This window comes from Mobula hypostoma, chromosome 28, assembly GCF_963921235.1.
Source record: "Mobula hypostoma chromosome 28, sMobHyp1.1, whole genome shotgun sequence".
Classification (NCBI taxonomy): Eukaryota; Metazoa; Chordata; class Chondrichthyes; order Myliobatiformes; family Myliobatidae; genus Mobula; species Mobula hypostoma.
The window spans coordinates 6312994-6457172 of NC_086124.1; the positions used below are offsets into that span (position 1 = coordinate 6312994).

Consider the following 144179-nt stretch of genomic DNA (forward strand, 5'->3'; position numbering starts at 1 on the left):
TTCTCCAGCACATGTTCAATCTGAGTCTCAGCCTGAAAAGGTTCCCAACAGGTTAGAAAGCATCGTGTGGTTCCAGTACTGACTGAGAGTCTTGAATGACTGCAGTACAGTGGCCCCGACCTCACACGTCATGAAGACCCTAGAGAGGCTGGTCCTGGCTCACCTCTGACCCTGCCCTCAGGCCCCTGCAGCCTGCCTACCAGAAGCGCATTGGAGTCGACAATGCTGTCGTCTACCTGCTGAACAGAGCCTGCTCCCATTGGGATATGTAGGTTTCCCAAGTGCCTTCAATACCATACAGCCCTTGCTGCTGGGAGAAAAGTTCCATTCAATGCAGGCTGGCACTTCCAATGTGTTCTGGATAATGGACTACCTGAATGGCAGGCCACAGTTTGTGCGGCTTCCCAGCTGTGCGTCAGGTGTGGCTGTAAACAGCACTGGGCTGTATTGGCTCCCTTCCTCCTTACCATGTATACCTCACACTTTAGATACAACTCTGAGTGGTGTCATCCGCAGAAATTCTCTGATGACTCAGTAATATATAAAGGGAGGACAGGAGGATGAATACAGGGCCCTAGTGGAGGACTTTGTTGAATGGTGCAGCTCAACATCAGTAAGACAAAGGAGATGGCGATGGACTTTCCATTACTCTCTGTTACTATTGATGGTGAGGACGTGGACGTGGTGAGGACCTACAAGTACCTGGGAGTGCACCTGGATGACAGACTTGAGTGGAGCACCAACACAGAGGCTGTGTACAAGAAGGGCCAGAGTTACCTCTACTTCCTGAGGAGACTGAGGTCCTTTGGAGTATGCAGGTCTCTCCTTCACATGTTCTACCAGTCTGTTGTCACCATGCGATGGTGTGCTGGGGCACTGGCATCAACATGGGTGATGCCAACAGGCTCAATAAACTGATTAGAAAGGCTGGCTCTGTTATAGGAGTCAAACTGGACACTCTGAAGGCTGTGGTAGAACGAAGGACCCTACGGAAAATCCTGGCAATCCTGGACAATGTTTCTCACCCTCTGCATGCTGCCTTGGCTGAACCGAGGAGCACTTTCAGAAATAGACCAAGACAACTGCACTGCTCCAAAGAGCGCTATATGAGGTCATTCTTACCCTCGGCCATTCGGCTCTATAATGAGTCAACCTATAGCTGGGGAAGTGATGAACCCCTCCTGTTAGACTGTAATTAACCTCTGTCTACCACACCCTGCTATCACGGACATCCTGTACAATACTCCCATCACTTCTTATCTGGACAGTGTGAATGTACACCCATTATTGTATAATATTACGGTAATTCTTGAACTTCCATCTTATCAGAATGAACTTGGAAATCTTGTAAATCTTGTAATCTTTGAGTTGTAAATCTTGTACATCTTATTTTTAAGGTAACTTCTAATATTTGTATATTTGTGCACTTGTAATGCTGCAGTAGTACTGTAATTTCCTTTGGAATCAATGAAGTATCTATCTATCTATCCATTTATCTAAAAAATCAGAATTTAAAAAATAGTGAGGTAGTGTTCATGGGTTCAATGTCCACTCAGAAGTCGGATGGTAGAGGGGAAGAAGCTGTTGAGCTTGTATGTTAATCCTGCATACTCTGGTTCATCGTACGTCCCAAAGGGATGTTGCCTTTTGGTTAATCAGCCACTGTCACTTACCCTCAGTGTGATGGTGTCTGGTAGATTCAGCTGGGTAGTAATGGATGTATGTAGAAGAATGGCTGTCAGAGAACAGAGGGGAGAAAGGATCGGTGAGATTCCTGCGAGAGCAGGTGTGGATGCAGTGAGCAAACCATCCTCTATTGTATCTGGGCCATCAAACCCAACAGAGGTGATTGATATGAACACTGACATTCATCAACGCTCATCAAAAAGTCCCAGAAAAATTTCATTATTAAGGATCTCCGCCATACAGGCCACACTTTCTCCTCACTGCTACTGCCGAGGAGGTGGTACAGGAGTCTTAGGTCCCACACCACCTGCTTCAGGAACAGTTATCATCCTTCAAGCATCAGGCTCCTGAACCAGGAGGAGGAGAAGATGGCGGCGCAACGCAGCGCGCGCGGCCACTCTGGTGAATGATATCTGTTATGTGTTAAGTAGGGTGCCGTGCACAATTCTGATTTGATGGAGACAGACGTGAGAGTATGGAGGAACATCTGGAGAAACATCTGAAATGCCTGCTTCACTGCCGCTGCTACTGTGTGGTAACCGGAACCTCCGGAGAAGAAGGCCCCGAATCCTCGGCTTTGCTTGTTTCGGCGGCCAGGGAGAGGTCGAAGGCGCTCGGCAGAGGATGGCGCTCGGGAGGCTGTATCAGAGGGGCTGGTCGGAGGCTCGAAGTTTTTGGACGGACTCAGTGTCGGCTGTGGTCAGGTGCTTCCAATGCATCGGCAGTTGACGGTGCCTGGAGGTTTATGGCAGGGAGAGTTTCTCCCTTTTGCCACCTACTATCGGGGACTCAGGAGTGAATCAACTCAGGGACTTTGAGACTTTTTTTTTACTGTGCCCATGGTCTGTTCTTTATCAAATTATGGTATTGCTTTGCACTGCTGTAACTATATCTTATGATTATGTGGTTCTGTCAGTGTTAGGTTTTGGTTTGTCCTGTTTTTCTGTGATATCACTCTGGAGGAACATTGTATCATTTCTTAATGCATGCATGCATTTCTAAATGACAATAAACGAGGACTGAGTGTCCTCATAATTTAAAAAAAAATCTAATCTAAACTTCACTCGTGTCAGTTCTGAACAGATCCCACAAACTGCAGACTCACTTTCAAGGACTCCACAACTCATGTTCTCAGTACTATTTACTAATTAATTTATTTATTATTTACACAGTTTGTCTTCTTTTGCTCATTGATTGTTTGACCTTCTTTCCGTGTAGTTTTTCACTGATTCTATTGTTTCTTAGTTCTTCTGTGAATGCCTGCAAAAGAGAGAGAATCTCATGGTTCTATATGGTGACATTTACGCACTTCGGTAATAAATTTACTTTGAACGTTGACTTTTGAACTCCCCAGATTGTACCAGTATGGGCAATTTACATTCAATATCTACTTTATTAGGTACCTCCTGTAGGCCTCTCATGGTCTGAGTCGACATTCCCCCTCCCGTACCTATTAAAGTGGCCATTGAGTGTACGTTCGTGAGCTTCTGCTGCTGTAGACCATCTGTTTCAGAGCTCAATTTGTTGTCCGTTCCGAGATGTTGCTCTGCGCACCACTGTTGTAACACGTAGTTAGTTGAGTTCCTGTCAGCCTCAACCAGTCTGCCCATTCTCCTCCGGCCCCTCTCATTAACGAAGTGCTTTCGCTTCCAGAACCACTGATCTCTAGATGCTTGTGGTTTTGCTCACTGTTCTCTGTAAACTCTAGAGAGATGTGCATGAAAGCCCCTGGAGATCAGCAGTTTCTGAGATAAACCACCCCATCTGGCAACATAGACAGTCAAAAATGGTTGCAGTCCATTACATGGTCAAAGTCACTTAGATCACATTTCTTCACCATTCTGATCTTTGAGCTGAACAACAACTGAACATCTTGTCCACGTCTGCATGCTTTTATGCATTGAGTTGCTGCCACATGATTGGCTGATTAGATACTTGCATTAACGACCAGGTGCGTAGATGTTCCTAATAAAGTGGCCACTGGGTTATATCAGATTCCTTGATAACACGTCATAGCTCTTTATGCTTCTGTGAAAGTAAAGACAATGGCGTACCTTCCTCAGGAGATCTCCTCCAAGATGCTGGCATCTAGGAACTTGAAGCTGCACATCCTTTCCACTATGGACCCTTCAACAATGCCACATTTCTTAAGGCTGGTATTATGGTCCCTCTGCTCGGGCACCAAGTTCAAGATCCATTTGATTGGCTGGTACATTGTTCCTATTTTTAAAAATTTATTGAGATATAGTGTGGAATCCCAGCAGTCACCTGATTTAATGCTAGCCTAATCACGGGACAACTTACAATGACCAATTAACTGCTTGATGATATCTGCATGCTTTTATGCATTGGGTTGCTGCCACATGATTGGCTGATTAGATATTATCATTAACGAGCAGGTGTAGAGGTGTACCTAATAAAGTGGCCACTGAGTGTATAGTGGACCATTAACCCATGAAGGATGTAATGCTGAGGCTTTATAAAGCATTGGTCAGACCACATTTGGAGTATTGTGAGCAGTTTTGAACCCCATATCTAAGGAAAGTTGGGCTGACATTGCAGATGACCTAGAGGTGATTCACAAGAATGATCCCAGAAATTAAAGTGTTGATGTATGAGGAACAGCACACACAAAATGCTGGAGGAACTCAGCAGGCCAGGCAGCATCTATGGAAAAGAAGGGTTTTGACCCAAAACATGGACTGTACTCTTTACCATAGGTGCTGCCTGACCTGCTGAGTTCCTCCAGCTCCTGCAGATGTTCTCTTGTTTGTAATGTACGAGGAGCATTTGATTGCTCTGGACCTGCATTCACTGGAGTTTAGAGGAATGAGAGGATGGAGGAATCACGCTGAGGCCTACTCAATATTGAAAGGCTTAGACAGAGTGGGCGTGGAGAGGATGCTTCCAACAGTGGGAGAGTCTAGGGCCAGAGGGCACAGCCTCAGAATAGAAGAATGTCCCCTTGGAACTGACATGAGGAGGGATTTCTTTAGCCAGAGGGTGGTGAATCTGTGGAATTCATGGTCACATGACGGCTGTGGAAGGCATGTCAATGGATATACTTAAAGCGGAGGTTACCAGATTCCTGATTAGTGAGTGTGTCAAAGGTTAAGGGAAGAAGGCAGAGAATGGGTTTGAAAGAAATAGAAATCCACCATGATAGAATGGCAGAGTAGTCTTAATGGGCTGAGTGATTCTGCCCTGTGCAAAAATCTTTACCCATGATGGCCTGGGCTGTGTCCACTACTTTTTGTAGGATTTTCTACTCAAGGGCACTGATGTTTCCATAGCAGGCTGTGATGCAGCCAGTCATAATACTCTCCACTACACATCTGTAGAAGTTTGTCAAAGTTTTAGATGTCATGCCAAATCTCTGCAGGCTCCGAATGAAGTGCTTTCTTCGTAATTGCACGTACGTGCTGGGCCGAGGACATGTTCTCCAAAACGTTAACACCTAGGATTTGAAAATTCCTTTCTCGTTCAATTCCCTTGCATTGCTCTCTCACGATTGTCCATGCCTCAGTAAAGCACACAATATAGTCAAAGACTCAACTTACCCTGGACATTGTCTCTTTTCCCCTTTCCCATTGGGCAGAAGATACAAAAGCCTGAAAGCACCATCTTCGTCATAACCCGAGAGTGTGTGTGTGTCTCCAAGAACATACCAGGCATAACCCACCACCATCAGATTTCTAAATGGTTCATAAACCCACAAACACTACCTCATTACTTTGCTCACTTTTTGACTATTTATTAATTTTTATATATTCTTCATGTAATTCATGGTCATTTTTATGTATTGCATTCTACAGCTGCCATGAAGCAACAAACTTCACGCCATACGTCCATGATAACAACCTTGATTCTGAATCTGCACCTTAACTGAATACATTACTTTATAAATGTCTCAACAACATTGCAACATACTATCAAAACTGCTCTGGAGTGACAACCCCATTACTTATCATTGAAGTTCCTCCTTCTGACTGAGAAGTGCTCATGTTTCCCATTGAACCATGACTGATGCACAAATCAGTTGTTATAAACCGCGTGAATAAGACCATAAGATATAGGAGCAGAATTAGATCATTTCGCCCATCGAGTCTGCTCCTCCATTTCATCATGGCCAATCCATTTCCTGCTCAGCCCCAATCTCCTGCCTTCTCCCTGTATCCCTTCATGCCCTGACTAATCAAGAATCTATCAACCTTTGCCTCAGATATACCCAATGTCTTGGCCTCCACAGCTGCCTATGGCAATGAATTCCACAGGCTCACCACTCACTGGTTAAAGAAATACCTCCTCATCTCCGTTCTGAAAGGATGCCCCTCTATCCTGAGGCTCTCACCTTTGATCTTAGACTCCCCGACCACAGGAAATATCCTCTCCACATCCACTCTATCAAGGGCTTTCAACAGTTGACGGGTTTCAATGAGATCCCTCCTCATTCTTCTGAGTTCCAGTGAGTACAGGACTCCTCATGAAGGGTGTTTACTCTTTTCCATAGATGCCGCCTGAACTGCTGAGTTCCTCCAGCATTTTGTGTGTGTTGCTTTGGATTTCCAGCATCTGTTGATTTTCTCAAGTCTGTGCTTTCAATCAATGGATCATTTTTGTGAATCTCCTGTGGACCCTCTCCAATGCCAGCATATCCTTTCTTAGATAAGGGGCCCCAAACTACTCGCAATACTCCAGAGGAGGAATCACAAGCGTTTTGCATTCCTTCCATGCTTTCTCTCTCAATTCTCTTGCTCTCTCATTATAATTGCTCCCTCTGTAAAGCAGACAGGATAATCAAATCCCGAGCATTCTCATTCTCCCCTTTCCCATTGGGCAGAAGATACAAAAGCCTGCAAGCACATACCATCTGGCTCACGGCCAACTTCTACCCCGCTATTGGATGGTGACCTGGTCCCATAAATTGGTCTCTTGACCTCAAAATCTACATCATGAGACCATATGACTACAAGATATAGGAGCAGAATTAGGCCATTTGGCCTATCAAGTCTGCTCCTTCATTTCATCATGGCTGATCTATTTCCCCTCTCAGCCCTAATCTCCTGCCTTCTCCCCGTATCCCTTCATGCCCTGACCAATCAAGAATCTATCAACCTCTGCCTTAAATATATCCAATGACTTGGCCTCCAAAACTTCCTGTGGCAATGAATTCCACAGATTCACCACTCTCTGGCTGAAGAAATTCCTTATTTTACTCATGATCCATGATCTTATTTGATAGCAGAGTAGATCTGAGGGTCCAAACTTCTTCTGTTTGCCTTGGAGCACCACAGTAGCATAGTGCTTAGCGCGTCACTATTAAAGCTCAGGTCGTCGGAGTCCAGAGTTCAATTCCAGTGTCCTCTGTAAGAAAGTTTGCATGTCCTTCTTGTGTGTACATGGGTTTCCTCCGGGTGCTCTGGTTTCCTCCCACAGTCCAAAAGATGTACCGGTTAGTAGGTTAAATGGTCATTGAAAATTGTCTTGTGATCTGGCACATCCTCTCCAAGACCTACAGAACAAGCAGCAGAGCACCCTTTCAAGCAGACTCATTCAGCTCTGCTGTCACAAGGATCGTTACAGAAAATCTTTCCTACCAAATGCAATAAGCGTATACAACAGTTCATCTCTGTGCTACAGGAGAACACACATCATAGTACAATAGTCTCTGCTTTAAATTATTGCACATTGGTAAATTATTATTATGTATATTATTATTCTATACTTTATTACTAGTCAAGTCCAAACACTGCTAAGTGTGTTTTTAAATGTTGCTGCTGTAAGGAAAGAATTTACCACTTGGGATCAATGAAGTACTTTTTATTATTAGGCTCGGATTAAATCAGTGAGTTGCAATGTGGTGCGGCTTGGTGAGTCAGAGGGGCCTGCTCCATGCTGATTCTCTAACTAAATAAATTAATATAAAATAAATTATGTTCCGTTGAATATGTCCCCACAATATTGTTTAGAACACAGTTCCAGGATTTAGATCACTGATGATGCAGGGTTATCAATGGGCCAATTGGCCTAATTCTGCTCCTGTATCTTATGGTTAATAAGATATCACCAATTCAGAGTGGCACGATCGGAAGGGGGTCAAGCAGGGACCAATGCTCCCTCCAATGTGTACGCATGTGTGCGCGCGCACACATCTTTTGCTACTAGCGCGCAAGGGAATTTAAACCGCACACCCTCTCCCTCATTGGCATGTTAAGTATATTGCACAATGGCGCACAATCATATTACGTTTTCCGGTTTCTAATGTGAACAGTGTTGACAATGTGGAGTTTGCAATGATTTGTCTGCAGATTTTAGAAATGGCTTATTTATACTGTTCTTATTGAAGAAATTATTCATTGTGCAAATGTTGTTGCAAGTGGGCAAAAAAATTGCACAGCACAAGATTTTTGCAAACACTGGTCATTATAAATTAGAGGGAACATCGGCAAGGACTGGTGTTTCCACATTGTATATATTTCTTTTTATTTATTGAGATACAGCACAGAGTGGGCCGTCTGGTCCTTCGAGCCCTGCCGCTCAGTAGTCACCTGATTTAACCTTAGGCTAATCACAGGGCAGTTTGCAATGACCAATTAATCAACCAGCTGGTGGGTCTTTGGACTGTAGGACGAAACCCGAGCACCTGGAGAATGTTCTAACTCCTTACAGGCAGTGGTGGGAATTGAACCTGGACCGCTGGTACGGTAAAGTGTTGTGCTACTGTGACCCCAATTGTAAGTAATGTCATTTTTCAATGTTTTGCACTCTTCTGCTTTTGCAAAACAACAAATTTCACCTCGTATCAAAGCTTAAAGTAAATTTATTATCAAAGTACATATATGTCACCACCTACAACTCTAAGATTAATTTTCTTGTGGGCATACTCAATAAGTCAGAATCAGAATCAGGTTTGTTTTCAAGTGCGTGTGTCATGAAATTTGTTAACTTAGCAGCTGCAGTTCAATATAATACATAATACAGAAGAAAAAACAAAATAAAATAATAATAATAATAAATAAGTAAATCAATTACAGTACACATATATTGAATAGATTAAAATCATGCAAAAAAAACAGAAATAATATATATTTAAAAAGTGAGGTAGTGTTCATGGGTTCAATGTCCATTTAGGAATCGGATGGCAGAGGGGAAGAAGCTGTTCCTGAATCGCTGAGTGTGTGCCTTCAGGCTACCTGAGGGTAACAGTGAGAAAAGGGCATGCCCTGGGTGCTGGAGGTCCTTAATAATGGACGCTGACTTTCTGAGACACTGCTCCTTGAAGATGTCATGGGTACTTTGTAAGCTAGTACACAAGATGGAGCCGACTAGATTTACAACCCTCTGCAGCTTCTTTCGGTCCTGTGCAGTAGCCCCTCCATACCAGACAGTGATGCAGCCTGTCAGAATGCTCTCCACAGTGCATCTATAGAAGTTTTTGAGTGTATTTGTCTATAGAATAATAACCATAACAGAATCAAAGAAAGTCTGCCCAACCAAAGCATTCAACCAGCGTGCAAACGGCAACAAACTATGCAAATACACAATAAGCTCTCTTCTCGCTGCTGCCATCAAGAAGAAGGTGCAGGAGCCTTAGGACCTGCACCAGCAGATTCAGGAACAGTTATTACCCCTCAATTACCAGGCTGTTGAACCAAGGGGGATGATTTCACTCAACTTCACTTGCCCCAACATTGAACCATTCCCACAAGCTATGGACTCACTTTCAAGGGCACTTCATCTCATGTTCTTGGTATCTATTGCTTATTTATTTAGTTATTAGTATGATTGTTTTATTTTGTATTTGCACATTGTTTTCTTCTGCGAATTGTTTGCTGTCCATCCTGTTGGGTGCAGTCTCTCATTAATTCTACTGTGTTTCTTGAATTTACTGTGAATGCCCACAAAAAATGAATCTCAGGGTTGTTTATTTATTTATTTATTGAGATACAGCGCAGGATAAGTCCTTCCATCCCTTCGGGCCGCGCTGCCCAGCCAACCCCCCCTCTCCCGATTTAGAGTTGCTGCACGGGACAGGCCCCTCTGCCACACAGAGCCACACTGCCCAGTAACCCACTGATTTAACCTCGCCAAATCACAGGACAATTTACCCACCAACTGGTACGCCTTTGGACGGTGGGAGGGAACCAGAGCACCCGGAGGAAACCCAAGCGGTCATGGGGAAAGCACACAAGCTCCGCACAGTCAGGTCGCTGCTACTGTAAAACGTCGCGCTAACCACTACGCTATCACCCACGTGCAGTTTGATAATAAATTTACCTTGAACTTTGAAGTCTGAAGAAAATGGTACATTGTAAAGCTGGAATAGCATTCAGTACAGGGAAGCAAGTGGCACAGTTGGTTTGGAAGACTCGGCAATATGAAAATCTTACTTGAAACTTTGTGCCAAAAATTGAGGGACAATATTAGACTTAGAGTGATTTACAAGATATGTAATATCTTATGGGGAAGACCCAATGTTAATTTAGAAAGCTCTGTGGCATTGTGGTTCCAGAATGAAAAAACTTGTTATTCTTTTAGTTTCAAAATGAGTTCCAAGATTACCTTGTGAGAGACTCCGGTCAACAGCCGAGTTTGTGATACTAAACAGCCAATTGGTTTCAACTGTTTGTCTTTTTCTCCCTGTGGTTCTAAAGTTATCAGATGAGGTACAGGACACCAATGATGGTTCATTTTGTATCTGCCTGCTTCAATGGAATCAAATGGAAGACAAATGCAATGTTAGCATTTATTTTGAATATAGAAGTAAGGATGCAATGTTGACACTTTGTAAGTCAACTGGGGTATTGTGAGCAGTTTTGAGCCCCTTATCTAAGAATGGATGTGCTGGCATTGGAGGGAGTTCAAACAACCTTCACGAAAATAAACCCAGGCTTGTCATATCAGGATCGTTTGACGGCTCTTCGGCCTGTACTCACTGGAATTCAGAAGAACGAGGGGCGACCTCATTGAAACCTACAGAAAGTTGAAAAGTCTTGATAGAGTGGATGTGGCCAGGGAGTCTCGGACCCTCAAAATCAAGAGATTCCAAGCTGGGGCCCTTGGACCCCTTGCTTGGCAGTGTTAGCCCATGGCATAAAAAAGGTTGGCAACCCCTGATCAGAATTAAGGGATGCCCACTTAGAACAGAAATGATATTTATTTATTTATTGAGATACAGCTCGGAATAGGCTCTCCCGGCCCTCCCAGCAAACACCACCTCCCCCCCAAATTTAATCACAGAACAATTTACAATGACCAGCTAACCTACCAACCGGGTCGGCACGAGGGGCTCAGATACCTGACGTCCCACACCACCAGGTTCAGGAGCAGCTCCTCTCCTTCGATCATCTGGTTCTTGAACCAACCGGAGATGAGGAGAAATCTTCTTCAGCCAGACAGCGGTGAGTCTGTAGAATTTGTTGCCACAGGCGGCTGTGGGGACCAAGCCAGTGGGTATATTTAAGGCAGAGGTTGGCAGATTCTTGATTAGTCAGGGCATGAAGGGAAACGGGGAAAAGGCAGGAGACGGGGCAGAGAGGGAACATGGATCAGCCATGATGAAAGAGGGCCAATTGAGTCTTGGTGGGCCAAATGGCCTAATTCTGCTCCTATATCTCATGGACTTACGGCTGTATAGAAATGAAAAACCAAGTAGTGTCAGGGATATTGCATAAAAACACTGCAGAAGTCCTACTTTGCTCATGGATTTGCAGAGGCATACATCAGCGGTGAGCGCACTATAAAGCACCGATATCCTTTCGCTCCTCTGGGCAGAGTTGGAAACGGTTTAAAAATTCCATATCAGTAGCCTAACTGCTTTTGTCAAGCTTTGCTGATTCATTCACAGTGGGTTTCAGAAGCTCTAACTGACAACCGTAAGTCGGGCTGCACTTCCTGGGGCATTTCCCCACCGAAAGAGGCATCAGCGCACAGATCCTCCTTTCTGAAGTACCGCATCTGCTAACGAGAAAGGGGGGGGGGGATGGTGTAAAGAAAGGAAGGGACGAGAAAGAAAAGAAGAAAAACATATTTGCACTTCTATTGCACCCGTCACAGGGCGTTTTGCATTTCTGTACAGTTATTGAAGTGGTTTTAAAGTAACAAACATGGCCGGCAGCTCACACACTTAACATAGAACATAGGATGCAGGACATAAAGAATTCTGCATCTAGGCCCTTTGGCCCATGATGTTGTACCAGTCTTTTAATCTTCTCCTAGACCAATCTAACCCTTCCCTCTCACATAATCTTCTATTTTTCTATCATCTATGTGCATCAAAGGGTTTCTTAAATGTCCCTAAAATATCTGCCTCTACCACCCCCACCCCCCCGGGCAGGGTGTTCCATGCACCCACCACTGTCTGTGTAAAAACTTACCTCTGACGTTCCCCCTGTACTTTCCTCCAATCAACTTAAAATTATGCCCCCTCCTGTTAGCCATTTTCACCCTGGGAAGAAAAGTCTCCAGCCGTCCACTCGATCTATATCTCCTATCATCTAGTACACCTCTATCAAGTCACCTCTCATCCTCCTTCGCTCCAAAGAGAAAATCCCTAGCTCGCTCGATCTGCTCTCCGATCCAGGCAGCATCCTGATAAATCTCCCTCTGCAGCCCCTCTAAAACTTCTACATCCTCCCTGTAATGAGGTGACCAGAACTGAACATGATACTCGAAGTGTAGTCTAACCAGGGTTTTACAGAGCTGCAACATTACCTCATGGCTCTTGAACTCAATCCCCTGACTAAAGAAAACCAACACACTATACACCTTCTTAACCACCCTATCAACTTGCATGGCAACTTTGAGTGAACCATGTGGACCCCAAGATCTCTCTTTTCCTCCACGTAGTCAGCTCCCACCAACCGCAGGAATAAAAAACCTTTTGCATCAGTCTAATAGGACAAAATTTATCGTCAACTTGATGTGGACCTCCTCAGCACAGCACAGGTATCATGTGGAAGGTGGAAAACTTGAGGGACATTAAACAACATGAAGAGGCAATTTGGAGGATGGCAGTTTTAAAACAGAGGTGATTATGAACTAGTAAGCACAGAGATGGGTGGTAGTCTCGAAATGAATGCAAATATTTTATTTGCCATCCTTGCTACTGACTGCCAGTTAACCTATAGGGAATCCAGGAATACAACTCCCAGATGCCATTGCACAGTCGGTTTCAGAACTCTCTCCCTGTTTAGAAAATATACTACAACTTGATGGGTGGCGGGGTGGAGATACGCCTCTACCAAGGAAGGTGTAAGGCGTTCCTTCCCTCCGCTGGCCTACAGGTCATCCTTAGGCAAGGTGTAGCACCTGCTTATCCACCTTCACCCCGTCCCCCTGGTCAGGGTCACATGAAGCCACAGGAGCAGGTGGTGGATGGTCGTATGAGCAGCTGGTGCACATCACAAGTCCTGGTTATGCCACCACTGACGCCAGGCAGACAATCTCTGAAGGGTATTGATAATGGCTGGGGTCACCCGTCTTGTAAAGCCACTGCCCAGAAGAAGGCAATGGCAAACCACTTCTGTAGGAAAATTTGCCAAGAACAATGATGGTGATGGATAGACCATGATCACCCACGTCGTACGACACGGTGCATAACGAACATTACCACCTGCTACCTTGAGATTTACTTCCTTGCAGATCTTTGCAGGAGAAAAGAAATGCAGTAGAATTTTGTGAAAAACTGTACACAAACAGACAAAGACGGACAAACACCAATGAGCAAGGGGAGAGAAATTGTGCAGGTCAAAATAATACTGAGAACATGAACTGTAAAGAGCCTTTGAAGGTGAATGTGTAGGTGGTAAACTCAGTTCAGGGTAGAGGAGAGTGAAGTTACCCATGCCAGTTCAGAAGTCTGATGCTTGCCGGGTAAAGACGGTTGTGGGCAGCGCACTAGAATAGCAGTTAGCGCATCGTTTTGTGGCGCCAGCTTTCACCGTTCAGGACTCAATACCCGCTGCTGCCTGTAAGTGGTTTAAACTTATTCCCCGTAACAACATGTGCTTCTTCCATGTGTTCCAGTTTCCTCCAATATTCCAAAAACATACCAGTTAAGGTTAATAAGTTGTGGACATGCTGTGTTGGCGCTGAAAGCGTGGTGACCCGAGCAGGCTGCCCAGCACAATCCTCACTGAATTGATTTGATGTAAAATGATACATTTCGCTGCATGTTTCAATGTTCTTACTGCCCGTTACGCCGCTGGCGTTTGGGACAGCAATGAAGATCCTCCATCTCCGGCGGTGCTCAGGGCTTCCTTCATCATGTCAGTAGCTTCCTCTCAGTCTTCACTACTGTCAGTCACGCAAGTGCCTGGTGGAGACTCAGGAATACCGTCGCACTCAGATGTAGAAGGATTCTTCATTGCTGTTTCCGTAACAATTTTATTTTACCAGTCAGGGTTGTTAACCCTGAGCTGAACCCCTGAACCTGGAGGATTGGTGGGCCAGTCTTAGTCTGGCCTCTACCCTTTGACCTGTTCAGCATCGGTGACCCAACCAAGAGCAAAAGCATAAAGCCCTGACTCTGGCCAACATAACTCTCCGGGTCATTGAGGGATGCAAGTCTCCATACCTACAAAAAGGTTGTGGTCCTCTTGGAGATTTCAATGGATGTATGTACTGTACATGCTACAAATAAAGATCATCTTTACATCATTAATGACTGGTCCAGAGCCTGGTTGTGAAGGACCTAAGGTTTCTGTACCTCCTGTCCAATGGTAGTAATGAGTTGAGGACATATCCTGGATGGTGGGGGGTCTTTGATGATGGATACTATTTTCTTGAGTCAACGCTCCTCCTAAATGTACTGAGTGGTTGGGAGGGCTTTGCCCGGGATTAATTGGGCTGTGTCCACCACTTTCTCAATGTGGAGGCTTTGAAGAGGATGCAGAAACAGTTTACCAGGAATCTGTCTGGATCACAGTGTACAAAGTCTCAAAAGTTCAAAGGTACATTTATTATCAAAGTGTGTATGCAGTATACAACACTGAGATCTGTCTTCTCCAGACAGCCACGAAACAAAGAAAACCATGGAAGTCATTCAAAGAAAATCAACTCCCCCTGCACAGAAAAAAATCTCGCCAACGGCAACATGATTTCAATCCCACCCTCCCACCCCACGAGAATAAAAAAATCATGCCAACGGCAGCACAATCATCAACCACCCTCACGCAAGAAAAAAATCACACAAACGGCAACGAGAACGTCAACCCCTTCCCCCAACACACGCAGAGAAAACAAATCGTGCAAATGGCAAGAACATCAAACCAAAACCCCAGCCCCCTCCACTTAAAAAAAACAACAAATCGTACCAAATGACAACGAGAAAGAACAGACAAAAACACAGAATATAACAAACATAAAGTTAAAAGAGTTCACGGTCCACAGTCCAATCCATAAATCACCGAACTGTGAGCAATAGGAGAGGAGGTACAAAGACAGAATGAAACAAAACATTATTACAATGAATTTAGAACAACACACAAAATGGTAGAGGAACTTAGCAAGTCAGACAACATCTATGGAAGAGAATAAAACTTTATTATCAAAGTACATTTATATCACCACATACAACCCTGAGATTTATTTTCCTGCGGGCATACTCAGCAAATCTATAGAATAGTAACTGCAACAGGATCAATGAAAGTTCAACCAGAATACAGCAGACAACAAACTGTACAAATGTAAATATAATAAGTAGCAATAAATAACTAGAACATGAGATAATGAGATAAAGAGTCCTTAAAGTGAGATGACTGGTTGTGGGAACATCTTAATGGATGGGCAAGTGAGTGTAGTTATCCCCTTTAGTTCAAGAGCCTGATGGTTGAGAGGTAGTAACTGTTCATGAACCTGGTGGTGTGAGTTCTGAGGCTTTTGTACCTTCTACCTGATGGCAGCAGCAAGAAGAGAGCATGACCTGGGTGGTGGGGATCTCTGATGATGGATGCTGCTTTCCTACGACAGAGTTTCATGTAGGTATGCTCAGTGGTTAGGAGTGCTCTACCCTTGATGTCCTACACCAAGACCTTTCATCAGAACAATGAAATTATATTTTTTTCACTTATTTAAGGGTAAATGGTGAAATATTTAAGGGGAAGTTCTTCACTCAGAGGGTGGTGAGCGTGTGGAACGAGCTGTCAGCAGAAGTGGTGGATGTGGGTTTGATTGCAACATTTTAGAGCAGTTTGGATAAGCACGTGGATGGGAGGGGCATGGAGGGCAATGGTCCAGGTGCGGGTCAATGGGACTAGGCAGAATAACAGTTTGGCGCCGACTGGGTGGGTTATAGTCACAGTCATAGAAAACAACGGCACAGAAGCAGGCCCTTCAGCCCATCTAGTCCATGCTGAACTATGAATCTGCCTAGTCCGATCAAGCTGCACCCGGAACCCAGACCATAGCCCTCCATTCCCCTCCCAACCGTGTGCCGATCCACTTGCAGAGCTCAGTCAGTACAAGTTAGCAACAATATCTCCTCCACAGTCTCCCTCAGCACAGGACTGAACGCTTAGCCCCCTGCTCTACTCACGTTACACCAGTGGCTGTGTGGATAAGCACAGCTCCAACACCGTATTTAGGTTTGCTGGACAAACAAATAAGCTACTAACTTGTGCGTCTTTGGACCGTGGGAGGAAACTGGAGCGCCCGGAGGAAACCCGTGTAGTCATGGGGAGGAACGATCAAACTTGCTTACTGACCGCGCTGGAATTGAACTCTGAACTCCGACGCCCTGAGTTGCAATAGCATCACGCTAACCGCTACCCTACCGTTTTCCTTTTCGTATTCACAGAATTTGTTGTGTTTCGCACACTGGTTGTTTGTCCGTCTTGATGTGTGTGGCTGTTCTGTTGATTCTATTGTGTTTCTTTGCATCTGCTATGAATGCCCGCAAGAAAATGATGACATATTTGTACTTTCAAATTTACCTTGAACTTTGAAACAGCGTGATGGGACGGCACGTTAGAGCAGTGGTTAACACCAAGCTTTACAATACAGGCAACCTGGGTTCAATACCTGCCTGTCAGCAGTTTGTACGTTTTCCCCGTGACCGCGTGGTTTTCCTCCAGGCGCTCCAGTTTCCTCCCACATCCAAAAACATACCGCTTGGTAGGTTAATTGGTCATTGTTAATTGTTTTGTGGGCTGGCTGGTGGCGCAACGACATCGGTGCTGGACCCGGGAGCGGAGGTTCCCCAGTTCGAAACCACGCGGGTCCGCTCCCGAATACGCTTTCCATCCATGCCGGGTTGAGTGTCGAGATCGCAACTCAGCCTCGTAAAATGAAAAAGGGAAAATACTGCGAAAATGTCTGTGTGAGAAATGGCTCGTCACACAGTCTCTCTCTCTCTCTCTCTCTCTCTGCACCTTGTATAAGCCATGAAAAAGACATCATCACGGACGCACGAACGGACATGCAGATGCACATGTACAGACACGCACGCACGCACACAGGCACACATCAAAAGAAAGTAAATTGTGTTGTGGTTAGGCTAGGATTAAATTGGGGGTTGCTAGGCAGCATGGCTTGATATCTCAATAAGTAAATAAGAAAGGCCCTGTTTCTATGTCGCAGTGCTCTACGACTCTATTGCACTTTCTGAAGTAATGGCTGGTTGGCAAATGTCAAGTCAAGCTAAGTTTATTGTCATTTAACTATATACATGTTTACCATCTGTTAATTAACTTCCGTTAATGCCCCTCCTCCCCTTCACACCCCATCCCTTGTTTATTTAGTTAATATTTTTTATATTTTTTTCCCCTTTTTTTCTCTCTCTCTTTTTTCTCCCTCTGTCCCTCTCACTATAACTCCTTGCCTGCTCTCCACCCTCCGGGCTGCCCTCCCCCCTTTCTTTCTTCCCAGGCTTCCCATCCCATGATCCTCTCCCTTCTCCAGCCTGGTATCCCTTTTCATAGTCATAGTCATAGTTATACTTTATTGATCCCGAGGGAAATTGGTTTTCATTACAGTTGCACCATAAATAATTAGATAGTAATATGTAAGTTATGCCAGGAAATAAGTCCAGGACCAGCCTATTGGCTCAGGGTGTCTGACCCTCCAAGGGAGGAGTTGTAAAGTTTGATGGCCACAGGCAGGAATGACTTCCTATGACGCTCTGTGTCGCATCTCGGTGGAATGAGTCTCTGGCTGAATGTACTCCTGTGCCCAACCAGTCCATTATGTAGTGGATGGGAGACATTGTCCAAGATGGCATGCAACTTGGACAGCATCCTCTTTTCAGACACCACCATCAGAGAGTCCATTTCCATCCCCACAACATCACTGGCCCTGCGAATGAGTTTGCTGATTCTGTTGGTGTCTGCTACCATCAGCCTGCTGCCCCAGCACACAACAGCAAACATGATCGCACTGGCCACCACAGACTCGTAGAACATCCTCAGCATCGTCCGACAGATGTTAAAGGACCTCAGTCTCCTCAGGAAATAGAGACGGCTTTGACCCTTCTTGTAGACAGCCTCAGTGTCCTTTGCCAATCAACTTTCCAGCTCTTAGATCCACCCCTCCCCTCCTGTCTTCTCCCATCATTTCCGATCTCCCCCCCCCCCCCACTTTCAAATCTCTTACTATCTCTTCTTTCAGTTAGTCCTGACAAAGGGTCTCGGCCCGAAATGTCGACTGTACCTCTTCCTATAGATGCTGCCTGGCCTGCTGCATTCACCAGCATTTTGTGTGTGTTACATGTTTACCATCAATGTTTCACCGGACCAGGGTGTTAAGCACAGTAATACACATAACACACAAATAATACACAGTAACTTAGGAAAGTAAAAATTAAATTTACAAATGAATTATGCATGTATAAACAAAGTAAAGTGGATAAATTAAATATTGTAGGGTACAGTACAAATTATCTGGTGACACTTTGAATGCGATGCGGCAGGGAGTTCAGAAGCCTAATGGCCTGAGGGAAGAAACTGTTTCCCATCCTGACCGTTCTCGTCTTTATGCATCGGAGTCTCCTGCCTGATGGTAGAAAGTCAAAGAGAACACTGAATGGCGGGGTGGGGTCCTTGCTAACACTAAGGGCCCTGTGCACTCAGCGCTAGATGGTAGGGAGACCCCTATGATCCCCTCGGCCGTTCTCACAGTCCTTTGCAGCGAGAATGGAAGATCAAGGAAACCAGAGACCACACGGAAAGAGGAAAGTTCACACAAAGCCCTTCCAAATCTGATCGGCATCCAGCCGCTCTTCCCCACTATTATTATGCAAATCCATCCGAGGTTTACTTGTAAGAAGAGAAAGCGAACTAGAGCAAGCCTTGTTCTCCCTGGTGCAGCCTTTCGTGTTCCAACAGCTTAACACGACTAAGAAAAAGAGCGCTCTATAAAAACTTAATTATGATCATTTTAGTTCGTGGTAACCGAAAGTGCTTTTTTGCTACAGTTAGCAGCTTTTCATACCTCTTAACTTTTATCCTCTTAAGAGTTTATGAGGTAGATCAGCGCATTTTATTTCATCCACCATTTTAGTCAAAATGCCAAAATAACATTTTTATCTGTGAGAGAACCAGCCAGGCTTTACATATTTCAGTACTGTTTAATGATCAGACGTAACTGTGTGTCCTCAGTGTATTTCTGAAATAGATACACACCGTTCATTACTCTGAAAGAGACTGCAGCTAGTTAACTGCCTGTGGGATCATTAGCTAGAATAATTGAAAGTCAAAAAGGCAATTGGTGACTGAGGAAAAAAGATGCTTAAAGAGCATTATGCTCTGCGCAAACTGCAGAGGGAAACTTTCCCCGGGAAGGCAGGGTGATTAAGAATAACTGCGGGCACAAAAGTTGTGCAGCACTGCCACACCCCAGGGGCACAGGGGCACTTTGAACCTCGAAGAACAAGGGTAGGCCTCTCGGCCTTCATCCCTGCTCCACCATTCAATGCAAGCATCGCGATCAGAATCAGAATCAGGTTTATGATCACCGTCATTTCAGTCGGAATAATGTGATAATCGAATAAGCCAGCATCTGCAGCATCTCCTGTTTATTATCAGAAACAGAATCAGGTTTAATATCACCAGCATATGTCGTAAAATTAGTTGTCTAGCAGCAGCAGTACAATGCAATATATAGTAATAGAGGAAAAAAACGAGTTGCATTAAGAATATATATTAAATAGTTAAATTAAATAAGAAGTGAAAAAATAAATGTTAAATAGTAGCGAGGTAGTGTTCATGGGTTCAATGTCCATTCAGAAATCAGATTGCAGAGGGGAAGAAGCTGTTCCTGAATCGTTGAGTGTGTGTCTTCAGGTTTCTGTACCTCCTCCCTGATGGTAGCAATGAGAAGAGGGCATGTCCTGGGCGATGGGTCCTTAATGAAGGACGCCCCCTTCTTAAGGCATCGCTCCTTGAAGATGCCCTGGATGCTACAGGTCAGTGTCCATGATGGAGCTGACAAATTATCACTGATGTAGGTTGTGAAAATCTATCTTTTTTTTCTGGCAGCAGTACAGTGCAAGTCATAAAAATTACTCTAAGTTACAAAATAAATAAATGATGGGAAAAGGAATAGCAAGGTAGTACTTATGGGTTCGTAAGACTTCAGAAATCTGATGGCGGAGAGAAAGAAGCTGTTCTTAAAAACACCAAGTGTCAGTCATTTGGCTCCCATGCCTCACGATAAATCCTCTGGCTGAATAATATTTATTTGTTTATTTTGAGATTCAGTGCTGAAACCCCGCTACGCCGCCCAGCAGCCCACCTGTTTAACACCAGCCTAATCACAGGACAGTTTCCTTAAGGTTGTTATAGCCGTGGGTGGCAATGAGGATAAGCTCCCACTACCTATTAAATGTGTGCGTCTCAAACAGCCTCTGACAACCAAGTCCAGTTCCCGACCTTCACGTATGGCTTAGGTACTAAGCCCGGAGGAGCTGTTTCCACTCACAGGGGAAAGGGAAAAGCCGGGTTACTGGTGCCTTAAAACCCGTCGCACGTCAGCCGTGGTCGGCAGCTCATCTAGGAGAAGGAAAACTCTGATCTCAAACCTCCGCTGCCTTGTGGAATTACCCACTGATGGGGAAAGTTTCGGTAGTAAACCCCAAGGGAAAAATCCGGAGCTGGAGTCCCTAGGACAGTCCTACGTTGGGTTGAGCACTGACTGGCAACCTCTGCAATGCTGCTGGTGCTAAACTGCATCGGTCTCTGCCATTCCTTTGGGGTCATCAAATGCATGGAGAGGGGGAGTTTGGCTTGCTCTCCATATCGTACTGCCCTGGTTTTGCGTACTTAGACAGCTGGGGCACCACATCCATGGTCGACCCCGAGTGACTGAGGCCTTAGAACCACAGAACAATTTGCAATGTCCAATTATCCTACTATTGAGTACATGACTGGACTGTGGGAGGAAACCAGAGCACCCAGGGGAAGCATACATGATCGGTGGAGAACGTGCAAACACCTTGCAGACTGCGCTGAAATTGGACTCCAAACACCAGAATACCCCAAGATGTAATAGCGCTGTACTAACGACAACGCCACCATGACATCACGATAGTGTATTTCTGCTTTCACCACTTGACGTATCAATCTTTATCTTAAATATACACTTAGTGGCCACTTTATCAGGTACACTTGTACACCTGCTCGTTAATGCAAATATCTAATCAGCCAATCATGTGGCAGCAACTCAATGCATGAAAGCATTCAGACATGGTCAAGAGGTTCAGTTGTTGCTCAGTCCAAACATCAGAATGGGAAAGAAATTTTGGCCATGAAATTATTGATGGTGTCAGATGGGGTGGTTGGAGTATCTCAGAAACTGCTGACCTTCCGGGATTTTCACGCGCAACAGTCTCTGGAGTTTGCAGGGAATGGTGCGAAAGACAACAAGACATCCAGTGAGTGGCGGTTCTGTGGGTAAAAATGCCTTATTAATGAGAAGCCAGAGGAGAAGGGCCAGGCTGGTTTGAGTTGACAGTAACTCAAATAACCACTTGTTACAACAATGGTGTGCAGAAGAGCACCTCTGAATGCACAACATATCAAACCTTGAAGTAGATGGGCCACGGCAGCAGAAGACCTTGAATATACACTAAATGGCAACATGGGAGGTGCCTAATAAAGTGGACACTGAGTGTGTAATTAGTTACATAGTCTGAGTGAAGAAATTGCTCCTCTTCTTCGTCATTGCTGCTTTGCCCTGTGATTTAAGACTGTAAACATGGTTCCAGATAGCATTATTCCAGGAGACTAGAGTGGCCTGATCCCAATCCTATGAAATTATGGTCATATGGCCTTACTTGACATGCACAAAAAAAAATGCATGAAAAAGCATCCCGTAATCCAAATACATAGCACAGGCCTTATCCTGTCACATACTGGAACACAATTTAACATTGTTCAAAATCTCCCTGAGGTAAATTACTTTGCCTGTTTGTTTTTTTAGATTATGAAGACAGGCATTCCTCTTTTATTGTCATTTAGTAATGCATGCATTAAGAAATGATACAATATTTCCTCCGGTGTGATATCACAAAACGCAGGACAGACCAAGACTAAAAAAAAAACTGACAAAACCACATAATTACACATATAGTTACAACAGTGCAACAATACCATAACTTGATGAAGAAGTCCATGAGCACAGTAAAGTTCAAAGTCACTCAAATGTCCCACATCTCACGCAGATGGAGAGAAGGAAGAAAAACTCTCCCTGCCATGCCGACCGCAATCCATCTCTGAGTCATCCGAAAACTTCGAGCTCTGATCAGCTCTCCGACACCGAGTACTGAGCGCCATCACTACCTGAACGATTCGACCTCCTTCTCGGTCGCCAACATCAGGCTAAGCCGGGGATATCGAGGCCTACCCTCCGAAAGATTCCCGACCGCACAGTAACGACAGCAGCGAACGAGCGTTTCAGAAATTTTTCCAGATGTTCCTCTGTGCTTTCACGTCCATCTTCATCAAATCAGAATTGTCCATGGCCCCTATTTAACAGATACGATATCATTTTTCACCCCTCTTCACAGGTTTTTAGTCTGCCTCTAGGCTCCAATAGTCATCAATTTGTGCCATATTGTATGACATCATCATTATGTGAGGTGTTGTATGACATCATCATTATATGCCATGTTGTATGACGTAGCTAACCATGGTCTTCCATTCCGTGACCATGATTGTTCTTGGCAAATTTTTCTACAGAAGTGGTTTGCCATTGCCTTCTTCTGGGCAGTGTTTTTACAAGATGGGTGACCCCTTAGCTGTTATCTACACTCTTATATAGACTGTCAACGGTCAAATAAACAGGACTTGCGGTATGCACCAGCTACTCATACGACCATCCACCACCTACTCCCATGACTTCACCTGACCCTGATTGAGGGGCTAAGCAAGTGCTACACCTTGCCCAAGGGTGACCTGCAGGCTAGCGGAGGGAAGCAGCACATTATACATCATTTGGTAGAGGCGTATCTCCACCCTGCCATCCATGGCTTCAACAGTACCATGCCTATACAGATTACAATGGACTCTCCATAAAAATAGCAGCAGGCTTCAAACATAACTGTAGTGAGATGATCGCAGACACGCTTCTCCTATTTGAGCTGCACTGAGCCATGATGCCAGAGTTACATTTGAAGCTAATGCTATTTTCAAAGTTCAAAGTAAATTTATTGTCAAAGGACATGCAATATATGAGGTTCATTTTCTTCAGGGTGTTCACTGTAAATACGAAGAAACGCAATAAAGCCAGTGAAAAATGGGCACCACAAAGATGAATGAACAAAAGACAATAAATTGAACAAATAGAAAAAGAAAAAAAATATTATAATATAAATAAATAAATAAGCAATAAATATTTCAAGTAACACACACAAAATGCTGGAGGAACTCAGCTGGTCTGGCAGCATCTATGGAAATAAATGAACAGTCAGTATTCCAAGCTGAGCCCGTTCATTTCCATAGGTGCCGAACATGAGCTGAAGAATCCTTAAAAGTGAGTCCGTAGGTTGTGGGAACATTTCAGCGATGGAGCAAATGATGTTGAATGAACTGATCCCCTCTGGCTCAAGAGCCTGATGGGTGAGGGGTGGTAACTGCTCCTGAACCTGCTGGTGTGGGACCTGAGGCTCCTGTAGCTGCTCCCTGATGACAGCAGCGAGAAGAGAGCAAGGCTTTTGAAAGTGTTGGATGGGCAGCCGGGATTGACATCCGAGACCAATGCTTATTTTTGCTTGATCTGGAAACCCTTCTGCACTTCTGTCATTCTCATTTTCATCAGTTCAATGGTGTCCTGAAAGTGCCGTGTTACCCCTCTGAATTGTAAAAACAGACTTTTGTATTGTTGCTGTTGGCTTTTAACTCCCAGCTTATTTTAAGCAAAATGGAAAATTACCTTGTGTACACTCCTTAGAACAAGATGTACTGACTTCAATATGTGAGCAAGGCAGTTTTTGAAGCACTCAGCAATTTATAGATTTTCCATAATATTTCAAACCAGAATTGATATTTTTCCTGCATGTTCCTCCGGATAGCTGTGACTCATTTTTAATTTATTTTTGTTTAGAGACACAGTGAGGAACAGGCTCTTCCAGCTCACCGAGCCGTGCCACTCAGCGACCCTTAACAATTTACAATGACCAAATAACCTACTGGCCCGTACGCCTTTGGAATGTGGGAGGAAACCGGAGCACCTGGAGGAAATCCACGCACTGACAGGGAGGGCGTCCAAACTGCTTGTGGAGGCCGCTGGAGTTGGAGTCCGAACTCCGACGCCCCAAGCTGAAACAGCATCGCGCTAACCACTATACTACTGTAGCATCCTGTTATTATTCCGTCAAACTGGGTCCAGAAGCTCGTAGACGCTGGTTGCACTCCAAAGCCATGAGGTAGCTATCCGGTGCGATGCATCTGTGCGTTATTGAGGGACCACCCTACTACTCGAAGCATCTTTAACCAAGGCCCTTAGTGTCGTGTGCTGATGGACATAGAAAAAAAAATAGTACTGTTTTCAAGAATGCAATAAGAATTTTTCTTAAAGTCATTCATTCATCCCTCAATGTAAAAGGAATTGTTTTACAGTATGTACACAAAACGCTGGAGGAACTCAGCAGGTCAGGCAGCATCTGTGGAGGTGAAAACATAGTCGACATTTCAGGCTGTGCCCCTTCTGCAGGACCGCAAAATGAAGGAGGAGACACCAGAATAAGAAAGTGGGGAGAGGGGAAGGAGGACAGCTAGAATGCGTTAGGTGAAGCCGGGTGGGTGGGAAAGTTAAAGGGCTGGAGAGGAAGGAATCTGGTAGGAGAGTGGACTATAGGAGAAAGGGAAGGAGGAGGGGACCCGGGGGAAGCAATAGGCAGATGAGAAGATGTAAAAGTTTAGAGTTGGGAATAAAGAAAGAGGAGGGGGTGGGGGAAATTCATTTACTGGAAGGAGAAGTCAGTGTTCATGCCATTGGGTTTGAAGGATACCCAGATGGAATATGAGGGTGGCCCCATCTTGGCACAAGAGGTGGCCATGAAAAGGCATGTCGGGACAGAAGTAAGAATCAGAATTAAAATATCTGGCCACTGGGAACTCCTGCTCGTGGCGAGTAGTGCGGAGGTGTCCGATGAAGCAGTCCCCCAATCTATGCTGGGTCTCACCAATGTATAGGAGGCTGCGTCGGGAGCACCGGACAATATCGTAAACTTTCAAAACAGGGAGAGAACTCAGAAATCGGAAGTGCAAAGGAACTTGGGGATTCTAGTACTGGATTCCTAAAGGTTAGCTGGCAGTCAGTGGCAAGGAAGGCAAGTGACATATTCACACCCATTTCGAGATGACTAGAATATTAAAGCCAGGATGTAATGCTGAGGCTTTATAAGGCACTAGTCAGACCACATATGGAATACTGTGACCAGTTTTGGGCCCCATATCTAAGAAAGTATCTGCTTGCATTGGAGAGGATATTAGCAAGCTGAATATTTTCCATTCATATCTGATGTCAGGGTATCCTGAGAACGTGTTGGATGATTTGGAAGATGGATTACTTGTGCCGAGTGCAGGATTAGGTGGGTTTCAGGGAGGTGGGAGTGCGGGATGTGACTTGATGGTCACTGCAGTCAACCTAATGACACAAGTATCCAAAAATGACTTCATTACACACTTCAACAAAGTTGCTGGTGAACGCAGCAGGCCAAGCAGCATCTATAGGAAGAGGCGCATCTATATAGGAAGAGACTGTGCCTCTTCCTATAGATGCTGCTTGGCCTGCTGCGTTCACCAGCAACTTTGATGTATGTTGCTTGAATTTCCAGCATCTGCAGAATTCCTGTTGTTTTCATTACACACTGGTCAGTTTCTGCTTCCAACTTTGGGATGGAACAACTCCGTTTTGGAAAGGACTAACAACTATTAAAACAAAAAAATTCACATTATCTTAAAAGTTCCTTCCCCCAGGAAGTTAATCTGATCGACCATTCTAGATTATCTCACCCACCCCCTCCATTTTTACCCCAGTCACTGCACTGTAAACACTTTAAACCACTTTTTACAATGCTGGTTGAAGTCAGCTCTGGCAGATGAAACGGTTGAGATCAACAGTGAGATCAAACAGTCAAGAAAGTGGTTCTGAAGTGCTTTGTGGAGAGCAAAGAGCATAACAAGGCACAGGAGAGGTCGTGGTCATCCACTACAACCAAGAAAAACCCTAATTTGTGACAACTGCTTATACCACTGGACCCAGGCTTCCAAGGATAGAGGGGTTTATGGGTTTTCCACTTTAAAGACTCTTCTTCACAGGTATCCTCTCATTGTTGGATGCAATGGACAACCAGCCACATGCAGCTATTTATAAATTTATGCACATTTTATTCCATGTCTGTACTTTACCCTTCAGCTTTATTTTCATATAATCCTTTACTGTATATAATTGTTGTTTTTATTGCATGATGCACCAACACACCACAGCAAATATCTAATACACGTCAATGTTTATGATGAATAAAATTATCTTTGATCTTTGATCCTTCATCAAAGATAGGTCGAGGGTGTGAGGGCTTTTTTCACTGGAGCGAAGGATAAGAGATGATCTGACACATGATTAGAGATGCAGATCAAGTCAACAGCCAGAGACTTTTTCCCAGGGTGTAAGTGGATCACGCGAGGCATAAATTTAAGGTGATTGGTCAGAATCAGGTTTAATATCATCGGCGTATGTCGTGAAATTTGGGAACTTTGGGGCAGCAATACAATGCAATACGTGATCATATAGAGAGAGACAAAAATAAACTACAGTATATATATTTGATAGTGTGGGCATGTGGCCAAGTGGTTAAGGCATTCGACTAGCGATCTGAAGGTTGTGAGTTCGAGCCCCAGCCGAGGCAGCGTGTTGTGTCTTTGAGCAAGGCACTTAATCACACAGTGCTCTGCGACGACACCGGTGCCAAGCTGTATGGGTCCTAATGCCCTTCCCTTGGACAACATCGGTGTCGTGGAGAGGGGAGACTTGCAGCATGGGCAACTGCCGGTCTTCCACACAACTTTGCCCAGGCCTGCGCCCTGGAGAGTGAAGACTTTCCAAGTACAGATCCATGGTCTCACAAGACTGACGGATGCCTTTAACTAACAGATAGATATAAATGAAATAAGTGGTGCAAAAGATAGAAATAAAAAGTAGTGAGGTAGTGTTCATGGGTTCAACGTCCATTTAGAAATCGGATGGCAGATGGGAAGGAGCTGTTCCCAATTCATTGAGTGTGTGCCTTCAGGCTCCTGTACTTCCTCCCTGGTGGTAGCAATGAGAACAGGGCATGACCTGGGTGATGAGGGTCCTTAATGATGGACTCTGCCTTTTTGAGGCACCGCTCCTTGAAGGTGTCCTGGGTACTACGGAGGCTGGTGCCCATGATGGAGCCGACTAAATTTGCAACTCTCTGCAGCTTATTTTGATCCAGTGCAGTAGACACCACCACCGCATACCAGACAGTGACGCAGCCAGTTACAATGCCACAATGATTCTGTAGAAATCTGTGAGCGCCTTTGGTGACATACCAAGTCTCCCCAAACTCCAAATGAAATGTAGCTGCCTTCCTTATGGCTGTATTGATATGTTAGGAAAAGATGGGGGGGGGGAGGGAATGTCAGAGGTAGGCTTTTTACACAAAGAGTGGTGGGTGCATGAAACACACTGCCAGGGTTGCTGGTAGAGGCAGATGGATTAGAGACATTTAAGAAACTCGTAGATAGGAACAGGGATGAAAGAAAATGGAGGACTCTGTGAGAGGGAAGAGTTGGACTTAAGATTAGCTTAAAAGTTTGGCACAACATTGTGGGCTGAAGGGCCTGTGCTGTGCTGTGAAAGCCTATGTTCTATATTCAGGATATGAAATCAATGACACAACAGGATTTTCATAATCTAGAAACTGTGATTCCTTTTGTTGTATTGGAAAAGGATTACATAACCAACGAATGCAGGGAGGAGCATGTGGATTACACCTCTTGGTAGAGATTGAAAACTCATGAACGTTGATTGCCCCCAAAATTTAAAGGAACACAAAATAATCAAGATAAATAAAAATAAGAGATTCTGCAGATACTGGAAATCCAGAGTAATGACTTGTGACATTTTGTGAAATGTTTGGGCATATTCTTGTATATGGCAAATATTAATTTCAACAGCAACCAGTCTTCAGATCTGAATATGGATTGTAAGTTGAACTTAAAATGCAGCTCAGAACAATGGTTTTCCTGGAGTTGCAGACTGGGGTTGATTGCAAACCAGGAAACACCCATTGTCCTGAGATGTCTGCGTATGCATGATGCAGCTGAGAGACAATTGTAATTAACACTCAACCTAGGGTGACGGAGAGCTGTTGTGAAGATGTAGGTGTTTGAAAATTATATTTAATTCAAATGAAGCATTGTCAACTCCAAGTATTGAAGCAAAAAACATCATTGTAACTATCAAAACTGTATTGAGTTACCATTGATCTTAAGGGTGCAAAATGAGACACACTTTGAGTTTATGGGGCCTCTTCTTCCAAGAGTGTCTCCGGTATGATTGTTTCGGTATGAATATATCACCAGCTTCTGTGTCTGTCTGGTGACCTCACTCACAGTCATAGCAGAGGCCCGCAATACCACTGGTCCCGCTATCTCTATCGTCAGGAGGGAGGTGTAGGAGCATCAGGACCAGGTCTAACAGACTGGTTAACAGCTTCTTCCTTCAGGCTCAAAGTTCAAAGTAAATGTACATATATGTTACCGTATTGAACCCGGAGATTCATTATCTTGTGGGCATTCTCAAAACTCCATAATACAATCAATGGAAGACTGTACCAACTTGATTTTACAACTAAAGTCCAAGAGACAACAAACTGTTGCAAATATAAAATGAAAGAAATAATAACAACAAATAAATAAGCAGAAAAAAATCAAGAAATCTCTCTCTCTCTGTCTCTCATTAGTGGGGGAAAGTTTACTGCTGATCCTCAAGTTGGAGAACTCGGGAAAAGAAGCAATGCTGCTGACCTTATCGTCGCATGTCAGTACGTTGTTTCGTTATGTCTCCCCTCTCTCTGTGAAGGAACCCCTCTGTGTCTTTACTGGGGAGAGAGAGAACCTGTGGGATGTCGAATTGGGTGAACGAATAACAGCTGTTGGACTGCAGCTCATGGTCTTTCTAGGGGGCTTTGCAATTGCTTGCTTGGTAGGTGGAGGATGCTGATGCCTTTTTTTTGCTGAGGTACGTGGGGGAGGGGAGGGTCATTGCTTTGCTCCTGTTTGTGCGTGGGAGGGGGGAGTATGGGGGGCTTTGGGGTTCTTACATTTTTACTGTCACGTTCTTTGGGGCACTCTTCTGGTTTTGTGGATGTCTGCAAAGAACAAGAATTTCAGGTTGTTTTTTCTATATATTCCCTGATATTAAAGGGAACTAATAGGTGGGAGGAGAGAGAGCAGCGCAACGCGCGTGCACAGCCCTCAGGTGAAAAATGATATTGTATCCATTAAATAGGGGCCGTGGACAATTCTGATTTGATGGAGACAGATGTGAAAGCACAGAGGAACATCTGGAGAAATTTCTGAAACACCAGTTCGCTGCTGTTGTTACTGCGCGGATCGGGAATCTTCCGGAGCGAAGGCCTCAAAATCCCCGGCTTTGCCTGCTGTTGGCGACCGAGATTGAGGTCGAATTGTTCGGACAGAAATGGCGCTCAGTACTCAGTGTTGGAGAGCTGAATTGGAGGCTCGAAGTTTTCGGACGACTCAGAGTCAGACTGTGGTCGGCATGGCAGGGAGAGTTTTTCTTCCTTCTCTCGTCTGCGTGAGATGTGGGACATTTGGGAGACTTTGAACTTTTTACTGTGCTCATGGACTTCATCAAGTTATGGTATTGTTGCACTGTTGTAACTATATGTTATAATTATGTGGTTTTGTTAGTTTTTTCAGTCTTGGTCTGTCCTGTGTTTTGTGATATCACACCGGAGGAAATATTGTATCATTTCTTAATGCATGCATTACTAAATGACAATAAAAGAGGACTGCGTGTCTTCATAATCTAAAATCTAAAAAAAAACTATTGAATCTATTGAAGAGTCCTTGAAAGTGAGTCCATTGGTTGTGGAAACATCTCAATAATGGTTCAAGTGAAGTTGAGTGAAGTTATCCCCTTTGGTTCAAGAGGGGTTCCACCATTGCCTCTCGTGACCCTGATCGAGGGCTAAGCAAGTGCTACACCTTGTCTAAGGATGACCTGCTGGCTAGCGGCGGGAAGGAGCGTCTTTCACCTCCTTTGGTAGAAACGTCCATCTTACCATACATGAGGTCCTTTATATTTGCACAATTCGTCAGTATTATTTATTTATTATCATTATTATTATTATTATTTTTATTTTGCATTTGCACAGTTTGTCTTGCATTGCACATTGATTTTTTGTCAATCTTTGCGTGTAGTTTTTCATTGATTCTATGGTATGTCTTTGTTCTACTGTGAATTTCCTCATGAAAATGAAATCTTGGAGTAGCATATGGTGACATGTACAGACTTTGAAAATAAATTTACTTCGAACTTTGGTTGTCAGACTAGTTTTTCATAAATTCTGTTCTATTTCTTTACTTACCTGTGAATGCCTACAAAACAATGGATCTCAGGGTTGTATATGGTGACATATACGTACTCTGATAATAAATTTCCTTTGACTTTGGCTTTGAAGAAATGACGCAAGACACAGCAGCAGAAAGGTGCTTGAATTCATCAGCAAAACAACATCAGGATTCAGTTCGTCGGCGCGAGCAAACAGGAGCGGAATGGATTGTGCTGGACCGCTTCTATTTATCTTTTAAGCCTCCCAGAGCAGCATGGAACAGATTACTTTGTGAACGAAAGACACAGGCCTCGAATAACAGGGCCTGTGTCTGAATCAACTGTCTGAACAACAGAAACACACGGCCGCCAGTGCAGCAGTCGTGTGCTTGGTTGCCTGGTTACCATTAACGCGGTCGCAGTGAGTGCAGGCTCAGACCATGGGGTGCGTTTTGTTTCACTCCAGGGGCCGGTTGTCATGTCGGCAGCGCAATTGAGCCAAGTAGGTTAGCGGGGTGCTGGGAAAATAGAGAACACAGCTCTGACTTTTAAGAGGTCCAGCTCGTTAAATTAGAAAGACTAACAATAAAAAAATGCTTATCATCACCCTGTGAAGGAGTTACAATTACACACTCTATCTTATCAACCTCCTCAGGGTAGCATAAAATAATTTATAATTGGAGACGATACTCGTACAACTCTGAAAAAAAAACAACAAATCTCAGGCTTCGGAATATACCTCAGAACTGAATCAGATTCAGGTTTAATATCATCAGTGTATGTCATGAAATTTGTTAACTTAGCAGCATGATAATATAAAGACAAAAAAGTAAGTTCATCAGTTACAGTAAGTATGCATATGTATATTAAATAGTTAAATTAAAAATAGTGCAAAAACAGAAATCATATAAAAACAAAAATAGTGGGTTCAATGTCCATTCAGAAATTGGATGGCAGAGGGGAAGAAGCTGTTCCTGAATCGCTGAGGATTCTGTACCTCCTTCCTGTTGGTAGCAATGAGAAGAGGGTATATCCTGGGTGGTGGGAATCTTTAATGATGGCCGCTGCCTTTCTGAGGCACCGCTCCTTGAAGGTGTCGTGGATACTACAAGGGCTAGGGCGCAAGTTGAAGCTGACTAATTTTACGAATTTCGATCTTATGCAGCAGCCCCACCCTACATACCGGACACTGATGCAGCCTGTGTTTCATTGTGATTCAGATCATTTTGATAGTTCTTTTAATACGAAACAGCAACTTATTCTGAATGGTACAACTCACTGTGACCATTGATTAGCTACCCGTAACACATCTCTTAGTTCCTCGCTTCTACACAGTGATGCCATCTGCAAGATGGTGCCCAGCAACAAGAAACAATTCTTCATGCACGGCGTTGAAAAAGTGTCACAACTGCAACATTAATTTTCTGGCTCCCAACCATTACTAATGTCTGGGAAAGATCCAGTTAACCATTGCAGCAAAAGCAACAAAGGCGGCCAAGTAACAACCCAGGGGAATCTGTACCACCAAGCATATCTGTTAATATTTGAAAAACCTAGAAGTTTCACATTTATATAGCAAGTTGTTACTTCTCCTAAAGCATCTTTGAAAGCTGTACTCATAATTATCTCTGTCCCCTTTCACTGTAATCTCCTCCAGACCAGCAAACCTCAGAGATCTCCGTTTTCCTCTAACTCTGTTTACCCTAGATTAGACCGTTCCACCTTCAGCAGCTGTGCGTTCAGCCAACTCAGCCCTAAGCACTAAAAAGTTCCTCCCTAATCCTCACCTCCCACCCCTCGTGTCATTATGTGTGCATAGTAAAGAACCTCAGTTCCCAGTGGGCAACGCCGGGGTTCACCCGGAACCAGAAGCTACGATGGCGACCAGGTTGCATGCGCACACCATCAAGCAGCGGTTCAGTAATAAAGTGCTCGAACGCAAACCGGCGCCCAGTTTGTCTTTATTAAGAACAGATATAACACCTTTCTTTAAGACTCTTGTTAAAATATATCCATAACAAGTGGCACCATAGTTTTCATTGCTTTGCAGCACCAGCTATTACCGGTCAGGTTCAATTCCGGCCACTGCCTGTAAAGAGGTTTGTTCGTTCTCCCCGTGAATGTGAAGGCTTACTCCCGCTGCTCTGGTTTCCTCCCATGTAAGGGTTAGGGTCAGTATGTTCGGAGTATGCTGTGTTGGTGCCAGAAGCATGACAACACCTGCGGGCTGTCCTCAGCACCTGAATTGGCGCAAACAACGCACTTCAATGCATGTTTTGATGAGCATGACATATAAAGCCAATCTTTACATTTATTTCTTTAATTGAACTTTTAGTCATCTGCTTTAACATTATCTCCCACTCGTACTCTGTCCTATTCAAAGTTCAAAGTAAATTTATTACCAAAGTATATATGCAACCCTGAGATTCACCTTCTTGCAGGCATACTCAATGGATCCATGGAATAATAACCATAACAGAATGAATACACGACCACCCAACTGGGTGATCAACCAGAGTGCAGAAGCCAACAAACTGTGCAAATGCAAGAAGAAGAAACAATAATAATAAACAAATAAGCAATAAATATTGAGAACATGGGTGGAAGAGTCCTTGAAAGTGACTCCATTGGTTGTTGGAACACTTAAGTAATGGGGCAAGTAAAGTTGAGTGAAGTTATCCCTGTTCAAGAGCCTGATAGTTGAGGGGTAATAACTTTACTTTATTGTCACCAAACAATTGATACTAGAATGTACAATCATCACTGCGATATTTGATACTGCACTTCACACTCCCTGGAGTACAAATCGATAGTAAATATTAAAAATTTAAATTATAAATCATAAATAGAACATAGAGAAGGGAAAGTAAGGTAGTGCAAAAAAGCCGAGAGGCAGGTCCAGATATTTGGAGGGTACGGCCCAGATCCAGGTCAGGATCTGTTCAGCAGTCTTATCACAGTTGGAAAGAAGCTGTTCCCAAATCTGGCCGTACGAGTCTTCAAGCTCCTGAGCCTTCTCCCGGAGGGAAGAGGGACGTAACGTGTATTGGCTGGGTGGGTTGTGTCCTTGATTATCTGTTCCTGAACCTAGTGGTGTATGCCTTAAGGTTCCTGTACCTTCTTCCTGGTGATAGCATTGAGAAGAGAGCATGATCTGGGTGGTGCGGGTCTGTGAAGATGGATGCTGCTTTCCTGCGACAGTGTTTCATGTAGATGTATTCAGTGATGGGGTCTGAGCCAAATCCAGCACTTTTTATGGGATTTTCCATCCAAGGGCATTGGTGTTTCCATACCAGGTTGTGATGCACCCAGTCAATATACACTCTATAACACATCTACAGAAGTTTGTCAAAGTTTTAGTTGTCATGCCAAATCTCCGCAAACTCTCTCCTCCTCTGATCCTCTCTGATCTGCAGTACCATTACAATAAGGCCCAAAATAAGTCTGAGAAGCAGCACCTAATCTTCTGGAGACACAACAGACTGCAGATACAATAATCTGGAGCAACACACAAAATCTGTTTTTTTTTGCGCGTGGGGTCGGGAGAGATTGATGTTCTTGTTGGCGTTTGCTCAATTTCTTTGTGCATGGGGGGGGAGTTGATGTTTCTCTTTGAATGGACTCCATGGTTTTCTTTGTTTCGTGGCTGTTTGGGGAAGGTGAATTTCAGAGTTGTATACCTCATACATACTTTGATAATAAATGTACCCTGAGCCTTGAAAAACTGGTAGAATCCTGCAGGACAGGCAGAATAAAATAAACAGTTGATGCGATGAGCTGAAACCCTTCACCTGGACTGAAGAGTCTCAAGTTGAGGGAAGGGAACGTCAACTCAGACCATGAGAGGCCTGTGTCAGGCATTTTCATGCCTTACAAGGTGCAGATTGGAAGTCCGCGTGGGGCTCCACTCCTCGCCCAGACACTAGATCAATGTGTGGTTAAGTGCCTTGCTCAAGGGCACAAATACGCTGCCACAGCTGAGGCTCGAACTAGCGACCTTCAGATCACTAGACAAATAAATGCCTTAACCACTTGGCCACGTGCCCAAATCTGAGAGTGAAAAGTTAACATATGAATAGTGTTTAATGGTTCTGAGCCTGTAATTGCTGGAGTTTAGGAGAATGGACGGGGGCGGGGGGGAGATCTCAATAAAACCTATCAAATTAGATTAGATTAGATTAGATTATGAGGACACACAGTCCTCTTTTATTGTCATTTAGTAATGCATGCACTAAGAAATGATACAATGTTCGTCCAGAATGATATCACAGAAACACAAGACAAACCAAGACTAAAAGAAAACCGACAACAACCACATAATTATAACATATATTTACAACAGTGCAAAGCAATACCGTAATCTGATAAAGAACAGACCATGGGCACTGTGAAAAAAAAAGTCTCAAAGTCTTTCGAAAGTCCCATCATCTCACGCAGACGGTAGAAGGAAGAGAAATTCTCTTCCTGCCATGAACCTCCAGCGCCGCAAACTTGCCGATGCAGCACCCTGGAAGCACCCAACCACAGCCGACTCTTGAGTCCGTCCAAAAACTTCAAGCCTCCGACCAGCCCTCCGATACCAATCACCGAGCACCATCTCTGTCGAGCGCTTTGACCCTAGCCCTGGCAACAAGCAATAGGCAAAGCCGAGGATTTGGGGCCTTCCCCTCCGGAGATTCTCAATCGCACAGTAGCAACGGCAGTGAAGCGGGCATTTCAGAAGTTTCTCCAGATGTTCCTCCGTGCTTCTCACGTCTGTCTCCATCAAATCAGGATTGTGCACGGTACCTACTTAACAAATACAATATCATTTCAGACCAGCCGTGCACGCTGCGTCACGCCGCTATCTTCTCTTCCCCAAATGTTGAAAGACCTAAACTGAGCAGACGTAGAGTGAGTGCTTCCTAAAGTGGGGGAGTCTAAGACAAGAGGGCACAGCCTCAGAATAGAAGGATGTCCCTTTAGAACAGAGATAAAACATAGAACACAGAACAGGAACAGGCCCTTCAACCTTCAATGTTGTGCCAAACCAAATAAATTAGTAATCAAATGTCCAATTAAACTAATCCCTTCTGACTACACAATGTCCATATCCCTCCATTTCCCTTACATTCATGTGCCTATCGAAACAACTCTTTAAATTCCCTAATGTATCTGCCCACCATCATCCAAGCAGCATTCTCCAGTCACTCACCACTCTTTGTAAAAAACATGCCCCTCTCATCTCCTCTGAAATTTCCCCTTTTGAAAATAATATAACCCTTCCCCAAAACAACAAAAAAGTAAACGCATAAACCTAAAGTGCTTTCCAACTACTGAGGTACTTTGGAAGTGTAGTATCTCTTGGTGTTACAGTCATTCAGTGGGACAAAGATACTGTCTGGCTACTCTATCTATAACTCTCATAATCTTATAAACCTCCGTCACGTCTCCGCTCAGCATCTGCCACTTCAGAGTGTTGGCCAGAAAGAACTAGTCTGCAAATCTGCAAATTCAAATCAATCAAGGACAGTGGAAGCAGACAGACCAATTGCCTTTGATCTTCCCATGAGGGAGGAGATGGGGGCTGCCATTTTATGAAGCGCCTTCTCCATTTTGTGAATTAGTCGCTTAGTTTGATCAGTGTTTTAAAGTCGACACATTGATGCCTCGGGTAATCTGCTGAACTGGGGATCATTTCCAAATAAGAAGTTATTTATGAGGTGTTCTTTGGTTGGATATATCATGCAGGTTTTGACTGTTGGGGTCTGAATCTGTTCTGCGTGATTCAAGCTGGTTGAGAATAAAGAGCCATAAATTAGCGATTGTCACTTGCTGGGAAGAGGGCAATATATGGATGCTGGCCTGGAGCAGAGCTAACAAAAATGTGTTAAAGGTCAGATACATGACCCACAGCCAATGGCACTGGAATGGAGTTTTTGAATTGGTAAGTAATGAATATAAAAGCAGACACTTCAGATGTGCTGATGGCAGTAACTCCGTAGGAGGACAAGTGTCCCCACAGATATAGAGATTCAAAACGGCTAGCAGTAGAAAGTTATTTTAAACTGGTAATATCTTTTCTGTTCTTTGACTGTTCATGGAAGGTCAGGAACACTTAGTTGGTGTGCACACAGACTTTTGGTTGTGTAAGTTGACATGTTCTTCCGTTGAGGCAATAAAGGTACTTGTCAGTAAATATAGATTCTCTCTGTGCCTCCCTGATCATTATTACAAAGGGTGATTCTCGTTACATAAGTTTGCGGATGATATGAAGATTAGAAAAGTTGTGGATGGTGCAGATGACTGCCAAAGAATACAGCAGGATACAAGTATGTCTTGGCAATATGGGAGGAAACCAGAGCACCTGGAGGAAACCCACGTGGTCATGGGGAGAACATACAAACTCCTTACAACTGGAATTGTACCCCAGCTGTTGGTGCTGAAGTAGTGCAATACTACCACGCCAATAAAAACTAATCTCTCGCCAATCCAAGAGCTTTAAAGTTTATTTTTCCTTGTTAGCATTTAATCGGGAAGACTAATTACCTATTAAAATGCAGCTTTCTCTCAGTATTGCACTGAAATGTTTCATTTTATTTATTTAGAGCTACAGCACGGAATAGGCCCTTCCAGCCCAACAAGCCGCACGTCCCAGCAATCCCCCAATTTAACCCCAGCCTAATCACGGGACAATTTACAATGACCAATTAACCTACTCACCTTACGTCTTTGAACTGTGGGAGGAAACACAGGCATTCAGAGGGGGGACCCACAGACTCCTTATAGATGGCGTCAGAATGGAACTCTGAACTCCGATGCCCCCAAGCTGTAATAGCGTCCCGCTAACCGCGACCCTGACGTGACGCCCAACTTGAAGACACAGTCTTCTGACTCAGAGGTGTTTGTTTCCTGAGTCAGGAACAGGGATGTTAAAAAACAAAGCAAGCTGAAATAATTTCCAGGGTTGCGTCATCATCAGCGCGTCCAATAACAATGGAAAATATTCCTGTACTTTCTGTAAATAACGAAATGAGAAAATGGCGCTTTGCTTATTATTTATGTTGGAATCTGCCAACACAAGGTGTGTTTGGACTGAACACATGGGCAAAATGAACTGAAGCACATAGTCCCAAATAAAAAAGCGTCAAAAGAAAGTGAACAATACTATGGACCAGCAGTGGGAGTTCCTCTGTTGCCTCTGAGACACAAAATGAGTATAGAACTACTCTTTATGCATTCTCTATTATCACACAAAATGCTGGAGGAACTCAGCCAGTCAGGCAACATCTACAGAGAGAAATCGCTCCCTGACAAGCGACTTGGATCCGTTCTAGTTTGACTCCCAGCACAACACGTCCACAGCAGATGCCTTTTGTTTGGCTCTTCACTCAACCCTGGAACATCTGGACAGCAAAGCTGTATACATCAGGATGCTCTTAATTGACTACAGCTCAGCATTCAACACTATCAACCCTTAAAATTAATCAACAAGCTTCAAGGCCTTGGCCTCAATACTTCCTTGTGCAATTGGATCCTGGATTTCCTCGAATGCAAACCCCGGTCAGCTTGGATTGCCGACGTCACCTCCTCCACGATCTCCATCAGCGCAGGTGCACGGCAGGGCTGTGTGCTTAGCCCCCGCTCTACTCACTTTACACTTATGACTGTGTGGCTAGACACAGCTCCAATGTCATATTTAAGATGCTGATGACACCACAGTCATTAGCTGAATCAAAGGTGGTGACGACTCAGTTTATAGGAAGGAGATTGAAAATCTATCTATGTGGTGCCACAACAACAACCTCTCAGTCAATATCAGCAACACCAAGGAGCTGATTATTGACTTCAGGAGGAGGAAACCAGACGTCCCTGAGTCAGTCCTCATTGGGGCATCAGAGATGGAGAGGGTCGACAGTTTTAAATTCCTCAGTCTTATCGTTTCAGAAGACCTGTCCTGGGTCCAGCACGCAAGTGTAATTACAAAGAAAACACAGCAGTGCCTCAACTTCCTTAGAAGTTTGCAAAGATTTGGCATGGCATCAAAAACTTTGACCATCTGCAATAGATGTGTGGGGGAGAGCACATTAACTGGTTGCATCAAAGCCTGGTATGGAAACACCAATGCCCTCGAACAGAAAATCCTACAAAAAGTGGTGGATATGGTGCAGTCCATCATGGGTAAAGCCCTCTCCACCGTTGAGCACATCTACATGGAGTGTTGTCGTAGGAAAGCAGCATCCATCATCAGGGACCCCCATCATCCAGGTTATGGTCTCTTCTCACTGCTGCCATTAGTAAGAGAGCACAGGAGCCTTAGGACTCTGATCACTAGACTCAGGAACAGTTCTTACCCCTCAACCATCGGGTTCTTGAACTAAAGGGGATAACTTCACTCAACTTTACTTGCCCCATCATTAAAATGTTCCCACAACCTATGGACTCACTTTCAAGGACCATTCCTCTCATGGTCTTGATATTTATTGTTTTTTTATTTATTATTATTATTTTGTATTTGTACATTTTGTTGTCTTTTGCATGATGGTTGTCTGCCCTGTAGGGTGCGGTCGTCCATTCATTCTGTTGTGGTTATTAGATTTACTGTGTATGCCCACAAGAAAACAATTCTCAGGCTTGTATACGGTGACATATACGTACTCTAATTATAAATTTACCTTGAAATTTGAACGTGGAACTTTTTTATTTGGGATTGGCACGTCAGACCGAACCCTTCATCAGGACTGGAAAGGAAAGGGAAAGCTGCCAGAATAAGAAGGTGGGGAGAGAGGAAGGGGAAAGATCTGGCAGGTGATAGGTGAGCCCAGGAGAGGGGGAGCATGCTCACCCTAACCAGTAAGTGTTTGGAATGTGGAATGAAACTGGAGCACCCGGAAAAAAATCAAGAATTCCATGGGAGAACATATAAGCTCCTGATAGATGACGTCAGGAACTGAACCCTGATTGGAAATCGATGGTGCTGTAAAGCGGTACATCAGCTACTAGGCTAACGTGCTTCTCTCTATGGTTTAAGATGCTGATTTTTGTGCAGCACAAGCTTCTGAGAATCACAACACGTGCACATGCACAGGGACTATCTAATATGATCACGTGAACTTTTCCTCTTGTACACCAGCCACCATCCCCAAGCCCTTCCCCCTCCCCACCCCACTATCAGACAGAAGGTACCAACACATGCCCTTGGGCTCAAGGACTGCAACTATCCCACTGTTATCAGACTCTGCCATGCAGCTTTGCTACAACGAAAAATTCCTGGTCTCTCAACTTACCTTGCCCCAGCCCTTGCAACGAATTTGCCTACCTGCTCTGCACTTTCTCTGCAACACTTTAATTCTGCATTCTGTCATTGTTTTTCCTTGACGTATTTATGTGTGGAAAGATCTGTCCGAATGGTACACTATAGAGGCACCCTCTCTACAATACCGTGTCCTGGTCGGTGGGATCAAGAACAAAATGCAAAAAGTTTAACTTACAAAGCAAACTTATTACCAAAGTATATATACTGTAACCATAACATATACGTATATCACCCTGCAATTCATTTCTTTTTGGGCATTCACAGTAGAACAAAGAACTACAACAGAATCAATGAACAACTACATGCAAACAAAGACAGTCAAGTCAATGCAGTACCATGCAAAAGCAAGCAACATACACAAAAAATCAGGTTGAAGGCTACCCAGACAGACCTGATGGCATGAATATTGACTTCTCTAACTTCCATTAATGCCCCTCTTCCCCTTCACACCCCATCCCTTATTTATTTATTTGATATATTTTTTATTTCCCCCCCCCCATTTTTTCTCTCTCTCTTTTTTCTTCCTCTGTCCCTCTCACTCTAACTCCTTGCCTGCTCTCCACCCTCTGGGCTCCCTTCCCCCCTTCTCTCTCTCCCCAGGCTTCCCGTCCCATGATCCTCACCCTTCTCCAGCCTGGTATCTCTTTTGCCAATCACCTGTCCAGCTCTTGGCTCCATCCCTCCCCCTCCTGTCTTCTCCTACCATTTTGGATCTCCTCCTCCCCCTCCCACTTTCAAATCTCTTACTAGCTCTTCTTTCAGTTAGTCCTGACGAAGGGTCTCGGCCCGAAACGTCGACTGTACCTCTTCCTGGAGATGCTGCCTGGCCTGCTGCGTTCACCAGCATTTTTTTGTGTGCGTTGCTTGAACTTCCAGCATCTGCAGATTTCCTCATGTCTGCGTATAGATAGCTAGGTTGCCGAAGACTTTTGCACAGTACTATATTTGACAACGTGTAGCAGAGAGTGTTTGTAGATCTGACTGGAGCAAAGGATGTTAGGAAAAGCGAGAGTAGAGCGCCGTAGGAAAGGTGTGGGAGAGGTGGCAGAGGAGGAGTGCCAGGGGTAGGGGTGGCACGGGGGCAGACACACCCAGCCTTGAAACAGTGGGTAAGGCCATTTGATTCCAATCAATTAGTTTCTTGATCTTTACAGACTATCTCTCTGGTGCTTCCTACTCCCTCCCCTCTCCCTTCCCCTTTTCCCAACCATGATTCCTCTCTTCCTGCCCTCTTCCCACCCTCAGTCCACAATAGAGACCTAAGCTAAGACTTTTGTACAGGACTATGTAAAAATAAATACATAGATATACAGATAGACAGATAGATAGATAGATTGATAGATTAATAGATAGATTGATTGATTAGTAGATAGATAGATCAACAGTTAGATAGATAGACAGATAGATGGGCAGATAGACAGATATAGATAGGTAGATAAATAGATTGATTGATTGATAAATAATACAGAGAACACGAGTTGTAGAGTTCTGGAAAGGGAGGTCACAGACTGTGGAATCAGTTCAGTGTTTAGGTGAGTGAAGTTATCCATGCCGGTTTCAGGAGCCTGAATGCATTGTGGGTTCTCAAACCTCTCCATCATGCTATCGAAGTAACTGCAACCGTTTTGGATACTGACTGTCGGGAAAAGACAAAAGCAGGGAAATTTGAAGAAAGCTGTTTGTGACTTTGCTTGCACAATAAAGAAATACTCAGCTTTTAATTGAAAGACAATTGTCAGTCCCATATGTACATTATCCAAAGACTACATAATTATAGGCTGATTATTGTATTAATCAATAGTGTGGCTGTATTAAAATGTAATATTTTGCTGCCGTTGCTCATGATGTACGAGGAGAAAATAATTGATTGATTATATTGCAAGTATGGTCATAGAGAAGTTTAGCTTAATATTATATTAAAGCCACAACATTGTTATCCAATGGCTGGAATAGTATTGCTTTGCAATGAGATTGTTATTTATTTATAAGTACTTAATAGTACTATGGCACTTAAGATAAACTATGTCCTCTTTTAACAATACTGCTGGGATTTTGTTTTCACTGTGTTGAACTCCCAAAGGCTTACATAGCAAATTCTGGATGCAACAGAACTAACTACATCTAGATTTCCCTGGTTTGATTCCCATTCTCCATTGAGCTAACACAAAATGCTGGAAATGGTATCAATTTTTTCAGAATTCTCTCTGATAGCGCTCCTGTGAAGGGCACACCGAAGTTTCTACCATGCCAAATACTCTCGCTCTGTGAAAATTGTTTGAAATGTCAACGGGTCAGACAGCACTTGATGAGAGAGAAACTCTTTAATATTTCCAGTTAATGAACTTTCTGCGGAACGGATCTGGCTGGTATATTGTTGAGCTGTTCAATAAAATTGAAATAGTACAGAGAAAATTGACAAGGATATTGCCCGGACTTGGGGGAAGATTATTTATTTACTTACTTATTGAGCTACAGCGTAGAATAGGCCCTTCTGGATCCTCGCGCCACGCTGGAGCAATCCCCCGATTTAATCATCGTCTAATCACGGGACAACTTACAATGACCAATTAACCTACCAACCAATATGCCTCTAGACTGTGGGAGGAAACCAGAGCACCCTGAGGAAACCCACATGGTCACGGAGAGAAGGTACCTACTTCTTACAGCAATGGCGGGAATTGAACCCGTGTCGCCTGTACCGTAAAGCGTTGTGCTAACCACTACAAAATTATGAGGGGTATAGACGGGGTAAATACAGGCAGGCTTTTTCCACTGAGGTTGAGAACTAGAGTTCATATGTTAAGGGGAAGAGGTGAAATATTTAAGGGAAACTTCTTCAGTCAGAGGGTGGTGTAAGTGTGGAACAAGCTGCCAGCAGAAGTGGTAGATGCTGGTTTGACTGCCATATTTAAGAGAAGTTTAGATAAGTACATGGATGCGTGGGGTTTGGAGGGCTATGGTCTTGGTGCAGGTCGACGGGAGTAGGCAGAATAATAGTTTATTACAAACCAGATGGGCCGAACGGCCTGTTTCTGTACTATAGTGCTCTGTGGCTTTACGATAGAGATCAGCCAATGCCATACGTTTTAAGTAGCCAAGGCGGAGAAAAGAAAATCATCCATAAGGCATAAGATATAAGAGCAGAATTAGGCCATTCAGCCCATCAAGTCTCCTCTGCCATTCCAGCATGGCTGATATATTATCCCTCACAACCCCACTCTCCTACCTCCTCCCCATAACCTTTTGCATCTTTACTACTCCCTCCCGATCACTATTAGTAACCCGATAGGAACATACAAGCACTAGACTCCTGGAATAACCACTCTTTTCCAAGCAACACACAATCTGCTTCAGGAACTCAGCGGGTCAAGCAGTATCTGTGGAGTGGGGTGGGGGTAAAGAAATTGCTGATGTTGTGGATCGAAACCAGGGATCAGGACTGAGAGTGGAGAAGGAAGATGGTATAAAGAGAGGGGGAATGGTGAAGAAGAGGCCTGAGGTGATTGCGAGCTCTGTCACAGTAAGTGATTCATCATTGTCGTCATCATCCTCATCATCACTGCGTGCCATTTTGTATGACATGGGTAATCATGGTCTCCCGTCTATCTTTAATACTGCCTTCTTATTCTTTTCTCCCTCCATGCCCATGGCTGTTCTTGGCAAATTTCCTACGGAAGTAGTTTGCCATCGCCTTCTTCTGGGCAGTGTCTTTAAAAGACAGGTGACCCCAGCCATTATCAATACTCTTCATAGATTGTCTGCCTGGTGTCAGTGGTCGCGTAACCAGGACTTGTGATGTGCACCGGCTGCTCGTACGACCATCCACCACCTGCTCCATGGCTTCACGTGACCCTGATCGGGGGCTGAGCAGGTGCTACACCTTGCCCAAGGGTGACCTGCAGGCTAGCAGGGCGATGGAGCACCTTACACCTCCTTTGGTAGAGACGTATCTCCACCCTGCCACCTCAAGGTCTCGTATAACACCCACCAGAGATCTCCACGGTCCTTGCTTCTGGAAACATAAACTGGACCATTTGGCCTTCCAGACAGACTCGAGGTCAGCTTCTGTCCTGATGTTATCAGACTTTTGAATAGGACTCCCACACACTTAAGATGAACTCTTGATCTCCCAGCCTACCTCACTGTGGTTTTTCACTATTTATTTCCCTGCCCTGCACTTTCTCTGTGGCTGACACACTCTATTCTGTTTTTCTTTTACCATCTTGATGTACTTGATGACCTGCAGGCTAACGGAGGGAAGGAAAGCCATACACCTCCCTTGGTAGAGACGTATCTCCACCCCGCCACCCCACCTCACTATGATCTTGCACCTTATTGTCTACCTACACTGTAGTTGTGACTCTCTATTCTGTGTTGCTGCTGTTTTACCTTGTCCTACCTTGAAGCACCATGTAATGAATTGACGGATATGGATAGTGTGCAAGACAAGCCGTTCACTGTATCCCAGTACATGTGATAGTAAAGAACCAATTTTTCAACATATCCTCAACAAGTCACCTACAGCGTCAGGAGACCCAACCACTGTTCTCCCACAATGAGGAATGCCTACCGTTCAACCTCCAGACTGTATTTCAGGAAATCTGATCATCTGGCTCTCCTCCTCCTGCCTGCATACCGGCAGAGGCTAAAGAGCAAGATTCCAGAGGTAAGGACACCAGAGAGGTGGTCCTGGGAGGTAGAGGAGATTCTGCGGGATCGCTTCGAGTTGGTGGACTGGGCTTCAAGGGCTCGTCAGTGGTCTGACAAGATGCACCACACCTATCACAGACTTTTTAAAAAACACTTAGACCTACGTCCCCACAATATCTTCTCCAACCAAAAGCCCCAAATGAACCACGAGAACTGCAACTTACTGAGGACCAGATCGGTGGTGTTCAGGTATGACAACCAAGTACAATGCAAGAGGTATGACCATCCTCATGTGTGAAGTGGCAATTCCATACCAGACTTAAAGGATGCCTGACAGCCGTGGCAGGGCGTGGCACTGTCACCTCCTGCAAAGTGAAACCAAGCAACACAGCTGACTACAAGGTTTCGCTCAACGCCTTCAATGCTCATTTTGACCATCAAAGGATGGAGGTACCTTCATGAACTTCATAGCTGCCAATGGCCCTGTGATTTCAGTCTCTGAGGCTGATGTGAGAGCATCTTTCAGGAGAGTGAACCCATGGAACACTTTCGGCCCGGATAGGGCACCTGGCCGAATACTAAAGGCCTGTCTCGACCCTACCTGGCTGAAATGTTCTCTGATATCTTTAACCTGCCACTTCAGCAGTCTGAGGTATCACTTCAATTATGCCAGTGCCTATGAAGAACATGTTTATCTGCCTCAATGACGGTCACCCGGTAGCCCTTACATCCACTGTGATGAAGTCTTTGAGAGGTTGGTGATGAAACATATCAACTCCTGCCTGAGAAGCGACTTGGATCCACTCCAATTTGCCCACTGGAACAACCAGTCCACAGCAGACGTCATTTCATTGACTCTTCACTCAACCCTGGAACATCTGGACAGCAAAGATGCATACATCAGGATGCTCTTCATTGACTACAGCCCACCATTCAATACTCTCATCCACTCAAACCCAATCAGGACCAATGCCTCAATACTTTCTTGGGCAACTAGATCCTCAACTTCCCCAATTGCAGACCTCCGTCAGTTCAGATTGGCAACAACATCTCCTCCCCAATCTCCATCAGCGCAACTGCACCACAAGGCTGTGTGCTTAGCCCCTGCTCTACTCAGTTTATATTTATGAGTGTGAGGCTAAGCACTGCTCCAATGCCATATTTAACTTTGCTGGTGACACCACTGTCATTGACCGAATAGCATATAGAGACAAGATTGAAAAGCTAGCTGAGTGGTGCCACAGCAACAACCTCTCACTCAATGTCAGCAAGGCCAAGTAGTTGGTTCTTGACTTGAGGAGGAAGAAACTGGAGGTCCATGAGCCAGTCCATATCAAGGGATTAGAGGTGGAGAGAGTCAGAAACTTTAAATTCCTTGGTGTTATTTATTTCAGAGGACCTGTCCTGGGCCCAGCACTTGAGTGCCATTACAAAGAAAGCCCAGAAGCACCTCTACTTCCTTAGATCTTTGTGAAGAATTAGCATGTCATCTAAAACTTTGATGAACTTCTATAGATGTGTGGTGGAGAGTACATTGACTGGTTGCATCGCAGCCTGGTATGAAAACACCAACGCCCTTGAACGGAAATTCCTACAAAAAGTAATGGGTACAGCGTAGTCCATCATGGTAAAGCCCTCCCCACCAGTGAGCACATCTGCAAGGAACACTGTTGCAGGAAAGCATCATTCATTATCAAGGACCTGCACCACCCAGGAGATGCTTTCTTCTCACTGCTACCATCAGGAAGGAGGCACAGGAGTCTCAAGACTCACCAGGTTCAGGAACAGTTATTACCTCTCAACCATCAGGCTTTTGAACCAGAGGGGATAACTTCACTCAACTTCAGTCACCCCATCGCTGAAATTTTCCCACATGCTCTGCCATTCAATCATGAGCTGATCCGATTCTTCCAGTCATCCCCACTTCCCAGCCTTCTCCCCATACCCTTTGACACCCTGGCTAATCAAGAACCTATCTATCTCTGCCTTAAATGCACCCAATGGCTTGGCCTCTACGGCCACTCGTGGCAACAAATTCCACAGATTTATAACCCTTTGACTAAAATAATTTCTCCGCATCTCGGTTCTAAATGGACTTCATTCAATCTGAAGTTGTGCCCTTTTGTCCTAGACTCCCCTACCATGGGAAATAACTTTGCCATATCTAATCTGTTCAGGCCTTTTAACACTCAGAATGTTTCTATGAGATCCCCCCTCATTCTCCTAAATCCAGGGAATACAACCCAAGTGCTGCCAGACGTTCCTCATACGGTAACCCTTTCATTCCTGGAATCATTCTCGTGAATCTTCTCTGAACCCTCTCCAATGTCAGTATATCCTTTCTAAAATACGGAGCCCAAAACTGCACACAATACTCCAAGTATGGTCTCACGAGTGCCTTGTAGAGCTTCAACATCACATCCCTGCTCTTATATTCTATACCTCTAGAAAAGAAAGCCAACATTGAATTCGTCTTCTTCACCACCGACTCAACCTGGAGGTTAACGTTGTTGTTTTTGTTGCATGTCACATCCTGACCCACCACAGCAAATTCGTAATATATGTCAATGCATATAGCGATTAAAGTTGATTCTTGATCCTTGAACCTTAATCCTAGTAAGTTTTATGTCTTGCACAGTGCTGCTACCACAAAACAACGTGATAAAAGCGGAACTTCCCGGTGGCCAAATGTTTTAACTTTGATTAAGAGGGGACCATGGATCGACGTGTCAGAATGGGAATGGGAATAGGAGTTAGAAGGTTTGGCAAGCGGAAAGTTCTGCTGTGGGTTTCGCCACATTCCCTTCAGCTTCCAACCCCCCCCCCCCCCACCCACCAACATATCAGAGATGATTTACAGTGACCAAATCTCCCACCAATCAATGTGTCTTTGGAATATGGGAGGAATATGGGACTCCACAACTCAAGTTCACAGAATTATTTCTTCACTTAGAATACAGTACGTAGGATAATAAAGCACAGGAATGGGAATTTCAGCCCACAACGTTGTGCCCAATCAGCTAAAAGTAAAATCAAAAGGCCTAAAAAAAAATCCCACCTACCTACACCATGTCCATATCCCTCCACCTTCCTCACATCCATGTGCCATCTAAATGTTTCTTAAAAGCCTCAAATGTATTTGCTTCTACCACCAGACCAGGCGTCCACCACTCTGAGTAAAAAACTTACCCCTCACGTCCCCCTCGAACCTCAATCTCTGTCCATACCCTCTCACTCAGATGTAGAAGGATTCTTCTTTGCTCTTTCCGTAACAATGTTTTTTTCACCAGTTGGCCCTGAGCTAAACCCCCCGAACCTGGAGGACTGGTGGACCACTCTTAGTCTGACCTCTACCCTTTGAACTGTTTAGCATGAGTGACCCTATCAAGGGCTAAAGCATAGAGCTCTGACTCCAGTCAACATAGCTGTTTGGGTCATTGAGGCCTCCAAGCCCTACGACAAGGTTGTGGACCACCTGGAGGAAGATATATGTACTTTTGACAATAAATTTACTTTGAAATTTGAACTTCGATTATGAGAGGCATCAGTAGTGTAGACAGCCAGTATCTTTTTTCCCAGTGCTGAAATGTAATGTCTAATCCCAGAGGGCAAGTTGAAGAGCAAGGAATCCAAAGGAGATATGCAGGGCAAAGAATGATGGGGGCCTAGAAAACACTGCTTGGTGCTTGTAGTGGATGCTAATATGATAATAAATTTAATTTGAACTTTGATGTACAAACATAGATAATAAATTTACTTTTCATTTTGAACCTTCCCATCCAAGTGCCTTTGTAAATCCCTTTCAAACATTTTAAACATCTGAAGTCTGAACGTCCTTAATTTATCCAAACAAAGGCAACCCTGGAATCACTCCACTGAATCTATGCCACGCTGATTCTAAATCTAAATATCAGCACATTTCTCTTTCATCCTGTTTAACAGCAGTTGTCTTGCACCTTCACGTGAAACAGAATGTCATGTAAGCACCTGGGAGATTGGAAAGCTAAAGAAAAGGTCATAGTTAAATATAACATCTTGGATCTGCCGAGCGGCCCAGAGGACGAGCACGCTACATGCTTCAAGTAATTGGAATGCTTCCAGGTTTGAGCTGTGATTTGCGGGTAAGTTAACTCACCTCCTGGCAGATAACTGGGTGCGCAACATCGAGCCCACGATCGACTCCATTTCTTGCCGATTAAAACATAGAGGAAGATTGAAACACTGAGACGAGTGCGGAAGGTGAGCGAGCGTCCAGTGTCAACTACCTGTCTCTTGCTCACTGCTGCCAGACAAAGTGTCAAGTCAAGTATATTGTCATTTAACTATATACATGTATATAACGTATATAACCATATAATGTATATAGAAATGAGACATTGTTTCTCTGAATCAGGGTGTAAAGCACAGTAGTACATATAACTCACAGTAACTTATGAAGGTAACGCTAAAATCTACAGATGAATCACAAATAAATAGTGAACTAACATAGAAACATAGAAAACCTACAGCACAATACAGGCCCTTCAGCCCACAGTGCTGTGCCGAATATGTACTTACTTTAGAAATTACCTAGGTTACCCATAGCTTTCTGTTTTTCTAAACTCCATGTACCTATCCAGGAGTCTCTTAAAAGACCCTATCGTTCCCGCCTCCACCACCATCGCCGGCAGCCCATTCCACGCACTCACCACTCTCTGCATAAAAAACTTACTCCTGACATCTCCTCTGTACCAACTTCCAAGCACCTTAAAACTATGCCCTCTTATGCTAGCCATTTCAGCCCTGGGAAAAAGCCTCTGACTATCCACACGATCAATGCCTCTCATCATCTTGTACACCTCTATCAGGTCACCTCTCATCCTCCGTCGCTCCAAGGAGAAAAGGTCAAGTTCACTCAATCTATTCTCATAAGGCATGCTCCCCAATCCAGGCAACATCCTTGTAAATCTCCTCTGCACCCTTTCTATGGTTTCCACATTCTTCCTGTAGTGAGGTGACCAGAACTGAACTGCATAGATTAAATATTGTAAGGTATAAAACAGATTAACCAGTGACACTTCAAATACAATGTAGTAGGAAGCTCAGAAGCCTAATGGCCTGGTGCAAGAAATTGTTTCCCATCCTGACCGTTCTTGTTTTTATGCATCGGAGTCTCCTGCCTGATGGTAGGAAGTGAAAGAAGATGCTGGATGGATGGGTGGGATCTTTGATTATACTACAGGCTCTCATCCTGATGGATGGTAGGGAGACCCCAATGATCTATGTGTGAGAGCCTGTCGGCCGCTGCTCCCGAGAGAAGTCCTCTGTGTTCGAGTGGTCTCCCTCTCCCTCGATGCTGTTGGAGGATGTAACCGTCGATCTGCGGTTTATGGATGGACCGAGGGCTCTTTCAGTTTTATGTTTTCTTTCACATTCTGTGTTCTTTCTTGTTGCCATTTGTATCCCCCAGTTACCAGTGTCTGTAATTCCTGATCTCTCAGTCCATCTCATCCCCAGTCCTTGTCCCGTATTTGTCACCTGAACTGCCCTCTCCCTGTAACATTTGTATTCTGCATTCTGTTATTACTTTTCCTTATCAAAGTCGCCGGAGATTCACTTAGGCTGGTGGCATTTTCTTTCTGATTCCCATTCCAATTCTGCCATGTTGGTCCATGGCCTCCTCTTGTGCCACAGTGAGATCCCCCTCAGGGAGGAGGAGAAACATCTTATATTCCATCTGGGTGACCTCCAACCTGATGGCATGAATATCAATTTCTCCTTCCCTTTCTCCCATGGTCCACTCTCCTCTCCTATCAGATTCCTTCCTCTCCAGCCCTTGACCTTTCCCACCCACCCAGCTTCACCCATCACTTTCTAGCTACCCTCCTTCCCCTACCTCCACCTTTTCATTCTGGCTTCCTCCCCCCGTACAGTTCAATCCAGAAGAAGGGTCTCGGCCCAAAATGTCGACTGTTTATTCATTTCCATAGGTGCTGCCTGACCTGCTGAGTTCCTCCAGCATTTTGTGCGTGTTGCTGGTTATATAGAAGTCTTTACTCAGCACAACAAGCAGGCATCATCCTGGAGACAATCTCAGTAGAGGCTCACAAACCCAAAAGGTACATTGCATTAAGATCAAAGGCAAGTGACTCAGTATAATTTCCATTGTTACATTGTTTACTTCAATACTTAGGTTTGCCAAATGGTTCCTTTCAGAAAGATAGTAATTGTTAGGGTCCAAACGCCTTTAGAAGAAACTAATTAACACAAATGATGACAGAGAGCCAGACACACAAAATTAATATTAGTAAAGCTGTCACTGAGTACACAAATACAATAAATACACAAAAGCTATTGATTGCCTATACCTGCGACCGTGTGTGATTTGCTAAGTGACAACATCCTTCTGGTCCGCCAGCTTGCACTCAAGTCACAATGGTGGGAATAACTTGGCTATGTTGCTTGGCTTGATGCAAGCCAATTAACACAGTCCCATTGTCTTAACGTTTGGCTCTTGCATATGCATTCTCTTAGTCTGTGGAGCAGCCTGCGCTATTAACTACAATTTACTTGCACTTTACAAAAAGGCTCATTGCAAATTTTCTGACAACACACACAAAATGCCAGAGGAATCCAGCAGGCCAGGCAGGATCTATGGAAAAGAGTAAACAGTCGACGTTTCAGGCTGAGACCTTTCATCAGGACTGAAAAAGAAGATGAGAAGTCAGAGCAAGGAAGTGGGGGGAGGGTAGGAAGCAATACAAGGTGCAGGTGATAGGTGAAACCAGTAGAGGGGGAGGGGTGAAGTAAAGAGCTGGGAAGTTGATTGGTGAAAGAGATAAAGGTCTAGAGAAGGGGGGATCCAATAGGAGAGAGTAGAAGACTATGGAAGAAAGAGAAGGGAGAGGAGCACCAGAGGGAGGGGATGGGCAGGAAAGGTGAGAGAAGGAAACGAGAAGGGGCAATGGTGAATGGGGTGGGGGGGTGAAATTACCTGAAGTTCGAGAAATCAATGTTCATGCCATCAGGTTGGAGGTTACTCAAATGGAATATAAGGTGTTGCTCCTCCAACCCGAGTGTGGCCTCATCATGGTAGTAATGGGTGCCATGGACTGACATGTCAGAATGGGAATGGGAAGTAGAATTGAAATGGGTGGTCACCGGGAAATCTTGCTTTTTGTGGTGGATGGAGCGTAGGTGCTCGATGAAGTGGCTGCCCAAACTACATCAGGTCTCACTGACATACATGAGGCCACACTGGGAGCACCAGGAACAGTAGATGACCCCAACAGACTCACAGGTGAAGTGTCGTCTCACTTGAAAGGACCATTTGGGGCCCAGAATGGCAATGAGGGAAGAGGTGTAGAGGGATCAGAAGTGGGAAGAGTGAACAATTTCAAGTTCCTGGGTGTCAAGATCTCTGAGGATCTACCCTAGACCCAACATATCGATGCAGCTACAAAGAAGGCACGACAGCGGCTATATTTCATTAGGAACTTGAGGAGATTTGGTACGTCACTGAAAACACTTGAAAATTTCTACAGATGTATCTTAGAGAGCATTCTAACAAGCAGCACCACCGTCTGGTATTGGGGTGGGGCTATTGCACAGAACCAAAATCAGCTGCAGAGAGTTGTAAACTCAGTCAGCTCCATCATGGGCACTAGCCTCCGTAGTTTCCAGGACATCTTCAAGGAGCGATGCCTCAGAGAGGTGGCGTCCATCATTTAAGGACCCCCACCACCCAGGATATGCCCTCTTCTCATTGCTACCATCATGAAGGAGGTACAGGAGCCTGAAGGCACACACTCAATGATTCAGGAACAGCTTCTTCCCCTCTGCCATCCACTTTTCTCAGTGGACGTTGGACCCATGAACACTACCTCACTGCTTCTAATTTTTATTTTTGCATTACTTATTTAATTTAACTATTTTATATATATACTTACTGTAATTCACCTCTTCTTCCCCTCTGGAATCCAATTTTTGAATGGACATTGAAACCATGAACTTTTTATTAATACTTTTAATATCAATTAAAATAATTAATTAATGTTACTATCAGAGCTTTTTATTTATTTCTATTTTTGCACTACTTATTTAACTTTGTATATATATATATATGCTGTAATTCACAGTTTTTTCTCTATTATTATGTATTACATTGTACTGCTGACACAAAGGCAACAAGTTTTACAACAGTTGCAACTGATATTAAATCTGATCTGATTCTGATAATATTGTCATACGACCCGTTCTCCAATACGTTATTGACATTAATTATTTTAAACTGTTGGCAGGCCCATTGGTTCTGGGGAAAATAATATAGATCGGGAAAGTACATCCATAAATTTTTGGTTTAGCTTAGGTGAGTACAGGGACAGAAGGGGAATTCATCCTTGAAATAACTCCTTTTCAGACAGGCAAGGACAAACTCACTTCTATTCTGAAATAAAATGTCAAAGTCATCACATGAGAAAGAAAGGTTCCTCTTCACCTTCCTTTAACAGAGCAATAAACTGGCATATGTCCCAGTAACTGATGAGTTGTGCCATTGTTGGGGAAGAGTCTATTTCGCTCCCACACAATGGGATGTGGCAGACAGGCGTGTCTTGCTATTCACCCTCTCTGGTTCATCCCGGTCTCTGGAGAGCACAGGCTTTGTTGAGTTCCCTACTCAAGTGCTCAGTAGTCAGTTGATCAAAGGGGTTTAAGTGACACAAAAGAAAACCAGTCTGAGGAACCCCCCCCCCCCGAGGATTTTCAGCACATCAGCAAATGACCCGCAGGAAAAGAGCATCCATCACTGCACAATATAACCAGTATTTCATGTCAAAAATATCATTGGCATCGCGTGGATCATCCTCTGCAGCACATACCAATGGATAAATATTGATTCCACTTCAATACAAGGACAGGCAAAACAGAATGTTGAAATCATAGTGTTTGGTTAATGCATATATCTGCTCCACAGATGAATTTGTGCATATGTTCCACTGTAGCCTTGATTGAATTAGGCTTAGGAAGGATCTTAAAAAGCTACAGAAGGTTGTAAACTCAGTCAGCAGCATAGTATCCAAGACATCTTCAAGGGGCGGTGACTCAGAAAGTCGGTGTCCATCATTAAGGACCCCCACCACCCAGGACATGCCCTCTTCGTATAGTCACCATCAGAAATGAGGTACAGAAACCTGAAGGCACTCTCTCAATGATTTAGGAACAGCTTCTTCCCCTCTGCCATCCAAACTCTAAACGGATATTGAACCCATGAACACTACCTCACTCTTTTTTCTTTTTGCATTTTTAATTTAACAATTTAATATTCATATATATATATTTACTGCAATGTATTTATTTATTTATTTTCTATAATCATGTATTGCATTGTACTACTGCCACTAAGTTAAAAAATTTCACGCGTTTGCCAGTGATATTAAACCTGATTCTGATTCTGAAAACGCAAACACAAGGAATTCTGCAGATGCTGGAAATTCAAGCAACACACATCAAAGTTGCTGGTGTCCTGACGAAGGGTCTCGGCCCGGAACGTCGACTGTACCTCTTCCTCTGATTCTGAAGTTCTGGTTAATTTCAGCCAAACCTAATTTTATGAATGGAAATATTTTGAGGTACCTAATAAAGTGGCCACCAGGTGTATGTTCGCTGTCTTCTGCTGTAGCCCACCCACTTCAAGGATTGACGTGTTGTGCATTCAGAGATGCTCTCCTGCATACCATTGCTGTACATGTAGTTGAGTTACTGTCACCTTTCTGTCAGCTTGGGCCAGTCTAGCCATTCTCCTTTGACCTCTCTCACTAATGAGGTATTTTCCACAGAACTGCCACTCACTGGATGGTTTTTGTTTTTTGCACTATTCTCTAAACTCTAGAGATTGTTGTGTGTGAAAATTCTGGGGGATCAGCAATTTCTGAAATACTCAAACCATCCCATCTGGCACCGGCAATTATTCCACGGTCAAAGTCACATAGATTATATTTCTTCACCATTCTGGTGTTTAATCTGAACAATGAATGAACCTCTTGACCATGCCTGTAGCTCTAATGCATTGTGTTACTGCCACTTGATTGGCTGGTTAGATAGCCAATCTCTAATTCGCAGAGATCCCTGTGATCTCTATCGCAGAGGCTGAGGTCAGACCGTCTTTCCACAGGGTGAACACCCACGAGGTGTCGGCCCTGATGGTGCACCTATTAGGGCACTGAAAACTCGTGCTAACCAACTGGTGGGTGTGTTCAAGGACATCTTCAATCTCCCTCTGCTGCAGTCAGAGGTTTCTACCCACTTCAAAAGAGTGACAATCAAGAGTGCCCAAGAAGAGTAGGGTGAGCTGCCCCAATGACTATCACCCGGTTGCACTCACATCTACTGTGATGATGTGCTTTGAGAGGTTGGTCATGGTCAGAATCAACTCCTGCCTAAACAAGGACCTGGACCCACCACAATGGTCTGCAGTGGATGCAATCTCACTTGGCCTTGGATCACATGGACAATAGTAATACCTACATCAGGCTGCAATTTATTGATTACAGCTCAGCATTCAAAGCAAACGTACCCCCAGTTCTAATCAACAAGCTCCAAAACCTGGGCCTCTGTACCTCCCTCTGCAACTGACTTCCTCATCGGGAGACCACAGTCAGTGTGGATCAGAAATAACACCTCCTCCTCGCTGACCAACAGCACCGGCACACCTCAAGGTTTGCGTGATTAGCTCACTGCTCTACTCTCTCTACACCCAAGACTGTGCGGCTAGGCACATCTGAAATTTGCCGTTGACACAACCACGGCTGGTAGAATTTCAGATCATGAGGAGGAGGTGTACAGGAATGAGATAGGTCAGCTTGCAACTACAAAGAAGGCACAACAGTGGCTATATTTCATTTGGAGTTTGAAGAGACTTGGTAGGTCACCAAAGACTCTCAGGTGGGTCACGGAGGGCATTCAAATATCTGCACAGAATCAGAAAAAGCGGCAGAAAGTTGCAAAAACTCAGCCAGCTCCATCATGGGCACTAGCCTCCCCAGCATCAAGGATATCTTCAAAAAAGTGATGCCTTAAGAAGGCGGCATCCGTCATTTACGACCCCCATCACTGAGGACAAGACGTCTCCTCATTGTTACCATCAATGCCGAGCCTGAAGACACACACTCATCAGCTTAGAAACAGCTTCTTCCCCTCCACCATCGGATTTCTGAACGGGCACTACTTCTGTCACAACCATGGACTCAGCTGTGCAGCAGATCTGGCAATTGCGCTCATGAATATGGACGTGTCAGCTAATTATTATTTGGTTATGGTGGTATTTAACACCCTTCTTTTCATTGTCATGTTTGTTGAGACTTGAACAAAGCACAGCAACGTTACGCTGCCTGCTTGCATTCGGCCTTGCCTGAAAAAGTGGACTGTCAAGTCAACTGACCCTGAAGACTAGCAGTATTCATTTTATATTTAGATATTCCTTTCAACCGCAGTGTTGGCATTTAATTTTCTGTTTGAACGTTTTAGATAACAGCCCTGTTTGGTCTAACATTTATTGTTTTCTCTTCCTCTGAAATCTTGTTTGCATTAAAGTCTGTGAACTATCGACCCGCTTCAACATCTCTTACTCCAGATGGGCCATATCAGAACAAACTGATTAACTCACTTTTCTTTTCTCTTTTTATTCCATATTTACTGTTTGCATATTCTGCTCCTGTATCTTATGGTTTTATAGCCTTTTTGTCACTGATGTGAAATTTATTGTTTTGTGGCACCAAAGACAAACATCTATAAATTGCAAAAATGAATAAGAATGCTAATGAGGAAGTGTTCATGGGTTTATGGGTTGTTCACAAATCTGATGACGGAGAGGAAGAAACAATTCGTAAAATGTTGAAGGCACATTTTCAGGTTGCTGTACCTCCTCACTGATGGTAGTAATGAGAAGAGGGCATGTTCCGGATGGTGAAGGACCTTAGTGACCAATGCTGCCTTCCTCTGGCACCGTTTCTTGAAGATGTCCTTGACGGTGCAGATGGTTGAGCCTACAACCCTCTGCAGCCTCTTACGATACTGTCCATTGTAGGCTTCATACCAGGCTGTGATGTAACCAGTCAAAATGTACAGGTGGGAGGAGAGAGAGCGGCACGCCGTGCGTGCACAGTCCTCGTATCCATTATATGATATCGTATCCATTAAATAGGGGCCATGGACAATTCTGATTTGATGGAGACAGACGTGAAAGCACAGAGGAACATCTGGAGAAATTTCTGAAACACCAGTTTGCTGCTGTTGTTACTGCGCGATCGGGAATCTTTCGGAGGGAAGGCCTCAAAATCCCCGGCTTTGCCTGCTGTTGGTGACTGAGATTGAGGTCGAATCGTTTGGATAGAGATGGTACTCAGTACTCGGTGTCGGAGAGCTGATCAGAAGCTCAAAGTTTTCAGACGACTCAGAGTCGGACTGTGGTCGGCATGGCAGGGAGAATTTTCTTCCTTCTCCCGTCTGCGTGAGATGTGGGACATTTGAGAGACTTTGAACTTTTTACTGTGCCCCTGGATTGTTCTTCATCAAGTTATGGTATTGTTGCACTGTTGTAACTATATGTTATAATTATGTGGTTTTGTTAGTTTTTTCAGTCTTGGTCTGTCCTGTGTTTTGCGATATCACACCGGAGGAAATATTGTATCATTTCTTAATGCATGCATTACTAAATGACAATAAAAAAGGACTCGTAATCTAAATAATCTAAAAAATGTTCTCTAGAGATGTTTGCAGCTTTGGTGATTTCAAGTGTCTTCAAACTCCTAGCCTTCCTTCTTCATATTTGTATCGATGTATTGGGCCCAGGACCTATCCTTGGAGATGTTGACACCCAGGAACTAAAAGCCAGCTGTTTAATGCCATGAAACTTCTCCTTACTTCCAGTTATTAAATTGGAAAGAACGTAGAAAAAAATCACAAGGATGTTGCCAGGACTGAGTGTATGCTTGTGGTCTTCTGCTGCTGTAGCCCATCTGTTATTTTTCGTGACTTCAAAACGTTAAACTAATTAAAAGGAACAGACAGAGAATCTGAAATGCGAGTCTTAACTTGTTCATTACTTTAAGGTGAGGGACGCACATATCACATGGTAACGTGACGACGTATGCAATTCACGTATTTATACATATAACCTGTAATGAATTATGTAAATGAACAAGAAAGTTTACCAAACAATATACTTACAAGATTACTCAAATGCTACTGAAATATTAAATACACAACATCATCCACTTCAAGGCTCGACATTTTGTGCATTCAGAGATGCTTTTTTGCACCCTACCGTTGTAAGTTGTGGTTATTTGCGTTACTGTCACATTCCTGTCAGCGTGAACCAGTCTGGCCATTCTCCTCTAAACTCTCTCATTAACAAGGTGTTTTCACCCAAAGTCTGCTGCTCACTGGACGCCTTGAGTTTGTTGCAACGTTCTTTGTAAACTAGAGACTATTGTGTGTGAAAATCCCTGGAGAACAGCAATTTCTGAGATTCTCAAAACACTCCATCTGGCATCAGCAATTATTCCACGGTCAAAATCACTTTGATCACGTTTCTTCCCCATGCTGAAGTTTGGTCTGAACAACAAATGAACCTCTTGACCATGTCTGCATTCTTTAATGCATTAAGTTGCTGCCACATGATTGGCTGATTGGATATTTGCATTAACGAGCAGGTGTACCGGTGAACCTGATAAAGTGGCCACTGAGTATAAATGGAGAGATTGAACAGGAGAAGACTACTCTCTTTGGACCATAGCAGAATGGTTGGGAGGGGAAGTGATCTGACAGAGAAGAATAAAATCATGAATGGCATATACAGAGTGAATCCATACAGTCTTTTTCTCCAAAGCTGGACAATCAAGAGCTAGAGGATTTAAGTTGGGGGCGGGAAAGGATAAAATAGAAATGTAAGGAACAACTTCTTTGTAAGAGGGTTGTCAATTATGAAATTGACCAGCAGAGGAAGTGGTTAAATTTAGTACAATAACAACTTTTAAAAGACAGTTGGATAGTTATGTAAGACATAAGACCATAAGATATAGGAGCAGAATTAGGCCATTTGGCCCATTGAGTCTGTTCTGGCATTTCATCATGGCTGATCCAATTTCCTCTCAGCCCCAGCCTCCTGCCTTCTCCCTCTATCCCTTCATGCCCTGACTAGTCAAGAATCCATCAACCTCTGCCTTAAATATTCCTCTTCTGCCACCCGTGACAATGAACTCCACAGACTCACCACTCCCTGGCTAAAGAAAATTCCTCCTCATCTCCGGTTGGTTCAAGAACCAGATGGTTGAAGGGAAGGAGCTGATGGTGTGGGACTTCTGGCATCTAACACCTTGTGCCAACCCTGGTAGGTAGGTTAGTTGGTCATTGTGAATTGTCCCATGATTGGGCTAGGAGTAAATCGGGGGGTTGCTGGGCAGCTCGTCTCCAAGGGCTGGGAGAGCCTGTTCCATGCTGTATCTCACTAAGTGAAAAAACAACATCACTATTCTAAATGGATGACCCTTAGCAGGGGTTCTCAACCTTTTTTTATGCCATGGGCCAACATCGTTAAGCAAGGGATCCAATTAAGCAAAGGGGTCCATTCTCTGGCTAAAGAAATTCCTCCATGGCATAAAAAAGATTGGGAACTCCTGGTTTAGAGGGATAGGAGCCAAACATGGTCAAATAGGACTAGCCTGAATAGGAATCTTGGTCGGCACAGACTATTTGGTCAGAAGGGACAGTTCCTGTACTCGGTGACTACAGTTCTATGACGTACACTGTAAACCAGTAGTTTAATTGCAGATAGGACTCAGCCTTTTGCGCAGATGCTGATTCTTTGTGCCACAGAGAACTTCAGCAAAGTTTAAGAGTTTAAGTTCAAGTGCAAGTTCAGTTTATTGTCATTCAACCAACGTATGTACAGCGCCAAACGAACCAACGTTCCTCCAGAGCAAAGTGTATAACTCATTCGCACAAAGCACATCAGCTGAGTTCCTCCAGCATTTTGTGTGTGCTGTTTTGGATTTCCAGCATTGCAGATATTCAGAACAAGAGAAAATCTGCAAATGCTGGAAATCCGATCAACACATTTTTGTGTTTATATAATAATAATCTTTTTCTTACGCCCATCACACTTAGGGTGCTGACAGCAGCTCGCCATTCCTCTGTCCTGGGCCAGTCTTCCAGTCTTTCGAGATGTAGCCCATCAAAGATCCTTCCTCTCCCAGAGGTGAAGTCTTTGGAGCTTTTGTGGTTCTGAGTTTTCACAGGATGGGGCTGCTAGCCCTATGCCCAGCCCTCCTCTTGTCACAGCCAAGCTTGGAACCATTCATGGCAGAGTTAAAGTAATATTACCACAAACGAATTCACAAAAAATAATGTGTATTTATGACACAAGTTAAAAAGTGAACAGTATAATGCTTCCGGCACTTTGTATGTGAGAAGATTAGGGTGGAGGCAGGAAGTTCAGTTGTCTTACAGCCTGGGGGATGAAGCTGTTTCTTATCATAACAGTTCCTGTCCTAATGGTACGGTACCTTCTGCCCAGTGGAAGGGGGTCAAGGATGCATTCAGGACCAAATGAATTGACTGGGGGGCAAGTGGGTTTGGGGATTGTACTCCTCGTGACCAGGTGCACAATCCTGAAGGTGAAGATACTTCAGGCACAAGAGACTGGAATCTGGAGCAACCAACAATCTGCTGGGGGAGCTCAACATTGTGAGGAGAAAAGAATTGTCAACGATTCAGGTCAAAGTCCTGCACTCAGCCTGGCAGCTCAAAGTTATTCAGTCTTCTTTTTGTGTGAGACAAGTTCAAGTTCGAATCTAATTGTCATTCAACCATACACGTGTACACAGCTAAAAAAAGTAGCATTTCAGCGCAGAACATACACCCACACAGAGCACCAAGCACATGGAGTTACACTTGCACAAGCAGTCACAAATAATAATAGCGCAAATCTCTCAGTGGCATGGCCTGAAGATTAATGGTGCATGGGATATTGTCCTGGAGCCACGCCTCTGCAAGAACAAGCACGTAGCAGTTCCCCATTTCACACTGGGTCATCCGCAGACAAAGGCAATCCAGCTTGTCCTCCGGGGCGAACACTGGAGAGCAGCCCCCTAACCCAGCACAGACTCCAGCATTCCCACCGTAGCTGGCTTTGCTCTGATTTTTATTTTTAAATGATTTATTCATAGCTAGTGATTATCGCTGGTGTTTATTACCCATCCTGGGATGCCTACTGAAAAAAGTACTTCAACCGACAATTTCACAGTCCTTTTAAGAACCAGCCACACTGGAGTTGCACATAAGGCACGTGGAGTGAGGATGAGAGATTTTTCTATCTTAAGATCATTAGTGAGACAGATGTGCAGTTACAAAACACTGCAGTTTCACAGTCATTCCGAAGACGGACAGGTTAGTAGGTGAACCCCTGTGGGGACTCCAATACAGAGGATCAAAAAAAAAGCCACAGAAAGTTTTTGACCCAACCAGCTCCAAAACGGCACTAGTCAGAATCAGAATCTGGTTTAATATCACTGACTTATGCTGTAAACTTTGTTGTCCTTGCAGCAGCAAGACAATGCAATACACAATAACAGAGAGAAACAACTGCAAATTACAGTAATTTTATATATATATATATATATATATGTTAAATAATGAAATTAAATAAGTAGTGCAAAAATAAAAATACAAAAAAGTTAGAGAGGTAGCGCTCATGGTTTCAATATCCATTCAGAAATCGGACGGCAGAGGGGAAGAAGCCGTTCTTGAATCATTGATTGTGTGTCTTCAGGCTTCTGTACCTCCTCCCTGAAGGTAGCAATGAGAAGAGAGCATGTTCTGATTGATGGGGTTCTTAATGATGGATGCCACATTTTTGAGGCATTGCTCCTTGAAGATGTCCTGGATGCTGTGGAGGCCAGCGGCCATGATGGAGCTGAATGAATGGTCACCTGGCTCTAATTGTCTCCTCCGAGTGTGCCAAAGATGTACGGGTCAAGAGACCGATTAATTGGTCATGTGGGTGTAATTGGTTGGCGCAGGCTCGTTGAGCCAGAAGGGCCTGTTACCATGCGTAGTGGTTAGCTTAATGCTACTACAGCACCAGCCACGCAGGTTCAATTCTGCCACTGTCTAAGATGTTTGTATGTTCTCCCACTACCGCGTGAGTTTCCTTCAATTGCTCCAAAGATGTGCAGGTCGGTGTTGTGGTTAATTGGTCACATGCGTGTAATTGCGCAGCGCAGGCCGGGAGGGCCTGATACCATGCTGTATCTGAAAATAAAATATAAATTTTAGAAAAGTATTTAACATGGCCAGTTTAGCAAAGGAACAAGGGAAAGGACACGGGGAACCAGGAGATCAGAGCTGAGTGTACAAGTACGTTAAGGCATTTAGAGGTCAAGGAGGAGGAAATGAGTAATAAGGTGGATAAGTCCCCAGGGCCTGATGGGATTTACCCTGGGTTATTGCATGTGGCAAGAGACGAGATTGCTGGGGCCTTGGACAGTATCTTCATGTTCTCTTTAGCACAGGTGAGGTCCCAGAGGACTGATGAGTGACTAATGTTTTACCTCTATTTAAGAGAGGTACAAGGGAGAATCCTGGGAACTGTAGACTGGTGAATCTCACATCAGTTGCAGGGAAATTGCTGGAGAAAAAATTTAGGGATAGATTATGTGAGCATTTGGAAATCCACGGCCTAATTAGGGTGAGTCAGCATGACTTTGTGCAGGGCAGGTCATGTCTTACCAATCTGATTGAGTTTTTCGACAAGGTGACGAGAGAGATTGATGAGGGTAGGGTAGTGGATGTTGTCTACATGGATTTTAGTAAGGCTTTTCACCAAATCCCTCATGGGAGGGATTGAGGTGCATCGGGTCCACATCAAATTGGCTGCTTTGATTCAGAGCCGGCTTGCGTACAGAAGACAGAGGGTAGTAGTTGGAGGGGCTTTTTCCAACTGGAGGTCTGTAATTAATGGTGTTCCGCAGGGATCCGTACTAGAACCTCTGCTGTTTGTGACGTATATAAATGACGTGGATGAGAAAATAGATGGGTGGGTTAGTAAGTTTGAGGATGATACCAAGTTTTGGTAGAGTTGTGGATAATGTAGAAAACTGACAAAGAATACAGCGTGATATAGATCAGTTGCAGATATGGGCAGAGAAATGGCAAATGGAGTTTAACCCAGATAAGTATGCGGTGTTGCACCTTGATAGGGCAAATGCAAGGAGACAGTACATTGGGCAAGATCCTTAACTGTGTTGCTGGGCAGAGAGATCTTGGGATCCAAGTTCATAACTCCTTGAACGTGGCTACATAGGTTGATTCGATGGTTAAGAAGTCTTATAGAACGTTTGCTTTTCTTAGTCGGGGCATTGAGTTCAAAACTCAAGAGGTTATGTTGCAAATTTATAAAACTGGTTAGGCCACATCTGGAGTATTACATACAGTTCTGGTCGTCCCACTTTAGGAAGGATGTTGAGGCTTTGGAGAGGGTGCAGAAGAGGTTTACCAGGATGCTGCCTGGATGTTGGAGGGCATGTGCTATCACGAGAGGCTGGACAAACTTGGAGCACTGGTGGCTGAGGGGAGATCTGATAGAGGTTTATAAAATTATGAGAGGCATAGATAGAGTGGACAGAGAGTATCTGTTTCTCAAGGTTGAAATGTCTAATACCAGAGGGCAGGCATTGAAGGTGAGAGGGGGTATTTCAATGGGGATGTGAGGGATAAGTTTTTTACTCAGAGCGTGATGGATGGCTGCAACGTGCTGCCTGGTCTGGTGGTAGGGGCAAATACATTAGAGGCTTTTAAGAGACGTTTGGATAGGCACATGGATGTAAGGAAGGTGGAGGGATATGGACATGGTGTAGGGAGGAGGGATTAGAGCTTGGGCGTTTTCGATTTGCTTTTTAGCCGATTCAGCACAACATTGTGGGCCGAATGGCCTGTTTCTGTCTGTACTCTTCTGTAACAGAAAGTGGATGATCCGGTATCCTGGCATTTCATAACAAGGGTGCCCTCTCAAGATGAACCAAGTAGGAAGTTCGAGAGGGTTAAAGAGCAGAAAGTAAATGGTAGAAAGCCGGAATGCAGTCACCTTGCACATTTCAATTATTGATTACTGTTTTTGATAGGCCAGTCGAGGAGAGACTGGATAAACTGGTTCTGTATTCCCTGCAGCCAGGAGGGCTGGGAGGTGACCTTATGGAAGTTTATAAATTCATGAGGAGAATAAATACTGTGGGTGGTCACAGTCTTTATCGTAAAATAGAGAGGTCTAACAATAGAGGACATAGGCTTAAGGTGAAAGGGGAAAGATTTAAAAGAAAACACGGGGATAGGGGGGAGGCAGGTTTTTCACACCGAGGGTGGTGGTTATGTGGAAGGAACTGCCAGAGGAATGGTTGAGGTAGATACAATTACAACATTAAAGACCCCAATGCCCAGGACATGCCCTCTCTTCATTGCAACCCTCAGAGAGAAAGTAAAGGAGCCTAAAGACAAAATCAATGTTTTAGGAACAGTTTCTTCCCCTCGGCCATCAGATTTCTGAATGGATAATGAATCCACTTATTAGACCATAAGACCACAAGACATGGGAGCAGAATTAGGCCATTTAGCCCATCAAGTCTGCTCCACCATTTCATCATGGCTGATCCATTTTCCCTCTCAGCCCTAAACTTCTCCAATCTCCCCGTATCCCTTTACGCCCTGACTAATCAAAAATCTATCAACCTCTGCCTTAAATATACCGAGAGAATTGACCCTACAGCCACCTATGGCAATGAATTTTCACAGGTTCACCACTCTCTGGCTGAAGAAATTCTTCCTCATCTCCAGTCTAAAAGGACGCCACTCTATTCTGAGGCCGTATCCTCTGATCTTTAACTCCCCCACTATAGGAAACATCCTCTCAACATCCACTCCATCAAGGCCTTTCAACATTTGATAGATTTCAATGAGGTTACCCCTCATTCTTCCAAATTCCAGAGAGCAGAGGCCAGAGCCATCCTCTCCACATCCACTATCAAGCTCTTTCAACATTTGATAGGTTTCAGTAAGGTTTTTCTTCATTCTTCTGAACTCTGGAGAGTGGAAGCCCAGAAAAATCATCTATCAAGGCCTACGTTGGTGATAATTCTGCCTCTGATCATTTTAAAAGGGGTGGGGGCAGAGAGCAGAGCTGGGGAGAAGTATACGGTGGGTAATTCAGAACTTGGGGACCCAGGCATCTGAAAGCAGAGGTATCAATGTGGAGCGGTTAATCTCAACAGATTGAGATTCGAAGGAGCATGCTAATGGATGAAGGAGATCCAGAGAGCTGAAGCGGCTGCAGGAGATGTTGGAATGTCCTATGAGGAAGGCTTGAGTGAGCTTGGACCTTTTTCCTTGAAATGAAGGAGGATCAGGGAGGACTTGAAGGAGGCATAGGTCGAGTAGACAGCCAGCACAGTTTTATCCAGCCGAAGGGTCTCGGCCCGAAAAGTCGACTGCACTCCTTTCCATAGAGGCTGCCTGGCCTGCTGAGTTCCTCCAGCATTTTGTGTGTGTGGCTTTATCAAGGTTGCAATGGTCAATGCCAGAGGACCCTGTTTAAGGTGAACGGAGGAAATTTTAGGGGAGGTGTCAAAAGCAGGATTTTTACGCAGAAATTGATGGGTGTCCGGTTTTGTAATTTCAAAACGTTAAGCTATTACAAGGGAAGACGCGGGAAGTCCAAAATAAGGGTGTGACTTGGGGTTTACTTTCGGTGAGGAGCACACGTATCTGTGGTAGCATCATGATGTATGCAAGTAACATATTTTTACGTATTACCTGTGTTTATTTCAATGAACATGAATGCTTAATCAACATATATATATATATAAGATTACTCATATATTATTGAAATATTAACTACATGACAGTGGGTGCCTGGAACGCCCTGCTAGGGTGGTGATAGAAATAGAATCTGATTCAATAAGGACATTTAATCGACTTTTAGATAGGCACATGGGTGTAAGAAAAATGGGAGATTATGAGCAGTGTGGGGGGTGGGGGGGAAGAGTTAGTTTGATAGTGGGGTAGGTTGGCACAGCATCCTGAGCTGAAGGGTACGGTGCTATACAGCTCGAAGTTCTATGTCCTAACACACAAAAACCGCTGGAAGAGCACAGCAGGTCAGGCAGCGTCTATGAAGGGAAGTGAGCAGTTGACTTTTCGAGCCAAAACCTCTCATCAGGACTTGGCTTTCGGCCCGAAACGTCAGAACTGATGATGGGTCTTGGCCTGGAGCACTGGCAGATTAATTACCCTTCGTGGATGCGACCTGACCTGCTGAGTTCCTCCAGCGTGCTTTGTGTCGCTCCAGATTTCCAGCATCTTAGATTGTTCCAGTATTTTTCCCAAGGTGGGGGAAATCTAAAGCGAGAAGACATGAATGGAAGGTGATAGGGGACAGATCTGAAAGGAACCTGAGGCAAAACCTTTGCACATAGAAGACAATGGGTGTGTGAAACGATCTACCTGAGGAAGCTGGAGGGGCAGGTATGTTTAAAATTATATATAATTAACCAGTCAGCCTAAGACTTTTGCACAGTACTGTAGTAATTTTATGTATTGCACTGTACAGCTGCAAAAAAAAACACATGTCATGACGTATGTGAGTGAATTGATTCTGATATGGGTCTCTACTGCAGACTGAGAGTAGCAGCGTAGTTCCTCCAGCACTTTGTGTGTGTTGCTTTGTTGTGCTGTTGTCGTTTTGTTGTGTGCTGTGTTCTGTGTTGCTCTGTCGAGTGCTGTGGGCATGCTAACGTTGGAGCCTGATTGTGTGGTGACACTTTTTGAGTCTGTCTCGGCACATCCCTAGCTTGGTGTTGGCTGTTAAAGCAAACAGCGCATCTCTCTGGATGCTTCAAAGCAGACGCGAGAAATTAATGAATCTGAATCTCTCGGTGAGGAGAGGAAGTCTCAACGTTTTGACTTGAAATCCTGGGTCAGCTCCCTCCTCACGTCCAGTCCTGGGGTCATTTTGTACTGAGATTTTGTACCGTGCCCGCCCCAGAGGACGAATAATTCTCTGGGGCGGGCACGGTGGCGTAGTGATTAGCCGTGAGTGAGCACCGGTGACCCAGGTTCAGTTCCCACCGCTGTCCGTACGTTCTCCCTGTGACCGCGTGGGTTTCCTCCGGGTGCTCAGGTTTCCTCCCAAAGTCCAAAGATGTCCCAGTTGATAAGAGGAGCGGTCATTGTAAATTGTCCTGTGGTTAAACTAGGGTTAACTCAGAGATTGCTGGGCAGTGCAGATCAAAGGGCCAGAAGGGCCAATTCCACGCAGTAATAAATAAGTAAACAAATAAATCTAAATAACTAGATTAATAAATAAATGAAAGGAATGCTGAATCTTTGGGATTTGCTACGTTGGAAGCTGTGATCACTTCCTCATTGATTTCATTCAAAGTCAGGATTAGAGTTATTACCGACTGATATGATGTGAAATTTGTTGCTTTGTGGCAGTAATACAGCGTAAAGACATAAAAATACTATAAATTACAAAAACAAACAACAAAGCTGTGGTCACAGGTTCAATGTCCATTCAGAAATCTGATGGCAGTGGAGAAGAAGCTATTCCTGAATCGTCGAGTGAGAGTCTTCAGGCTCCTGTACATCCTCCCTGATTACTTAAAAGTCTGTTATGCCACTGGTGTTTAGGGCAGCAATGAAGCTCCTCCTTCACTGGTGGTGTTCAGTGCTTCCTTCATCGCCTCAGTAGCATCTTCTCGGCTTTCACTGTCAGCCATGCAACCCCCGGTGGAGACTCAGGAATACAGTCGCGTCCAGATGTACCGCTGTTTCCTTAACAATTTAGTTTTACCAGTCAGGGTTATCAACCCTAAGCTGAACCCCCAAAGCCGGAAGACTGGTAGTCCACTCTCAGTCTGGCCTTTACCCTTTGACCTAATTGACATGGTTGACCCTACCAAGAGCCAATGCATAAAGCCCTGACTCCTGCCAACATTGCTCGCAGGGTTTTGAGGGCATGCAAGCCTCTAAACTACGACAAGGTTATGGCCCTCTTGGAGGTCCTCCCTGATGGTAATAATGACAAGAGAACATGTCCAGGTTGGGAAGATTTGGTATGTCACCAAAGGCACTCACAAATCTTTACAGATGTACCATGGAGAGCATTCTAACTGGATGCATCACCATCTGGTATGCGGGGGGGGGGCAGGGCTGCTAGGGGCTGCTGCACAAGATCGGAATAAGCTGCATTGAGTTGCAAACTTAGCCATGGGCACTTGCCTCCGTAGTATCCAGGACATCTTCAAGGAGTGATGCCTCAAAAAGCAGCGTCTGTCATTAAGAATCCCCATCACCCAGCCATGCCCTCTTCTCATCACTACCATCAGGGAGGAGGGACAGGAGCCTGAAGACCCCTCTTCTCATTACTACCATCAGGGAGTAGGGACAGGAGCCTGAAGACCCCTCTTCTCATTGTTATCATCAGGGAGGAGGGACAGGAGCCTGAAGACCCCTCTTCTCATTACTACCATCAGGGAGGAGGGACAGGAGCCTGAAGACCCCTCTTCTCATTACTACCATCAGGGAGGAGGGACAGGAGCCTGAAGACCCCTCTTCTCATTGTTATCATCAGGGAGGAGGGACAGGAGCCTGAAGGCACACACTCAACGATTCAGAAACAGCCTCTTCCCCTCTGCCATCCGATTTCTGAATGGACATTGAAACCATAAACACTACCTCACTATTTTCTTTATTTCTATTTTTGTAGTACTTATTTAATTTAACTATTTATATATCTTACTATAATTCGGTTTCTTTTCTATATTTATCATGTATACTTTATACTTTATTGTCGCTAGACAATTGATACTAGAACGTACAATCATCACAGTGATATTTGATTCTGCGCTTCGTGTTCCCTGGATTACAAATCGATATTAAATATTAAAAATTTAAATTATAAACCATAAATAGAAAATAGAAAAGGGAAAGTAAGGAAGTGCAAAAAAACCGAGAGGCAGGTCCGGATATTTGGAGGGTACGGCCCAGATCCGGGTCAGGATCCATTCAGCAGTTTTATCACAGTTGGAAAGAAGCTATTCCCAAATCTGGCCGTATGAGTCTTCAGGCTCCTGAGCCTTCTCCTGGAGGGAAGAGGGACGAAAAGTGTGTTGGCTGGGTGGGTCGTGTCCTTGATTATCCTGGCAACTCTGCTCCGACAGCGTGCGGTGTAAAGTGAGTCCAAGGATGGAAGATTGGTTTGTGTGATGTTCACGATCTTCTGCAGCTTCTTCCGGTCCTGGACAGGACAACTTCCATACTAGGTTGTGATGCATCCTAGGGGAATTCTTTCTACAGTGTTGCAATGTACCGCTGCTGCAAAGTCGACAAATCTCACAACGTATGTTGGAGATAGTAAACCTAACTCTGATTTATGGTGAGGGTCCTGAGTGATGAATGCTGCCTTCCCGAGGCACCATCTCTTGAAGACATCCTCAGCGGTCAGTTCAAATTTAGGATATCAAGGAAACTCCTCCAGAAACTGCGAATTTGGAGCAAGAATTTTTGCCTCTTTCTGTTCCAAGAGGTGTGGAGGTAGAGCAGAGAAAGAGAAGTAAGGTTGAACATCAGCTGTAGTTTTGGTGAATGACTGATCTCAAAGGGTCTACACCTGCTCCAAATTCCTCTGATCTGTTGTCATGTCGAAAACTACCCCCTACTCATGAAGATATACTATAAAGTGGAAGATTTCTAACTTTACCTCTCATTCCATTGCAATCATCAGCCTACACACCAGTGTGACTTCACTGCGAAGTTCTCTCCCATCCCATCGCTCCTCCAGCTTCCTCATTGCAACAACTGAAAGCATAACATACTTAGTTACTCCAAAACAGAAGCTTGCCATTCTCCCCATTGTCTCCATGCCAGCCCTCCAGCCAAACAATCCCATTCTCAGAGACGTAGTCCTCTCCCAAGAAATAGATATTAAAAAATTAAATCAGAAATGCCAGAAAAGAGGGCAAAGGTAGTGAGGTAGTTTTCACGAAGAGGTAATGGAGGCTTTTTGTTTTTTAGAAGTAAGTTCACGGATTTTCATTATAAAAGCAAGGATGTAATGCTGAGGCTTTGTAAGTGGTAATGTCTCACTTGGAGTATTGTGAGCAATTTTGGGCCCATTACCTAAGAAAGGATGGGCTGACATTGGGGGGAGGGGGTTCAGAGGAGGGTTCATGAGAATGATTCAAGGATTGAAAGGCTTCTGATTTGATGGCTCTGGGCCTCTACTCACTGAATTCAGAAGCATGAGGGGTGACCTCATTGAAACCTACTAAATATTGAAAGGTTTCGATAGAGTGGATGTAGAGATGATGTTTCCTCTCATAGGGGAGTCCAAGACCAGAGGACACAGCCTCAGAACAGAGGGGCATCCTTTTGGAATGGAGATGAGGAGGAATTTCTTTAGCCAGAGAGTGGTGAATCTGTGGAATTCATTGCAGAAACACAATTAGCCAAATGTCCTAATTCTGCTGCAATATCTTATGATCTTATTGTCTTATATCTCGTGTGGTTAGTTGGTTTACAGCATTTGTACAGTACAATACATAAAATACAGTATATATTATAATAAGAAATATATTTTTAAACATTAAATGAGAAAGCAAAAACAAGCGCTGATGGTGTAGGGGAAGAGCTGCTTCTGAATTGTTGAGTGTGAATCTCCTGTACCTCCTTCCTGATGGTAGTGATGAGAAGAGGGGTCTTCAGGTTCCTGTACCTCCTCCCTGATGATAGTAATGAGAGGAGGGGTCTTCAGGCTCCTGTACGTCCTCCCTGATGATAGTAATGAGAGGAGGGGTCTTCAGGCTCCTGTACCTCCTCCCTGATGGTAGTAATGAGAGGAGGGGGCTTCAGGCTCCTGTACCTCCTCCCTGACGGTAGTGATGAGAAGAGGGGTCTTCAGGCTCCTGTACCTCCTCCCTGATGGTAGTGATGAGAAGAGGGGCCTTCAGGCTCCTGTACCTCCTCCCTGACGGTAGTGATGAGAAGAGGTCGTGTCCTGGATGGTGAGGGACCTTAGTGATGGCTGCTGCCTTTTTGAGGCACCACTTTTTGAAGATGTCCTTGGTGGCAAATATGCGTCAGGTAGTTGAATACCCGGAATTATTTTACTGCCCAAATATAGGAAAGTATTAAATGATGTCCTTTTAAAAAGACTGACTCTTTTGCCTCAGTTAAATAATTCAAATGTATGCTTTTGTGCAGACATCATTGGCAGAACAAAGTGATTTTTCGCCTCAGGCACCCTAATCCAAGTTTATGTATAGTCCCAGCAGTCCACACATGCTATCTTGCCACCTGACAAAACAGTACACAATGTCCTAACAGACTTATAATAAGTAACTGAACAGACTGTAACTGAAATAGCAGTTCCTTTTTTTTCTGTGCAAAATGTACATTTCCTCAAGTACGGTAACCCTTCATGTGTCAATTAATCCATTGATCCTTAACAGTTCATAACTATTCATAGCTAATGATGGCATCCAATATCCTGCCCTGGTTAGATTGTTAGTATGTCTTTTTTTGTTGGGCGCTGAAGTTTGTTAAGCTTTCAGCCCTTAGTACCATGGGTTCTAAAGCTGCTTGCCAAATTCAGGCAACAGCACATTGCAATACGTAATTCAGAAACCTTAAGTTACAATAAGAAAAAAGCATTCAGTGCCACTCTATTCAGTACATCCTGTACCTGATAAAATGGTCACTGGGTGCATGTTTGTGATCTTATGCTGTTGTAGTTCATTCACTTCAAGTTTCATACAACACACAAAATGCTGGAGGAACTCAGCAGGCCAGGCAGCATTTGTGGAAAACAGTACAGTCAACAATCTGAGACCCTGCATCAGATCCTGCCCGAAAATTCCGACTGTACTCTTTTCCATAGATGCTGCCTGGTCTGCTGAATTCCTCCACCATTTTGTGTGTGTTGCCTGGATTCCCAGCTTCTGCAGATTTTCTCTTGTTTGTGACTAGAGGTGTTGTGCATTGAGAGATGCTCTTCTGCACGCCGCTGTTGTCTTCTTTTTTTTAGATTTTTAGATTATGAGAACACTCAGTCCTCTTTTATTGTCATTTAGAAATGCATACATGCATTAAGAAATGATACAATGTTCCTCCAGCGTGATATCACAGAAAAACAGGACAAACCAAAGACTAACATTGACAGAACCACATAATTATAATGTATAGTTACAGCAGTGCAAAGCAATACCATAATTTGATAAAGAACAGACCATGGGCACGGTAAAAAAAAAGTCTCAAGTCCCAATCGACTCCCGAGTCCCCAGTCCCGATCGACTCCCGAGTCCCCGATAGCAGGCGGCAAAAGGGAGAAACTCCCACCGACAACTGCCAATGCACTGGAAGCACCCAACAACAGCCGACACTGAGTCCGTCCGTCCGAAAACTTCAAGCCTCCGACCAGCCTCTCCGATACTACCTCCTGAGCGCCATCCTCTGCCGAGCGCCTTCAACCTCGCCCCAGCCGCCGAAACAAGCAAAGCCGAGGATTCGGGGCCTTCTGCTCCAGAGATTCCGGTTACCACACAGTAGCAGCGGCAGCGAAGCGGACATTTCAGAAGTTTCTCCAGATGTTCCTCTGTACTCTCACGTCCATCTCCATCAAATCAGAATTGTGCACGGTCCCCTACTTGACAGATTACAGATATCATTCACCGGAGAGGCTGCGCGCGCTGCGTCACACCGCCATCTTCTCCTCCTCCTCCCAGTGGAGCAAAGGCCATCAATGACCTCCCGTTTCTGTTGTCCTCTGTTCTGAGCCAGTTTTTCGAGGATGGACCGCGAGTGTCCCCATCAACTAATTTCGGCCTCAATGTCTCTCTTCTGTGCGATCTTTGGACGTCCCTTTTTCCTCTTTCTTTGGGGATTCCATTTTGGCAAAACAGTCGTCAGCTGTGCGGGGCCCTGATGACTTTCCCTGCGCTGTGTCATGTGCTCAGTTGATTATGAGCCTCTTCTCACAAAGTCGATGGTACAGTCGGAGTTCATCAATGTTTCTGTAACCCATTGTATTCACTGCACAGGGGATTGGCCCGTACAGCTACACCAGAGCCCTGTTGTCCGGCCTTACCCATTTCCACCTCTCGTGACAAGGTCCTAGAGTTGGATTTTGAGAGGTGCACCACTGTTGTTACGAGTGGTTATTCGATTTGCTGTCACCTTCCTGTCAGCATCAACGAGCCTAAACATTCCCCTCTGACCTCTCTGCTTAACAAGCCATTTTCACCCACAAAGCTGCCTCTCACTGGGGATTTTCAGTTTTGCTTTTCACACCATTCTCCATAAACTCTAGAGACTGTTGTATGTGAAAATCCCAGGAGATCAGCAGTTTCAAACCACCCTGTCTGGCACCAACGATCATTCCATGGTCAAGGTCACTTAGATTACATTTCCTCCCCCATCTTGGTGTTTGATCAGAACGACAACTGAATCTAGTAATGAGGAAGTTTGAAACATCCAGGCAAGTGCAGAAGGCGAGCACCAACCATCTGCCTTCTGTTCACTGACCCGGGGAAGGAGTAGCGGCCTGTGTGGCCTATCACCAAGCCCAGTGGGTAGGCCTCTGCGTGTCTTTCTCTTTCGATGGTATTGGAGGGCGTTACCGATGTTCTGTCTTTAAGGATTTCGATGATAGACAATGGATTTTGTCCAGTCTTTATGGTTTTTACATTCTGTGTTTTCCACCTGTTCTTTTTCATTGTTCTTGTCTGGGGGGTTAGATTTGGGGATCGATATCCTTGTTGTATTGCCTACGGGAGAGGGGGATGGGGGGGCCAATGTTCTTGTTGCATTTTTGTGCTGGGGGGGTGGGTGTTTGAAGGGTTGATGATCATATTGCCGTTCTTTTTTTGTGCAGGGAGGGGGGTGTTTGCTGTTCCTCTTTGAACTGACTTCCACAGTTTTTCTTTGTTTCATGGTCATCTGAAGAAGACGAATCTCATAGTTGTATACTGCAGAGTTATACTTTGATAATAAATTAATCTCTGAATTTTTGAACTTCTTTGACCGTGTCACATGTTTGTGTCCTAACCTCATCCTCGAACACAAGGAAGGAATTAAAGTGGTCAATATCAGCTCTGAAGCAGATGTTTGGCACTCAGTAGCAACAATGAGGAGGACAGATGACTAGGAGTTAACTAATCTACCATACTACTCAATCGTGCCTCAGGGAAATATTTCAGTCCTTTCAACATGACTGTGAGCTAGCTCTCCTCAATATATCAAAGAGAACTTCGCAGCTTCTCATAACACAAGAGGCTGTTCAGCCCATCGAGTGTATCCATGCAGAAGACTGCTCTTGTTGTGGCAGGAGCAACCTCTCTCTCCCTCACTGTAAGTAACTTGCCTGTCTGAGATACCGAAGTGCTGGGTTGTGGACTGTAGTTCTGATGGTCTCTGGATCAGGGTCTCTTTGGGGGCCCTTGCTGTGGCTTGCATGGTGGGAGGGTGTGGGGTGGTGCAGTTGGGATCGGTGCTTTTGCTGGCACTAGTGAGGATGGGAGGGGAGGGTCAGTGCTTTTGCTGCTGCTTGTGCAGAGGGTGGGGGAAAAGGGGGGTTTGGGAATTTGATCTATCATTCATTCTATGGAGTCTCTTGTTTTGTGGATGTCTGTGAAGAATAAGAATTTCAGGTTGTATATTGTATACATTCTCAGATATTAAAGGAGCCTAAATCTAAATTTAAATCCTTGTTCTCAGAACAATCCTATCAGTTCCATTTCTCCTCTTATTTCGCTGCATCCCAATTGCCCTTATTAATTCCCCTGTCATCCGTCCGCACCAGAGGTTACTTACAGCACCCAATTAACCCCCGGCAAGTCTTTGGATGGCTGGAGGAAACTGGAGCACCCGAAGGAGACCCAGGCAGTCACAAGGAGAACATAAAAACTCATTACCGACAGTGGCAGGAGTCAGGATCGAACCTGGGTCCCTAAGCTGGGAGGCAGCAGTACTGACCACTTCACCACTGAGTCGCCCAGGGAGTCTGGGAAGTGCCAGTTCTGCTTCCCTGTCAAGCTACCTCAGCTGAGACAGGAAGTCCGTTCTCCTATTAGATTCTTTGATGGAGTGGACTACCAGGTGATTTGATGATCTGGTACAGCAGAACTGAGCCCAGGCAAGTGGAGGTGAGGCAAAGTCCAGGAAGTGGGGGAAGATCCGTGGTTTGATCGATTTAGACGTTGGGCCAAACTGGAAAGTTTGGGTACAGGCCCAATCCGGGCAGCAGGGCCTGGACTCGAGATCATATCGAATTGGCTGGGCCTAATTCCAAGAGCAAAGAACGACCGAGGTTAGGATGATTTCAGCACTGGGCCAGATGGAAAAGGTCAGGGTGTCGGGGCCAGAGGTGAGGGATGGGCCACACCAGCTTACTATTCTGCGAGGTTTACTCGTTTCTGCGCTGAACGAAGGCTGTGGCCTGTAACTAACGGACTCCTGAATCGGCTACAGTGATGACTGGCTTCATGGCTGTGGACTCACTTTCAAAGGTTTCAAAGGCACATTTAATGTCAGAGAAATGTACACAATTTACATCCTGAAATTCTTCTTCTTCGCAAACATCCACGAAAACAGAGGAGTGCCCCAAAGAATGAATGACAGTTAAATTTTAGAACCCCAAAGTCCCCCCCAGCTGCCCCCACCCATGCATAAGCAGCAACAGAGCAACGATCCCCCCCCAACAAAAAGAGCATCTGCGCCTCCCCCACCCACCCGAGCACTCGAGCGTGCATTTCGCGAACTTCACAGTTCTGAATGTTTTATTTGCATAATTTGTTTTATTTTCTGCACATTGAGTGTTTGATGGTCGTTTTTAATGAGTTCTATTGGGTTTCTTTGTTTTGTGGTGATCAGTGAGGAAACTAATCTCAAGGTTGTATACGGTGTACACACTTTAATATAAATGTACTTTGAATTTTGAACTTTGAACTCTCTTCCTCAGCTATTTACCTCTTCCATTTTATCACCTTCCAGCTTCTACTCTGTTTACCCACCCCCACCCACCCACCTTCCACCTCACCTGGTCTCACCTATCACCTGTCAGCTTGTATTCCCTACGTTCCTCCCTAACTTCTTATTCTGCCTTCTGCCCCACTTCCTGTCTAGTCCTGACGAAAGGCCTCGGCCCAGGATATTGACTGATCGTTCCCCTCTGTAGATGCTGCCTGACCTGCTGTGTCCCTCCGGCATTTAGCGTGTGCTGTTTCAAGCTGCAGAATCTCGAACGTTCATGACCATTCGTCAGGTCTGGAAAGGAAGAAGGTATTTTCCCCCCCTCCCCCCTCTCACTTTTTCCATTCCTCATTCTGGTTGCCCTCTCACCCCTTCTCTTCTCCTCACCTGCACATCTCTTCCCTCTGTTTCCGTAACTCCTTCCCGTTTTTGCATGCTCCACTCTCCTCTCCTATCAGAATCCTTCTTCCTCAGCCCTTTACTTCTTCCATCTATCATCTCCCAGCTTCTTACTTCACCCCCCTTCTCCGCTGACCCACCTCCCCCCTCACCTAGTCTCATCTATCACCTCCTTCCCCTCCCCTCGATTTCTTATTCTAGCTTCTGCCCCCTTCCTTTCCAGTCCTGATCAACAGCCTCAGCCTAAAATGTCAACGCTTCATTCCTTCCCATAGATGCTGGCTGAGTTCCTTCAGGCAGGAAGAGTTACAAGAGGGACGTTCACTTCAAACGGAGATGAGGAGGAATTTCTTTAGCCGGCGAGTGGTGAATCTGTGGAATTTGTTGCCACAGGGCAGCTGTGGAGGCCAAGTCATTGTGTATATCTAAGGAAGGGTTTGACAGGTTCTTGCTTAGTCAGGGCATGAAGGGATAAGGGAGAAGGCAAGGGATTGGGGCTGAGAGGGAAAATGGATCAGCATGATGAAATGGCAGTGCAGATTCGATGAGCCAAATGGCCTATATATGCTCCTATATCTTATAGTCTTAAAGTTAGAAAGGATTAGAATTTCCGGTTATCCGGTGGTACGTTGTAGGTTGTTGGGTGAGGACAATTATAAGCCCAGCTGTAATGCTTTGCACAGATAGTTTATCAGCAATTATATTCTGGCTTTGCACGAGAGCATCACCTGCTTCAGCATCTGGTTTGGACAGTTCCCAGGCTCTGAGTGCCCAATAAACAAAAAGGCATTAACACAATCCCAGATCAGAGATGAGGTCATTGACTTGAAAAAGATTTTGGGAATTCTGCCACCATTCCCTACAAATTAGATTCCTTGTTCCAACTATATCACCGGGAGAGCTGCCAGTGTAATGCTTTCTCACCAGAGGGTGGTGAATCTGTGGAATTCATTGCCACAGATAGCTGTGGAGGACAAGTCATTGGGTTTATTTGGAACGGAGGTAGATAGGTTCTTGATTAGCCAGGGAGTCAAAGATTATAAGTAGAAGGCAGGACAATGGGTTGAAAGGAATAATAAATTAGCTATGATGGAATGGTGAAGCTGATTTGATGGGCCGAATGGCGTTGTTCTACTCCTCTGTCTTGTGGTCTCAGAATTACAACTCAATCTCCCTTCAACTCCTGGTATAAATGGTGGCTCCGCAAGTTACTCTCCTGGCTCGGTCTGGGTCCAGATCCCACTCCAGTCCAGTATTGAGGGACAGATGCATCTCAGAATTCCTTGCCTCAGAATTCCTTGGTCCAGCTTTGGAAAAAGGAAGAGGCTGTATATTTGAAAACAGGCCTAGCTTGGAGTAAAGCCATGTGGCACCAACCTCTGGGTCTCTTGGATTCTAGGGGGAAATTCAGTGTGGCATGGTAGCATAGCAGTTAGCCCAGTGTTTTACACTGCCAGTGATTGATTGGAGTTCAAGTCCTGCTGCTGTCTGCATGGACTTTTCTCATCTATAACTTTGACAAGCTCAACGGAAAGTATCCTGACTGGTGGTGTCATGGTTTGCTACAGAAACACCAAGCCCCCTATGAAAAGTATGGATGCTGCCCAGTCCGTCATGGGTAAAGGCCTCCCCACCCTTGAGCACATCAACAGGGAGCACTGGCACAAGAAAGCAGAATCTATCATCAAGGACACCCTCCATCCAGGCCATGCTCTCCCCTCAGTTCTGCCATTGGGAAGGAGGTACAGGAGCCTCTGGCTCACACCACCAGGTTCAAGAACTTCATCCATCAGGCTCCTGAATCAGCATAGTTAACTTCACTCGCCATAGCTCTAAACTGATCCCCCAACCAATGGATTCATGCTCAAGGACGCTACAACTCATTTGCCATATTTCTTTTTTAGATTATGAAGACACGCAGTCCTCTTTTATTGTCATTTAGTAATGCATGCATTAAGCAATGATACAATATTTCCTCCGGTGTGATATCACAAAACACAGGACAGACCAAGATTGAAAAAACTGACAAAACCACATTATTATAACATATAGTTACAACAGTGCAACAATACCATAACTTGATGAAGAAGTCCATGAGCACAGTAAAAAGTTCAAAGTCTCTCAAATGTCCCACATCTCATGCAGACGGGAGAAGGAAGAAAAACTCTCCCTGCCTTACCCGACCACAGTCCGACTCTGAGTCATCCGAAAACTTCGAGCCTCCGATCAGCTCTCCGACCCGAGTACTGGGCGCCACCTCTGTCCGAACGATTCGGGACCTCAATCTCAGTCACCAACAGCAGACAAAACCGGGGATTTTGAGGCCTTCCCTCCGGAAGATTCCCGACTGCGCAGTAACAACAGCAGCGAACTGGCGTTTCAGAAATTTCTCCAGATATTCCTCTGTGCTTTCACGTCTGTCTCCATCAAATCAGAATTGTCCACGGCCCCTATTTAACGGATACGATATCATTTTTCACCGGAGGGCTGTGCACGCGCGGTGCGCTGCTCTCTCCCCTCCCACCTTATTTATCCATCTATTTGTTTGTTTGGTTGGTTGTTGTATTTTCAAAGATTGTCTTCTTGTGTGCATTGTTGCTTGTCAGTTTTTGCATGTATTTTTTCATTGATTCTACTGTATTTCTTTGTTCTACTGTGAATGTCCCTATAAAATGAATCTCAGAGTAGTGTATAGTGACACATAGAGCACCTACTGTGGATAATAAGTTTACTATGAACTTCGAACTATGGATGTTCTTCCCATTTCCGTGTCAGTTTCCTCCAGGTACTCCGGTTTCATTCCACTTTCCAAAGACGTATGGGTTAGGGTTAGTAAGTTGTGGGCATGCAGTGTTGGCACCAGAAGTGTGTCCTCAGACTGTGTTGGTCATTCATGCAAAACGATGCATTTCACTGTATGTTTCGATGTTTTTGATGTATACGTGACAAATAAAGCCAATCTTTATTTTCAACACCATTTCTGGTAGGAATTTCATTAAGACTAGAAACTTGTTTCTGATGTACAATTTGCTCAAATGGTCTCACCAGCAATGAAACATAAAAAAATCACTTCGGTATCAAGTCACCCTTAGCTAAATGAGTTTGGATTTAGACGGAATACAGCCAACTCCCACGAAGCCCATTACCCCTGAAACATGTCGTTCAAAAGGTCAACATTCGAACTTCTTCCTTTGGCTGCATTGAGATCAGTAACCTCCTGTCATCTCCGATGAATAAATGTACAGCCCATGTCAAGATCGCAGCCACTTCCAGCTTCCTACGATTCCAGACTGGTGGCACTGATCTCGTGATCTGCTGCCCTCTGGTTCAGCAGAGAGGTCACCCAAACTTCTTCTGCAAGTTAGCACAAAACTCATGCAGTGTGGAGAGGCTCAGCGACTTTAAATTCCTCGATGCCTTTATTTAGGTGGTCCCCAGCATGGAGGTGCAATTATGAAAAAGCACAGTAGCACCTCTAAGAGTTTGTGGCGATTTGGAGACTTCTAAAACTTTGACAAACTTCTATAGATGTGTGGTGGAGAGTATATTGACTGGCTGCAAGCCAGCCTGGTATGGAAAAACCAATGCCCTTGAACAGAAAATCCTCAAAAAGTAGTGGATACAGTCCAGTCTATCACAGGTAAAGCCATCTCCTCCTTTGAAGGCATCTACATGAAACACTGTCGCAGGAAAGCAGCATCCATCATCAGAGATCCTCACCACCCAGGACATGCTCTCTTCTCACTGCTGCCGTCAGGAAGAAGGTACAAGAGCCTCAGGACTCACACCATCAGGTTCAGGAGCAGTTACTACCCCTCAACTATCAGGCTGTTGAATCAAAAGGGATAACTTCACTCAACCTCACTTGCTCCATCATTGAAATGCTCTCACAACCAATGGGCTAATTTTCAAGAACTCTTCATCACATGTTCTCTGTATTATTTACTTATTTATTTATATACTATTTTTCTTTCGGTGCTTGCACACTTTGTTGTCTTCTGCACTCTGCTTGAACATCCTAGTTGGGCACTCTTTCACTGATTATATTATGGTTATTATTCTATAGATTTATTGAGTATGCTCACAAGAAAATGCATCGGTTATCGTATGTACTTTGATAATATATTTGCTGTGACCTTTGAACTTTTCCCTCCTTCATGTTCCTCAGACTTGGATCACCTTAGCACACTGGAGCAATGACACAGAATCTGTCCTTGCAAGCACATCCAAGTCCATGGATCACTATCAGAAATCCATCCCAATAATCCACCCCATATCCCGAGACTCTTCATGCCCATTCCAGTCTCTCCAATCTGACGGAGGAACCTCTCAACATCTGCCGTGTCAATCATCTCAGAGTCGTATCTGTCTGGACGAGCTCACCTCCCACTCATCTGAATCTCCGTGAATGCTTGGTTACATCTCCCAGTTCATCTCGTTCAGATGACACATGTACCACATAGTCAGATTGAGAATCAGAATCAGGTTTAGTACCACTGGCATATGTTGTAAAATTTGTTAACTTTACAACAAAAGTGAAGTTAACAAACAAAGTTTTCTCTTTCAGGGTTCTTTTGAAGACCCTGACCTGGAGTGACATACTGACTTCGGTCCTTTGCAGGAATGGGACCTGCTCTTGGGATTTCATGACTGGCCGTTATTCGACATGGCAAGGATGCGGCCAAAGAGCTTAGCTTGCATTTGGAGGTCTGAGATCTCGCAGCTCTGGAGATGGACAGTTCGAAAATCAGTGTCCCGGCGGGAGATCGATGTGTCATGTGAGTTGGAAGATCTCTGACTGTGTGCCCAGAGACCTGAGATCTTTGGGCACAGAGCTCGGAAAAAGCGAAGCAACGGACTTTTAACATCGTAAATCAGTGAGTTGTTTGTTATGTCTTCCTTCTCGCTGTGATATGGAGACACCTCTTTCTCCCTTATTAGGGAGAGAGAGAGCCTGTGGTGTGTCAAATACCAGGTGAACGAATTGTCTTTGGGGTACTGCAAATTTGTGTCTTTGCTGTTGCTTTGCTGCATGCTTGCGTGCTCGGTGGTGGGTGCTGATTTATTTTTGTTGGTGGGGGAGGGTGGATTGTTGCTTTGTTGCTACCTACACGTGGGAAGGAGGGGAACTGGGGGTGGACTTTGAGGTTCTAACTTTTAACTGTAATTCATTCTTTGGGGGCACTCCTCTGTTTTCATGGATGTTTGCAAAGAAAAAGCATTTCAGGATGTATATTGTGTACATTTCCCTGGCATTAAATGTACCTTTGAAACCTTTGAAAGTACAATGCCATACATGAGTACAGAAAAAAAACTGATTTACGGTAATTAAGTATATGTATATTAAATAGGTAAGTTAAAATAAGTAGAGCAAAAATAGAAATTTTAAAGAAGTATTGAGGTAGTCCTCATGAGTTCAACGTCCATTCAGAAATCAGATGGCAGAGGGGAAGAAGTTGTTCCTGAGTCGTTGAGAATGTGCCTCCAGCCTCCTGTGCCTCCATCCTGACAATAACAATGAGAACAATGTCCTGGGTGATGGGGGTCCTTAATGATGGACGCCGCCTTTCTGAGGCATCGCTCTTGAAGATGTCCTGGATACTACGGAGGCTTGTACCCATGAGGAAGGGGACTAAGTTTACAACTTGCTGCAACTTACTTTGGTCCTGAGCAGTAGCCCCCCATCGCCCCACACCAGACGGTGATGCAGCCAGTTAGAATATGCTCTCCACAGCACACCAGTGGTCCTAAACAACCGAAGGCAGGGCAAATTCAATTCTACGTAGAGTATGAAGATAGAAGTGTTGGCTACCAAAATATCAAATAGCTTGCTATCTTTCGAAGCACTAGTCGCTCCGCTGGTGATAAGAATAGCAGTTTAATGGACTTTGCCAAGATTGCAACATCAACAGGGACTGGGGACTGGGTTTTATGCAACTCTTGAAAGAGAAGTAAGTTCAGACACATTACAGCAAAAATACCACTCGGTTTACATGACAGGCTCCACCAACTACATCAAACAAATGCAAGTGCAATGTTACCATTTAATTTTGAGAGGACTACAATGTATAGCGTCTACAGGCAAGATGCAGATAAAGTTGAAAGAGTACAGGGAAAATTTACAAGGAGAACCTGAGTTATATGGAACAATTGAATAAGTTAGGATAATATTCTTTGGAACATAGAAGATTGAGGGGCGATTTTAAAGAGGTATACAAAATTATGAGGGGTATAGGGTAAATGCAAGCAGACCTTTTTCACTGAGGTTGAGTAGGACTACAACCCGAGGTCATGGGTTAAGGGTGAGAGGTGAAAAGTTCAAGGGGAACATGAGGGAAAACTTCTTCATTCAGAGGGTGGTGAGAGTGTGGAACGAGCTGCCGGTGAAAGTGGTGCATGCGAGCTCAGTTTCAAGTTGGGATAGGTATATGGGTGGTAGGGGTGTGGAGGGCTATGGTCCCGATGCAGATGGATGGGAGTAGGCAGTTTAAATGGTTCGGCATGGACTAGATAGGCCATTGGTCAGATTGCATTTGGAGTTTTGCGAGCAGTTTTGGGCCCATACCTGGATGTGTTGGCATTGGAGAGGGTCCAGAGGAGGTTCACAGGAATGACTCCTGGAGTGAAAGGTAGGAGGAGCTTTTAATGGCTCTGGACCTGTACTTGCTGGAGCTTAGAAGAATTGGGGAGGGGGGTTCTCATTGAAACCTTTCAAATACAGAAAGGCCTAGATAAAGTGGATGTAGGGAGGATGTTTCCTATAGTGGGAGAGTCTAATACCAGAGGGCACAGCCTCAGAATAGAGTGATATTCATAACAGCGATGAGCAGCAATCTCTTCAACCAGAGCGAGGTGAATCTCTGGAATTCATTGTCACGAGTGGCTATGGAGGAAAAAAAATCATTGGGTATATTTAAAGCAGAGGTTCTTGATTAGTCAGGGTGTCAAAGGTTACAGGGAGTTTGCTCATTCATTATGTGCCATGTCATATAACATAGGAAATCTTGGTCTACCATGATTGTTCTTAGCAAATTTTTCTACAGAAATGGTTTGCCATTGTCTTCTTCTGGGCTGTGTATTTACAAGACGGGTGACCCCAGCCATTATCAATACTCTTCAGAGATTGTCTGCCTGGTGTCAGTGGTCGCATAACCAGGACTTTTGATGTGCACCGGCTGCTCATACGACCATCCACCACCTGCTCCCATGGCATCACATGACCCTAATCGGAGGATAAGCAGGTGCTACACCTTGCCCAAGGGTGACCTGAAGGCTAGTGGAGGGAAGGAGCACCCAGCCACCCTGTTATAGGAAGAAGGCAGGAGAATTGGGTTGAGAGGTCAGATAAATCAGCCATGATAAAATTGCAGAGCAGACTTAACGGGTCGACTGGCTTCATTTTACTTCTAAGTCTTACGACCTCACTGGACATTGCCAACAATGGCTGGGTTTTATGCAACAATTGAGTGAGAAATAAGTTCAGACATATTACAGTTCCAAATATGGCCCACTACTTCTCAATCAACATGGCAGACTTAGCCTCAAATTCAGGGTAGGAGATTGCTGGGTCATTTCTAGCTGACAATCGCATGCATTACTGCATTGACTTAGATTTACGTAGTCTCGTTATAGTGAAACTTCTCTGGAATACAAGAACAGGACTAATCAAAATGAAATCAATCAAATCAAATCAAGTTTAATTATCATGAATGCAGCCGAGCAAAGCAGCCTTTCTCTGGGGCCAAGTTGTAAAACATACACAGCACATTCAAAATGGCAAAAAAAAACGTAAACACGCAAAAAAAAACACATAAAAAGTCCAAGGCCATAAGCAACGTGCCCTTTAAGAGATGCTTAAAGAAAACAGGACGGAAGGCCAATTATGCTTCTATGTCTTATAGTCTTATATAAGGAGGAACATTTCAAACTTGGGATATGCATAATCATGAATGATAAATAGCTAAAACAGAAGAGAACATTGGACCTCTGTTACAACCTGGTTTCTGTAGAGGCAGCAAGCATCTTTTGCCGTGGTCCAGTGGTTAGTGCGAACACCTCTAAGTATGGAGATCATGGAGCAATGTTTCATTCTAGAGACTTAATCCAATTTCATGGCCAGATGGTGCACCAAAGCAGAGATGGTAGCGTGTTTTTTACATGCATGTAAAATGTGAACAGAAATAGGCCGCATTGGTTCTGTCAGAATCAGAAATGGGTTTATTATCATGGACGTACGTTGTGAAATTTCTTGTTTTGCGACAGTCGTACAGTGCAACGGACAAGAATATTACTCCGGTACAATAAGGAATAACAAGTGCAAAAAGACGGGGGTAAATAGCGAGGCGGTGTTGGTGGAACATTCAGAAATCTGATGGCAGGGGGGAAGAAGCTGTTCCTCAGACATGAACTGTGGGTCTTCAGGCTCCTGTGCTTCCTCCTTGATGGTTGTATGGTGAAGAGGGCATCGCCTGGAAGTCTCCTTGTGGCAAAAACCTTTGAAGGTTTCCTTGATGGAGGACGGACAAGTGCCCATGATGGAGCTAGCTCAACCAACAACCCTCAGCAGCTTATTTTGATCCTGTCCCGTGGCCCCTCCATTCCAGACGGTGATGCAACCAGTTAGAATGCTCTCCACGATGCACCTATTGAATCTCTGGTGACATAGCAACTCTCCCTAAACTCCTTCATTTAATAACATCATGACTGTTCTAATTATGACCTCAGTGCTGTTTTCCGGTCTACTCCAGAAACGCTAAGTTCTCTTTCCCATCAAGAATCTGCTTTAAAATTGAGCGGGAAAGTAGCGCAGTGGTCAGCGTAACTCTATTACAGCGCCAGGGATCCCCGATCGCTGTTCAGCTTCCTGCCACTGTCTCGTAGCAGTTTGCACTTTCTCTCCATGGCCATGTGAGTTTCCGGGGCATGCTCCGATTTCCTCCCTCATTCTAAACATGTACAGTTTAGGATTAGTAAATTGTGGGCAATGCTACATTGGCTCCAGAATCACGGAGCACAAAGTTGGACTGTGAAGGTCGTTGCCGCAAATGGCGAATTTCACTGTATGTTTCGATGCGACGAATAAAGCTAATCTATATTCAAAGACTCAGCTTCCACTTGAGGTAGAATTTCCCAGTATTTATTTTGTTGTTCCTTTTCGTGCCTTGTGGCACACTGGGCAGCATTTTTTGTCATTTCCTTAGCATTTGTCTGTTTTTTTTAATGAGGCCGAGTTACTAGTTCGACATTCAACCCGGCAAAGATGGAAAGCATGCAAGGGGCTAGCCAGATTTGAACCTGGGACCATTCGCCTCGAAGTCCGGAACTGATGCCACCACACCACCGGCCGGGTAACTTTATTTTTATATATGTACTTAATATTCCACTATTGAGACTTTGGAGAGGATGCAGAAGAGGTTCACCAGATTGCTGCCTACTTTAGAGGGCAAATGTTATCACAAGAAGCTGGATAAACTTGGGCTATTTTCTCAGGAGCGTCGGAAGCTGAGGAGAGATCTGATAGAGCTTTACAAGATTTTGAAAGACATTTATAGAGAGGATAGAGAGTATCTGTTTCCCAGGTTTGAAATGCCTAATACATGTATTGAAGGTGGGGGTGGTAGATTCAAAGTCAAAGTAAAATATATTATCAGGGTGCATATATGTCACCACATACAACCCTGAGATTCTTTTTCTGTGGGTATACTTAGCAAATCTATAGAACAATAACTGTAAACTTTAAATATCAGGAACTGTAAACTGCAAACAAACTGTGCAAATGCAGATATAAATAAATAACAATAAATAACGAGCATGAAGTAACGATAAAGCAGTGTCCTTAAATGTCCCTAAATGAGTGTAGCTATCCCTTTTTGTTTAAGATCCTGATGGTTGAGAGGAAGTAACTCTTCTCTGAGGGTGCAGAGGAGATTTACGACGATGTTGCCTGGATTGGGGAGCGTGCCTTATGAGAATAGGTTGAGTGAACTCGGCCTTTTCTCCTTGGAGCAAGGGAGGATGAGAGGTGACCTGATAGAGGCGTGTGAGATGATGAGAGGCGTTGATTGTGTGGATAGTCAGAGGCTTTTTCCCAGGGCTGAAATGGCTAGCACGAGAGGGCACAGTTTTAAGGTGTTTGGAAGTAGGTGCAGAGGAGATGTCAAGGATAAGTTTTTTATGCAGAGAGTGGTGAGTGAGTGGAATAGGCTGCTGGTGACGGTGGTGGAGGTGGATACGATAGGGTCTTTTAAGAGACGCCTGCATAGGTACATGGAGCTCAGAAAAATAGAGGGCTATGGGTAACCCTAGGTGATTTCTAAGGTAAAGACATGCCCAGAACAGCTTTGTGGGCTGAAGGTCCTGTATTGTGCTGTAGGTTTTCTATGTTTCTGTGTTTTTCTTGAACCTGGTGGTGCGAGTCCTGAGGCACCTGCACCTTCTACCTGATGGCAGCAGAGAGAAAAGAACATGGTGTGTGGATGTGAGGGGTAAGTTTCTTACTCAGAGTGGTGGATGCTGGGTTTGGTGGTAGAGGCAAATACATGAGAGAGTTCTAAGAGATCTTTGAATAGACACGTGGATGTACAAAGAGGGAAAGATATGGACATGGAGCAGGTTGGAGGGATTAGTGTTTGTTTTTTTTTAATTTGCTTTTTAGCCAGTTTGGTGCATCATTGTGGGTCAAATGTCCTATTCCTGTGCTGTAATGTTCCTTGGTCTAAAAAAAGAAGACTCCAATTCTTTCAGTTTTTTCTGCATTATATATAACATCCCAAAGGCAATGCTTTGTATATTTATATTACAGTACAAGCAATAATTTGTCTACAATATAACTGAGATACTGATGAGGCTCTTGTCTCAATAATATCACTTTGCTAACAACTGTCATGGGATTGTTCAGCGATTTCTACTGCAAGGTCTAATAGATGATTCAGTATTCACTCTTTGCTGAAGACTTCAAGTTATATTTTCTAAATTAGTTCATTCTTCCAATAAACACTTTACATAAAACTTGACTTGAGGTACTTTACATAAAGTCTTTGGGGACAAGTAAATCTTCAAGTTTAATGTTATGTTTTATTTCTTACGTATCATTTTGATGGAGAAATTTCATGTTAAGCTGAGAAAGTAAGATAATCAAATCTGAAGTGTGATTTGATCTTCTGCCAGTAGATTTAAGGAATTTCAGGATGTATATTGTATACATTTCTCTGACATTAAATGTACCTATCTAGGACTCTCTTGGTGGCGCTAGATGGAGTAGGTCATTTTTGGCTGGGCTTCAGACATTTTTCAATTTTTATCACCCTTCTATTCTATATATTAAAATGTACCTATTTAAAGGATCACGTGATTGCATGAATGTGATATCTTCTATAGATGTGTGGTAGAGAGTGTATTGACTGGTTGTGTCATGGCCTGGTATGAAGACACAGATGACCGTGAACGGAAAATCTTACTAAAAGTAGTGGATACAGCCCAGTTCATCACAGGTAAAGCCCTCCCCGCCATTCAGCACATCTACACGAAGCATTGTCACAGGAAAGCAGCCTCCATCTTCAGCTCACTTCTCGCTGCCACCATCAGGAAGGACATACAGGAGCCTCGGAAGTTCACACCAGGTTCAGGGACATTTGTTACCCCTCAACCATCAGGCTCCTGAACCAGAGGGGATAACTTCACTCACTCCAACACTGACCTGTTCACACAACCTATAGACTCACTTTCAAGGACTTGTTATCTCATGTTCTTATTTTAATTTTTTTTTTAATTTTATTAAGTGCAATTGTGAACAATAGCCAGATCAAAAATGCTGATCTGGCTGTTTATTATATCTTGATATTTATTGCTTATTTATTATTATTATTATTATTTTTCTATTTGCACAATTTGTTCTCTTTTGCACTTTGGTTGTTTGTGGTTTTGCTAGGAGTAGTCTTTTATTGCAGTGGTTCCCAACCTCTGGGCCACGGGCCGATACCGAGCCGCGAAGAATGCAGCGGTGCACTAGTGGCTGGAACGCAACCAGCATGCGGCACCTAATTAATTAGCTTGTTTATTTCGGCTTTTTTCTTAAAGATGAGCTGGGTGCGTCCCGGCCACCGCTGCACTGCTGCATTCTTCGCGGAAATGTATTGGCCGCCGCCTGGAAGTTGGGGACCACTGTTTTATTGACTGTGCAACACACATCAAAGTTGCTGGTGAACACAGCAGGCCAGGCAGCATCTCTAGGAAGAGGTACAGTCGACGTTTCAGGCCGAGGCCCTTCGTCAGGACTAGTATAGTGTTTGTATTTACTGTGAATGCTCTCAAGAAAATGAATCTCAGGGTTATATATGGTGACTTGTATGGACTCCGACAATAAGTTTACTTTGAACTTTGAACTTTGAATGAGCACGCTCGTAGCAGATCTCTTTTACATACCATGCAGCCCACTACACATCAAAATACAAGCTAACTGAAGAGAAGAGGCCATTGTGACGTATTGATAACTTTCCTGGTAATTGTATCACTTAAAAGATAGCTAAAAGAATGTTCTATGGCAATAGACTGCCTTGACATTAATTTCCCTCTCACTGGGACGTTACTGGGTGTGGGGCAGTAGCGTAGTGACTAGCGTAACGCTTTACACCACGAGCGATTGGGGTTCAATTCTCGCCATTCTCCGTAAGCAGTTTGCACACTCTCATGATCTCATGGGCTTCCTTTGGTTTCCTCCCACATTCCAAAGACGTGTGGGTTAGGGCAATGTCATGAGCTTCTTGGTTCCTCCAGCACCTGTATTTACAAATTGTTGTCTTAACGAGAGTCATTAAGCCGTTGTGCTTTCTGATTAATCTGCTCAAGTTAATTGTGACTGGCACGGGTTTTCCACATTCTATAATTTTTTCATGTCAGAATCAGGTTTATTATCACTGGCATGTGACGTGAATTTTGTTAATTTAGCAGCAGCATTTCCATGCAATACATAATATAGAAGAGAAAAAAATTAATAAATAAAGTAAAAATAATAATAATTAATAAGTAAATCAATTACAGTATACTTATATTGAATAGATTTTTTAAGATGTGCAAAAAACAGAAATACTGTATATTAAGAAGTGAGGTAGTGTCCAAGGGTTCAATGTCCATTAGAAATCGGATGGCAGAGGGGAAGAAGTGAGTTTGTACCTTCAGGCTTCTTTACCCCCTACCTGATGGTAACAGTGAGAAAAGGGCATGCCCTGGGTGCTGGAGGTCCTTAATAATGGACACTGCCCTTCTGAGACACCGCTCCCTGAAGATGTCCTGGGTACTTTGTAGACTCTTGATTAGCGCTGATCGCGGAGTCCTTGTTTGGAGAATAATCTGTCTCGTGGTGTTGCTCGGTCATGTCACTGAAGCTTTGCTGGTATTGCTATGTATAACCTCTTGCTTCCGTCTCTACAGGGGAGTCTGCCATTCCGCCACACTTGGGCACACTTGGGTTCAGTCGTTACCAGCGCTCACCGTTCAGAATCTGCCCATCCTCCACGCCTGGGTTCAGTCATTGCCAGAGCTCGCCGTGATGGGTCAGTAAGTTGGTGGCAGCGACATGGCCACACTTGTGGGCTGACCCCAGCAACTCCTCGGACGGTGTTGATCAATGATGCAAATAATGCATTTACCGCATATCTCAATGCAATGTGACCAACAAAGCCTATCGTTTTTAATGAGGCTCTTATTGCTAATGCAGAGAGAATTGACCATCAACTAATTGTACATTCGAGCAAGATACTGCGACCTTTATTCAATATTTTTATTTGATTTGATTTATTACCCTTCCAATTTTCTTTTCGAAGTTTTAGATTTGATCAGAAAGTTTTTCTTTTTTTTTTGGTCGTATCCTCAGAATGGACTGCCCAGTCCCTTTCTTTCTTTTTTCTTCCTTCCTTTTTTTGTATAGTATAGTAGCTTTCTTTCTTCGTTTAAATTTTAAAGTTTTTTTTCCTCTCCATGATTGATAAGAGGAGAATTAGCTGTCTTCTTTTTTGTTATATACTACATACTAGCTTAATACTAGGTATGATTTTGATAATGTCTATTTTACTCCTTGTATTGTTATTGATATTTATATTTGAGATAATTCTCCTCTTGCCTGTATTTATGCTCCTTTTAAATCAATAAAAAGATTAGTAAAGAAATAAAGAGCAAGATACTAAAGAATAAGTTATTTTCTACGGGTACGAAACTCAGAGTGTCGCGGTGCTACGTTCATTCCACACTAGCCCATGTAAGCGAATGTTGGATGACATCGAAGCAAAAGGAGGGAAGACTCGAAGCTGCAGAAGTGTGGTTTTGGAGAAGAATGATGAAAATATCGTGAAAGGACAGGGTAACAATGAGGAAGTGTTGTGAAGAGCCGGAATAAGAAGAGAGCTGATCCAATCAATCAGGAAACAGCGGCTGGAATTTCTGGGAGGTATACCTGGGAAAGAGAAGCTGGAACATCTTGCAGTGACGGGAAAAATTAACGGCAGTAAAAGTTACGGTTGACAGCGCATATGGTCATGAGTTACATCAAGGGATGGACAGGCAAAAGTTTTCTAGAGTTTATTAGAACTTCTCAGATTAAGGACTTTAATAATATATTTACTTTGAACTTCTGGTATGTGTCAATGAAAAGTCAATTACCAGTGCTGCCTGACACTGACAAATTTCTACAGATGTGCAGTGGAGAGCATTCTAACCGGCTGCATCACCGTCTGGTATGGGGGGAGGGGGTTGTTACTGCACTGGATCAAAGTAAGTTGCAGAGAATTGTAAAATTAGCTCCATCATGGGGACCAGCCTCCGTCGTATTCATCAAGGAGCAATGCCCCAAAAAGGTGGTGTCCATCGTAAAGGACCCCCACCACCCAGGACTTCCCCTCTTCTCATTGGTACCATCAGGGAGGAAGAACAGGAGCCTGAAGATGCTTCAGGAACAGCTTCTTCTCCACTGCCATCTGATTTCTGAATGGACATTGAACCCATGAACACTGCCTCACTACTTTTTTATTTCTATTTTTGCACTACTTATTTAATGCAACTATTTAATGGCATGTTGGCCTTCAGAACAAGGGGAGTTGAGTATAGGAGCAAAGAGGTCCTTCTGCAGCTGTACCGGGCCCTGGTGTGATCACACCTGGAGTATTGTGTACAGTTTTGGTCTCCAAATCCGAGGAAGGACATTCTAGCTATTGAGGGAGTGCAGTGAAGGTTCACAAGGTTAATTCCCGGGATAGCGGGACTGTCATATGTTGAAAGATTGGAGCAACTGGGCTTGTATACACTGGAATTTAGAAGGATGAGAGGGGATCTGATTGAAACATATAAGATTATTAAGGGATTGGACACACTAGAAGCAGGAAACATGTTCCCGATGTTGAGGGAGTCCAGAACCAGAGGCCACAGTTTAAGAATAAGGGGTAGACCATTTAGAATGGAGTTGAGGAAGAACTTTTTCACACAGAGGGTTGTGTATCTGTGGAATGCTCTGCCTCAGAAGGCAGTGGAGGACAATTCTCTGGATTCTTTCAAGAAAGAGTTAGATAGAGCTCTTAAAGATAGCGGAGTGAAGGGATATGGGGAGAAGGCAGGAACAGGGTACTGATTGTGGATGATCAGCCATGATCACAGTGAATGGCGGTGCTGGCTCGAAGGGCCGAATGGCCTTCTCCTGCATCTATTGTCTATTGTCTATTGTCATATACCTATTGCAATTCACGGTTTTTTCCTCCCCCATTATGTATTGCATTGTACTACTGCCGCAAGTTTAACGAATTTCACATTTGCCGGTGATTTGAAACCTGATTTTGAATCTGACATTTCCCCCCAACCCCTCTCATCCCTTTCTCTTCTCCTCCCCACCCCCCACAATTAATATTCATCTTCTGCGTTTTTAATAAATTCACCTTTGCGTCATTTAACTGGGGAAAGCATAGGAAGCAATCTGCCGTGATACCCTGCCAATCACTCTTATAAACCAGTTTCCATCAGGTGTGAATATGCAGCCGAAGATGATTTGCAGACAGAATATCTCATGTTATTGTCAGTTTCAGCTGAAATTGCAATGTTTGTGGTTTTATTACCGCATAAATTAGAAAACGATCATCAGCAAAGCAATTAATTTGTTGTAAATTAGCAGCGAACTCCTTTTCCTGCAGATTTCACCTGCATAAAAAGGAAACAATTTACATTTATAGAGGGCCATCATGTCTTCACACACTACAAAGTGCTTTGAGCCGCCGGATTGCTTTTGAAATGCAATCACTGTTGTTATTAGGCAAAATGCATGTCTGCTCCAGAGGCGCGGAAACAATGCGCACCCAAATGGCTTTTTGTGACAGCTAGCCTTGAAGCTGACAAGGTAACTGATGCCGCACATCCCTTCCCCAAACTGGCAGCCAGGATTTGCAGAGAGCCTCCGGAGAATTAAGTGGACACATTTGAGATTTACCTTAAGAATCTTTCTATTGCTCGAACTGGGGCTCGTGTTTCAAAACATAGGATAAGAGACCCAGAAACCAAGAGGCAGGCTGAAAAGGCATCGCAAACTTCGAATTGAAAACAAAAGCCTTTGAAATTTGATAAGGGTGTTAGGACATTATTATATCTCAGAGAACTTTCCAGCTAGTGAAATGTAATCACAATTGTATTGTAGAATACACAGAAGAGTTCTATCTATCTACCTACAGATCCATCTATATTTCTATCTATTTATCTGTCTTTCTGTCTATCTACAAACAAGGGAAAATCTGCAGATGCTGAAAATAGGAACAACACACACAGAATGCTGGAGGAACTCAGAAGGCCAGGCAGCATCCATGGAAAAAAGTACAGTCGACGTTTCGGGCTGAAGCATCGACTGTACTTTTTTTCCATAGATGCTGCCTGGCCTGCCAAGCTCCTCCAGCATTTTGTGTGTGTTTCTGTCTGTCTACCTGTTTGTTTATCTATTTGTTTGTTTGTTATTTATTTGTGTATTTATTGAGATTAATGTAGAATAGCCTCTTCTGGCACTTCAGGCTACGCCACCCAGCAATCCGCTGATGTAACCCAACCCTCATCACAGGACAATTTACAATGACCAGTTAACCTACCAACCAGTGAGTTTTTGGACTGTGGGAGGAAACCAGAGCAGCCGGAGGAAACCCACACGGTTACAAACTCCTTAAAGGAGGAGGAGAAGATGGCGCCGCAACGCAGCGCGCGCGGCCGCTCCGAAATGATATCGGTATTTGTTAAGTAGGGGCCGTGCGCAATCCTGATTTGATGGAGACAGACGTGAGAAGCACAGAGGAACACCTGGAGAAACTTCTGAAATGCCCGCTTCGCTGCTGCTGCCACTGTGCGATTGAGAATCTCCGGAGCGGAAGACCCTGAATCTTCGGCTTTGCCTATCGCCTGTTGCCGGGGCCGGGGTCGAAGCGCTTGGCAGGGATGGTGCTCGGTGATCGGTGTCGGAGGGCTGGTCGGAGGCTCGAACTTTTCGGACAGACTCAAGAGTCGGCTGTGGTCGGGTGCTTCCAGGGTGATGCATCGGCAAGTTTGCGGTGCTGGAGGTTCATGGCACGAAGAGAGTTTTTTTTTCTTCCTTCTACCGTCTGCGTGAGATGATGGGACTTTCGAGAGACTTTGAGACTTTTTTTTACCGTGCTCATGGTCTGTTCTTCATCAAATTACAGTATTGCTTTGCACTGTTGTAACTATATGTTATAATTATGTGGTTTTTGTCAGTTTTTCAGTCTTGATTTGTCTTGTGTTTCTGTGATATCCTTCTGGAGAAACATTGTATCATTTCTTAATGCATACATTACGAAATGACAATAATCTAATCTAAAGGCAGCGGTGAGAATTGAACCCAGATCGCCTGTACCATAAAGCGTTGTGCTGACCACTTTGTGTATGGCAAGATCCCACAGAAAGCAAGGAGGCAACAACATGGTAGCTTGATAGAGTTGTACAAGTTGGTAAGAGGCCGAGATGGAGTGGAGAGATGGAGAGTTTCTCCCAGGGTAAAAACGGCTAATATGAGAGGGTATAATTTGAATGGGAGGCACAATGGAAATACATTGCTTCCAAAGGGGCTATATGGTGCTTCTTCCCTCCGCTAGCCTGCAGGTCACCCTTGGGCAAGGTGTAGCACCTGCTTAGCACCTCACCCACCCCACTCTCTGATCAGGGTCAGGTGAAGCCATGGGAACAGGTGGTGGATGGTCGTACGAGCAGCCGGTGCACATCACAAGTCCTGGTTATGCGACCACTGACACCAGCAGACAATCTCTGAAGAGTATTGATAATGGCTGGGGTCACCCGTCTTGTAAAGACACTGCCCAGAAGAAGGAAATGGCAAACCAGTTCCGTAGAAAAATTTGCCAAAGGCCATGTGATATGCACCAGCTACTCATAGGACCGTCACGTGACCCTGGTGGGGGGTGGGGGCTAAGCAGGTGCTACACCTTGCCCAAGGGTGACCTGCAGGCTAGCGGAGGGAAGGAGCACCTTACACCTCCTTTGGTAGAAACTGGGGTCTGCACATGCGGAAATCGAAGATCTAATTGCACAAGGAGGTATTGAGACCAAGGTCTTAAAGCTTATTGATTAGGTTTGTGGGGCTGATAGTTTTGAATACTGAGCTGTAGTCTGCATCCTAATATATGCATCTTTGCGCCCAGGTGAACCAGGGTTGAGTGAAGAGCTGATGAGATGGCGTCTACTGTGGAAATGTTGAGCCAGTAGGCAAACTGAAGTGGATCAGGCAGGAGTTGATATATTTCATCACCAACCTCTCAAATCATCACTGTGGATGTAAGTACTGCTGAATGATATTTATCGAGACAGGTTACTACGTCCTTCTTAGGCACCGACAAGATTGAGGCCTACTGAAGCAGGTGGGTACCTCAGATGGCTGGAGTGACAGGTTAAAGATCTCATCCAACACTCCAGCCAGTTGATCAGCGCAAGACTTCAGTACTTGGCCAGGTACCCCCGCCTGGTCTGGACGCTCTCCGTGAGTTCACCCCTCGCACTTCGGCCTCAGGGACTGAAATCACCGGATCATTGGGGGCTGTGTGAGTTTGTGGTGGTTCCTCCACATCTTGATGGTCAAAGCAAGAATAAAAGGCATTGAGCTCATTTGGAAGCGAAGCTCTGTTGCCCATGTTGCTTGATTATATTTTATCAAAGGTGACAGCATTCAAGCCCTGCCACAGCGGTCGAGCATCCTTCATTGATTCACGTTTAGTCCACAACATGTAATTTCTTGACATATGTCTATAATGTTAAACTTGATTCTATTATAGTATACTTTATTAGAATAAATCATAAGACTGGGAGATATAAGAGCAGAATTAGGCTATTTAGCCATCCAGTCTGCCCCAATATTCAATCAAGGCTGTTTTTTTTCTCAACCCCATTCTTCCCCCTTTGCTCTGTGACCTTTAACCTCCTATCTATCAATCTCTCCCTGGAGAGCACCCAGTGACTTGCCTCCACAACCATGCCTGGCAATGAACTCTAAAGATTTACCCCACTCTGGCTGAAGAAATTCCTCGTCATCTTGGTTTTGAAGGGAGGTCCCTTTATTCTAAGGCTGTACACTCAGATCTTAAACACTCCTGCTAATGGAAATGTCGTCTCTACACCCATCCAGGCCTCCCAGTGGTTAGTTGGTTTCAGCGAGATCCCCTTTCATCCTTCTGAGCTCCATCAACTACAGGCCCAGAATCATCAAACCCTCCTCATACATTAAGCCTTTCATCCCAACGATCTTCCCTGTGAACTCATTTGGACACTCAAAGGCCAGCATATCTTTCTTTCCTTTTTTTATTCTTCCTTACGTGTCTTCTAATAATTGTATATTTGTATATCTGTGCACTTGTAATGCTACTGTGACACTGTAATTTCATTTGGGATCAATAAAGTATCTATCTAGCTATCTATCTTTCCTTGGATACAGAGCACAAAATTTCCTCAAATTATTCCAAATGTGGTCTGACCAATGCCTTATTTATGGAACATAAAATATAGAACAGTGTGCCATCATCATTTTCATCATTTTGTGTTGTGTTGTATGACATGGGAGATCATGATCTTCCATTTGTCTTTAATTTCAGAAGTTCTAATAAACTCTTCAGAACTTTTGCCTGTCTATCCCCCGATGTAACTCGTGAAAGTCATGTGCTGTCAAGCACAACTTTTCCTTCCATCAGTTTTTCCCGTCACTGCAAGATGTTCGAGCTTCTCTTTCCTCAGTACACTTCCCAGTAATTCCAGCTGCCGTTTCCTGATTGATGATATCAGCTGTCTTCTTATTCCGGCTTTTCACAATATTTCCCCATTTGTCACTCTGTCCTTCCCCAATATTTTTATCAATCTTCTCCAAAACCATATATCTGCAGTTTTAAGTCATCCCTTATTTTGCTTTGATATTGTCCAACAATCACTTGTTAGACCATAAGACCATAGGAGCGTAAATAAGCTATTTTGCCTAGCGAGTCTTGTTTACCGTTTCATTTTTCCCTTTCAGGCCCTGTCTCCTACCTGCTCCCCAAATCCCTTCATGCCCTGACTAACCAAGAACTATCAAACTCTGTCTTAAGTATACCCAATGACTTGGCCTACACAGGCACTTGCGCCAACAAATTCCACAGATTCGCCACTCTCTGGTTAAAGAAAAACATCCTCATCTCTGTTCTAAATGGACACCTCTCTACTCTGAGGTTGTGCCCTTTGGTCCTAGACTCCACCATCATAGGAAACAGCCTCTCCACATCCACTTTATTGAGGCTTTTCAACATTTGATACGTTTCAATGAGGTCACCCCTCATTCTTCTGAATTCCAGTGAGTAGAGACCCAGAGCCAACAAACACTCCTCGTAGGACAAACCTTTCAATCCCAGAATCATTTTCGTGAACTTCCTTTGAACCCTCTCCAACATCACCACATCCTTTCTTAGATAAGAGGCACAAAACTGCTCACAATACTCCAAGCAAGGCCTCACAGGTGTCTTTTAAAGCCTCAACGGTGTCTTTTAAAGCCTCAACATTACATCCTTGGGTTTATATTCTAGTCCTCTCGAAATTAATACTAACATCACATTTACCTTCCTCACCACTGACTCAACCTGCAAATTAACCTTTAGGGAATCCCGCACAAGGACTCCCAAGTCCCTTTGCACCTCAGATTTTTGAATCTGAGGAAATAGTCGACATTTTTTATTTCTTCTGCCAAAGTGCATGACCATACACTTCCAAACACTATATTCCCTCTGCCACTTCTTTGCCCATTCTCCTAATCTGTCTGAGTCCTTCTATTAGGGTTTCGTACCTATAGAAACACACTGAGTTCCATACCTATAGAAATTATGTTATTCTTTAGTATGTAGCTCAAACGCTCAAACACGCATTTAGCAATCCAAATCCTTTTTCCAATTTCAACACTAGCCCTACCGTCAGATGTCATTGTGCTCTCTAAGTAATTGAACTTCCATGTTTGTTTAAATGTTTTGTTGCCCACTTTCAGTTCGCATTTCTGCAGATCTTTCTTCTTTGTGACGACCATTCACTCGGTTTTCTTGTTTTCTTGCAATTCTCTCTTTGCACCTTCTTCAATGACACTATCTAGAACAGTACAGCTCAGTCAAATTCCAAGTAAAATTTATTATTAAAGTACAGTATCTGACAACATATGTGTGGCGCGTAGCCAAGTGGTTAGGGCGTTGGGCTCACGATCTGAAGGTCATGGGTTCGAGTCTCGGCCAAGGCAACGTGTTGTGTCCTTGAGCAAGGCACTTAACCACACACTGCTCCAGTCCACCCAGCTGAAAATGGGTACCGGCAAATGCTGGGGGTTAACCTCACGATAGACTGGCATCCTATCTGGAGTTGGAGGGGGGAGTCTCGTACTCCCAGTGGCTTCACGCCACAGAAACCGACATAAGCACCAGCCCGATGGGCCACAAAGGCTCGGGACAGACTTTGACTTTGATTTGACACCATATGCTATCTTGAGGTTCAAAGTTCAAAGTGCATTTATTATCAGGATATGTATACATTATACAATTTTGAGATTTTGTCTCCTTACAGGCAGCCACAAAACAAAGAAACCTCAAAAGAACCATTAATAAAAAGACTGTCAAATACCCAACGTGTAGAGAGAGAGAAAAACAAATCGTGCAAACAGTATATGTAAGCAACTAGCTTCAGAGCTGAAGTTGTATGAAAGACACAAAGCCAGGCATCACTGCAGCTGGGGCAGGCCACAGCCCCAGTTCAGTGCAGAGCCAAGAAAGTGTCATGGAACTATAGACACAAAGCCAGACATCACTGCAGACATCACCGCCTCAGTTCAGTAGTTATTTTCTTCCTGACACTTACAATACAATAGAATTTATGAAAAACCATACATAAATAAAGACTGATACACAAAAAGAAGACAAATCGAATTTTAAAATTAAAGAAATACTGAGAACATAAGTTGTTGAGTCTTTGAAAGTGAACCTGTAGCTTGTAGAAGCGTTGGCGTGTGGCCAAGTGGTTAAGGCGTTCGTCTAGTGATCTGAAGGTCGCTAGTTCGAGCCTTGATTGAGACAACATGTTGTGTCCTTGAGCAAGGTACTTAACCACACATTGCTCTGCGACGTCACTGGTGCCAAGCTGTATCGGCCCTAGTGCCCTTCCCTTGGGCAACATCAGTGGCGTGGAGAGGGGAGACTTGTAGATGGGCAACTGCCAGTCTTCCATACAACCTTGCCCAGGCCTGTGTCCTGGAAACCTTCCAAGGCGCAAATCCATGGTCTCATGAGACTAACAGATGCCTATATATATAGCTTGTAGAATCAGTTCAGAGTTTAAAGTTATCCTTGCTGGTTCAGGAGCCCAAGGTTGCATGGTAATAACTGTCCCTGAAGTGGTGTTGTGGGACCTAAGGCTCCCGTTCCTGCTGCCCGATGGTAGCGGCGAGAAGAGGGAATGGCCTCGATGGTGGATACTGCTTCCTTATGGAAGCTCTCCTTGTAAATGTGCCCAGTGTGCGCAGACCCTTCGGCCCATGATGCTGTGCTGACCCTTTAACCTAATCCAAGATCAACCTAATCCTTCCCTCTTACGTAGGGGTCTATTTTCCTTTCATTCTTCCAAGGTCGAGAGAGTGAAACTGCCCGAGTGCTACAGCTTTCCCACTTTAAAAACTCTCCCGCATGTAAGAAATAAAAAGGGAAAATTCTTCTCAGGAGGTCAGGCAGCGTCCGTGGGGAGAGAAGCCAGCTGATGAGCTTTCAATAGAACAGGTTGTGTCAGTTTTACACAATAAAGTTCTCCTTAAAAATGCCATGGAAATTTGGGACAGTTACAATGAAGTCCAAGTTTTCCCACATACAACTCTGCCTGCTAACACACAAAAATTGCTGGAGGAGCTCAACAGGTCCGGCAACATCCTTAGAGAGGACTAAAGAGTCAATGTTTTTAGCCGAGCCTCTTCGTCAGGAATGGAAGGGAAAGGGGAAGAAGCCAGAATGAGAAGGTGGGGAGAAAGGAAGGAGTACAAGCGCTCAGGTGATAGGTGAGACCAGGTGCGGGGGAAAGTAGGTGGATTATTTGAATGGTGGCCGATTAGGAAAAGGGGAGGTGCAACGAGACCTGATTGTCATTATACACCAGTCATTGAAAGTAGGCATGCAGGTACAACAGGCGGTGAAAAAGGCGAATGGTATGCTGGCATTCATAGCAAGAGGATTTGAGTACAGGAGCAGGGATGTACTACTGCAGTTGTACAAGGCCTTGGTGAGACCACACTTGGAGTATTGTGTGCAGTTTTGGTCCCCTAATCTGAGGAAAGACATCTTTGCCATAGAGGGAGTACAAAGAAGGTTCACCAGGTTGATTCCTGGGATGGCAGGACTTCCATATGATGAAAGACTGAATCGACTAGGCTTATATTAGTTGGAATTTAGAAGATTGAGAATATTGAAACGTATAAAATCCTAAAGGGATTGGACAGGCTAGATGCAGGAAGATTGTTCCCGATGTTGGGGAAGTCCAGAACGAGGGGTCACAGTTTGAGGATAAAGGGGAAGCCTTTTAGGACTGAGATTAGGAAAAAATTCTTCACACAGAGAGTGGTGAATATAGTTAATTGGCTATATTTAAGAGAGAGTTAGATATGGCCCTTGTGGCTAAAGGGATCAGGGGGTATGGAGGGAAGGCTGGTACAGGGTTCTGAGTTGGATGATCAGCCATGATCATACTGAATGGCGGTGCAGGCTCGAAGGGCCGAATAGCCTACTCCTGCACCTATTTTCTATGTTTCTATGATTATGGGGAAAGTGGGTGCATTGGAGAGAAGGTGTGTGATTGGGGGAGAGCTGAAGTGGGAAGCTGGGAAGTGATAGGTGGTAAAAGTAACGGGCTGAAGAAGAAGGAATCTGATCAGAGGAGAGAGTGGACCATGGGAGGAAGGAGAGGAGGAGGGACACCAGAGGGAAGTGGTGGGCAGGTGAAGAGAAAAGAAGGGGTATGAGGGGAACCAGAATGGGGAATGGAAGCAGAGAGGAGAAGGAGGGGGAGAACTTATCAGAAGTTAGAGAAATCGATGGTCATGCTGTCAGGTTGGAGTCTGACCAGACAAAAGATGAAAAGTTCCTCCGCCAACCTGAGAGTGGCCTCTTCATGGCAGTAGAGGAGGCCACGGACCGAGATATTGGAACAGGAATGGGAACTGGAATTAAAATGGTTGGCCACTGGGAAATCCTGCTCGTTGCGGATGGAGCAAAGGTGCTTGACCGCGAGGACCTATTTAAAATCTCTGCCTATTAGGCTTCACCAAAGGCAGAGTTTTAAAAATAAGAGCATTCCTTGGTGGCATTCAGGTCATCCAAGCCCACTTATGAATTCCCTCAGGTTAATTTGCAGGTGGAGTCAGTTGTATGGAAGGCAAATGCAATATTAACACTCATTTTGAGAGAACTGAAATATATAACCAAAGAGGCACTGCCGAAAATTTATAAGGCATTAGTCAGATTGGATTTGGAAAACTGCGAGCAATTTTGGGCCCCATGTCTAAGGAAGGATATGCTGGTCCTGGAGAAGATTTAATCTCTGAAAGCAATCAATACCTCTGGCCCTGTAGTCAGTGGGACGTTCTCAATGGTGCTCCTGCAAAACACAATTAAGGTGGCGGGCAGGGGGCTGGGGGTGGAAGCCTTACTTTCTTCCATCTCCTCAGGTTATCTTAATCGTTAACTCAATTTCTCTCTCTGCTTATGCTACTCGAAGTAACTGCTGAGTACGTCCAACAATTTTCAACCTCACTTTGATTTTTTTTTGATCTACCTAGACTTCCAGCATCTGGAGAATTTTGCCTTTGGTTAACTATCGGTCAACAGCGTTTGGAGCTCGTCAAGATGTTCCTTTAAATTTGCTGATGTTACTGGCGTTCAGAGGACACATCTCTGCACTGTTAGACACAGAAATTTCCTGCAGCTTGTTCTGATTGACCCTTCTGAAGTACTACAGTAATAACATTACAAAAGAGGTTAATCCCCTCTTCTGAACATCTTATCCAGCGGCGAGGTGTGTAATGTTCTACTGATGAAGAATCAGGCTGCATACTGTACACGTGAGCACAGATTTCCAACAGAAACTAGAGCCTCTTTCTAATTTTAGAAACCAAAATCACTTTAAGAATATCAAAAATACCCTCAGGTGAAGGGAAGCCTTGTAGCTATCAACGTACCGCTATTATTCTGCAATTACAGCATATGAAATTATTGTCAATAATTGAAGTGTGCAGATCATAAGCAATATTTGTTGATCCTTCTTGCTTGGACCAGTTTCTTTGTATGTAATTATAGAGAGGTCAGGGAGTCATACAAAAATACAGCACAGGAAAAGGCCCTTCAGCCCATCTAATCTGTACTGAACCATTTAAAATGCCTACTCCCATCGATCTGCACCTGGAAAATAGTCCTCCATACCCCTACCATCCATATACCTATCCAAACTCCTCCTACATGTTGCAATCAAAATCACATACACCACTTCTGCTGGCAGCTTGTTCCACACTCTCACCACCCCCTGATGAAGTTTCCCCTCATGTTCCCTTTGAACTTCTCTCCTGTCACCCTTAACCCATAACCTCTAGTTCTAGTCGGAAAAGCCTGTTTGAATTTACCCTATCTTTACCCCTCGTAACTTTGTATAACTCTATTAAATCTCCCCTCAATCTTCTGTTTCAAGGAATAAAGTCCTAACCTATTCAATCTCTCCTTGTAACTCAGGTCCTTCAGACCCAGCAACATCCTTGTAAACTTTCTCTGTACTCTTTCAACCTTATCTTTCCTGCTCCAAATCAGGCCTCAACAATGATCTTATGCAAGTTCAAGACAACCATAAGACCATAAGACATAGGATCAGAATTAGGCCATCTGGCCCATCGAGTCTGCTCCATCGTTCCATCGTGGCCGATCCTTTTTTCTTTTAACTTCTCCGGTGGAGCTGAGATGTCTCTAGAGGGTGGCTTCTTCGAGCTCATCTGTGAAACAGCTTAATTTCTTCTCTTTAACCTCTCTTTTTTTTCCCTTTTAAGGTGGCTGGGGTTCTGTCAGAGTCCGTGATCTACGGCTGAACTCAAACTGTGCTTCTTCAGGGCGGACAAGTTCCCACTCCCAGAGCTCACCGACGGGCTGTTTCCAATAGCACCGGAAGCGGCCTGTAGGATGTGACCCTTCGGGGTGTGGCTCTGCCACCCTGTGGACGGACTGATTCCATGTCGGTGTCGCAGACTGAGGCCTTACGGGAGAACGGAACATCTCTACAGCGGAGGCAGCTATCGGAGACCTCTTTACCCAGACGATGGCTGTCTTTCTGTTGATGGTGGGGGAGACTTTGGCGCTGATTCTCGACCAGAGAAGCGGCAGACTGGAACATGGTAACCAGCGAGCGGTTTGTTGGTCTCCCCTCCTTGTCCCACGTTAGTGAGGGAGAGAGCCTGTGGCATGCCAAATTGTCAGATGAACAATTAGTTATTGTTGAACTGCTTATTAAGGTCTCGCTTCGGGAGTTGTGCTATTGCGAACTGGGAGGGTGGTGAGTGCTGGAATAAGAGGGCGAGCGTTGATGCTTTGCTGAAGTTTGTGCATGGGAAGGGGGAGGGGGGCTTTGAAGTTCTAACATTTTTCGGTCATTCATTCTTTGGGGTTATCTTCTGTTTTGTAGAAGAGCAAGAATTTCAGGTTGTACACATTCTCTGATATTAAATGAAACCATTGATCAATTGAATAATTGAAGCATTACCAGACAAACTCTGACAGCAGGTCCTGTTTGAACTTTTGAACCAAAAGACCAAATGAACACTCAAAGAGATTAGAGTAAGGAAGTGTTTCAACTGAAGAGGGATAACAAACTGGAGAATCAAATTCCAGAGCATAGAGTCTTGGCAGCCAATGGTAATACCACTGGGGCGGTAAGGTGGCATTGCCGTTGGCGTAACGCCATTACAACACCAGCTACCCAGGTTCAGTCCCTAAACGCTTGTACGTTCTCTCCGTGGCCATTCGGTTTCCTACCAATGTCCAAAGATGCACGGGTTAGCAGGTTAATTGGTTACATGGGTGTAATTGGGTGGTTGTGGGCTTGTTACCGTGCTGTCTCCCTAAATTTAAAATAAATAAAAAATGCAGGACTGTGCACAGAAGAGCAAAGTGTAGACTGAGGTGGGGTGGTAATAGTGAAGAAAGATATTGTAGCAAAGGAGAGTCTGAAGCACTGGAGGGATTAGGGGATAAAATTATAACTTTAAGATCGAGTTTGACATGGAGCGATGGAATCTCAGGATTCAATGTGAGTTAAGTTCAGAAACTTAAAGTTCAAGTTCAAAGTAGATTTATTGTCCAAACACATATATGTCACCAAATACCACCCTGAGATTCATTTTCTTAGAGACATTCACAGAGTAATAGAGGAATACAATAGACTCAATAAAGCATGAGTTAGTGAACTAGATGACCCTGTGGTAAGAAAGCAGCATCCATCCTCAGAGATCCCCACCACCCTGGTCATGCTCTCGTCTTGCTGTTGCCATCAGGTAGACGACACAAGAGCCTTAGGTTTCCCTTGCCATTTCCTGCAATAATTGTCTCGACTTTGTCAGTTTTTTATTATGTATTTTTGCTACCTGGTCTTGAATTGCCGCAAGGAACCCCTCTGTTGCTGCGAAGAGGTCTCCAACTCTGATCCAGGCGCTTGACACTTCCTTGTCAATATCTAGTCTGCTCAGATAAAATGCTGGAGGAACTCAGCAGGCCAGGCAGCATCTAGGAAGAGATGAAACGTCGACTGTACTCTTTTCCTAGATGCTGCCTGGCCTGCTGGGTTTCTCCAGCACTTTGCGTGTGTTGCTCAGATTTCCAGCATCTGTAGGTTTTCTCCAGTCTGCTCAGATCGTGGGGATATCTTCCATAGAGGGTTAAGCCCTTCCATTGGTTAACTTTTACTTCTATAGTGATAATTTCTTCATTTTTCTGGGTTGTGCTCTCATTTAAGTTTAGTGGTGTATACTTCTTATGAGAATTGCATATGCTCGCGTGGAGTGCTGAATCCTGTTTTCATTGATGAAAATACATCCTTAGAAGTTTTATCTGACTGTTGTGTAAACTTTTTATGTCTGTTATTCCTCTTCCTTATTCTGTCCTCGGTAGTGTTAATCTAAGTGTGTATGAGTGTACATAATCCTTTCTAAAATTTGTCATTTCAGTTCTTATTTTTCTTTCTAAGTTTTCCAAATCAGTTTCAGACCAAGATATTATGCCAAAAGAATATATTAATATCGGTATAGCAGAATTGTTTATTGCCTTTGTTATATTTTTACTATTGAGTTCTGTTTGACAGATTTTCTTAAGCCTTGAAATAAATTCTGTAGGAAGGTTCCCTTTATCGCACTGTGATCTATTTTCTTTGCTTGTTGATATCTCAGATACTTATCTGTTTCATATTCACCCATCGGTTGTATTGTATCCCTCTGCTCTGTTTTGTATTCTACTAGCTCCATTGCACCTTTCTTTATGTTTAATGTTCTGCACTTATCCAGTACAAAGTTCATCTTTATATCTTTTGAAAGTAGTTCTCCTATTTGAATAAATTGCTTTAGCTTTACTGATGAAGGAGTGTATAATTTCAAATTGTCCATGTATAGAAGGTGTGTCAATGTGTAATTTGCTTGGTAGTTTCTGATTTGATACTCTACTTTCATCCAATTCAGTAAATTAGAGACGGGTTTAATGTGAGACAGAACTGTAGAGAGTCACCCTGAGAAACGCCACGGTTAATTTTGATAATGGTAGTTGTTCTTTTCTGGTAGTTAATAGATAAGGTGGTTACAGTACGACAATGCTTCTTCAGATGTTGAAAGAATTTCACAAGTATTGGATGTAGTTTATATGAAAAACTTCTATTAATCATGAGTGTGGGACAGAATCAAATGCTTTTGGTAGTCAATATAACAACAATGAAAGATTTCTGCTTTTCTGCTGAGCTTAATTTAGAATTACAGAATCTATTATCAGTTGTTCTTTACATCCTTTCATACCCTTACGGCATCCTCTCTGCTCCTCTGTAAGTATATTGTGGTTATCTAAGTGAGTGGTGATTAGTTGCGAGATGCATGATGTTACAATTTTATGTATAGTTTGTAAATGAGTAATAGGGTGATATTTTGATGGTTCATTTGTGATTTCTCAATTAGGGAAAAATATATGTTTTACCTTCTGTCAAAAATTCAGGCTCTTTTTCTATATTTCTAAGAAAATTTTTGATATGTATTAATAGGTACAGATGAAGGCAAGTAAATTTTTTATAACAATCATTATGAATATTATCACTGCCAGTACCTTTCCAATTGTGGGTATTTTTATAACAGCTTTTAGCATATCTTCTTCTTATTATTATTTGTTCTTTTTTGTGTTTGCTCGGTTTGTCTTCTTTTGCCCGTTGGTTGTCAGTCTTTGTGTTTAGTTTTTCATTGATTCTATTGTATTTCTTTGTTCTACTGTGAATGTCCCCATAAAATGAATCTCAGGGCAGTATATGGTGACATATGTGGACATTGATAACTTTGAACTTTGAACTTTGATCCCTGTTGCGGACAAATGAAGCAAAGATGATTACATCAGGAGGCTCTTCATTGACTACAGCTTGGCATTCAATACCATCATCCCATCAAAACTAATCAATAAGCTTCAACTCCTAGGCTTCCTTGTGCAACTGGATCCTCGATCTCATCACTTGCAAACCCCGAGTCAGTTTAGATGGGCAACAACATCTCCACTGTAATCTCCCTCAGCAAAGGTGCTCCACAAGGCTGTGTGCTTAGTCCCCTGCTCTACTTGCCTTATACTTAAAATGCTCCCCACCACTGAGCACGTCTACATGGTGCTGTTGTAGGAAAGCAGCATCCATCATCAAGGACCCCCGCCATCCTGGCCCTGCTGTCTTCTCACTGCTGCCATCAGGAAGAAGGCACAGGAGCCTCAGGATTCACACCGCCAGGTTCGGGAACAGTTATTACCTCTCAACCATCAGGCTCTTGAACCAGAGGGGACAACTTCACTCATCTTCACCTGCCCCATCTCAGAACTGTTCCCACAACCTATGGACTCACTTTCAAGGACTCTTCATCTCACATTCTCGAAAATTATTGTGAATTCATTATACGTTTTCCTTTCCTTTCGTATCTGCACAGTCTGTTGTTTTTTTTTGCACATTGATATTGTCCATCCTATTAGAAGCAGTCTTTCATTGATTCTGCTGTGTTTCTTGTATATTCTGTGAATGCCTGCAAGAAAATGAATCCCAGGGTTGTATATGGTGACACGTACTTTGAACTTTGAAATGAGATGGTTCCTGATGAATTGTGACTGCTTCCCCTGTTCAGATACAATTAAGGATGGGTATTAAAAGTCAGTGACATCCATGTACCATGAACAAATATATAAAAACAACTCAGATCCAGGCCATTCCAACTCAGAGATGGGAATGCTGAACCTCATCATGAGAATACAGATCCAAATTATTGGGCGGGAGGAGAAGATGGTGGCGCGACGCAGTGCGGGCAGCTCTCCGGTGAAATGATATCATATTTGTAAGTAGGACGCTGTGCACAATTCTGATTTGATGGAGACAGACGTGAGAAGCAGAGGAACATCTGGAGAAATTTCTGAAATGCCCGGTTCACTGCCACTGCTACTGTGCGATCGAGAATCTCCGGAGGGAAGGCCCCAAAATCCCCGGCTTTGCCTGCTGCTGGCGACCGAGGCTGAGGTCGAATCGTTCGGCAGAGATGGTGCTCGGTACTCGGTGTTGGAAGGCTGATCAGAGCTCGAAGTTTTCGGATGACTCAGAGTCGGACTGTGGTCGGGCATGGCAGGGAGAATTTTCTTCCTTCTCCTGTCTGCGTGAGATGTGAGACTTTCGAGAGACTTTGAACTTTTTTACTGTGCCATGGACTGTTCTTCATCAAGTTATGGTATTGTTGCACTGTTGTAACTATATGTTATAATTATGTGGTTTTTGGTAGTTTTTCAGTCTTGGTCTGTCCTGTGTTTTTGTGATATCACACCGGAGGAATATTGTATCATTTCTTAATGCATGCATTACTAAATGACAATAAAAGAGGACTGCGTGTCCTCATAATCTAAAAAAAATAGAGGGATCAGAAGAGAAGGAGTGAGCACTTTCAAGTTCTTCAGTGTCATTATCTCTGTATCTAACCTGGACCAAACATATTGATGTAGCTACGAAGAAGGCACGACAGAAGTTATACTTCATTAGGAGTTTGAGGAGATCTGGTACGTCAACAAAGACAGTCGAGATTTCTACAGATGTACTGTGGCAAGGATTCTAACTGGCTGCATCACCATCTGGTACGGGCGGCGGTGGGGGGGGCACGGAGCGGCTACTGCACAAGATCAAAAGAAGCTGCAGAGAGTTGTAAACTTAGTCAGCTCCATCATGGGCACCAGCCGCTCCAGCATCTTCAAGGATTGATGACTCAAAAAAGTGGTGCCCATCATTAAGGACCCCCATCACCCAGGTTCTCTCTGCTAACATCAGGGAGGAGGTAGAGTAGCTTGAAGGCACACACTCAACGATTCAGGAACAGCTTCTTCCTTCCTGCCATCTGATTTCTGAATGGACATTGAACCCATGAACACCACATTTTCATTTCTGTTTTTGCACGACTCATTTAACGAAAATATGTCTATATACTTAGTGTAATGCACAGTTTTTCCTCTATTATTATGTATTGCATTGTACTGCTGTTGCAAAGTCAACAAATTTCACAACATATGCCAGTGATATTAAACCTTATTCTGAGTTCCGTATCGAACCTTCTCCCTTCGGACTCAACTGATCACCAGATGCCTGCCGTTTCTGACGCGTTTGCAGTTCAGTCTACCTCTAACACCTCAGCTGAACCATTTGCTTCTGCAAATCTTCACCTGCAATGTTTAACACCAAGACTGGAATCTCACGCCGAGAGGGATGGGTTGGTCAGAAACTCCATCTGTGTGTGAATCGCTGTTCCGTGAGATTCCTTCACTTACAAGCTATAAAATCCCAATCAACATTCCCATCCCCTCTGGTGTTCTGCTGAAGGTGTTAACCCACTGATTTCAAATGACAGGAGAAAGATGGCGAGACGGAGAGGAATTTGAAGCAAATGCTTTGAAACTGGCGCCTTGCTCTCCCCTGACAATTCTCTGAGCTACTTAGTCAATTATCTATCAGCATTCTTGACCATTCCTGTTTAATGTTGCTCTTCGTTTCTTCAAATTTTTCACCAGGAACTTTCTGCAGATGTACCTTACTGAGCATTCTGACTGGCTGCATCACCATCTGGTATGGGGGGGGTTGGGGGGAGGTATTGCACAGGATCGAAGTAAGCAGCAGAGAATTGTAAACTTAGTCAGCACCATCATGAGCACTAGTTTATGTAGTATCCAAGATATCTTCAAGAAGAAATGCCTAAGAGAGGTGATGTCCATCATTAAGGGCCCCTGCCACCCAGGACATGCCCTTTTCTCGTTGCTACCATCAGGGAGGAGGTACAGGAGCCTGAAGGCACACACTCAATGATTCAGGAACAACTTCTTCCCCTCTGCCATCGGATTTCTGAACGGACATTGAGCCCATGAACACTACCTCATTACTTATTGAATTTAACTACTTAATATACAGTGCCTATAAAAAAGTACTCACCCCCTTGGAAGTTTTCACATTTTATTGTTTTACGAAATTTAATCACAGTGGGTTTAATCTGGCTTCCTCTGATGCTGATCAAGAGAAAAAGACCCCTTCTCTGTTGAGCAGAGTCAAAAACAGCCAAATCAAATCCACTGTGATTCGATGTTGTGAAACAATAAAACATGTAAACTTCCGGCGGGGGTGGGGGGGGGTGAATACTTTGTGTAGGCACTGTAAATACTTCCAGTAATTCATGTTTTTTTATATATTATCATGTATTGCATTGTACTGCTGCTGTAAAGTTAACACATTTCACCCCATGCGCCCGTGATGTTAAACCTAATTCTGGTTCTGAGTCTTTTAAACTATGTTCCTGTTAGAACAGCTCATTTCTCGCAGCTCCTCTCCACTTGAGCAGCTTCAGTGCAAACCACCACTTAAATCCACTGGGTATTTTGCAATATTAAAATAGACATTTTATTGAACTGAGTTCAAAGCAGCGTCAATCATAATGCTATTGTAATGCACATCAAGGGCCTGAAACAACACGCCATTTTTCAGATGAGTTAAAGGTCACAATCGAGGTGTCTTTTATGTTATTTGAGGTTGCGGTTAGTGTGACCAGCAGTTACAGGAAGATCAAAGTGCTGCCACAAATGGCCTTCAGGTTGAATAGTCTTTTCTGTCAAGTTATTCTGCTGCTACTCGTCAGGTAGAACAAGGGGAGCTCTGTTTCACTTTGCGAGCCTCTTCACCAAATATCTTTTCCTCCCTTCCCTCATCTTCTCTCACCTCTCCTCCCCTCTCTTCTCAATTCATCTGGAGCATTGCATACAGAAGTGGTTGCATAATGTATACATACTTTGATAATGAATGTGCTTTGAACGTTGAGAGAGTGAGGGGCGATGAAGTAAGAAGCTGGGAGGTGATAGGTGGAAGAGGTAAAGGGCTGAAGAAGAAGGCTTCTGATAGGAGAGGAGGGTGGACCATGGGAGAAAGGGAAGGGAGAGGGGCACGTCAGTAAGACCAAAGAACTGTTTGTGAACTTCAGGAAGGGTGAGACAAGGGAACACACACTAAACTGCATAGAAGCTTCAAAAGTGAAAAGAGTGAGCAATTTGAAGATCCTGGGGTGTCAATATGTCTGAGGATTTAACCTGGGCCCAACATATCGATGCAGCTACAAAGAAGGCAAGACAACAGCTATATTTCATTAGGGGTTTGTGGAGATTTGATATGTCACCAAAAACACTTGCAAATTTCTGCAGATGTACGGTGGAGAGCATTCTAACTGGCTGCATCACTCTCTGGTATGCGGGGTGGGGGCTACTCCATAAGATCAAAGTAAGCTGCAGAGAGTTGTAAACTCAGTCAGCTCCATCGTGGGCACTAACTGCCATTGTATCCAGGACACCTTCAAGGAGCGATTGCTCAGAAAGGCGGCATCCATCATTAAGGACCCCCATCACCCAGGACATGCCTTGTTCTCATTGTTACCAGCAGGAAGGATGTACAGGAGCTTGAAGGCACACACTCAGCGATTCAGGAACATCTTTTTCCCCTCTGCGATACAATTTCTAAATGGACATTGAACCGATGAACACTACCTCACTACTTTTTTTCTCTTTTTGTACTATTTATTTAAGCTAGTTTTTTAAAAAACTATACATAGATACTTACTGTAATTTACAGACTCTGACTCTCTATCCTATCTAATTAATTTCTCCAGTTCTTGGATTTTAGGCATCTTCCAAATGAACAAGCTTTCAGATAGGACAATATCAAGCCAACTTCACCATGTAAATAAGGTTGAAAGAGTACAAGAGAAAATTTACAAGGATGTTGCTGGGTCTGGAGTACCTGAGTTATAAGGAAAGATTGAATAGGTTAGGACTTTATTCCTTGATAGAAGATTGGGAAGAGAATTGATAGAGGTATACAAAATTATGAGGGGTATAGATAGGGTAAATGCAAGCAGGCTTTTTCCACTGAGGTGGGGTGGTTCTACAACTGGATGGAGGTCATGGGTTAAGGGTGAAAGGTGAAATGTTTCAGGGGAACATGAGGGTAAACTTCTTCACTCAGAGGGTTATGAGCTGCCAGTGTAAGCGGTGCATGCAAGCTCGGTTTCAATGTTTAAGAGAAGTTTGGACAGGTACATCGATGGTAGGGGTATGGATGGCTATGGTCCCGGTGTAGGTCAATGGGAGTAGTCAGATTGAATGGCCTTGCAAGGACTCGATGGGCTGAAGGGCTTGTTTCTTTGCTGTGCTTTTCTATGACTCTATGATGCCCCAGAGATGGCCAGCAAATCTGAACTCTTCCACTGCCGAGGGCAGGGATGCTACAGGGCATTTCTAAACATAGTTATGGATGTGAAGCCAATCCAGAGAGACCGAAAGCAGTTTGCCTCGATTCTCATCAGTTTCACAGCGATCTTCTAGTGCAGGGGTTCCCAACCCGGGGTCCATGGGTGCCTCGGTTAATAGTGGAGGTCCATGGCGTTAAGATGGTTGGGGAACCCTGTTCTAGTGGAACATAAAGGGGCAATTCTCAAACACATATCTGAGCCATTGACTGCGTGAAGCTGTTGGACCATCAGACAGGAGTCAGCCTCTAATATTCTCTAATCTTTCCTTTAAGATGGATCTTATTTATTTTGTAATTTATAGTAATTTAAATGTCTTTGCCATGAAACAACAAACTTTGCGTTGTATATATCAGTGACAATAAAACTGATTCTGATTCTGATCTGGTGTCTTCAGCAGCAGATTGGAACTGTCCTGCCATGTAGGACATCTTCAGAAGATGATAAACCCAAGAGATTCTGCAGATGTTGGAAATTCAGAGGGACACATACAAAATGCTGGAGGAATTCTGCAGGTCGGGCAGCATCTCTGCAGAAGGAATAAACAGTCACTATTTCAGGCCAAGACCATTCACAAAATGATGCTTCAGGCGGGTGGTGTGAATCATTAAGGACCTTCATCGCTCCCAACAAGCTGTCTTCCTATTACTTGTCGTCTTTGTGGCTATCCCTCGAGGTCGAGGATGACGGTCTTCATTCTGAAGAAGTGGCCCACAGAGCGAAGACGCCTGTGCGTGTATTTGTTTAACGTGTACTTGATGTTGCACTCCAAGAAGCACACGATACTTCACAAATCAACCAACTGATTCCAATGGCATGGACACCATGACGATTGGAGCTAATGGATTTGATGCAGCCTTCATCCGCCTTCGCAGCCGTTGAGTTCGAAGTAACTTCATCCGCATGTTCCACCGTTGAGGTCTTGTTTGGATTATTCTTTGTCAGGGACCTCGCCCTCGACCTTACCGCCATGGGTGACCCTACCAGGAGCATAGATCCAGACGGCATTGCTCTCGAGATCACAGGACCACACAAGCTTCTCCACCGTGACAAGGTGACAATCCAAGGTGACAATCCAAGTCCTATTACTACCGATAGAGAGAAAGTACAGGAGGCTGAAGACCCACGCTCTATATTTTAGGAGCTGCCTTCTCCCCTCCACCATCAGAGTTCTGAACGGACCATGAGCACTACCTCACTTTTCGCTCTCTTTTTGCAAGGAAAGCCCCAAGGTTTGGTCTATTTAAACAGCAGACGAGATTGAAAAGGTCAGGGTGTCAGGGCTGGAGGCAAGGGACGGGCCAGTTCAGCTTGCTGCTCTGTGAGGTTCACTCAACTCTGCAATGAACTGAGGCTGTGGCCTGCATTTAACGCCCTCCTGAACTGGCTGTTGGCTGCGTGTCTGTGGACTCACTTTCATGAACTTCAGTTCTGAATGCTATTTGCTTACTTTTATTTTTTGCACAATTTGTTTATTTTTTCCTGCTCATTGGGTGCTTGACAGTCTTCTATTCTTAATGGGTTCTGTTAGGTTTAGACTCATAGAGTTATCGAACAATATATCACAGAAACAAGCCTTTCGGCCCATCTTGCCCATGCCAAACCATTTAAACTGCCGACACCCATCGACCTGCATCGGGACCATAGCCCTCCATATGCCTACCATCCATGTACCTATCCAAACTTCTCTTAAACATTGAAATCGAGCTCACATGCACCACTTGTGCTTTTAGTTCATTTCTCATCATCCTCTGAGTGAAGACGTCTCCCCTGAAACTTTTCACCTTTCACCCTGAACCATAACTCTGGTTGTGGTCTCACCCAACCTCAGTGGAAAAAGCCTGCTTGCATTTACCCTGTCTACATCCCTCATAATTTTGTATATCTCTATCAAATCTCACCTCAATCTTCGACATTCCAAGGAATAAAGTCCTAACTTTTTCAATCATTTGATATAACTCAGCTCCTCCAGACCCTGGAATATACTTGTTTCTTTGTTTTGTGGCTGCTTGTAAGGAGACAAATCTCAAGGTTGTATATGGTATACATACTTTGACAATAAATGTACTTTGAACAAGAGGGGCAAGTGGAGGTTGAAAGATCTGCTGGGTGGGTAGTTTGGATCGCTGTACACTTTAATTTTTTTTCTTCACAATCGCTCTCCTGAGATATTCAAAGTCTTCGTGTATTCCCACTCTTCCACTCAACTCTTCGGCCGGGAATTCCCAGCTATGGATCTGCCTTCAACATCTGCTGAGTTTTTGTGGATTTTTCTCTTGTATCAGTGTTTCAAAGGGAAGTCATCTCCATCTGAAATCTTCGGTGATCCTTTGTTCATTGATGTGAAAGTACGTCACTCACCATTCTGAACTGGTGTTTCAAATTGGACAGCTCTGTCCAAAAGGCTGATGGAAGCGTATTCGACAGCAAGGGAACGGGTAAAAAGTTACAAAGGGAAATAAATTGCAGGTTCAAAACAGAGGAAAAACTGAATTACTGCAGGTCTTTACTTTGCGGAAGGGAGGTTTAGTCACCGATATAAAACAGAAAAGCAGCAATATAGCAATCAGAATCAGATTCAGATTTAATATCAGCAGCATATGTCATGAAATTTGTTGCCATTGCGACAGCAGTACAGTGCAATGTATAATGGGAGGTATGGTTCGAGCCCACATTCACTCCAAATAGGAGAAGGCATAACTTCAGAGTGTTGGGAAGAAAGTTTCGGAGGGATGTCAGAGGTGGGTTTTTCACACAGGGAGTGATGGGTATGTGGAACATGCTGCCAGGGGTGATGTTAAAGGCAGATTCATTAGGGACGTATAAGATAGGCACATGGATGAAAGACAAATAGAGAGTCATGTGGGAGGGAAGCATTAGATTGATGTTGGACTAGGTTAGAAGGTCAAGACAGCATCATAGGCTGTGCTGCATTGCTCTATCTCCTACATTGCCAATAAAAATTAATGTCAAAGAAAACAATACTGTTAAATCCTAGGAATGGCGGGTGAAAGGCAGCCTGCCATGAGGTGAGAGGCCTGCCTATGTGTGGGTGTGAGAGGGTGGTTGGTGGGAAAGGGGCTTGTCTTGTTATTGTTGTTTGTGTTGTGCCGTCGTTGTTCTGCTGAACATGGTGGGCACATTGGTGCCGGAAGGTGTGGCAGCACTTGCCGGCTGCCCCCCAGCACAGCCTTAGCAAACGGAGCGTTTCACCGTTCATTCCGATGTGCACGTGATAGATAAATCTGAATCCAAATCTCTATGCTCGGAATCTGAAATACCAATGCGTAATGCCAGTAACGTAACAGTTAGCGTAACGCTTTACAGCACCAGTCACCTGGGTTTGATTCCCAGCACTATGAGACATTTCTACGTCTTCCCCCATGACCGTGTGGGTTTCCTCCGGGTGCTCTGGTTTCCTCCACATTGCAAAGATGTACGGGTTCGTAGGTTAATTGGTCACATGGGTGTAATTGGGCGGCACAGACCCATTAGGCCGCACTATCTCTAAATAAGAATAAAATTAATTACCACCGCAAGCTAAAAACAGAGAAGTAATAAATCCAAGTTGGAGTCATTGCCTTCACAGTTCTAACCGTTATCCTGAGCCCACAGGTAATTCTGTGGTTTCAGAATACTCTTGAGTTCAATCCAAGTTTAATTGTCACTCAACCGGACATGAATACTTATGAATACAGCTGAGCGAGACAGTGTTACTCCGGGACCAAGGTACAAAACACAGTACCAGCAATCACGCACAGCACGTACAAAATGGTGAGCGCAAACGGTATCGCAACCACGCAATAAGAGAGTCCAGACTCGCGCCATCGATCTGCAGTCGACCACAATAGAGTTTGTCTTCTGCTGAGCGAACAAGAGGGTGGGGGGCAGCACCCACTCCAGCCCGGATGCCGCGCCACACTGCCCCCCCTGGTGGAGCGCATCGGCTCCAAACCTCTCTCAGGCGACACCGTGGCTTGAGGCCTACTCCTTGCAGATGCAAGATAACAAGTGCATAGAGAATAACAGAACGCATTTAGAGTCCCTGCCTTGAAGGGAGTGAAACGACTCGGTCACCAGCAAAGATATCAGTTCCTCCCCGAGTCAGAAACAAGTGGGGCGGCTGATCAGCTCACAGGCCAACTCCAATACCAAAAAGAAATTAAAGATGTGAAATCAGTAACTTTGCTTCTTTAGGCAAGGTTTGATAGTTTCGTAAAGGATGTGGCTACAGTTTAAAAGAAAATGCTTTCCTTAAAAGAGGATCTAGTTACATTTAAAAATAAAATAAATATGGCCTGAAAAATGGAGGGGGTTAATAATCAGTGGGTGTCTGTTAAAGTGGCATGCTTGGCATTTTTCATTTGCATCCCATCTTTCTTTCCACTGCAAACCAACCTCGGTATAAGAGTGTCTTCGAGCTCCGTGTGGTAGACATGCAGCTGAGCTCAAAAGTGACCGAACGAGCATAGGCTGATTTTAGATTCCTGGGTGTCAATACCTAACCTTGTCCAAACATATCAATGCAGCTATAAATCTGAACCAGAATCTGATTTAATATCACCGGCGGATGTCGTGAAATTTGTTAACTTTACAGCTGCAGTACAATGAAATACATGATAAGTAAATATAGAGAAAAAAAACTGAGTTACATTAAGTATAAATATGTCTATTAAATAGTTAAGTTTAAAAAAAGTAGTGTTCGCGGGTTCAATGTCCATTTAGAAATCGGGTGGCGGGGGGGAAGAAGCTGCTGCTGAAACGTTGAGTGTGTGCCTTCAGGCTCCTGTCCCTTCTCCTCGACAGTAACGGTGTAAAGGGGGCATGTCCGGGGTGGTGGACGTCCTAATGATGGAAGGCAGCTTCTTAAGAAACCACTCTTTGAAGGTGTCTTGGATACTACGGAGGCTAGTGCCCATGATGGAGATGACTAAGTCTACAACATCCTGAAGCTTGTTTCGATCCTGGGCAGTAGCACCCCCCCCATACCAGATGGTGATAGAGCCAGCTAGAGCGATCTCCGCTGTACATCTGCAGAAACGTGCCCATGTGTCTGGTGACATACCAATTCGCCTCAACCTCCTAATGAAGCACAGCCGCTGTTGCGCCTCCTTTGAGGCCGAGTCGGTATTATGAGCCCAGGATCGATCCTCAGAGATATTGACACCCAGGAATTTGAAATTGCTTTATCCTTCCACTTCTTCTCCACACCTTCAAGGGCATCTTCAGGAGGTGATGCCTCAAGAAGGCAGCCTCCATCATCAAGAACCTTCACTGTCCATAACATGTCCTCTTCTCGTTACTACCATCGGGGAGGAGCCACAGGAGCCTGAAGACACACACTCGACTTCCCCTTCACCATCATATTTCTGAACAGTCCATGAACCCATAAAGAATCGCAGTTTTGCTCTCTTCTTTGCACTATTTACTTGTTTGTTTGTTTATTTATTTGTTATTTTAATCTGAGATATATTTTCTTTATATATTACACTGTACTGCAGCTGCAAAACAGCACACTTGCAGAGACTTGTAAAATTAGTCAGTTCCATCATGAACACGAGCTTTCACAGTATCCAGGACACCCTCAAGGAGCGATGCTGCAAAAAGGCCGTGTCCGTCATTAAGGACCTTCACCACCCAGAATATGCCTCGTTCTCCTTGCTACCATCAGGAAAGAGGTACAGAAGCCTGAAGGCACACTCTCAGCAAATATACAGTACTGTGCAGGAGTCTTAGGCATATATAGCTAGGGTGCCTAAAACTTTTGCATGGTACTGTATTTGTCCACGTGGAGCAGAGAGCGAGTTTGTAAATCTGGCGGGAGCGAAGGATGTTGGGAATGGAGAGGGTGGAGCGCCGTGGGAGGGGTGTGAGATAAGGTGGCAGAGAAGGAGTGCCGGGACGGAGGGTGGCACAAATGCAGACATACCCAACCCCTGAGACACCAGGCAAGGTCATTTGATTCCAAACAAGCAAACAAGATCATTACAGTATGTCCCTCTGGTGCTTCCTGCTCCTGCCCCTTATCCCAATCATTATTCCCCTCTCTCCGCCCCCTTCCCACTCTCGGTCCGCAATAGAGACCCATATCAGAATCAGGTTTATCATCACTCACAGAGGTCATGAAATTTGTTTTTGGTTTTGCATAAAATTACTACAGTACTATACAAAAGTCTCAGGAACCCTAGCTATATATAAGTGCCTAAGACTTTTGTACAGTAGCTTATAGTACTTATTGTGTCTTTACACTGTACTATTGCCACAAAACAAAAAAAAAATTCGCATCATATAAGCTGGTGATAATAAATCTGATTCTGATTCTGTACTGGGATAAAAAATTAGCAGCAAAGAGGAAAGGCTGAATGCTTTCTCCTGTTTCTATTTCTCACGTTAATTCAAAGCTTAATTCATCTTTTCACCTCTGTCAACCAACAATAAAAAATGCTCTTGGGATTTTTGATGAATCAGCGCTTTTGTATGGCGACTTCAGTTGTACTTTTAGTACACAAGATTGAAAATCCATCTATGAATTTCCATAATTGGGAGGTTGACATTATTTACCATCGTGATAGTTTTTTTGAACTAATTTGTGCTGCTGAACACAGTGAGCATACTATGCTGGTGCCAGAATGTCTGGTGATACTTGTGGGAAGCCCCCAGCACATCTTTGCGTGTGCTGGCTGTTAATGCAAATAACATATTTCAATGTATGTTTTGAACACAGAACATAGAACATAGAAGTTTGCAGCACCTTACAGGCCCTTCGGCCCACTATGTTGCGCCGACCACATAACCTACTTTGGAAACTGCCTAGAATTTCCCTAGTGCATAGCTCTCTATTTTTCTAAGCTCCATGTACCTATCTAAGAGGCTCTTAAAAGACCCTATTGTATCCGCTTCCACCGCTGCTGCCGGTAGTGCATTCCACGCACCCACCACTCTCTGTGTGAAAAACTTACCCCTGACATCCCCTCAGTACCTCTTTCCAAGCACTTTAAAATTATTCCCCCTCATGTTCACCATTTCAGCCTGGGAAAAAAGCCTCTGGTTTTCCACACGATCAATGCCCCTTATCATCTTATACACCTCTATCAGGTCACCTCTCATCTTCCGTCGCTCCAAGGAGAAAAGGCCAAGTACGCTCAGCCTATTCTCATAAAGTACGCCCTCCAATCCAGGCAACATCCTTGCACTCTCTCTATAGTATCCACATCCTTCCTCTAGTGAGGTGACCAGAAATGAACACGGTACTCCAAGTGGGGTCTGACCGAGGTCTTATATAGCCACAACATTACCTCATGGCTCTTGAACTCAGTCCCATGGTTGATGAATGCCAACATACCATACGCCTTCTTAACAACACTGTCAACCTGCACAGCAGCTTTGAGTGTCCTATCGACACAGACCCCAAGATCTCTCAGATCCTCCACACTGACAAGAGTCTTACCATTTATATTATATTTGGTCTTTGAACTGGACCTACCAAAATGAACCACTTCACACGTATCTGAACTCCATCTGCCACTTCTCAGCCCAGTTCTGCATCCTATCAATGTCCTGCTGTAACCTTTGACAACCCTCCAGACTATCTACAACACTCCAACCTTTGCGTCCCCCCAGCAAACGTACTAACCCACCCTTCTACTTTTTCATCCAAGTCATTTATAAAAATATATTTTTATGTACACATTTTGATGAATACATGACTAATATATCTGAATCTGAATCTGAAATCAAACTTAATTTCTGATATAATGCAGATAATGATATTATTAATAATAATAACAAAAATCCAACATATTACAGGATCCTGCGGCAATTTAACTCAATCTGATTACTTTCACAGGCTCAATCAAGTGGCAAACATCATTCACCAAAATCCTGCTTCAAAAGAAACCGTGCCTTGCTTGATCCAGTTTCAGAGTCAGAATCCCACAAACTATATTATGAGTGATCTGTTCTTACAGATAGGACAATCCATAATAACCATCCAGATATAATAATACAGAACAAACAAGCAAAGGACTACTTACTTAATAGATCTAGCCATTCCAAACGTACATCAATAAGTGAAAAACACCAGAATTATGCTGAATTAAAAGAGGAAATTGAAAGACGATGAAACATGAACAGTGTACACATTGTCCCAATAGTAATATCCACAACTGGATATTACTGCACAATAGCATTAAACAACTCCTATGTAAATCTTCAGAAAGTCACAATACTAAACACCACTAGAATAGTCCAAAAGTTCCTAGCAATTGAGAAATGAGTGTGCTTGGCTATGCCCGGACCTCAGGTTTTACCAGCTTATCTACAGAACACTTTCCTTACAAACAACGTAGTCCAAAGAGCTTTACGATGGGATAAACTGCAAATGTAAAAATAAAAGACAAAAAGATGTCAGTTAAAAGCAAGGTTAAATAAGTAGATTTTGGGCTGGCATTTAAAAGTGTCAAGTGAGCTTGCTTTGCCTCTACTTTTAGGTATTGAGTTCCACAGTTTAGGAACATAATTCATAAAGCCAAAATTACCTGCCAATTACCTTTTGAGGGAGATTTTTTAATTAAAGAAACTGGCAGAAGGAGACCTAAGAGCTCAAGCAGAATTATAAAATGAAACCGATTCTGTGATGTACTCCAGTCTCAGAACATTGACAGCTTTTTTTAAAAAGTAAAGAAATGTAGTGTATTTAATGTTTCCATAAGACCATATAGGAACAGGTCATTAGGTCATCTGGCCCATCGAGTTGATCCATTTTCCCTCCCAGCCTTAATCTCCTGCCTTCTCCCTCTATCCTTTCATGCCCTGACTAATCAAGAATCTATCAACCCCTACCTTAAATATACCCAATGACGGGCTCCACAGCTGCCTGAACCAACCAATTCCATAGATTCACCCCAATCTGACTAAAGAATTTTTTCCACATCTCCATTCTAAAAGGACATCCTTCTATTCAGAGGTTGTGTCTTTTGGTCTTAGACTCTCCCACCATTGGAAACATCCTCTCCACATCCACTCTATCGAGGCCTTTCACCATTCGATAGGTTTCAATGAGGTCACCCCTCATTCTTCTGAATTCTAGTGAATACAGGCCCAGAGCCATCAATCGTTCCTCATATGATAAGCCTTGCAATCCTGAAATCATTTTCATGAAACTCCTTTGAACCCTCTCCAAAGCCAGCAGAATAATTTCAATATTTGAGTAAAATTGTAAATATATTGTTTGATTGAGCATTCTTTGTTTATCTGCATAATTCATTACGGGTTACTTGTAAGAAGTATGTGAATGGCGTATGTCATTATGTCACCACATCATATGTGTGTGTCTCACTAAGAAAAAGGAAAAGGAAAGCTAAGTGGACAAATATCCTGGTGTTGTGCTTTTCTTTCAATTAGTGTCTGGAGTTACAAAAATAACGTTGTTGACAAGAAAGTTTTAAAACGAACTTGAGACATTTCCTACCAGTTGATATGCAGCACATTCTTCTTTCAGAAGGGGAGAGAGAGACGCTCAAGTTTTTAAAAAGGGGAAAATAGACAAAATGAACAAGAAGCAGATTCATAAACAGTGTGTACCAGGTGATAATAATTTTAAAAAATAAATAAATAAGCAGAAATGGCCGGCTACATTGGAAAGATAGGTGTTTTTGATTGCACAACAGATAACTGGATGATATATACTGAAAGCTTTGATCAGCATTTTGAAGCAAATGAAATAGCCAATGAAAAACGAACGCCAGTGTGTTCCTGTGTGTAATGAGTGAACAAGCAAACGGTTTGCTTAGAAGCTTAACTGCTCCAACCAAACCAGACAAAGTGATATTGTCAACATAATGCAGCAACACTTGGAACTGAAACCATTGTTGATTGCAAAATGCTGTAGATTTCATAAGTGGAATCAAAAGGAAGGGAAGTCCAGTTCAGCTTACGGGACTGAACTGAAGAAATTGATCGAGTATTATCAGTTCAGTGATGGCCTTAATGATGCACTGAGAGATTGTTTAGTTTGTGGAATCTTACAAGAAAGAAATCAAAAGTGGCTCCTAACTGAAGCACAATTCACATTTAAAAGAGCAGTTGAAATTGCATTATTAATGGAAACAGCAGCCAGAAACGCAAACAAGAGAAAATCTGCAGATGCTGGAAATCTAAGCAATGCACACAAAATGCTGGAGGAACTCAGCAGGCCAGTCAGCATCTATGGAAAAGAGTAAACAGCTGATGTTTCAGGCTGAAGGGTTTGGGCCTGAAATGTCAACTATACTCTTTTCCATGGATGGTGCCTGAGTTCCTCTGGCATTTTTTGTGTGTTGCCAGAGATGCAACTGAGTTGCAGTCAGGAATGAAAGTAAGTGCAAACGAAATTGCAACATCTAAACAGAGACCTGCCTGGACAAACAAATTGTGCTACCGTTGTGGCAGAGGCCCACATACACCAGACCTATGCAGCTTTAAACGGGAAACTTGCAGAAAATGCAACAAAATAGGACACATACAAAGAGCATGCTGAGCAGACAAAAATAAATGGACTGCAGAGAGAAGAGAAAAAGATAAAAAGTCAAGTTACAGTTTCAAAAAGAGCACTAAACTGCATGCTGTTGATGAAACATCTGATAATGATGAGAGTGACACAGGTCTGAGTTGCCTTGAGATTTACAATGTGAAAACTCACAAGGGACAAGCAATATTGTTACACCAGAAGTGACTGGCAAATTAATTAAAATAGATTTGGATATTGGCTCAGTTGTTTCAGTCATTCCACAAAATGAGTTTGAATGGAATTTCAAACTCATTCTGGGCTGTACCCTCCAAATATCCGGACCTGCCTCTTGCTTTTTTTGCACTACCTTACTTTCCATTTTTCTATTTTCTATTTATGACTTATAATTTAAATTTTTAATATTTACTATCGATTTGTAATCCAGGGAGGGGAAAGCGCAGAATCAAATATCGCTGTGATGATTGTACGTTCTAGTATCAATCGTCTGGTGACAATAAAGTATAAAGATAATGAACTGAAGCCTTCAGATATCCAGCTAAGAACTTATACTAGAGAAAAGATAACTCCCATGGGAACAATATTCATAATCAGAATATGAATCAGATTTAATATCACCAGCATATGTTGTGAAATCTGTTAACTTTATGGCAGCAATGCAATGAAATTCACGATAAATAAATATAAAAAAAGAGAGTCATATTAAGTATACATAAGTTAAAATAAGTGGTGCAAAATAACAGAAAATAAAAAAGTAGTGAGGCAGTGTTCATGGGTTCAATGTCCATTCAGAAATCTCTTGGCTGAGGGGAAGAAGCTGATCCTGAATCGCTGAGTGTGCATCTTCAGGCTCCTGTACCTCCTTCCTGGTGATAACAATGAGAAGAGGGTGGGGATTCTTAATGATAGATGTTGCCTTCCTGTGTCACTGCTCGTTGAAGATGTCTTGGGTACTTCGGAGACTGGTACCCAAGATAGAGCCAATTTTACAAGTGAAATACAGCAACCAACAAACAACATTGGGCTTATACATGGAAAAAACAGGCTAGCATTGTGGGGCTGTGATTGGCTGAGATAACTAAAGCTTGACTGGAGATCCATCCATGCCTCATTTCCTGCAATAAAGTCAACTGGAAGTGAATTAAGAATGGTACTGGATGATGCCACAGCAGTGTTCGAGGATGGCATTGGAAAACTCAAACATATCAAGGGGAAAATAATGTTAAATGAAAATACTACAACCAAGTTTTACTAGGACCATCCAAACCTTATACCATCGTGACAACGTAGCTAGTGAGCTAGATTGCATTGAGGCTGAAGGAATTCTTTCTAATGTTGAGTGGAGCCCATAGGCAACACCAGTAACCCCAGTAGCCAAGAAAGATCTGTCAAGATCTGTGGTGATTTTAAGGTCACTATCAACCCAAAACTGAAAGTAGGTCAATATCCTCTACCCAGAATAGAAGGTATATCTGTAGAACTTTCTGGAGCGAAACACTCAGATGGAAATGGAAGAAGATTCCAAAGTGTTTTTCACCATAAACACAAAGGGCTTTCCCACTATAATGGGCTTATTTTTGGAGTAGCACCTGCACCTGTACTGGCAGAAAGCTATGGAACAGGAGCTGCAAGGCTGTCCGGGCACTCAGGGTTACCTGGATGACGGCATTGTCACCAGTGAGGATAACAAGGAACACCTCCAAAATCTCAAGACAATGCTTAAAAGATTAGAAGATTAAGAGCTCAGCTCCCGATGCGATAAGTGTGAACACTTAAAATCAAGCATCACCTACTGTGTTCACACCACTGATGCACAAGAGTTGCACAAATGTGCTAGGGAAATTCAAGCAGAGGTGGATGCCCTAAGGCCAAAGAACGTGTCACAGTTAAAAATCCTTTTTAGGATTTTGTGATGTATTCTATATTTCAGTAATATTTGAGTAATATTGTAAATATATTGCTTGATTAAGCATTATTGTTTACTTAAAAAATTCATTATGGGCTATGTGTAAAAATACGTGAATTGGCAACATCACGACACTATCATGTAATATGTCTCGCTAAAAGTAAAAACAACCGTACACAAGTCATCTCCTGGCTTCCTTGTTTTCCCTTCAATTAGATTTTACGTTTTGGAATTACAGAACAGAACAGTTTTGGAAATTACTATAAGTGGTTTCTGCCAAAGCTGGCTACTGTGCTCCATCCCCTGAACTCATTACTAGAGATCAAGAAGAAATGCCAATGGATAAGGCAGTGTGAGGTGGTTTCCCAAAAGGCGAAGGAAATGATGATGTCAGACACTGTACTCACACATTATGATTTCGTCTTCCAGTGAAGCTTGCTTGTGATGCCTCACCCTATGGAATTTGTGTAGTCATGTCACATGTTATGAGGGATGGAAAAGAACCAACACCCTGTAGCCTTTGCATCACACTTCCTTACTGCTGCAGAGAAAAATTACGCACAGGTTGACAGAGAGGCCTTGAGCTTGGTTTGAACCAGTACTTGCATGGGAGAGAGTTTACCCTCACTACTGATCATTAGCCAGTGGTGCCCATTTTCGATCCACAGAAGGGGGTTCCACTAACAGCAGCAGTATGACCGCAGAGGTGGGCTCTGCTTCTTGGACGACACAATTACAAGATCGAATTCAAGTGGCCGACTAATCATGGAAATGCTGATGGATTGTCCCACATACCCTTTGGAAAGGAAATGCCTGAAAAATTTACAAAAGAGGACAAATCAATAGTCTCCCTATTACGGCAGAGTTGATCCAAAGAGAAACCAGAAAAGACCCCACACTGTGTCAGGTCGACATGGCTGGAATGTGCAGCAGAAATCCCAGTTTCCCCCATTTTTACCAGCACCAGGATGAAAGCATTGGCTTGAAGCTTTGTCTAGGATAGATCAGCAGCTCGCCATGCACTGTTTGGGATGCCAACGTGTGCAGAAGATGCCAAGAGCAGTTTCTCTCCATTCTTGGGAATGGCCTGTCTTTCCCCAGCGGACAGCTCGTGAGGATTTTGCCAGTCCATTCAGGGGCACAAATTTCCTCCTAGTAGTGAATGCAGCTACGAGGTGGCCAGAAGTGTCCCCAAAAGCCCCCACTCCAGCCTCACATACTACTGATGTGTTGAGAAGCCTCTTCTTAAGGACCATTGTCCTGAACGCATAGTCAGTGACATATTACATTTGCACTGTACCACCCAGCTACAAATGGTCTGGTGGAAAGTTTTGTCTCAAGAATGCACTGCGAGCAATGTCAGTAGAACACACCCCATTGACACTGAATGAGATGCTCGCTAATTTCTCCTTAAATATCGCAATGCAGCGCACTCCACAGCCGACATACGCTGTGTCATCCCTGTGCTCATGCTTGGATCTCCTCAAACCCAATCTGAAAAGGAGTGCAAGATAATGGGAGGCATTGATCGTGTGGATAGTCAGAGGTTTTTTCCCAGGGCTGAAATGGCTAGCACGAGAGGGCATAATTTTAAGGTGCTTGGAAGGAGATACAGAGGAGATGTCAAGGGTGTGTTTTTTACGCAGAATGTGATGAGTGCATGGAATGGGCTGCTGGCGACGGTGGTGAGACGGATATGATAGGGGCTTTTAAGAGACTCCTGGATAGATACATGGAGCTTAGAAAAATAGAGGGTTATGGGTAACCCTTGGTAACTTCTAAAGTAAGTGCATGTTCAGTATAGCATTGTGGGCCGAAGGGTCTGTATTGTGCTGTAGGTTTTCTATGTTTCTACGAGTGCGCAGGACGAACAGCTGAGACAAACTGAGGGCAAATAAGGAGGTTTGATGTTTCACTCCTACACAAGCAGTCCTGGTGAGGGACTGCAGAAGTGATCGAAGAAAGTTACTCAGAATGATAAAGCATGAAACTAGACCACTCTCCCACACAGAGGGGATTACGTCTGAGGTCACCTGGAGACGATACGTCGACCAGTCGAGGAGTGCAGAGTCAATTGTTAGAGAAGAAGTGTTTACAGAGCTGTCACAACCACTTCCTGCAGTCCCAGTGTCAACTCCTACAACCATCACAGAGGAGGTCCCAGAACCTAATACTGTTTCACAGCCACAAGTCTCACCTGCCAAGCAGAGTGATCCCCTTTGTCAGAAAAGATGTTATCCCACAAGAGTAAGAAAGCCATTACAGTGATTAAATCATTAGCCCTGAAGGGGCAATTTAAAATTTACTATGCTGTGGATGTCTGTGTATAGTAGTTGTATTATATAGTATGCCGTGTATATAGTGGAGGTTGCGTGTGACGTCACCTGGAGATGACACGTCAATCAGATTGGGAGAGCAAAGTCATTTGATTGTGAAGGAAAGTGTCCAGGGCTGGCAGAAGCACTTAAATGTTGAAATGAACTCACATTCACCACTTCTGCTGTCAGCACACTCCACAATGCGTAAGCTTGCCTTGGAAGTAGGGGCTAGAGAGTTGATTGGAATTAAAACGGAAAAAAGGATTTGACAGTGTAGAAATTGAGATATACTAGTGGAGGATTAAGATAACAAGGGAGGTTCGTATTAATACCAAAGAGTTATGCTGGTTAAGAAAACTAATGTTACAGGGTTTACCCAGAGCTGGAAATCTGGATTTCTCTTCCCAAAAGATGGAACATCCGGAATTTCTGCAAATATTGGAACTTATTTGTTCATTCGTTACGTGCTGTGTCCTATGATGTGGGTGATCACAGTCTTTCCATGACCATGATTCCTCTTGGCAAATTTTTCTAAAGAAGTGGTTTGCCGTTATCAATACTCTTCAGAGATCATCTGCCTGGCGTCAGTGGTCGCAAAACTAGGACTCGTGATGTGCACCGGCTGCTCGTACGACCATCCACCACCTGCCCCCGTGGCTTCACATGACCCTGATCTTGGGGTTAAGCAGGCGCTACACCTTGCCCAAGTATGACCTGCAGGCTAGCGGAGAGAAGGAGCACCTTACAGCTCCTTTGGGAACAATGTATCTCCACCCTGCCGCCATTGGAATGGACTGGAGATACTCTAATACTTACATTAAAGTATAATTACTATAATAACTTATAGTAATTTTTATGCATTGCATTGTACTGCTGCTGCAAAACAACAAATTTTGGACCGTAAGAGCCTCAGACCATAAAACATACGAGCAGAATTATGGCATTCAGCCCATTCAGTATGCCCACCATTCAATCATGGCTGATTTATTTTCTCTCTCAACCCCATCCTCCTGCTTTCCCTCCATAACTTTTGCCAGCCTTACTAATTAAGAACCTATCAACCTCTACTTTAAATATACCTAATGACTTAGCCTCCACAGTCGCCCGTGGCAACAAATTCCACAGAGTCAACAAAGTAAGACAAAGTAAAGTACATTTATAATCAAAATACATATGAGTCACCATATACAACCCTGAGATTCAGTTTCTTGTGGGCATACTCAACAACTCTATTGTATAATAACTATAACAGAATCAATGAGAGTCCACCCAGCCAGAGTTTTCAACTAAAGTGCAGAACCAACAAACTGTGCAAATACAAAAAGAAAAAAAAGAAGAAAAAAAATGAAATAAATAGACAGTAACTATTGAGAAGAAGAGCCCTTGAAAGTGAGTCCATTGGTTGTGGGGACATTTCAATAACGGGGCAAGTGAAGTCGAGTGATAATTATTCCCTTTTGTTCAAAGACTTGATGGTTGAGGGGTAATAACTGCTCCTGAACCTGGTGGTGTGAGTCCTGACGTTCTTGTACCTTCTTCCTGATAGCAGCAGCAAGAAGACAGCATGACCAGGGTGGTGGGGGTCCCAGATGTGTGCTGCTGCTTTCCTGCAACACTGTTTCATGTAGATGTGCCCAGTTTTGGGGGAGGGGACTTTATTCATGATGAATCGGGCTGAATCCATTACTTATTGTAGGATTTTCTATTCAAGGGCATTGGCATTTCCATTCCAGGCTGTGGTGCAGCCAGTCAATATACTCTCCAGCACACATCTACAGAAGTTTGTCAAACCCATGCCCTGGCTAAAGAAATTCCACCCCCATCTCTGATCTAAAGGGATGTCCATTCTAGAGGGAGGCTGTGACCTCAGGTCCCCACTACAGGACACATCCTCTCCATGCCCACTCTATCTTGATTCCTTAAAATTCAGTAGGTTTGAAAGAGATCTTCCCCTCAATCTTCGAAACTCCTGCAAGATATGCTGGTGATAATAAACTTGATTCGGAGTGTGACATAGATGCAACATAGATACAGAGTGCTCTGGTTCTTGACTTTTCCTCAAGTGCTGATGGAAATTGAGCTGTGGTCATTATTAGTCTATGGCAATATTTAATTATTAGGAACACTGTGATGCTTTTTATCATGGGGTACTATTGGTGTAGAGGGTGGCGGGGTGGAGATATATCTCTACCAAAGGAGGTGTAAGGTGCTCCTTCCTTCAGCTAGCCTGTAGGTCGCCCTTGGGCAAGGGGTAGCAACTGCTTAGCAACCCTCCCCCCAACCCCCAATCAGGGTCACCTGAAGCCACGGGAGCAGGTGGTGGATGGTCGTATGAGCAGCTGGTTATGCGACCTCTGACACCAGGCAGAAAATCTCTGAGGAGTATTGATAATGGCTGGAGGTCACCCATCTTGTAAAGACACTGCCCAGAAGAAGGCAATGGCAAACCACTTCTGTAGAAAAATTTGCCTAGAACAATCATGGTCATGATACCATGGTTGCCCACGTCATCCGATAGCACACGATGATGATGATTACTGGTGTAGTGAGAATTGGAGCCATTTTTCAACAGACTTGAGTGTGAACTGGAGGAGCAAGATTATTTTCAGCCGATCAAAGCAAGGCTGAAGAACAAAAGTTTACTTCTTTCAGAGGGAGCTTTTGGGATTCGTGGAACGTTCCTCTGAGAAGCCAAGACTGCAGCAAATTTCTATAGATGGACCGCGGAGAACATTCCAAATGGTTGCATCACCGTCTGGTCTGGTATGGGGGCAACCACTGCACAGGATCAGAGTTGGAAACTCATCCAGTTCCATCAGGGGCACCAGCCTCCCCACCACTGAGGACATCTTCAACAGCCGATGCCTCAAAAAGGCAGCACCCAGCATTAAGGACCCCCATCAACCAGGACATACCTTTTACATTTCTTATTGTCATTTATAACTTTTTTTTGCGTATTGCACTGAACCACCACCAAAAAACAATAAACTTCATGACATATGTCAGGGGTAGCATGGTAGCGTGGTGGTTAGCACAACGCTTTACAGTACAGGTGACCAGGGTTCAATTCCTGACGCTGCCTGTAATGAGTTTGTACGTTCTCCACGTGGACGCGTGAGTTTCCTCTGGGTGCTATAGTTTCCTCCCACAGTCCAAAGACGTACTGGTTAGTAAGGTCATTGTAAATTGCCCTGTGGTTCGGCTGGGATTAAATTGGGGAATTGCTGGGCAGTGCGGCTCGAAGGGCAGGGAGGGCCTGCTGTGCGCGGTATCCCGAGAGAGGAGGAGAGAAAGGGAGAGAGAGAGGGAGAGAGGGAGAAATGAGCCCTTGCAAAGTGCATCAGACATGGACCTGAGGCTTCAGCCCTGTGGACCCAGTCATCTCCAAGGTAACTGGGTTGGGTTACAGGGCCAGACATGGACTGATCTGATCTAATTTTCGAGCTGGGTCTCATTATGAAGGTACACCATACATGCTGTTTAATTTATGAACAGACAATTTATTTGTCTGAATTATATTCATGTATTCTTGGAAGTCACGTATTTGATGGTTTGGATAATTAGCTCCATATAATAGTGAACACAAGAGGTAAAATTCAATACATAATCGTAATGGTAAATCTGAAGTCAGAAATACAAAGGCCTATATTTTTATAGTGCCTTTTACCAGCCATTGACACCCCAGAGAACCTGACTGCCAATTAACTACTTTGAATGTGGTCACAGTTAAATTTATTATCAGTAAGCTCACAGTAATGGTAACAGAAAATAAAACAAGCCAGAAATCTGAAATAAAACCAGAAAATACTGAAAACATTTCCAGTAACTCTATTCTCTCTTCTTACTGTTGCCATCGGGAAGGAGGTAGAGGAGTCTTAGATCCCACAACACCAGGCTCAGGAACAATTATTAGGCTTCAACCATTAGGTTCTTGAACCAGCTTGGATAACTTCACTCACCTCAACACTGAACTGATTCCACAACCTATGGGAACAACAGGAATTCTTCAGAAGCTGGAAATTCAAGCAATACACATAAAAGTTGCTGGTGAACGCAGCAGGCCAGGCAGCATCTCTAGGAAGAGGTGCAGTTGACGTTTCAGAGTAAGAAGGTGGGGGGAGGGGAGGAAGAAATACAAGGTTGTGGGTGATAGGTGAAACCAGGGAAGAGGGAAGGATGAAGTAAAGAGCTGAGAAGTTAATTGTTGAAAGAGATAAAGGGCTGGAGAAGGGGGAATCGGAAAGGAGAAGATAGAAGACCGTTGATGAGGGGAAGGAGGAGGAGCACCAGAAGGAAGTGATGTCGGAATGGGAATGGGAAGCAGAGATGAAATGGATGGCTGCAGGGTGATCCCGCTTTTTCTGGCGGTTGGAGCAGTGGTGCTTGGCGAGGCAGTTTCCCAATCTATGGCGGGTCTCACCGATATGCTGGAGGCCACTGGATACAATAGGTGACCCCAACGGACTCACAGCTGAAGTTTGGGGCCCTGAATGGTAGTGAGGAAGGAGGTGTAGGAAAGGTTAACTGTTTCTCTTTCCACAGAAAATGCCTGACCTGATCAGTGTTTCCATATACAGTGACCTGAGAATAGTCAAATAACTCGAATTCAAGTTCACATCATTGTGATTCACCCATGCACACATAACGAAGTTCCTCCAGACCAAGGTGCACAACACAGTACATATAACATGCACACACACACACACACACACAACATAACACATAAAGTAACATTACCACAAATAAGTAAGTAAAGCAACTCACACAAAATGCAGGGGGATCTCCACAGGTCAGGCATCATCGACAGAAATGAATAAACAGCCGATGTTTCGGGCCGAGACTCTTCTTCGGGACTGGAAAGGAAGGGGGAAGATGCCAGAATAAAAAGGTGGGGTGGAGGGGAAGGAGGATAGGAGGAGGATGGCGGGGAGGGGAAGGAGGCTAACTGGAAGGTGATAGGTGAAGCCAGGTGGGTGGGAAAGTTAAAGGGCTGAGGAAGAAGGAATCTGATAAGAGAGGAGAGTGGACCGTAGGAGAAAGGGAAGGGCAGGTGAGAAGAGATAAGAGGCCAGAGTAGGGAAGAGAAGAGGGGATGGGGAAGGAGACATTTTTTTACCAGAAGGAGAAACTGATATCTTTGGCATCAGGTTGTAGGTGGGGGAGGAGGTGATGAAGTAAGAATCTGGGAAGTGATAGGTGGAAGAGACAAAGGGTTGAAGAAGAAGGAATCTGATAGGAGAGGAAAGAGAACCGCGGAAGAAAGGGAAGGAAGAGAGACACCAGGGAGAAAGATATAGTCAGGTGAGGAAGAGAGAGAGGGAACTACAATGGAGAATGAAAAAAAGAGAAAAGGGAGAAGGAGGGTGAACTTAAAGAAATTGATGCTCATGCATCAGGTTGGAGGCTACCAAGATGGAATTTGAGGTGTTGCTCCTCCAACCCGAGTGTGGCCTCATCATCACAGTAGAGGAGACCCTCAACTGACATGTCGGCATGGAAATGGGAAGTAGAATCGAAATGGACGGCCGCAGGGAGACCCGGCCTTTTGTGGCCGATGGAGCAAAGGCATTCAATGAAGCAACCCCACCCCCTGTCTCTGGACTGGGACTTGAACCCACTCCGACCCAATCAATAAACCAGTGTTTAACCACAGAATCACAACAGATAAAAAAAAAATTACACCTGGGTCATTTCTCAACTTGGGGGTTACTTCCCTTGTCACAGGAGGCAACAGCTGAGACTGGGCTACCCCCTCGACGTAAAACAGATGAAATGAAGGCGCACAATTATGAAGGGGAATCATTTCTGCAAAGTGCCGGGGACTTGTCTATAAGGAATTTGTACGATCTCCCCGTGACTATTTGGGTTTCCTCCGGGTGCTTCAGTTTCCTCCCACAGTCCAAAGACGTACAGTCAAGGTTTGGGTTAGTGAGCTGAGGGCATGCAACATTGGTGTTGGAAAAGTGACGACACTTGCTGTCAGCCTACGACACACCCTGGGGCTGTGTTGGACGCAAACAACACATTTTACTGTATATTTTGATGTTTCAAAGTTCAAAAGCTCGAAGTAAGTTTACCATAAAAGTACATAGATGTCACCGTATACTACCCTGAGATTCATTTTCTTGCAGGCATTCACAGTAGAACAAAGAAATGCATGAAAAACTACACACAAAGGCAAAACCAGTGTGCATAAGAAGATAAACTGTCCAAATACAAGAATAACAAATAATAAAATAATGAATTAATTAATAATACTGAGAATATGCGTCCTTGAAAGTGAGTTCATGAGTTGTGGAACAGTTCAGTGTTGAGGTGAGTGTTCCGGTGTGTGTCTCACAAATATTTCGTCTTTTAAACTTTTGATTAGGTTTGCGAATGTGGCTGAGTGGCAGGGTGGAGGTCAGTCTCTACCAAAGGAGGTTTAAGGCAATCCTTCCCTGCTGGTCACCTTTGCACAAGGTGTAGCCTCCATCCCCCCACCTATCAAGGCCATGGGAGAAGGTGGCGAGTGGTCATATGAACAGCTGGCGCATGGTTATGCGGCTACTCGACACCAGGCAGACAATCTCTGAAGAGTATTGGTAATGACTGGGACCCGTCTTGTAAAGACACTGCCCAGAAGAAGGCAATGGCGAGCTCCACTTCTGGAGAAAAATCTGCTTAGAACAATCATGGTCATGGAAAGACCAGGATCGCCCACGCCAGTGCAGCGCAGCACATAGTGATGATGTCATATGACATTACACATAACGAGGATGATGAGTGGATGGGGCAGAAGTGAAAAATAAAGCTCTCTCTGAAGGGAGAGACAGTCATCGGAGTTAAGGAACCTCTGTGTCAGCATTATTCTGGCAATTAAACCCTTTGGCCTCTAAGAGAACCACAATCTTCTCATAGTTTGAAGGCTTGGGTGCTTCAATGACCCAGAGAGCTGTGCTAGCTGGGTCAGGGCTTTGGCTTTTGGTAGGGTCACATGTTCCAAGCAGGTCAAAGGGCAGAGGTCAGACTGAGAGTGGTCCACCAGTCCTTCAAGGTTCGGGGGATCAGCTCAGGGCTAACGACTCTGACTGGTCAAACAACATTGTTCTGGAAACAGCAATGAAGAACCCTTCTGCATCTGAGTGCAACGGTATTCCTGAGTCTCCACCCAGGACTTGCATGACTGGCAGGAGTGAAAACCGAGGGGAAGCTACAGACACGATGAACATCGTCAGAGATGGAGGACCTTCATTGCTGCCCGAAACACCAGCGGTGTAATGGGCAGTAAGTACGAAATATTGTGGATCTTTATTTCTGGGCTTGCTTCACTGGGCTGGGTTAAGTTTTGCACAACCGTCAAGCTCATGAGCTGTCACTCTCCTGGTATCTCTCTGAGTCATATCCCTTGCATGAGCTTAGTTATAAAGGAAGCGTAATCTTGCATCTATTTTAAGACCACACGCAAACTTCTTGCTTGTCGTTATTCCACATAAGAGAAAATACCCAGTACTTTTGTATGGGAGCTGGAGACAGCAGGAAATGAGTTTGGTTACAAAATGAAAGTTGCAATTTGTAATTTTTTTCCCCTTCCCAAGAAATTCGGCTGATTCCCCAGAATACTAAAGAAATGAATGTTGACTTTCACACCGGTATTAGTAGACAGCTAATTCAGGTCACTTTTGACTGCCTGTGGTTGGCTGGAAGGAAGATGACTTGATAGCTATTTTTGTAATGATGCCAACATGACTATCCAACTGTAAGCCTTTACTAATAATTCGAGAGCCGCTTCTGTCCAGTGCCAGGCTTTTCAATCAAGCCATGAGAGCAAATCATACTTTTCAGTTTAATTTTTTTTAAATCTCGCTTCTCGTTGCTGCCTTGGGTCCCTCACCACCCAGGTTCAGAATCAGGTTTAATATCACCAGAGTTCAAAGTTCAAACTAAACTTCATTATCAGCGTACATACTGTACATGTCACCACATACAACCCTGAGATTCTTTTGTTCTGCGGGCATATTTAGCAAATCTATAGAACAGTAACTGTAAACAGGATCTGTAAACTGTAAACATCAGAAACTGTAAACTGTAAACAAACTGTGCAAATGCAGACAATAAATATATAAATAGTAATAAGTAGCAATAGCACCAACATATGTTATGAAAGTTTTGCCTTGCGGCAGCAGTACAATGCCATGTATAGTGAGAAAAAACTGTGAATTACAGTAAGTATATCTATGCATATATATACATACCATTGCCATTTCTTCAGTTTTTGTCTGTTTTATGAGGCCGAGTTGCTAGCTCGACACTCAACCCAGCATGATTAGAACTCTTGCAAGGAGCCAGTCGGATTCGAATCCGGGATCTCTCAATCTGAAATCTGGTGTGGATACCACGACACCACCAGCACAGACTTAAATAAGTAATGCAAAAAATAGAAATTAAAAAAAGAAGTGATGTAGTGTTCATGGGTTCAATGTCCATTCAGAAATCTGTTCCTGAATCGTTGAGTGTGTGCCTTCAGATTTCTCCTCAAAGGGGACCACAGCCTTGTCGTAGGGGTTGGATGCCTTGCAAGTCTCAATGACCAGGAGAGCTATGCTGGCTGGGGTCAGGGCTTTATAATTTGGCCCTTGGTAGGGTTACCCATGCCAACCAGGTCAAAGGGTGGAGGCCAGACTAAGAGTGGTCCACCGGTCCTTCAGATTCAGGGCTAGCAACCCTGATTGGTAGAACAAAATTGTTACAGAAGCTGGAACAAATTTTTCTTCATCTGAGTTCAACGTTATTCCTGAGTCTCCACCTGGGAATAGCGTGACTGACAGTAGTGAAAACCAAGAGGAAGTTGCTGACATGGTGAAAGCTCTGAACACCATCAGAGATGGGGGACCTTCGTTGCTGCCCTAATCATCAGCGGCATAACAGGCAAATTCTTCTTCTCCAGGCTTCTGTACCTCTTTCCTGATGGTAGGGATTATGACCCTTCAACCATCAGGCTCCTGAACCAGCGTGGATAACTTTACTCCCCTCAACACTGAACTGATCCCACACCCTATGGAATCACTTTTTAAGTTCTCAATTTTATTTATTAGTTATTTATTATTATTTTTGTATTTGCACCATTTGTCTTCTTTTACACATTGGTTGTTTGTCCATCTTTGTGTGTGATTTTTCATTAATTTCAATAGACAATAGGTGCTGTAGTAGGCCATTCAGCCCTTCGTTGTACCTACTGTGAATGTCCACGAGAAAGTGAATCTCAGAGCAGTAGATGGTTGCAACGTGGAAGCAAGTTCACAGGTTTGGTGAGTGAGACAGAAAACATTGACTATTAATAAGCATATTAATCATTTATTTACGAAGAGTAAAAGATTTGACCAAACATCCCCTCCTAAGTTACAGACATTACCAAACTAAATGTTCAATGAACAGATACTTAGCTCAGAGTGCACGTGGGGTCCCCCAAGTCTGGAGCATACTTTCCCAATGGTTCTTCAGCACTGACCCCGAAGTCAAGAGGAACAAACCTCCTGCATGTGCTATCCTTATACCCCTGAGGTGTCTGAAACTAGACACCGGTGTCGTAGCACACAAGGCAACCAATGGGAAAGAGCTGCTGCACCTTTCAAATCCGCCAGTCAATGACCAGAAAAATGGAAGTGGCTTTCGACCGGCAAATAAGCCAACACCCCACATGACAATCGTGATATGTACTTACTTAGATAATAAATTTACTTTGAATTTTGAACATTAAACAGTATAATCACACTTTATATTTTTTAATTCCCTTTTTGTCTGTACCTTTTCATGGTGGAATTTGTTAAAATTCCCTTTCTTTCCCTTTATCTAGTTGAGCCTATGCAAATGTCCAAGTCAGAAGTTTTACATCCTCTGTAAGGTGAGTGCAATTTCAGCGCCTTTTGTGCGATCGAGGGAATACGCATTCTTAGAGCTTCCACCTTAATGAGTGTCACAGTGAAGCTTCATGAAAATGTGCAGAGGGTCGTAAACTCAGCCAGTTCCATCATGGGCACGAGCCTCCCCAGCATCAAGGACATCTTCAAAAGATGATGCCTCAAATTTTAGCATCTGTTAGTCTCATGAGACCATGGATTTGCGCCTTGAAAGGTTTCCAGGGCGCAGGCCTGGGCAAGGTTGTGTGGAAGACCAGCAGTTGCCCATGCTGCAAGTCTCCACGCCACCGATGTGTGGTTAAGTGCCTTGCTCAAGGACATACATGCTGCCTCAGCCAAGGCTCGAACGAGCGACCTTCAAATCACTAGACGAATGCCTTAACCACTTGACCACACGCCAACACTCATGGGCACCCACCATCCAAGATAGGCCTTCTTCTCATTACTACCATCAGGGAGGAGGTACAGGAGCCTGAAGACCCCTCTTCTCATTACTACCATCAGGGAGGAGGTACAGGAGCCTAAAGACCCACGTCCGAGGTTTTAGGAACAGCCTCTTCCCCTCCACCATCAGATTTTTGAACATGAACCCATAAGCGCGAACTCACTATTTTTGCATTTCCTTCGTTCATGACGTGCCATGTCATATGACATGGGCGATCTTGGTCCTTCCATGACCATGATTGTCCTTGGAGAATTTTTCTATAGAAGTGGTTTGCCATTGCCTTCTTCTGGGCAGTGTCTTTACAAGACGGGCGACCCCAGCCATTATCAATACTCTTCAGAGATTATCTGCCTGGCATCAGTGGTCACATAACCAGGGCTTGTGATATGCACCAGCTGCTCCCATGACATCACGTGACCCTGCTTGGGCGGCTAAGCAGGTGCTACACCTCGCCCAGGGGTAACCTACAGGCTAGCGCAGAGAAGGAGCGCCTTACACCTCCTTTGGTAGAGACATATCTCCACCTACCACCCATCTTTTTGTATTTTTATGCATTTCATCGTACTGCTGCCGCAAAACAACAAATTTCACGACATATGTCAATGACAATAAACCAGATTCTGACTCTGAAATTATTGCTGCCCCTATGTATAGTATGAAGAAGTGCAGGCAATTCTCCCTGGGATTGTGGTTGGTATTTACCTCTCAATCAACCTTTCTCTTTGGATTGTTCAATCATTGTCACATCGCCATTTGTGGGAGATTTTCATTAGCAAGTTGCCAGAAGCAGGTTGAGTGAGTTCAAAAGTTGTCAGCATCTGCTCTCGCCCTACTGGGGATATTCCCTTTGCTCTCCCGACACTCCTCCTCATGTAAAATTTCTTGTAAGTTTGTACAGATCACTGTGACTGCGTGGGTTTCTTCCAGGTTCTCCAGATTCCTCTTGCTGCGTACTTAATATTTCAATAATATTTGAGTAATCTTTTATACTGTATATGTACATATATATTTATATATAGTTCAATTAAGCATTCTTGTTTGTTTTAAATAATTAGTTATGGGTTATATGTAGAAATATGTGAACTGTGTACATCATCACGTTGCCACGTGATACGCTAAAAGTAAGGACGAAGTTACACCCGAATTTCTGACTCCCGGATTTCTTCCTTTGAATTAATTTTATATATATCCATCATCAAGGAACCCCCACCATCTCAAGGACTCTATAATTCATGTTGTCAACTATATATATATATATACACACAGTATATTGCTGTTAACGTGAATTGTAGTGTCCTTGAGATGGTGGGGGTCCTTGATGATGGACATTGCTTCCTTGTGGCAGTGCTCCTTGTAGATATGCTCAGCAGTGGGGACAGCTTTACCTCAGGTGGACTTGGCTGTATCCATCACTGTTTGGAGGCGTTTCCATTCCTGGGCACTGGTATTTCCGTACCAGGCCTTGATGAAACCCATCAGGAGACTCTCCACTGTGCATCTATAGAAGTTTGTCTAGGTTTTAGTTGTCATGCTGAATCTGCGCATTTATGTATTTATTTAGCAGTACCGTGCACAGTAGGCCCGTCTGGCCTTTTGAACCACGCCCCCCCCCAGTAACCCCCCCACAAACTCAATTGACCCAAACCTAAACACGGGACAATTTACAGTGAGCAATTAACCTTCCCTGTCAGCCTTTGGAGTGTGGGACTAAACTGGAGGACCCAGAGAAAACCCACACATTCCACAGGGAGGACGTACAGAGACTCTTTACGGAACGACACTGCATTTGAACTCCAGACTAGCGCTAACCGCTACTGTGGTGCCCAAGTGTGCCTCCTTTGCGACGGCACACTTGCCAAGCCAATCCGCCTCCTCAGCAGAGGACAACCATGGATTAACTTCCGCTTATTCATCACAGAACGTTCGCACTGATATTAAGAAATGGGTTTATTTGCTTGCTTCCATTTCCTTATTTTAGGTGTTGTCCGCGATCTTGCCTTGTCATTCTTAGAAAGGGGCCAGTGAAGAGCAGCTGATGCAAGGAAATCTGGAGCAGATTAGGACGAGTTACAGGCAGACAGGCCAATCCTCGGTTTATGTTATTAGACTGAAGGTTTAAAATCTACAGACAGGAATAAAAAGGGTTGTGTGAAGTCAAAATGGGATTTAAATACCAGTCAGAAATTTAAAAACGGTTCAACGAACAGGGAATCTGCTGGAGGGACAGAAACGAAGAATGGTGTTTGTGACTTGAATTCCTAATGTTGAAACAATTTTCTCTCTTGCACAAGTTCTTAGTCTAAGTCCTGTCTTAATATTAACCAGATAATCCAAATCTCAGTACAGAACTGTTAAATGCCTAATCTATTAGAAAGAGGTTCCCAGTGCTTCAGGGAGAGTGCAGAATTTAATCAGATCCGAGATTAAATCTTCAGTTGGTTTTCAGTAAGCTCAATATCACATCCTGTTCCTGGTCAGTGCTAACTGACCTTGAGAGAAAGACACATTTCTTTGAGGTAGGTTGCTACAACATTTTGAAGGAATTAGATTATTCAAATACTTCCCAAATCGTATTCAAGGATTCTCTTTCCCACATGTTCCCACTCATCTCTCCTGAACCCCACGTTCCAAGTTTCCTAGCTTTGTCTGCCAACATGAATGGCCTTTCTTTTTAATTTATTTTGTTTTGTGATACTGCACAGAGAAGACACTTCCAACCCTTCCTGCCCAGCAAGCCATCTCAACCCTGATTTAACCCTCACCTAAACACAGGACAATTTACAATAATCAACTGACCTACTAACCGGTACGTCTTTGGACTGTGGGAGGAAACCCATGCATGTCTAATACCAGAGGGCATACATGGAAGGAGACAGGGAGTAGGTTCAAAGGGGATGTGAGGGGTACGGTTTTTTACTCAGAGAGTGGTGGATGCCTGGAATACACTGCCTGATATGGTGGTAGAGGCAAATCTTTTAAGAGACATTTAGACAGACACATGAACATAAGGAAGATGGAAGGATATGGACGTTGTGCAGGTAGGGGGGGGATTAGGGTCCCCGTGTTTTTGATTTACTTTTTAGCTGGTTCGGAGCAACACTGTAGGCCAAAAAGTCTGATGCTGTGCTGTACTGTTCTATGTTTAAACACAGGGCAATTCACAATGCCCAATTAACCTACTAACTGGTACTCTTTCGGACTGTGGGAGGAAACCAGAGAGCCTGGAGAAACCGCGAGCATCCCACGGGGAGAACGTACAAATTCCTTACAGACGGCGCCAGAATTGAACTCCGAATTCTGGAACACCCCAAGCTGTAATAGCATCGCTGTAACCACTAGGTTACCGTGCGCGCTTGTAGAGATGCATACAATCACGAGGGGCTTAGAGAGAATGAGCGCACTTAGCCTTTTCCTCAGGGTTGGGGAGTCAAGAACTCGAGGGCACAGGTCTAGGGTCAGAGGGGAAAAGATTTAATAGGAATCTGAAGGTCAGTTTTTTCACCTGGAGGGTGGCCTTTATATGGAGTGAACAGCCAGAGAATGTCCAATGTTCAAAGGTCAAAGTATATTTATTATCAAAATATTTATACTCTGTAAAAGCTTGAGATTTATCTTTTTGCAGGCGGCCACAAAACAAAGAAACGTAATCAAATTCACAAAAAACTCCACACCACCAAGACAGTCAAACATCCAATATGCAAAATAGAAAGAACAAACTGTACAAACTATTAAAAAAGGCAAGCAGATGATCCAAAGAGCTCGAATCGCAGAGTCCCCAAAAGTAAGACCACAGCCACAGAGCCAATTCAGGGCTGCAGCCGGTCCAGGAGGCCACAGGCCACAGCCACAGAGCCAGTTCAGGGCTGCAGCCGGTCCAGGAGGCCAATGGCTACAGACCACAGCCATGGAACCAGTTCAGGGCTGCAGCCGGTCCAGGAGGCCACAGGCCACAGCCACAGAGCCAGTTCAGGGCTGCAGCCGGTCCAGGAGGCCACAGGCCACAGCCACAGAACCAGTTCAAGGCTGCAGCCAGTCCAGGAGGCCACAGGCCACAGCCCCAGAACCAGTTCAGGGCTGCAGCCAGTCCAGGAAGCCACACGCCACAGCCACAGAGCCAGTTCAGGACTGCAGCCGGTCAAGGAGGCCAATGGTTACAGGCCACAGCCATGGAGCCAGGTACTGATGGTTGCAGGCCACAGCTAGAGTCAATTCAGCACTGAAGAGAGTAAGGCCTCACAGAACTGTGAGCTGAACACCGGTTCGTCCTTCTGCCTTGACCTCAACGCCTTAATCTTCTTAATATGGCTCGGCGCTTGTATCAGCCAAATATCAGATTGTTACCCACTCTCGAGCCCGGGCCCCACCGCTTCAATCCAGCACAAAGTTCCAGTCTGGCCCCAGGTCCACTCCAGCAAAGGCCGCCGCATTCTCGAGAGTCCAGTTCCCCAAGTCCTTCAGGATACCGCAAAAACACCAGGTCGCACAGGAACTCGCAAAGGGAAGTTACAGGCTGCGGATTGCAGTGGTAGTAGACTATTTAGTAGAATCGTTAGTAATTTTGTTAACTGCCCACCAAGTGTCGCCATGTCTTGTCAGTGCCATATTCTTCTGGGAATAAGACATCTTCCTCTGAGAATGAGTGGATGGGGCGGGTCCCATAACAACAATTGAAAGGTGCTTGGACAGGTACATGATAAGAAAGGTCCATTTCAACTGTCTTAAATTTTACTAATGTACCTGCTTCAACTGCTTCCCCTGGCACCTCATTCCATATACAGACCACCCCCGGGTGAAAAAGACGCCCCTGTGTTCCTATTACATCTCTGCCCTCTCACCCTCGACCTGTACCCTCTAATTCTTGATTTACATTTCCCTGGGAAAAGATTGTGTGCAAAGTTCAAAGTAAATATATTATCAAATATGTGTATGTCACCAGAAACTGACCTGAGATTCATTTCCTTGCAGGCATTCACAATGGAACAAAGAAGTACAATAGAATCAATGAAAAGCTACACACAAAGATTGACAAAGAACCAGTGGGCAAAAGAAGACAGGATGAGCAAATAAATAATAAATAAATGAATAAATAGATAGATAGATCGATAGATAGATGGATAGATTGATAGATGCAGATAGACAGACAGACAAATAGATAGATAGACAGATAAATAAACATATGATAGATAGACAGATAGATAGATAGGTAGGTAGACAGATAGATAGATAGACAGACCGATAGACAGACAGGCAGACAGACAGATAGACAGAAAGATAGACAGACAGATAGACAGGCAGGCAGACAGATAGATAGATAGACAGATAGACAGACAGATGGATAGATAGATAGACAGATACTGTAATACCATTTGACCAAAAGACATAGGAGGAGAATTAAGCCATTTGGCCCAACAAGCCTGCTCTGCTATTCCATCATGGCTGATGTATTATCCCTCTCAACCCCATTCTCCTGCCTTCTCCCTGTAATTTTTGACACCCTGACTGATCAAGAATCTATCAAACTCCATCTTAAATATACCCAATGACCTGGCCTCTTGGCCTCCACACCCGCCTGTGGCAATTAATCTGACAGATTCACTGCCCCCGGCTAAAAATCCTCCAGATCTCTGTTCTAAAGGGTCTTCCTTCTATTCTGAGGTCGTGCCCTGTGGTCCTAGACTCCCCCACTACAGGAAACACCTTCTCCACACCCACTCTATCTAGGCCTTTTAAGATTTGAGAGGTTTCAATAAGATTGTCCCCTCATTCTCCTAAACTCTGGTGAATATCGGTCCATGGTTCCAGAAGACTGGAAGGTCACAAATGTAGTTCCGCTGTTTAAGAAAGGAAGGAGGCAGCAAAAAGAAAATCACAGACCTATTAGTCTGACGTTGGTAGTTGAAAAGTTATTGGAGTCAATCCTCAAGGACGAGGTTATGAAATACCTTGAGATGCATGACAAGATAGGCCCAAGCCAGCATAGTTTCATGAAGGGAAGATCCTGCCTCACCAACCTATTGGAATTTTTTGAAGTAATCAAATAAGATTGATAAGGGAGAGGCTGTGGATGTTGTGTATTTGGATTTTCAAAAGGCCTTCGATAAGGTGCCGCATAAGAGGCTGTAATAGGATGAAAGCCCATGGAATTATAGGAAAGATATTGGAATGGGTGGAGCATTGGCTGACAGGCAGAAAGCAAAGGGTGGGAATAAAGGGATCCTATTCTGATTGGTTGCCGGTTACTAGCGGTGTTCCGCAGGGGTCGGTGTAGGGCCGCTTCTTTTTGCAAAGTATATTGATGATTTAGATTATGGACTAAATGGTTTTGTGGCTGAGTTTGCAGATGACACCAAGATAGGTGGAGGAGCAGGAAGTGTTGAAGAAACAGAAAGGTTGCAAAGAGACTTGGTCAGTTTAGGAGAGTGGACAAAGAAATGGCAGATGAGATACAATGTTGAGAAATGTACAGTTGTACATTTAGGAAGAAGAAATAATCGGGCAGATTATTATATAGGTGGGGAGAAAATTCAAAAATCGGAAGTGCAAAGGAACATGGGGGTCCTCGTGTAGGATACCCTAAAAGTTAACCACCAGGTTGGATTGGCGGTAAGGAAAGCGAATGCTATGTTGGCATTCATTTCAAGAGGAATAGTGTATAAGAGTAAGGAGGTGTTGATGAGGCTCTATGGGACACTGGTGAGACCTCATTTGGAATACTGTGTGCAGTTTTGGGCCCCTTATCTTAGAAGGGATGTTCTGATGTTGGAGAGAGTTCAGAGAAGATTTACGAGGATGATTCCTAACATATGAGGAGCATTTGTCGGCTCTTGGGCTGTATTCATTAGAGTATAGAAGAATGAGAGTGGATCTCATAGGAACATTTCGAATGTTGAAGGGGTTGGACAGAGTAGATGTGGAAAGGCTATTTCCCTTGGTGGGTGAGTCCAGGACAAGAGGCCACAGTCTTAGAATTAAAGGGTACCAATTTAAAACAGAGATGAGGAGAAATTTTTTTAGCCAGATGGTCATGGATTTATGGAATTCATTGCCACGTACAGCTGTGGAGGCCCGATCATTGAGGGTGTTTAAGGAGGAGATTGATAGGTATCTAATTAGTCAGGGTATCAAGGGACATGGGGGAAAAACTGGAAATTGGAATTAGATAGGAGAATAGTTTAGCTCATGGTGAAGTGGTGGGGCAGACTTGATGGGCCGAATGGCCTACTTCTGCTCCTTTGTCTTGTGATCTTGTGATAGCCATCTAAAGCTCCTCATACCTTAACCCTTTCATTCCCAGGATCATTCTCACGAACCTCCTCTGGACCCTCTCCAATGCCAGCACATCTTTTCTTAGATATGTTCGTTCATTCATTATGTCCCGTGTCGTA

General features: G+C 44.0%; 1 long non-coding RNA gene across 3 annotated transcripts; it reads left to right on the top strand.

Moving 5' to 3' along the window:
• Window positions 1-65770: 65770 nt before the first annotated feature.
• LOC134338876 (uncharacterized) lies at window positions 65771-107810 on the top strand. 3 transcript variants are annotated; one of them, XR_010016299.1, is made up of 6 exons: window positions 65771-66217; window positions 85345-85467; window positions 89546-89667; window positions 94795-94927; window positions 101454-101689; window positions 102705-107810. It is a non-coding gene; the product is annotated as an uncharacterized LOC134338876 (long non-coding RNA). The 3 variants fall into 3 exon arrangements; XR_010016300.1 differs by lacking the exon at window positions 65771-66217 and adding an exon at window positions 80862-80997; XR_010016298.1 differs by lacking the exons at window positions 85345-85467; window positions 89546-89667.
• The last annotated feature ends 36369 nt before the right edge of the window (window positions 107811-144179 follow it).